This window comes from Panicum hallii, chromosome 3, assembly GCF_002211085.1.
Source record: "Panicum hallii strain FIL2 chromosome 3, PHallii_v3.1, whole genome shotgun sequence".
NCBI lineage: Eukaryota > Viridiplantae > Streptophyta > Magnoliopsida > Poales > Poaceae > Panicum > Panicum hallii.
Window position 1 is genome coordinate 63,844,123 of NC_038044.1, and position 138,664 is coordinate 63,982,786.

General features: G+C 48.3%; 14 protein-coding genes, 3 long non-coding RNA genes, 1 other non-coding gene and 1 pseudogene across 28 annotated transcripts; 8 read left to right on the forward strand and 11 right to left on the reverse strand.

The window, feature by feature from the left end:
• Positions 1-573: 573 nt before the first annotated feature.
• LOC112886762 lies at positions 574-1,775 on the forward strand. The gene has a single exon (XM_025952752.1). The coding sequence runs from the start codon at positions 1,041-1,043 to the stop codon at positions 1,473-1,475; it is 435 nt and encodes a 144-aa protein (XP_025808537.1). The 5' UTR covers positions 574-1,040; the 3' UTR covers positions 1,476-1,775.
• A 20,717-nt stretch (positions 1,776-22,492) lies between these two features.
• On the reverse strand, positions 22,493-24,757 carry LOC112886356 (ocs element-binding factor 1-like). Of its 2 annotated transcripts, XR_003227377.1 has the most exons (2): positions 23,789-24,757; positions 22,493-23,276 (listed from the first exon to the last, which is right to left on the reverse strand). XR_003227377.1 is itself a non-coding variant. In XM_025952239.1 (1 exon), the coding sequence occupies exon 1, from the start codon at positions 24,406-24,408 to the stop codon at positions 23,872-23,874; it is 537 nt and encodes a 178-aa protein (XP_025808024.1). In that variant the 5' UTR covers positions 24,409-24,757; the 3' UTR covers positions 23,706-23,871. The 2 variants fall into 2 exon arrangements, 1 of the variants encoding a protein (XP_025808024.1); XM_025952239.1 differs by lacking the exon at positions 22,493-23,276 and having other exon boundaries at positions 23,706-24,757.
• A 4,205-nt stretch (positions 24,758-28,962) lies between these two features.
• Positions 28,963-29,672, reverse strand: LOC112884338. The gene has a single exon (XM_025949715.1). The coding sequence runs from the start codon at positions 29,582-29,584 to the stop codon at positions 29,174-29,176; it is 411 nt and encodes a 136-aa protein (XP_025805500.1). The 5' UTR covers positions 29,585-29,672; the 3' UTR covers positions 28,963-29,173.
• A 5,814-nt stretch (positions 29,673-35,486) lies between these two features.
• LOC112887102 (glycine-rich cell wall structural protein 2-like) lies at positions 35,487-36,282 on the forward strand. Its single transcript, XM_025953193.1, has one exon. It carries the CDS (start codon positions 35,636-35,638, stop codon positions 36,116-36,118), a length of 483 nt encoding a protein of 160 aa, XP_025808978.1. The 5' UTR covers positions 35,487-35,635; the 3' UTR covers positions 36,119-36,282.
• A 285-nt stretch (positions 36,283-36,567) lies between these two features.
• LOC112885918 (tRNA dimethylallyltransferase 9) lies at positions 36,568-41,297 on the forward strand. Of its 4 annotated transcripts, none has more exons than XR_003227292.1 (4): positions 36,568-36,679; positions 36,884-38,250; positions 38,643-38,700; positions 38,735-41,297. XR_003227292.1 is itself a non-coding variant. In XM_025951618.1 (3 exons), the coding sequence occupies exon 2, from the start codon at positions 36,903-36,905 to the stop codon at positions 38,247-38,249; it is 1,347 nt and encodes a 448-aa protein (XP_025807403.1). In that variant the 5' UTR covers positions 36,568-36,679; positions 36,884-36,902; the 3' UTR covers position 38,250; positions 38,643-41,297. The 4 variants fall into 4 exon arrangements, 2 of the variants coding, with proteins under 2 accessions (XP_025807403.1, XP_025807404.1); XR_003227293.1 differs by having other exon boundaries at positions 38,646-38,700; XM_025951618.1 differs by having other exon boundaries at positions 38,643-41,297.
• Positions 41,298-41,908: 611 nt separating this feature from the next.
• Positions 41,909-41,981, forward strand: TRNAA-UGC. The gene has a single exon. It is a non-coding gene; the product is annotated as a tRNA-Ala (tRNA).
• Positions 41,982-42,518: 537 nt separating this feature from the next.
• LOC112885919 (VQ motif-containing protein 29-like) lies at positions 42,519-43,376 on the reverse strand. Its single transcript, XM_025951620.1, has one exon. It carries the CDS (start codon positions 43,318-43,320, stop codon positions 42,946-42,948), a length of 375 nt encoding a protein of 124 aa, XP_025807405.1. The 5' UTR covers positions 43,321-43,376; the 3' UTR covers positions 42,519-42,945.
• Positions 43,377-47,636: 4,260 nt separating this feature from the next.
• LOC112883848 lies at positions 47,637-50,247 on the forward strand. Of its 2 annotated transcripts, none has more exons than XM_025949093.1 (3): positions 47,637-48,018; positions 48,418-49,017; positions 49,356-50,247. In XM_025949093.1, exons 2-3 carry the CDS (start codon positions 48,427-48,429, stop codon positions 50,007-50,009), a joined length of 1,245 nt encoding a protein of 414 aa, XP_025804878.1. In that variant the 5' UTR covers positions 47,637-48,018; positions 48,418-48,426; the 3' UTR covers positions 50,010-50,247. The 2 variants fall into 2 exon arrangements, with proteins under 2 accessions (XP_025804878.1, XP_025804879.1); XM_025949094.1 differs by lacking the exon at positions 47,637-48,018 and adding an exon at positions 48,041-48,303.
• Positions 50,248-52,730: 2,483 nt separating this feature from the next.
• Positions 52,731-54,098, reverse strand: LOC112886954 (elongation of fatty acids protein 3-like). The gene has a single exon (XM_025953002.1). The coding sequence runs from the start codon at positions 53,953-53,955 to the stop codon at positions 53,068-53,070; it is 888 nt and encodes a 295-aa protein (XP_025808787.1). The 5' UTR covers positions 53,956-54,098; the 3' UTR covers positions 52,731-53,067.
• Positions 54,099-55,435: 1,337 nt separating this feature from the next.
• LOC112887173 lies at positions 55,436-58,288 on the reverse strand. Its single transcript, XR_003227508.1, has 3 exons — positions 56,016-58,288; positions 55,689-55,793; positions 55,436-55,608 (listed from the first exon to the last, which is right to left on the reverse strand). It is a non-coding gene; the product is annotated as an uncharacterized LOC112887173 (long non-coding RNA).
• Positions 58,289-60,162: 1,874 nt separating this feature from the next.
• On the forward strand, positions 60,163-62,905 carry LOC112886835 (E3 ubiquitin-protein ligase RNF5-like). Of its 5 annotated transcripts, none has more exons than XM_025952842.1 (3): positions 60,163-60,770; positions 60,844-60,887; positions 61,786-62,905. In XM_025952842.1, the coding sequence occupies exon 3, from the start codon at positions 61,813-61,815 to the stop codon at positions 62,506-62,508; it is 696 nt and encodes a 231-aa protein (XP_025808627.1). In that variant the 5' UTR covers positions 60,163-60,770; positions 60,844-60,887; positions 61,786-61,812; the 3' UTR covers positions 62,509-62,905. The 5 variants fall into 5 exon arrangements, with proteins under 5 accessions (XP_025808627.1, XP_025808625.1, XP_025808628.1 ...); XM_025952840.1 differs by having other exon boundaries at positions 60,163-60,372; positions 60,516-60,887; XM_025952843.1 differs by having other exon boundaries at positions 60,163-60,372.
• Positions 62,906-63,220: 315 nt separating this feature from the next.
• LOC112884266 (ankyrin repeat and protein kinase domain-containing protein 1-like) lies at positions 63,221-69,210 on the forward strand. The gene is given in 14 exon segments (XM_025949636.1): positions 63,221-63,571; positions 63,664-63,735; positions 64,275-64,448; positions 64,581-64,589; positions 64,592-64,708; positions 65,629-65,774; positions 66,111-66,197; positions 66,315-66,437; positions 67,029-67,181; positions 67,729-67,752; positions 67,755-67,832; positions 68,321-68,491; positions 68,578-68,657; positions 68,830-69,210. Coding segments are annotated over 14 exon segments (1,296 nt in total). The 5' UTR covers positions 63,221-63,531; the 3' UTR covers positions 68,852-69,210.
• A 466-nt stretch (positions 69,211-69,676) lies between these two features.
• LOC112884631 (BEL1-like homeodomain protein 7) lies at positions 69,677-74,583 on the reverse strand. Its single transcript, XM_025950085.1, has 6 exons — positions 74,143-74,583; positions 73,175-73,248; positions 71,556-72,537; positions 70,963-71,339; positions 70,812-70,872; positions 69,677-70,617 (listed from the first exon to the last, which is right to left on the reverse strand). The coding sequence occupies exons 3-6, from the start codon at positions 72,417-72,419 to the stop codon at positions 69,970-69,972; spliced, it is 1,950 nt and encodes a 649-aa protein (XP_025805870.1). The 5' UTR covers positions 72,420-72,537; positions 73,175-73,248; positions 74,143-74,583; the 3' UTR covers positions 69,677-69,969.
• Positions 74,584-75,492: 909 nt separating this feature from the next.
• Positions 75,493-82,650, reverse strand: LOC112884633. Its single transcript, XR_003227141.1, has 4 exons — positions 82,531-82,650; positions 78,530-78,650; positions 78,141-78,261; positions 75,493-77,375 (listed from the first exon to the last, which is right to left on the reverse strand). It is a non-coding gene; the product is annotated as an uncharacterized LOC112884633 (long non-coding RNA).
• Positions 82,538-85,098, forward strand: LOC112884632. Of its 2 annotated transcripts, none has more exons than XM_025950086.1 (2): positions 82,538-84,037; positions 84,100-85,098. In XM_025950086.1, the coding sequence occupies exon 2, from the start codon at positions 84,476-84,478 to the stop codon at positions 85,052-85,054; it is 579 nt and encodes a 192-aa protein (XP_025805871.1). In that variant the 5' UTR covers positions 82,538-84,037; positions 84,100-84,475; the 3' UTR covers positions 85,055-85,098. The 2 variants fall into 2 exon arrangements, with proteins under 2 accessions (XP_025805871.1, XP_025805872.1); XM_025950087.1 differs by having other exon boundaries at positions 84,154-85,098.
• A 23,220-nt stretch (positions 85,099-108,318) lies between these two features.
• Positions 108,319-109,486, reverse strand: LOC112886309. The gene is made up of 4 exons (XR_003227368.1): positions 109,219-109,486; positions 108,925-109,138; positions 108,670-108,851; positions 108,319-108,599 (listed from the first exon to the last, which is right to left on the reverse strand). It is a non-coding gene; the product is annotated as an uncharacterized LOC112886309 (long non-coding RNA).
• A 13,808-nt stretch (positions 109,487-123,294) lies between these two features.
• Positions 123,295-125,470, reverse strand: LOC112886308 (annotated as a pseudogene).
• A 158-nt stretch (positions 125,471-125,628) lies between these two features.
• LOC112886307 (epoxide hydrolase A-like) lies at positions 125,629-127,391 on the reverse strand. Its single transcript, XM_025952174.1, has 4 exons — positions 126,975-127,391; positions 126,698-126,874; positions 126,167-126,405; positions 125,629-126,068 (listed from the first exon to the last, which is right to left on the reverse strand). The coding sequence occupies exons 1-4, from the start codon at positions 127,266-127,268 to the stop codon at positions 125,819-125,821; spliced, it is 960 nt and encodes a 319-aa protein (XP_025807959.1). The 5' UTR covers positions 127,269-127,391; the 3' UTR covers positions 125,629-125,818.
• Positions 127,392-128,255: 864 nt separating this feature from the next.
• On the reverse strand, positions 128,256-131,853 carry LOC112887215 (ubiquitin-conjugating enzyme 15). Its single transcript, XM_025953341.1, has 6 exons — positions 131,693-131,853; positions 131,486-131,589; positions 131,132-131,234; positions 130,962-131,025; positions 128,716-128,804; positions 128,256-128,626 (listed from the first exon to the last, which is right to left on the reverse strand). The coding sequence occupies exons 1-6, from the start codon at positions 131,834-131,836 to the stop codon at positions 128,531-128,533; spliced, it is 600 nt and encodes a 199-aa protein (XP_025809126.1). The 5' UTR covers positions 131,837-131,853; the 3' UTR covers positions 128,256-128,530.
• Positions 131,854-138,664: the final 6,811 nt, after the last annotated feature.

The window sequence follows — 138,664 nt, forward strand, 5'->3', positions numbered from 1 at the left end:
GGTAACTAACGAGTTGGCATTCTAGATGCTCTGTTTCATAGGTTTGCCAGGCATATCCCCGCCGCAAGAGAATTACGTTTTTAACATTCATTCCCTCTCTGTGGTCTCACTCAAATCTGTATTTGTCGATTTGCGTGCGTAGAAAGTCTTGGCTTGTGCTTTGACTCTTGCATTGTTACCTTGTGTTCTCATTCATATGATGTATATATAGCCTTGCATTTGCTCCTATCCAAGTCAGTATTCAGTAAGATAAAGTCAGAATTTTGGGAACTAGTCTTTTACTTTCCTAGGGTTGTTGTTGTGTGGATGGTCACATGTTTATTATGCCGAACAGCATTCTTTTATCAGGAATACAAACACAAAGTCCTGCCGCCAGTATGTTCTTCTCCACAATCTGCATATATAGTTTGTTGCAATCCCAGAGCCCAAAAGCTATAAGAAGGAGATACAAATGGGCATTATTATTGTTATTAAGAAAAGGAGGAGAGAATGGTCAAGCCATCACTGTTGAAGGCCATCCACCCTAACAAACTTGCAATTCCCTGCACTTAATCCCCACCATTACCAATTCCTTGCCCTCTTGTATTTCTTTTTTTCAATTCTAGCTACTCTCTCTTGTACACTATTATTATTATTATACCGTAGTATGCGTCTCCATGCATGAATGAGATGACCATTAGCCTAGCATGTTCTATAAAGAGAGGTATTAGTACTACTAATTGACTCCTAACCCGTAACCGCTCGAGGATAAACACCATTTGCTCACACGTTTGTCGTGCAGGGAGAACGCAGACGACGCCTGCCTGCATCCGCATGACCACCACCGCTAAATGCTACTGCTAACCTCCCCTACTTCTTCTTCAACGCCAACCACCGTCTCTTCTTCTCCTTCCTCTTCTTCTTCGACTCACGCCAAGAGACACACGCCCACACACAAATCCATATCAATAGGACGTTAGCAGGTTGATTAGTCTCGGCCAGTGTCTTTGCGTGCGCGCGAAGGAGCGAGCGACAAGTCGGAGCTCGACCGATCGATCGGCATGGGCCAGGAGGAGGAGGCCGTGCTCATGCCGGCGGCCGCCGTGGTCTTCTCGTGGGAGCCAGTGGTAGTCAAGGCGGCGGGAGCCCGCCGCGACGTGCCGCCGGGGAGCCCGAAGAAGGCGCCGCAGCCACCGGCGCGGCGTCTCTCCGTGCCGCCGCCGCCGGGCAGGGCAACGGCGGCGAGGAGCCTGTCGTCCAGGGGGCGCGCCGTCCGGCCGGAGGACGACCCGTTCCTGGCCGCGTACCTGGCGTGCACCAAGAGCAGCGGCAGGAGAGGCGGGAAGGACGCCGGCGGCGCGGCGAGGGAGGAGGCCAAGGGCCGGAGGCGGTTCACGTGGGCCGGCCTCGGGCTCTCCTGCAAGAGCTCCGCCGGGGCCGTGGAGCAGAGCATGGTCAAGGTGGCCAAACGGCCGGAGCTGCATCCGATCGACTAGAGATGCTTAAGCTTGATCCACCGGCCAGTTCGTCGTCTCTTCTCGTAGTCTTCTCTTGATATCTTTTTTAAGGTTATGTGTGAAGCTTGAATTAGCAAGGTTCGTTTTCTTTTATGTATGGTGAGGGAAGAACCATCTGTGAAAAGATACATACTTGCAATCTCTCATCTTCCTCTTAGTTTCAGACTTTCAGTCTTTCAGAATATGTGAGTTCATCATGTCCGTTATGTGAAAAACTGTCTTTTTCCCTTCTTTTTTTTCTTTTGTCACGGATGGATTACCATGGAATATCTTTTGACAGCGAATGCATCCGTTTGTGCTTGACTGAGTGCCAACTTGATTGAGACAGAGTTTGACTCAGACTTTTATCCGTTGATCGATGCTCGAGCAGCAGCTGACCATTTTCCCGAACACTTACTTGCATATTCGTCCTCCAAATTATCTATTTATTCAGCTCTCCTTTCAATGCCTTATTCCTAGTCAGTGAGTCAGAACTGATGCGGATGATTCAACAAGTGCCGGCTGGTGCTTCAGAATTCTGACGTTGCTACACTTCTGAGAAAGGCCTTGAAAATTCTGAGCTGATGGTTGAATTCTCTGAAAGTCTTCCTTGTCCACAATGTGCTACTGGACTCTCTTGTAGTGTCTCTAAAATAACCGAACAATCCGGTGATTTCGGAACTGACAAGGCATGATGAAAGACAATGGTAGTAACATTCTTTTCCTCTGAACGGTTCAACGGGGCCAAGACAATGAAAGAATAATGCCACACAAGACACAAACTTTGGATTGCAAGCCACTCCAAACAATGTCCCTTACTCGAAAGAAACTGCACACGTCATTCAGAGAAAAAGAGTGTGAGGGAAGAGCAATGACAGACATTTGTGCTCCTTTTGTTTCCCTGCCAGGGAGGTTTCAGGTAGGAGTAGTTGTACCAGATTTGGAAACCTTGTTATCTTGGGAAATACAGGACGTCCATCCATACAAAGTAGGGTGACCGGTTAATTTGGCATGCGATACAGGAAAAGGACTGCATACTTGCTTTGCGGTGCCATGTTTCTTCTCCTCCATTGTCTGGAACACTGGAGCTTGCAAATCAAGAACACGGGTAGTGGTTGCTCGGGCCCTGCTGTGCCCACAATTGGGTGCTGGAGTGGCCCAATACATGATCAGCCCATCCTCCGATCCATCAGTTTCAGACTCTCAGCTCATTCCTGGTAGTTGTATCTGATACTTTCTTTTCTGCTTCTCTGATAGAAAAGAAAGTCCCGTTGCTCGCCAAATATCTGCATCCTCATCAAACTTTTGAGTGCCTGATCGAGGACCGCATAGATCATCTGCTCCTGTATGCATCCAGCTGCTACGAATCTGCTATAGATGCTGCTCTAGATGAATCCGCTGGACCACTTCCTCTCCATTACGGCAACGTATCAGGTGCAAACCAGGGTACCCGTGCAAATCCGTGCAAACCAACTAACAAAAGTCGCAAAAAATTCTCGAAAAAATTATATATATACTTCATAGCCTTCCTTAACACTGTATAAAATTTCAAGTTCAAATTCATCATATGTTAAGAGATACAAAAAAGAGAAAGTTTTAAGAGTTTTCTCTTTTATTTATCTCTCAGAATTTTCTCTTTTTAGTATCTCTTAACATATGATGAATTTGAACTTGAAATTTTATACAGTGGTAGAGTAGGCTATGAAGTATATACATAATTTTTTCGAGAATTTTTTGCGACTTTTATTAGTTGGTTTGCACGGGTTTACACGGGTACCCTGGTTTGCACCTGATATGTTGCCTTTAGTATATGGAGAGATGAGATGGAAACAAAGGCAAGATGAAAATTGTAAAGTGGTCGAGATACTGCAAAAATCATACTCGTTTTGGTTATATGAAACCTTGCAAATAGCTAGGATAAACCACATGAGGGCAGGCTACCATAGGTCCATTGACCATAAAAAAAACATTTTGCTTTTGCTTCGCCAGCTTCCATGCAAGTACGACAACACATCTGCGAGGAACTTTGACAACACATCTGGGAGCAAATTGGTGGTGTCACAATGACATTGTGTTTGGAAAAAAAATATGTTTCGTTATCTAGGCTATCCATGGAGGAACCTAATTGCTATGATTTTGGTTGTTACTACAGTGTGAGGATGCAAGGGAGTCCATCCGCTCAATTTGCTTGAGAATGGAGGTCACTGCAATGGACCTATTTTTCAAAAACGGATGGAGACTAATAATAGACTTTGTTTCCTTTAATTTTCATTCATCAATTTGTAGTTCCCGTTCTGATCAGTTATTTAACTGATATAAACATTGTAATAAACCCCAAACCAGGTTACGTGCTTAGGAGACAATTTCTTTTTCTTAAAAGACTCAAGCCAACTGGTAGCAGCAAAGTGCAAAAACACCCAGGATTCAGGAATAGAGCATTCTGAAACCTCTTTTCTGAAAAGATACAACAGCTAAAAAGCTGTGTCCTTTTGCTTTCTGCACTACCAGAATCCATTAATTTATCACAAGAAGCAACACTATCTGGATAGAAGAAGTGCCTGCCAGTCCGATGGCTTCACCTGGCCTTTTTTTTTTTTTGCTCCATGTCCACTTGACCAAAATTTCCAGTTGTAGAGAGACGGCTAACTGTAAATTTTGAAATGGTAAGGAATGGAGTGGTAAAACCATCAAACTAAACCTTGCTACGATTTATATTTTCCGTGTACTACTGAGATACTGAGAAGAGAATCCATCACGGGACAACAAGAAGTTGTGCCCAATTTTCCAATTTACGGCAGGAAATCATGGCAAAAGTCAGAATTCACGCTGGCAGATCATGTCACGCACGGCCTCCCACCTGACCTCCTCGAAGATCATGGCCTCGATGCTCTGCCCCACCCGCCGGGCCTCGTCGTCGCCGGCGACCCGGCTCCATTCCCGCGCTGACTCGGCCACGTCGAGCGCCACCAGGCTCGGGATCCGGGAGATGTCCGCCGCGATCCTCTCCCAACCGGAGACGGTGGCCCGCTCCATCTCCTCCAAAGCGGAATAGTCGCTCCTCAGCAACCTCTTGTTGTTGCCCTCCACTTCCGCCTCCATTGCGCGAATCTTGCCGCTAGTGACGAAGAAGGTGGGGCATGGGGCGGCGGCGCCGGGGAGGAGGTCGTGGTCGGGTGGCGGCGAGCTCGCCGAGGTCGACGGCTTGTCGTCGTCGTCCTCATCCCCTGTGTATCAATCAATGAAGAAACAGAGTGGGGTTACGAAGGAGACCGGGGATGGTGCCAACTGGCAAGAAAATGCAGTGTTGCTGTGGCGAATTAGGAGGGGAAACTAATGGAAAAAAGATTCATTTTTTATTTGGTTGATGGTGAAGAATCAGTGCGCTTACAATGGCTAAGCACGGGCGATTCCTCGTCGGAGTGCAGCTCCAGCACGGACGCCGGGCTGAGCTGCCTCCCGCCGTCCAGGGCATCGCCGCCGCCGTCGAGCTCGCTGGCGACGTCGCAGCGGTCGCCGATGTCTCCGGCGCCCGGCAGGCGGCGGAACCTATGGCGCGCGCCGCACGCGACGCAGCCGGCGAGGTCCCCCAACGTAGCGGCAGAGCCTTCCTCGCGGGCTTGTAGCCACCGCACAGCAAAGTGCCACCGCCGTCATCGCTGACGACGTTGACTTTTCGCCGCTTCGTGAGGGCGCACAGGTCGCGCAGGCGGCGGCCGCAGGCGTCGACGGGCGAGCGGCGCTGCGGCGCCTCGAGGAAGGGCTCCTGCTGCTCCCGGAGCAGGTCCGAGAGCCGCCTGGCGCCGTTGCAGGCGGAGGCCGCCATTGATTGGTTGTGGAAGGAAGGCTGGTGCCGCCTTGTTGGCTTGTTGCAAGTGCAATTGGTGTGTAGGGTGTAGCTAGTGAACGATGATGGCACTCACTAGTACTAGGCAGCTGCAGGATCCGACGATACAGAGATGATTATGAATAATGATGATGGTGCTCCCTCTCATGGTCATGGAGATGAGTCAAGTCATGGAGGAGTAGTCTGTCAGAGAGTCCATGAACTGAACTGAAACAAAGTGCAAGGTGTCGTCACCTCTGGATGGCGACTGGTGCGCACAAAAAAAGTCGGCATGTCTTGTTCTCCTTCCACCCTAGGTAGTAGCTACAACTACAACACGTAAAGCCAAAGGGTCTCTTTTCTTTACGTGATATAGGTCTCTGTAGCCTACAACTACATTGCACTGTGTATGTAGGTGTGAAGCTTAACTGACTAAATTAAATTAACAAGGCAATCCCCCTCCCTCCCTCCTAGGTAGGTAGTAGTTGCCGAGAACGATGATGGTTGACTCATGTGGCGGCGCCATTTGCAGCAGTAGCAGCAGGCCAGCAGCAAAGGAAAAGCAAAAACATGTTGGACTTTGGTCTGACTGACGCTGATGCTGATGCTCAACAGCGAGCAAGCCGGCCGGCGCTTTTTAGTGGCGACTTCTTTTCTGTTCTGTTGTACACAAGTGATTAAAGAAGCTCTGCAACAAGCAACAAGTCACCATGGCGAACAAGGTTGAACAAGAGACGATCGCGAGGCTGAAGGACCGGATAGGAGATCAAAGCGGGGTGAATGGGAGCCTTTAAAAAATTCTCAAAAAAAACAAGATCTATGTCCCGAATTCAACCCGACGCATCTCTTTTCTAACCGTCATGGTGACACAAGCCAACTCGTGACGAGTTCACCATAGAAACGGTTAGAAAAAGCTCGACGCAAAGCGGAAGCACGCGAAAACCTATTTACTCGAGACCAACCGCTCTTCTTCACCGACCTCCGACGACGACGACAAGAAGAAGAAGTGGGACAAGGAAGCCACCGGCTTCATCGGCCTGTGCTTGGCGGCCGGTCGGCGCAAGGGTTTCTGCACCATGGCGGGCGAAGCCGATGGTGCTCGTGCGTCTTCGGGTGGACATGCTACACCGACGCACGTCGACTCTTCTCCTGGATCCGAGAGCGATTCAGAGGTAAACTCCACAATCGACCTGCTTGATACGGAGGTTAGGGAGCTGCACGCCGCTCTCGACAACCAGAAGAGGCTGCTTAAGGAAGCAGCTTTAGAGAGCGTAGAAAGCTTAGGGCTGAGCTGGCTTGTGCTAGGGAGAAATCTAGTAAGGATGAGTGCGCTGGCTGCATATCTCACATGAATGATCTTGTTACTCTTCGTGCCAAGCATGATGAGAACGTCGCGAACTTAGATCTTGCTAAGACTTCGCTTGCTGACGTGTCTCATGAGCTCGCTGAGGCCAAGCATGAACTAGAACTGGTTAAGGACGCTCCTATTGTTAGCGATGTGCTTGAATGTGATGAGTGTCCTATCTTTAAGTCCGATCTAGCTTCATTGCAGTCCAAGTTTGCTACTGTTGTGTGCGAGCTAGAGGAGATGAAGTCTAGGCCAGTTCTGCTTGGTGCTTGCAAACTTTGTCCAACGCTTAGGTCGGAGCTAGATGAGAAGAACGCCTTGGTTAAGTCTTTAGGGAAGACTAAGGTCGTGGAGTCTAGCCTACCTATTGACTGCTCTGTTTGCCCTGGTTTAATATCTGATTTGGATAATCTTGCGGTAGAGAAAGCCAACTTGGAGATTGAGAATACCTATCTTAGGGCGATTCTTAGTTGGGTTTCTGCTAGTGAGCCGCAGTTGGGCATGATGATTAAGCAGTTCAAGCGGGGTGATGGGTTTGGGGTCGGTTACACATACACGAAGTCAGACTTTGACAAGTTGTATGGTAAGATCGGCAAGGCTGCTGGAAACACTGCTAGCACGAGCACGCAGCCTTCGCTTGTTGACCCCGCGGATGGTGTGCTTAAAGAACCACCGAAAGCACCTCCGCAGAAGCAGGTTTGGGTTCCAAAGCCCAATGAGCTGAGGAATCCCCTCGACACGCTCCCTGCTGCAGCAGCCCAGGTTGCCCAGAAGAAGGGGGCTGCTCCTCCCCGTCCGCAGGCTAGGCCTCCACTTCCCAAGCGTGAGGTGAGGTACCACTGCGAGTACTGTGACAGGGAAGGTCACCTGGAGGAGTTTTGCTTCAGAAGAAAGCGGGCTGTGAGGCGTGAGCAGGAGAGACGGAATGCGGACATGTACTCTGCTCGGGTGCATGGTCCTCCTCGGCATGGTGGTAGGCAAGATGCTTGGGCGTGCCGTGTAGGTGAAGGTCACAGAGACGGTGGTGGTTACCGTGCTCCAGTGGGGGTCGCTTTACCGGCCGTGCACCTGGTCGTTTTCAGTACGGCTATGGACCACGGGACCGAGGCTTTGGAGGAGGTTTTGAGGCTCCACGCTTTCCTCGCGGCGGTGTTCGTCAGTCACGCGGTAGACAGGATGGGGGATACGCTTTGTCTGGTTTTGCTAACCCCTCTGTAGAGCAAATGGCTCGACACTGGTTTGCTTCTCACTTTGCTAACCCCAGTGTTGAGACATTTGCTCACCCTTTATCTCACTACTGATGTGCAGGTTGGAGGCTTGGAGAACAGGTGGATCACGGACTCTGGTTGTTCGCGCCACATGACCGGAAATAACAAATGGTTCTCCAGCCTCACCCCGATGCGCTCAAAGGAGTACATTGTGTTCGGGGATAATGGAAGAGGAAAGGTACGTGGACTTGGCGCTGTTCGAGTTTCTGATCACTTTACCCTGAGAGAAGTTGCTTTGGTTTCGAATCTTGGTTTTAATTTGCTCTCTGTTTCGCAACTTCTTGATGAGGGGTTTGACGTTCGCTTCAAGGAGGGCTGTTCGCGTGTTTTGGATTCCAGAGGAGATTTGGTTTGCCGGATTACACCTCACGATCGGGTTTTCTTGGTTGACTTTTCTAGAACTCCTCTTGGCCCTTCTTGTTGCTTGTTGGCTGGTCCTTCTTCCGATTTGTGGAAGTGGCATAGGAGACTTGGACATTTGAGCTTCGATTTGTTGTCGAGACTTAGCTCACTTGGCCTAATCCGAGGATTGCCCAAATTGAAGTGTGAGAAGGACCTTGTGTGCCATCCGTGTCGCCACGGGAAGATGATTGCCGCTTCTCATCCGCCTGTTAATAAGGTGATGACCGCTCACCCTGGAGAGTTGCTACATATGGACACAGTTGGTCCTTCTCGGGTGATGTCAGTTGGTGGGAAGTGGTATGTTCTTGTGATCGTGGATGATTTTTCTCGCTATTCTTGGGTCTTTTTCATGAGAACTAAGGATGAGGCTTTCGAGTTTGTTCGAGACTTGATCTTGAGGTTGAAAAACGAGCTACCCCAGGCCATGAGAGCAATTCGCAGTGATAATAGCACAGAATTCAAAAACGCCCGTTTTGATGCCTTTTGCAATGATCAAGGGCTTGAACACCAGTATTCTTCTCCCTACACTCCACAGCAGAATGGAGTTGTAGAACGGAAAAATCGGACGCTGGTTGAGATGGCGAGGACGATGCTCGATGAGCATAGGACTCCTCGCAAATACTGGGCTGAGGCGGTTAACACCACTTTTTACGTGTCCAACCGCATTTTCTTGCGTGCTTTCATGCACAGGATTTCTTATGAGTTGTGATTTGGACGCCAGCCCCGCGTTGACCATCTCAGAGTTTTCGATTGCTGGTGCTTTGTGCTGAAAGATGGAAATCTTGATAAGTTTGAGTCTCACTCATCTGACGGCATCTTTCTCGGTTATGCTTCTCACTCTAGAGCGTACCGTGTGCTGATTATTGATACTAACATCGTCAGAGAGATTTGTGAAGTCACTTTCGATGAGACTGCACCGTGCAATTCTTCTATCTTTGAAGTTGCAGGAGATGATGAGCTCGGCACCTCCATCTTTGAAGATGAGGAAGAAGAAGCTGCGGAGGGCGACCCTGTGGCTACCACGCGTGCTGTGGACCCAGTTGCTTCCGCCACGAGCTCAGACGATGACGACGGCCCCGACCCGACTACGTCTACTTTCCGGGGGCAGGTCGAGCAGGTGACTCAGGCTTCACCAGATGCACCTGAGGAGACACCAGCGCTGGTTGAGGAGGAGGCAACTTCGACAAGGGAAGCACCGCGACACATTCAGCGCCGCCATCCACCTCAACAGATGCTAGGTGATCTCAACGAGCGAGTCACCAGGTCCAAGGTAACAAGTATCGCTGGCTTTGCTCATTCAGCGTTTGTTGCCTCTTTTGAGCCCAAAGATATTGGACACTCTCTTTTTTATTCTAATTGGGTCAATGCCATGCATGAGGAACTTGAAAATTTTGAAAGAAACCAAGTTTGGGTTTTAATCGAGCCTCCACCTGCTTGTAATCCCATCGGAACGAAATGGGTTTTCAAAAACAAGCAGGGTGAGGATGGGTTGGTTGTTCGGAACAAGGCTCATCTTGTTGCCCAGGGGTTTTGCCAAAAAGAGGGTATTGATTTTGAGGAGACTTTTGCCCCTGTTGCTCGTTTGGAAGCTATTCGAATCTTTCTTGCATTTGCTGCTTCCAAGGGCTTTAAAGTTTTCCAAATGGATGTTAAATCTGCCTTCTTGAATGGTTTTATCAAAGAAGAGGTTTATGTGAAGCAACCCCCTGGTTTCAAAAATCCCAAGTTTCCAAACCGTGTTTATAAACTTCAAAAAGCTCTTTACGGTTTGAAACAGGCACCTAGAGTTTGGTATGATATATTGAAAACCTTTTTGCTGGCTCAGGGCTTTAAAATGGGATGTGTGGATAAAACTTTGTTCCTCATGCGGTCTGGCATTGATTTTCTATTAGTTCAGATATACATGGATGATATTATCTTTGGTGGCTCTTCTCACGCTCTTGTCTCCAAGTTTTCTGAGCAGATGTCCAGGGAGTTCGAGATGAGCATGATGGGTGAGCTATAGTTCTTCCTCGGGCTGCAGATCAAGCAAACTCCTCAGGGCACGTTCGTCCATCAAGCCAAGTACACCAGGGACTTGCTGCGGAAGTTCGACATGAGTGACTTGTCACCTCAGCCGACTCCGATCAGCACTTCGACGGCGCTTGATGAGGACTTGGACGGTGAGGCGGTGGACCAGAAGGAATACAGGAGCATGATCGGCTCTCTCCTGTACCTGACGGCGACACGGCCGGACATTGGGTTCGGAGTCGGTCTTTGTGCGCGGTACCAGGCTTCTCCGCGCACCTCCCACAGGCAGGTGGTGAAACGCATCTTCAGGTATCTTAAATTCACCCCTGAATTTGGTCTTTGGTATTCTACGGATTCTTCTCTGGTTTTGGTGGGTTTTTCTGATGCCGATTTCGGTGGGTGTCGGTTGGATCGCAAGTCGACTTCCGGCACTTGTCAATTTCTCGGTACATCTTTGGTGTCTTGGTCCTCTCGCAAGCAGGCTAGCGTAGCGCTTTCTTCCACAGAAGCTGAGTATGTTGCCGCTGCTAGCTGTTGTTCCCAGATACTTTGGATGAAACAAACCTTGCAGGATTATGGATTGAGTTTCGGTAGGGTTCCAATCTTTGTAGACAACATGTCAGCCATTAGCATTGCAAAGAACCCTGCCCTACACTCCAGAACCAAACACATAGATATCAGATTCCATTTCCTGCGGGATAACCATGAGAGAGGCCACATAGACTTGATCCATGTCCCTTCAGAGAGGCAAACCGCAGATATCCTCACAAAACCACTTGAGCAGGACACCTTTACTCGCATGCGAGGGGAGCTTGGGGTTTATTACCCCCTTTGATCGCTGACTTTTCTTTGGTTAGCTTTGTAGGTTTTATTTGCGTCTCTTCGTTTTCTAGGTTTGGTAGTTGCATTGTGCATATACATTGTACATGTTTGCATTTTGCATTGCTACACTGCACTGGCATTCTTGTATACACTGTTATGATCTTCTAGTGCTTGCTAGTGTAGTTTCTTAGACTCGATCATGTATAGCTTGCTCCACAGTATATGTCATATCATCTGAGTTAAGCTATTTTGATTTGAAAATCTGAAAACATTGTCACCCTGTCTTGGCTACTAGCATGATAGGATGTATTGATGTGCTTTGCTATCTTATTCATGCTAGTGTGGCTTGTCATCTTTGACATGAGCTAAAATTGTTAAATTTGTTTAAAATATGTCTGAAATGGAATGAAAAGATCCAGGTGGGATTGCTTGTCGCACTGATCGAGCTTTCGGGATGGCTCACATAGCACTAGTGAGAACCCGGGCAAGACTGTGCATGACTGAAGCGAGTGCCTTAAGCTTCTGACTGCCTTTGGCATAGGCTTGGCCTCGTTGCTAAGTAAAGCATGACAAGCTTTCAACCCCCTGGCAAAATCACTTGCTTGATAAGTTTAAGATGCAGAATTGAATTATGATAAAATATATTGGCTGCTTTGGATCACCTTGTATGAGTTTGACTAGCACTGCTTTCTTTCTCCTACTTGCTGTTGCTAGATCATGGGTGATGCTTTTATTTTTGCTAAACTGAACTAGCTAGCTCTAGAATTGATTGATATATCCTGTTGAGCTAGATTCAGTTCCTGTTTATGAAGCACACATGCATGTCACTAGTTGATCATATCTGAGTATGCCTGAGTGTTTCACGTACACCCTCTGCATGACATTCGTTGCACAGCATGATTTCAGGGGGAGTTTTAGGCATCTTTTAGGCTTGATGTGTGCATGTGCCAACAAGGGAGAGAATTTTTGGGAGAAGTGATTGAACAAAAGGGAGACTTGGTTGATTTTTGAAAAAGCTTTGCTTGGGGAGTGTCTGCTTTGTTTCTGGCTCCTGGTTTTCCTCGTTTTCCCTCCACTTCCAGCATGACTGCGTCGAGCGTAACCTCTGTCTTTGAGGAGTCATGTTTTGGCTTTTGATCGATTGCGTCGAGCCGTTGCCCTTGTCTTAGGGAATCGATCTGTGCTTGAGTAAGTGACTATTCTTGACTTTCTGAGCTTTTTGTCACTTGCTTGAGTTCTTCACTTTCTTGCTTCTATTTTATCACTTCTTTGGTTTCAGGTGGTGTGTTGACAATGCACTCATCAAGGGGGAGATTGAGGAATGTTGAGTACTCTATCCTGCCTGTGATGAGTGAATTGTGAACCGTGAGGTGTGATCGTGCGCTTGGTCTTTGGATTGCAGGTACACGGGCGTCGAGTGTCGACGAAGAGTTGCCGTGGAGGAGCTCGAGCCGGGTGGCAGCTGTGGCGTCCACTCCTGGATCGAGGACGCAAGCGGCGACGGAAGGCGGGTTTCTTGGTTTGCGCCACAAAACCAAGGAAGCTGACGGCGGTTGAAGACGCCAAGTCGTGAAGGCACGGGCGTCGGTCTCGAGACTGACGGAGGCGACGGGCGTCGACGGCGTCTAGAGCCTCGCTGCGGGCGAGGAGGTGACGGGCGTCGGGCGGCGTCTAGGGTCGTCAGAAGGCTGAGGCGGGAACGGCGTCTAGGGCCACGGTGAAGCGTCCCCCCATCAGGGAAGACTTAAAAGTGTTATTTTATCAGTCCCAGGAGGCTGATAACACTTTTATTACATCAGATGGTACATCACCGTACAACTCTTCGCGGTAATGGGCAGTGAAGCGCCACTATCGCGAGGATTACAACGAAAACCCACACTACTATACTGGCTACGAAAAGGGAGTCATCAGAGTCTTGCGCCATGCGGAGTTCCAACGGTGGGCTCAACCATAGGCAAGACTGGGTGCAGGAGGAAACCCTACTCGATGTCTTCGGAGATGTAGTCTGGATCTTCCACTGTAAAAGTAAGAATGGGGTGAGTACAAACGTACTCAGCAAGTCCAATCACACCCACGGAGGGGGTATAATAGAAATCAATGCACAGGACAATCCAAGGATAAGGTTATGGTTCATTTGCGGAAAACTTAGTTGTATGCACAGGTCTGTTTAAAAACATTTCCAAAACAAGTTTTCTAGCACCAAGGAGCACACGATGTTGATCCACACAGGATCCAAGTTTTAAACTGCTACCGGACTCCCCGTCCGCCGTAGCACACGGCACAACTACCGGACACTTTTCAAACAACTCACACCAGCCCAACCATTCCCGGAGGGAAACACTAGTTATGTGACCACACCATAACTTGCCCAATACCGTGGGCACGGCTATTCGAATAGATTTTAACTCTGCAGAGTGTGCAACTTTACCCACAGGTGGGGTACCACAGCATGAACACCTTAGTGTCGGCGCAGATCCCAACAAAGCCATTACCCACCTTAGCTAGACCTGACTAGCCACCACGGGATCTATCAAGGGGTCATTCGACCTATCTCCGAGGTTTAACCGGGGTATAAGTCACACAGAGCTTATCCCTTCTCCTTGATCACCCGTTGCTCTCAGCTCTCCTGATGGCTATCAGACTAACTAGTGGGTTTTATGCTAAGCCGTTGCCCATACAACGGTCAAGTGGTTTGCACGACAGGAAGCTAGGTGAGATGACACATCAACTCGGTCCTTAGGGGTGACAAGATGGATATCTCCCTTCCTCGCTCTACCACACAGGTACGAGCACACCAACGGCAATTCACACAGAAATGCCATCCATCCCGTCTGACTCGTCTTTCAAAACCACATTTTATCCCTTCCCACACACACACATCTTTATTTATAAAACAGGTGGTCGAGGAATGGTCATCACAAAACAAGGGGTGGTTATCACAAAACAAGGGTGGCTATCGTACCATGTTTTCAGCAAGCAAAACTATGCAATTTTATAAAACAGGCCACGGGGTCGTGTTTATAAAAACTAGGACAGAAACATGCATCAAAGGGCGGGATTGAACTTGCCATCATCAAACCCTTGCGGGAGGTCCTGATCGAAGCACTGTCCCTCGGGTTCGGGGTCGCAGAACTGGTCTTCGTTCACTTGGTCACAGTCGGGACCCTCTTCGTTCTCTCCGTGTCCTACGACGCAAGCAAACAGGCACACAATCAAGCGAAGGAACTAAAAGCTTTTTATCGTTAATCTTGAATCGGAAATAATTTAGTTACGGAGGTAGGGTTAATATTTTTGGGTGGTTTATTAATGGCATAGTTAAAACTATACTAGAAAGGGCGTGGTAAAGTTTCAGGTCGATAGGAGGTCGTTTGGCGCATAAAATGACGAGGTGAAGGGGGTTTCAGGGGCTAAACAGGGGCCCAGGGGCTTATTCGTAACTATCCGGAAAGGGTAAGGGCCTTTTTGCGAATCCTAGAAATACCCAGGGCATGCTAGAGGGGTCGGGTATAATTAGGTTTTTATGTAATGGAGGGGTTCAGTTTGAAATAATAGAATGGGCAGGGTTTCTTTTGCGAAAAGGAAGCAAATAGAGGGGGGTCCTCATTTGAAAACGAGAACAAAGGCAGGGGGTTATCGGGCAATTTGCCCTGTTCTTCCTCCTCCCTCCCGTGACTGAACAGAGGAAAGGGGGAAAGGACGGCGGCGGCGGCCATCTCGGCCAGCCAGGGCCCAGGGGTGGCACGTGGCAGGGGGGGTGAGGGAGAGGGGGGTTAGGGGAAGTGGTTCCCGGCTTTACCTTGGGCCGGGGTGTTGTGTGGAGGTGGGACGACGGAGGCGGGCGGCGGCGGCCTCGGGGGCACGGCGGAGCGGCATTAGGGGCTCGGGGAGGAAGCTAGGGGCGGCGGTGGAGGCTGTGGGGAAGGTGAGCCGCGCAGGGGGCCGATTTATAGGCGGGATGAGGCGGTGGGAAGGCCGGGGTAGGTGAAGGTTGGCGAGCGGCGCGGAGCGCCATTAATGGCGTTCGTCCGTTCGCTCGTGTCGTGACGCGGCGTGCGGTGCGAGCACAGGACGATGGCGGGGTGTAGCAGCGGTGGGCGGCGCGGCTAGCGACGGGCGGCGCGGCGGGGCGGAACGCGGCAGCGGCGGGCAGCGCGGCGTCGCGGGTCCAGGCGCGCGCGTGCGCGCACAGCGCGGCGAGGCGAGGCGCGGGCCAGAGCGGGGGCGTGGGCGACGGCCGGCACGGCGCTGCGCACGGCCACACGCTGCGCGTGCGCGTGCGTCGTGGCGTGGCCGGGGCAAGGCAGGCGCACGGCCTGGGCGGCGTTCGGGCTCGCGGCAGGGGAAGGAAAAAAGAGAAGGAGGGGGGAAAGAAAGAAGGAAAAAAAAAGAGGAAGAGAAAGAAAGAAAGAGAAAGAGAGATTGGGGAAAAGAAAAGAAATGGGAGAGAGAAAAAGGAGAAGGAGAGAGAAGGGGGGGCGCGTCGGTGCTGATCGCGGCGGCGACCGCGGCCGGTCGGCCACGCGCGCGCGGCATTCGCGCGCTGCGCGAGGAGAAAGGAATCGCGCCGGCGCTAATCGCGGCGGTGATTGCGTGTGGGCGGCAGGCCACCGAGCGGCGCGGGATGGGACGGCGACGAGGAAAAAGAGGGTACGGTCATCGGAAAAGGGGCTGGGTCAACAGCTGGAGCCGAGCGTCTGGTCGGTGAAGAGTCCGGGAGGTGATTAGGGTTTCAATGTTTTGAACAAAACATCTTAGCGCGAAATTTTAATTTGGTAAATTTTCAGGGCGTCACACACGGCGTGGAGGCGAGAATCTTCCCGCGCGTGGAGTTTTGGCGGTTTTCTCAAAACCGGCCACCTACCCGGGTTTCGCGGACCCTCCAAAACCGCGGACCGGATCTTCGTCCACACGGCGGCATTGTGGAGAAGACTTCAACTCGAAGAAAGAACCTCGGGCGTCGAATGAGATCATGTATCTTTTTCCGGTTTTGCCCCTACGGGCTTTCTAGTGTTTATTTGAGTCTAGGGGTAATGTAGTCTTTTTGGTGAGAGTTGTTGGGGGTTAAAAACCCCCTCACCCCCTTCCTCTCTTCAGGTTTTCCAATTTTTTTTCTGGCGCAAGAACAGAAGAGCGCTGCTCTTCCCGTCGCCCTCTCCTTGTTCTTTCTCTTCCTCCCTCTTCTCCCCTAGGGTTAGGATTTTGTGATGGAAATTTGAGACCTTGTACCATGGATTCGCTGGGAATGGAGGCCCTACTCTCCTATGCCCTCTTGGGGTTTTTGATTTGAGGAGATTCGAGTTGTCTTGCTGCTGTTCTTTTTCGTTTCCTTTCTGTTTCTTGGCCCAGGCAGTCGAAGGTGCATGCGCGTGGCCAGCGGCGGCGCGGCGCCAGGGCGCCATCCCCGTCGCGCATGTGACCAGACGCACGCGCGCGGGCAAGACAGGGCAGGCACACCCTTGGCCACCAGCTAGAGACAAGCAGCGCACACAAGGTATTCGAGAAAATTTCCAACTAGCTCTTTTATTTGCACTTGCGTGTGTTCGTGGTTGTATTGCAGGCCGACGACAGCGCGTGCGTGCGTGGAGCATCAGCAGGCCTGAATGGAGCAGGCAAAGGTGAGCACGGCAGCAGGTTTGTTTAGTCACTTGTAAATATCGTTTTCATGCTACAGTCACTAATCATTGCCTAATCATTGCTATTGCTAATCTGGATCTTTGTGACGGTGGTAATTCAAATAGTTTATTTGCTGCCTGCTTAGCTTGAGTTAATTAGTTTTTGATCTTGCTAATTGGTTCTAGATCTTTACATGCCTTTTTAGAGAGAGCCTTAGTCCTTTTCGTTGTGTTTAATCCTAGTTTCTCTTGTGAGGAGTTTGGTCGATATTTGAACAAGCTTTGCTTTTGTTTGCTTTGAGCCTTACCGTTTATTCTTGAATCATCGAATATTTTTGGAGAAAGCCTCTTTTGCGAGACTAATTGAAAAGCTTTTTTAGCGCTTTGATATTCGGTACTTCCGCTTTCTATTGCACCTAGCTCGAGTAAATAGGTTTTCGCGTGCTTCCGCTTTGCGTCGAGCTTTTTCTAACCGTTCCTATGGTGAACTCGTCACGAGTTGGTTTGTGTCACCATGACGGTTAGAAGAGAGGTGCGTCAGGTTAAATTTGGGATATAGGCCTTGTTCTCTTTGAGAATTTTTTAAAAGCCCCCATTTACCCCCCTCTGGTGGCCTATCGGTCCTTCATAGGCTCCATGCTGAAACAAATGAAAATGCTTGCAGAGTCAGGGCAGGTGCAAGAAAGGTCCATTCCAGCATCGCATATTCACAGAGGAACTGACTGCACTGCAAGACCAGCAGCAGCAGACAGGTTCATACACGGACGCCTTGCTGAGCTTGGTTGCTCGCTCTCCCAATGCCAAATTCTGTTTAGTTTCCACCCCGTAAAACGCAAAAAAGCCGTAAACGCAAAACTTTCAAAGGAATCTTGCTAATTTGAAGTACTAAATGAAGTCTATTTACAAATTTTTTTGCATAGATGGGCTGTAAATCGCGAGACGAATCTAACGAGCCTACTTAATCCACGATTTGCAACAGTGATGCTACAGTAACCATCCGCTAATTATTGCTTAGTTATGGATTAATTAGCATCATTAGATTCGTCTCGCGATTTACAACCCATCCATGCAAAAAGTTTTATAAATAAACTTTATTTAGTATTTCAAATTAATAAGATTTCTTTGAAATTTTTTTTTGACTTTACGCCGAACTAAACAGGGCCTTAAAAGAAAATGCCAATGGGGTGTGCCTCATTGGCTCCATGTAAGCTCCAAGACGATCTCACGACGTCGTCGTATCAGATCAGAATCCAGGAAACCTCCGTACAAGCGAGTATCTACTAGTCACCTCGTTGTGTGATCCACTCTGTAGGAGAGCCTAGCCGAGCTCTGCGGCCGCAACACCGAGGAAACAAAAGGCAGCCCTGCAACTACTGGCACAGATGGGCCTGTCCGTCCTTTTCTTACAGAGCAGAGCAGGCCCCGGCTAGCTGGGGACGGCAGCTTTTCCTTTCCCATGCTTGCCTGCTGGCGGCTGCTGCTGCCCAGATCAGATCACAGACCATCGGTGCATGCATGCTTCATGTCCTCACTTGCGGTTGCAGGCTTGCAGCCACCATCAGTGAAGCTGAAGCAGACGATCAACACTGGCCAGGCGCAGGGAGCATGCACATTTAGGTGGTTGTTATTACTTAATCCGTTTAATTTTGCAGCTCATTGAATCTGAATCTGCTTCGGTTAGGTTCCTACCTACCTGATGAAACTTCTGCGCATCCAAACATTTCCTCACAACTTCTGAACCGTGTGTATCTGCAAGCTGTTAGTGGCTGCTCTGGCTGTAGCTGACGGCAGATGAGTGTTTTCGGGTTTGCGCTTTCAGCAACTAGCTACATTTTTTGAAAAGATGCACCTAGCTACATCTTGTGCACATTTCAGAACTTGGTTCAAAATCCATACCTATCTAAACTGCATGGTGAAACGGAAGCTGCTGCTCGGCACTTGCTATTTGCTTGCTTCCGTCATCTATCTATCTTTTCCCCAAGCAACTTTGGTTGCCGACCTGTCTAGTTGCATGACGAGATGGTTCACAGACTGGATGCAGAAATGAGCAAATATTTGAACGGGCTGCCGATTCTGAAAAATCCCGCTGTACTGCCAGGAGTAGCTGGTGTTTGCTGCAGCGCGAGATCTTTTCTCCACTCTCGGTTCTACTCCTCTGTCCATCACTGTCTGTCTGTCTGCCCACTGAAACTGAAAACAAGCGATGCATGAACCCAACCCAGCTTTCCTTCCTTGCAGTCCTCTCCTGCACCAATCGCGGCAACCGGCTAGTACACTGCTTTTTTTTTCTGCTGCCAGGTTGACATCACCAGCGCAGTGGATCATCTTGCCTCCTCGCTTCTTCTGTTTGGTTTGGAGGATCAGAGAAAAATAGCTGTGCAGTACTAATGCAATAGTAATGCACTACGGATTTACTGTGGTTTTGGGTACCAGTGACGACAACTGTAGAAAAAAATGTGAATAAGAATTAGATCTTGCTCAGTTTATGGCACTTTTCTGACTGATTTTACTTTTTTTTTTGAGATTGCCGGCACAGACTAGACCGGATTAGTTCTTACAAGATTACAAACGCCATCAGGCGGATTTAGGAACCAAACATGCCTACCGACATCTGTGCCCAGAGCACCTCTCGCCAGCATGTGCGCATCGACATTCGCCCTCCGGCCTTCGTGGACGATCTTGAACTCCTGGAAACCGGCCATCCGTGCTTTGATCTCTCGGACAACATTGCCGTAGGATCCTGTAGCTTCTTCAAGGATGCTCCAAACGACATTGGCGCAATCGCTCGCCAATTTGGCCCTGTTCAGCTGAAAATCGCTGGCCAAGGACAACCCTTCTCTGCATGCAATCGCTTCCATCATCTCCGGCTCTGAGATGCCTGCTATAACAAGTGCAGAAGCCCCCATGAAGTTCCCTGTCTCATCTCGAGCAATGGCGGCCACTGCCCCTCTGCCAGAGTCTTTAGATATTGCATCATCAACATTAATCTTTGTCACGCCTGCTGGAGGGGGAATCCAGCCTGAGCTAGTTGTCTTTCCACTCCCCTGCTGCTTCCTTCCGAGACTTATTAAATTCAAGTCCGTAATAAACCTCTCCACAAAGCTATGAGTAGACAATGGACTTTAGAAAATATCCTCCAGGACCGCTTTCCTTCTCGCATACCAAATAACGCATAGCGTAACCACAGCCCATATCAATTTGTCTCTCCGCAGTGTTGCAAGTACCACCGAGAGCCAGCCCTTAGCACTTGGTTCCTGAATCATACTCAAATGCTCAACAATCTCTTCTTGTTCCAGAGCCTACACACTTTGACATGTTATAATCTAGCAGAGCATGCCTCCATGAATCTTTCTCCCCACAAATTGCATAAGTATTCTGCGACGCCATGTTCCTGTGAGCTAGAACATCGCCCGTCGGGATGGAGCTCCGCGCTAATCTCCACAGGAACACACGCACCTTGGCCGGAACCAGGACGTGCCAAAGTGTAGCCCACTCCTTCTCCTCAGTCTCCCTATCTGATTTACCAGCTCGTCCCTCCAACCAGACTGTTGCATGCCCCCTGGTGTTCACCAGCATCCGATAGGCCGATCGCACTGAGAAGACGCCCCGTCGTTTGTTGTGCCAGGCCCAAAAATCATGCTGCCTCTTGGTGCTAAGCGCAATATTGTTGATTACCTCTCTGTCCACAGGGACAAAGAAAGTTTCCAGCTTCTGCTGATCCCAGATGGCCATCGTTGGATCAATAAGCTCGCTCTCCAAACGTGGTGCATTTGTTTCCATACAAGATATCGGCCAGAAGCAACCCGTCCCTAGGCAGCCACTTATTGTTCCATATTTCAGTATCTTCTCCCGTTCCAATCCGCCTAATGAGACCTTGCCTCAAAACCATCTAACCCTCAATAATCGCCCGCCACACTTTTGAAGGTGACGGACCTACTTCTACATCCAGAAAACTCTAGTTGGATAGTACACTGCTTTAAGAATTCTTGCACTTAGAGATTCTGGATCTTGTAACAGGCGCCACGCCTGACGAGCCAAAAGAGCTAGATTAAATATTTCTAAATCTCTGAATCCTAAACCTTCCCACTGCTTAGGTTTAGTAATATCCTCCCATGCAACCCAGCAGGTCTTCCTCTTTCCTTCTCTACTCCCCCACCAGAAATTCCAAAGAAGACCATTGAGATGTTTGGATAGTCCTCTAGCGAGTTTGAAACATGACATGGAATATGTTGGAATAACCTGTGCGACAGCTTTAATCAGTACTTCCTTGCCAGTGACTGCTCCATCTATCCCTGCACCCTCTTCCAAACACGATCCTTCATAAATTTGAAAGCCCTAATCACTGATGAACCAACATCTGATGGCATCCCTAAATATTTCTCACTGAGGGACTCGTTATGCACATTCATCAACTCCTTGATAGCATCACGATTGCTTTGGCTACAACCTTTCGCAAAGTGTATTGAGGATTTATCAATGTTTACTTGTTGACCTGAAGCTCGACAGTAGGCAAGTAGAACATCATTCACCTCCTGTGCATTCTCCACATTTGCCTTGAAAACAGCAGGCTGTCATCCGCGAAGAGAAGGTGGCTAACCATCGGAGCCGATGTAGCCACCGTTATACCCTTGAGAACTGATGACTGTGACCTCGATTTTAATAGGCACGAAAGGCCCTCTGCTGCCAACAAGAAAAGATAGGGAGAAATAGGATCACCTTGGCGAATGCCTCTTGAAGGAGAGAACTTCTCAAGCCGCACGCCATTTAACATCACCGAAAAAGAAACGGAGGTAACCAGCCTCATAATCATCTGGACCCATATACGGTGGAAACCCAAACGAAGCATCATGGCCCGCAAGTATTCCCACTCAACACGATCATATGCTTTCTTCATGTCTAGCTTCAGAGCACAACATCGCGAATCCCGGCCTCTCTTGCGCTTCATGAAGTGAAGGCATTCTTAAGCCGTAATAATAATATCGGTAATTAGTCGTCCTGGAACAAATGCTGACTGCTCCTCGGAGATAATATCAGGTAGAATCAACTTTAGCCGATTTGCCGCAACTTTGGAAGCTATCTTGTAGATCCCATTGCACAGACTGATGGGTCTGTACTGTCCCAACTCCTCAGCATCTGCAACTTTCGGGATCAAGACTATGATTGTGTCATTGATCTCGGCCACATCATTCTGACTGATTTTACTTGAGCGTGGCAATGACCAGATGGGCTGTGCGGTTGGTGCTATGAAACCAGCGTTATCTGGACCCGGAGGCCTGCCTCGGCTTTAATTCTATATGGCCCGGAACGTAAATGCTAAAGAAGATATTTGCAGCCCATCCCATAGCAGGGGACACAAGTATGGGCCGGATTTCTCACCATTGTCTCAATCAAATATAATCCTTGTTTACTTGCAGGCGAGACTCCATGGTTCTCTTCTTTCTGGACGTGGACATTTATGTGCTAGCTAGAGCAACGTATGGTTGATAGATTAGCACGTAGTGCTACCTCCACTAATTACCTACTCCATATGTCACCCCGTGCATCAGCAGACCATAGTTGTTAATTACTGAGACTCATGGAGCAACCTTTTTACTTGTGAAGCCAAGAGGTAGATTCCAAGAAGAAAGCAACAAGAATGGCATCTCAGTCTGAGGCTCCACCTGAAACTACTTTTTACTGCTATTGTATTGCGTAACATTGGTGCTCAAGCGCAGCAGTTACTGGTGGATCGATCTCAACATCTGCTGCTTTTATGCCATCAATATGCATAACGCGGGCCACCCATGTCAGGGTAGCTAGCTCGCACATACATGCAGTCGTTTTCACGGGCGGCGTTTAAGGAATCAAAGCAGGTGGACGATGAAGGAAAAGGAAGGACGAGCACCCTAGCTTTGCAGAAAAGCTGCAGCTAGTACCTGGCAAGCAAGGTGTCGATCGTCAGGCGGCAGCAGTACTTGTCTGCCGTCGACACAGTACTACGATCCATAGTGTTACTGTTACATGAGTACGCCGTTAGCGAACGCAAGAGCCACAATTAGGAGACGTAGAACACATCGCGAGCTAGCTAGCTGCTGCTTCTTAATTTTATATATGCTTGTGCTTTGCTTTCAACGTGGCGACGGCGACGAGCCACCTGCAGCCCCACCGCACACTTGCTTGACTAGGAATTGGAAATAACAAAGCCGGCCGCCATGGCCTTGCTTGGGTGTCGTCGCTGTTCGACCTTGACGACGACACGGTCGAACGCCCAGCAGGGAATTCTTATCACCTTGTACATACCTTTCGTTGCGTTGCGTCAGATATGCCCTGTATTGTGAGATACATATGTGAAATTAGCTATAAACACGTATAGAATGAATTTTTCATATATATATATATATATACACTCCATGAAAAATCAAGAAAAATACGCCTGCTGCCCGACAATAATGCAAGCAGCATATATGCAATTCCATTTCCACCGGCTGACGATGTCAGAGATCAATCGCAATGACCGCGGAAATTCTCAGCTTGAGCCTGACAAGTACCAAATCGATCAATTATTAGCCCCATGGACGGAGTTTGACAGCGCAAGAAATGAGAAGACCAGCCTAGCAAGTACTGCCTCCGTCCCAAATGTTTTATCCAGTTATTTTAGCTTTTTCTATGCATCTAAATATAACATATGTCTAGATGCATAGAAAAATATATGTATCAAAAACATCGCAGAATCCGTGAGGGCACATCGATGCAATTGAAAGCGTAAATTCCATCGCAGCACGATCGGAGAGATAGATGCCGTTTGCGTTGTAATTAATCGTCGTCTCGGATAGATGTCGAGAGGTAGCATTCCCGATTAGAACGGATCTGACATATTAAATCGGACGTTCGCCGTGCATATAAATCGTGCAACGCGTACGTGCCAATAATTCCGTTCATTTCGCATGCATCAAGAGTTGCTCATGCTAGTGGTGTAGGTATCTTCGAGAATCTTCTGCTCCGTACGTCCTAGTGATCCATGATTGATATGATAGATCAAAAGTCCTTACCTTTCGTTCCAGGTGATCAATCCAGTCAAAAAGATCCGCACGTTTAATTTCATTCTACGTGCGTGCAGGTCCAGTCATGCATGCTACACGATCAGCGAGGCGAGCGCCTGCAGCTCGAAGCCGCCGCTGGTGCCGGCGGCGGAGGCCGCGGCGTACATCTGCCGCAGCGCGATGGCGCGCCGCGCGGCCGCGAGGCGGCGGCCCAGGGCGCCGGCCTCGGCGCGCAGCCGGGCGTTGGTGAGCCGGACCAGCGCGGCGCGGCCCTGGACGCCGCGGAGGCGCGCGGCGAGCTCGCGGTTGCCCGCGCGGAGCCTGGCGGCGCGCGCGCGGAGCTCCTCCAGGTGCCGCTGCTTGCGCGCGCGGGACCGCCGTGCCGACTCCCGGTTCGAGATCTTGCGACGGAGGCGGCGCTCCGCCTCGCCGGCCGCGGCGGCCGACGCAGACGCCGACGTCTCCTCCTCCGGCGGCGTGGCTGCCATCGTCGTCGTCGTCGTGAGGTCTAGGGGCGTGGGGTCGGGCCCCAGGCCGAAGCCGATGTCAGCGAGGAAGGCCTCGAGGGCGGGATCAGAGAGCGGGGGAAGCTGGGGGGCCATTGCTAGCTGCAGCAGAGTGCCTGCCATTGATTGGCCAGGGGCAGAATGGTAATTAGCAGCGTATCAGAGGGGCTCGAGTGGTGAGAGAGGGAAAAGGGAGGGAACAAGTGTAGGAAGCCTCGATTTATAGGCGATCCAAGGGGCCGAGGGGGTGCCTGTGCTGTGCTAGGTGGGGCCCGCTCCCTAGTGGTCACTGACGTGGCAGCTTTCTTCTCCTTCTTTTTATAGAACAAAAAAAAGTATGCATTGACAGGTTCACTGTCGTGCCACTACACAACTTTTGCGGCGTACAATACTCAAAACCAGTGGGAGTTAGGTAGAGGTTTTGTAGGTGAGAATAAGAATAAATTTGGGTACGTCCAAGTAAACAGAGCAGATAAATGTTACAAAGAAACACAACTAATTGAAGACGGACGATGAAATAGATTTCTACTATGGTAAAAGGAAGATGCCGGTCTGTTCATAATTTTTGAGGTAGTCGGCTGGTCGTCGGACGGTCAAATTCAGACGGATGATGTTTTGTTTCTGCAATTCTAAAGAGAGAGCTACATCATACAGCGTTTTGCTTTTTCCACATAGGTTATATATCGTCGCCTCTAAGTTCACTTTTGATCCAACAAGATCTTGCTAGGAAAGCCGTCGAGTTACATCTCAGGGAAATAAATAAACCTTGGTGAAGAAGATGAAAGTTTGGGTTGGTACTCTATAGGGGAGAATCGATGGAAGACGGATGCATGATAGATCTGGTGGCAAACTAAAGTAAAGATCACAGCTTTGGAAACATTTGGGAGCAAGGTGGTGGTGATAGAGAGGGACGTGCACGCCTGCCATGGGTTGGTTGGTTGGTTGGTCGTGTGGATGCCCAAGGCACGACAGCATGTACAAGAGCTAGCTAGCTTGCTCACCCTGATTGAGAAGAGAAGCCTCTAAACCTTAGTCACTAAGGAAGATCAGGAGGACTAGCTAGATATCATTAGTCGTCTCAATTTGGCCCATATATTATTATTTTAACGAAAAGATTGTCACTTTGTTCGGATGCTTATGTCGGAAACCGGCATTTACTTGAAGATAGCAAACTAATTAGATACATGCATATATAGTATATAGTTCTGTTGGGGACAAGTCGCTAAACTGTGCTCTTTTTTATAAAGTTATTAAACGTGTAGTTTCAAGATATCGTTTGATCAGTTACTTCATCAAGAAATTAAACTTAAAGTTATCATATAAATTCTAGATAGAAATTAGTATTATATATGTGGATACTGAAGGTCTAGATGCCGGTTTTTATCTAGTCTGTTATTCTACTCATTTTTGTAGACGTACACATACACAAGCAGTTTGTGGAATGTATGGTATGGTAGCCTGGCAAGATTAATAAAGGTTGCACATTGACGAGCGGTACGGTAGATATGATTGACCCCTGCAGCATGTTATGCTCCACCGCCACTACGTTCTATACATGATCGATGTGGGCACCAAGTAAGAGTGATCGGTGATGGAGGGGCGCAGACCTTTCTAGATATTTAAGCAGCAAGCCAGCACAAGAGCAGCCTAGCGTGCATCGACCACCAGTACTTTAGTTTTAGGCCGCTGAAAGCTACAGGTAGGTAAGGTTACACATTATTCAAAGACGCAGTATATATTCGATCTGCTTCCACGCAGCAGTAGAAATATCATATCGATATCGGCTAGCTCCCTAATGCGCTCAGCCACCAGAAGAGCATAGGTCACCATCCATAATCTAATAAAGTGACCGATCAAATACCTAGCAAGAAATCAATATCATAAAGAAGATTAATAACTTAATGCCCTTCCTCATCGAAATGGAATGTGCCTAGCTAGCAAGCAAGTAATCTTTTCAGAGTAAGTAATACGTCATCGGATGCTCTATATATCTGTCAGCGAGAAATTAGCAACGAACTCTGAATGCGAAGCTGCTGGTTGGTTGCATGAGGCATAACAAATCCTTCAGATAGAAGGAAACGGCCTTGCCTGCTCTGCATTTGGAAAATTAACAAGCTAGGTAGCCCTAACCTAGCTGGTCTACCAAATGCATGCAGCCCTAATTAAAAGAAACACTGACGAATCACTGCTCACCACACACTACATACTAGCTAGATCCGCGCTGTCTGAACATTGGGCAAGAAATATAAAGTTGCCTGCTGCCTGCCCCCTTTCTGTTTCAGCAAGTGGGCAGCACGAGAGAGAGAGAGATGTAGCAAGCAAACTGAACTGAACACTCGGCAGAAAGATCGAGCTTCAGGATTATTGCTCAATAAGAAACTGGAAATGATTGCAGCTACAGCATGATTAGCGGTAGTTTAATCGGTTAGCTGTATCGTTTGGCGATCAAAGGAGGGGGTAGGTTATGTCAGTTAAGCAAGCGTGCGGCTGCCGGACAGATGGCACGCATGCGTGGCTTATACCTGCTGCTAGCTGCAAGTAATAAAGCCTGGGAGCTCGTGTCTGTATCTGCATGATGCAGAGGTTGGTGTTGCATGCCTGCATGCACTGGATCATCAGATCATGGGGTGCACGACGACGCATGCATCATCAGTACTGATAGATAGATGAGATCTAGCTAGCGAGCTGGGCGGCCACATGGTGTGCCTCAGGATTGGGGGGATAAAGCAGGAGCCTTTTTCAGCTGCAGGGAATCTAGCAAGGAGATCTAAAAATCAATCCCAGTACAGTGTCCCTCTGCTCCTTCTGTTGGGCAGGGAGGATGAACTGAGGACGACATCGGGCCAGGTGTCCAGGCAGCAGCTTGCTTGCAGCGGCTTTAGTCTACTGTTGGAGCATTGTAGTACCATATCTCTCCGTTCCCTCCTCCTTGCATTTTATTTTTTTTCCCACACAAAAGGTATAAACATATAGTAGAGCACTACTGTTTGATTAAAGTAAGGAGATACATGATGGATGCATGAAGCTATGCAGATAACTGTAGTCTTTAATTTCCACAACAGGTTGGTTGAGCTCAGGCTCTTTTGCCGTTTTTATTAAGACTATATGCCTGAAGGTGCAGAAAGAGATATAGGCAACAAAGTGGTCTTGGCCAGTGTTCAAAACTAACTTCGAATTGGGATCATGCAGGCGGGTTCCTATTGCTTCTTCACAGATCGTAATTAATCAGATCGATGATGAGAGCGAGTAAAATAATGATGGAAACAGTGAAAATTAGAAAGGCACTTGATGAGGGAGCTAGCTAGTCCTTATAATTAGAAATGATGGGCAAGTGATGGGCTAAAGGATTTCAAGAGAGTTCAGAAACCAAACTCTATACAATGGAAGCATGTGTGACCATGTGAGATGACTGCTGTTATTTTGCTTTTGCCTGTTAGGTCATAGAACCATATTTTGATCACATACTTGCGTAACTGTTTTTCTTCTTTTGATCTCAGCAAATAAATTGTACTACTACTACTACCACCACCACCACCACTACTACCACTATGTATGCTCGTGGTAAGGAAGTCCTTGCATGGTTTTAGTTTCATTTTTGAGAAAATGTTTCTTGTTTCCTTTTTGGACGAACACAAGTTGCTCATCCTTGATTCCTTTCCTAAGTTGGAAGGGTTGGGCCTATGGTAGGCTTGGGCCGTCATGCACAATGGCCCAGATGTGAGGTTACCGATATTTGTCTTTGGTTTTGGTCCCTTCCCTTTTTTTTTTTGCTAAAAAAGAAAGAATGAAAAAGAAGAGGTCCGTCAGCTAGCTAGCTCCTTAATTTACAAACTACTAGACTAGAAGTGAAGCAAGGAGTTGTTGAGGAATACGTAGTGGCGAAGCAATTGATCAGCAAGCGAGCTATCATATTATCTGGTAATGTTAGTTCAAAAAAAAAAATTATCTGGTAATGCGCTGCCATGCATTACGCAGGAAAGCAGAGATAGATGAACGAAGTATGGAATAAAGCCAATAAAGTATGGTAAAACATGCTGAGAATGTCGCCCTGTGGCGAATATTTCTGATGCTGTTGGGTCGCAGACTTATCTAGCACATTTCAGTCAGCACGTACTTCCGTCCGCCTCAGAAAGAAAAAATCGTTCCTAGATCAATATTATTTTAAGTTTGGGTTTTATAGAAAATAGTATCAGTATTTATAACACTAAATAAGTATAATGTGAAGAAAAGTACTTAATGATGAACATAGACCTACTTGATTTCACAAATGTTGAATTTTTTTTTACTGATTTGATCAAACTTTAGATGGTTTGACTCACTAGAAAAAAAAAATTGAGGGAGTAGAGTGTATATACACCATCGAATTATTATTATTTTCTAACGAACCAGGCAAAGCTGCCGATTATATTCAAAAGAAGATGAAAGTTCAGATTGGACAATACAAGTATGCAACAACAGAGGAAAAAGAACAGCAATCCCGTGTGTCAAGCAACTCGACAACCACATGACGCATCACTCAAAGCACCATCGAATTATGTATCTCTGCATTTTCTTCTTTGGAGCAGTTGTGAAGGTAGCGCTACTAGTCTCTTCACTGCTCCGTTGGATGGATCACGGATGAATCAGGGTCACTCGAGGTCAAGAACAGACGATGCAGACGAGGTCAAGATCATCCTGTACGACGAACAGCATGCATGGATTTGATTTGACTTATTAACTTGCCAGAATGACTAATAATGCACAGATCGATGCATACGGTTGAACCACCTCTACTGTACTGGCCCATCGATGATGATGTTGACACATCATCGGAGTACATGAGCCAAGAACTGAGAAAAGAAACACAAAGATCCAGTAATCAACTACTAGCTCGCTTTCGATTAATCGATCAGTTGACGCTACTGCTGTTGGCGGCGCAGCATCCGAGTCCTTGCCGCTGCTTATTGCCTTTCCCGCCGGACGCCGTCCTCCCGGAGGCGGCGCCGTAGCTGCTGCCGTCGCGCATCAGGGGCGCGGCGTCGGCCATCCTGAATGAGTCGTCGTCGTGCTTAGTGCGCACCTCGACGCAGGAGCACCGGTCCAGCGACGCGAAGAACGCGCCCCGGATGCCGCCGCCCACCACCTCCGCGGCGCGGCACAGCGGCCTGCCGCACCCTGCCGCCGGCCCGGGGCCGAGGGCGTGGGAACCTGCTGCAGGCGCCGGCAGCCCGCGCGCGCGGCGCTCGCCGCCGCCGCGGCGGAAGGCGAAGGGGACGCACCGCGGGGAGGAGGAGGACGAGGAGGAGGCGAGGGTTGCCATGACCGATCTGTGGTCGTCGCTCGATCCTTCTCTGCCGCGTGAGCACTGAACAGAGAGCACTGGAATGGAATTTGTTGCCGATCACTAGCTACTTGATGTGGTGCTGCTTAAAAGGAGAAAGGATGGGAATGGAAAGGGAATCAGCAAAGTAGAGAGGATGCCTTGCCACGTCAGGACGCACATGCATTGCATTACAATGCTGTACTATTCTTCCTCCTTTCGTCTTTCTCTCTCTCTCTTTTTCTTTTTTTCGCCAATTGTTAGATGGTGCGTGTATTCAGTTCTTATCCCGTGTAACAAACCGTGTGCTGTTAGTAGATTAGTTGTAGGATATCTTGTTGTAATCCTAAATCTCGGCCAGGTTGTTACACGAGTGCATCTTGTAAGCCACGGTGGGGCTATTCCCATCCTATATTAATACGCACAGAGACCTCTACGGAGGTTCAACGCTTCCACCAAATCTCATATGGTATCAGAGTCAACTGCCTCTAGATTGCATCTAGAATGGCGCCCTCCAACTCTTCCCTTGGTTAGGCCATCGACTCACCATTTGTTCTTCCCGTCACCGAGAAGCTATCTAAGAATAATCTTGGTCTATGGAAGCTCCAGGTGCTGCCGGCCATTCGAGGTGCCCTATTGGAGGGGTTCCTTGATGGGTCTACTGCGGCACCATCGAAGGAGATCGACGTCAAGCACGGCGACAAGACCGTCAAGGAGGCCAACCCGGAGTATGCCTCATGGGTGGCCCGCGATCAGCAGGTGCTGAGCTATCTGCTCAGCAACATGACCAGAGACGTCATGGCGCAAGTCGCCATGGCAAAAACAGCTGCCGAATTATGGACAGCTGTGGAGGAGATCTATTCGTCCCAAAGCCGAGTGCGTTCGGTGAACACCCGCATCGCGCTCGCCACGACAAAGAAGGGGAACTCCACTGCCTCAGAGTACCTTGCCAAGATGAAGTCCTATGCTAATGAGATGAAGGACGCCGGGAGACCTCTCGGCGACGACGAGTCCACGTCATACATCTTGACGGGACTGGATCAGGAGGATTATAATCCTCTTGTCTCGGCTGTCCTCACCAGGATCGAGCCGATCTCCTGCACCGAGCTGGTCACCCAGATCACCAGCTTCGAAGCCCGGTTGGAGATGCAACGTGGTGGCGGTGGATCTCAGTCCTCTGTCAACTCGGCCTCGCGAGGACGAGGCGGCTTCACCAGAGGAGGCGGCCGTGGTGGCCGCAATGGTGGCCATGGCCGTGGCTCCGGCACTGGAGGCCAGGGTCATGGCAACGGCAATGGTGGACAAAAGCAAAGGTACAATGGCAGGTGTCAAGTCTGCCTCAAGGAGGGACACAGTGCGGTCAACTGTTGGCATCGCTTCGACCAAGACTATGTCCCTGATGAAAGGAACGTCAATGCTGCCACCAACTCCTACGGCATCGACACGAATTGGTAATACCGATACGGGTGCCACTGATCACGTGACGGGCGAGCTTGAGAAGATTTCCACCCACGACAAGTGCACTGGAATAGATCAAATCCGCACTGCTAGCGGATCAGGTATGAACATTAACCATATCGGTCATGCTATTGTTCGTACCCCTACTTGCAATTTGCATCTAAATAATGTTCTTCACGTTCCACAAGCTAAGAAAAATCTTGTTTCCGTTCATCGTCTTGCCAAAGACAATAATGCTTTTCTTGAATTTCATCCTGATTCATTCTTTATCAAGGATCATGCAACGAGGAGAACTCTTTTGGAAGGCAAATGTAGATCTGGTCTCTACCCCCTACCGAAGCTAAGCAAAGACGCCTTCAGTGCCGTCAAAGCCTCTACCACGAGATGGCACAGTCGGCTGGGTCACCCTGCTTTTCCCATAGTTCAGCGTGTCCTTAGTGAAAATAAGCTACCTTGTGCTAGGGAGGATCATCAACACTCCATTTGCAACGCTTGTCAGCAAGCTAAGAGTCACCAGCTTCCCTACCCCAAGTCATCCAGCACCTCTAAATTTCCCTTAGATTTAATATTTTCTGATGTATGGGGACCTGCTTCTACTTCGGTTGGGCGAAATAAATTTTATGTGAGCTTTATTGATGATTATAGCAAGTTTACCTGGATCTACTTGCTCAAGCATAAGTCTAATGTTTTTCAATGCTTTAATGACTTCCAAAATCTTGTTGAGCGCCTATTTAATAGAAAAATTGTTGCTATGCAAACGGATTGGGGAGGAGAATATGAGAAGCTCAATTCTTTCTTCCAGAGGGTCGGCATCACTCATTTAGTGTCTTGCCCTCATGCTCACAAGCAGAATGGAGCAGCAGAATGTAAGCATCGACACATTGTTGAAGTTGGCTTATCTCTATTATCTCATGCATCCATGCCTCTTAAATTTTGGGATGAAGCTTTCCTTGCCGCTACATATCTTATTAATCGCACTCCCAGCAAGGTGATTGATTTCCAAACACCTCTTGAGCGTCTATTCCATGAGAAACCCGACTACTCTATGCTGAAAGTTTACGGGTGTGCATGCTGGCCGAATTTGCGTCCCTATAATTCCAGAAAGGTAGCCTTTCGATCCAAACGCTCTGCATTTCTTGGATACAGCAATCTTCACAAAGGATTCAAATGCCTTGATATCTCTACCGGATGCGTTTACATCTCACGAGATGTTGTCTTTGATGAAGAAGTTTTCCCTTTCTCTGAGCTTCATGACAATACCGGTGCAATTCTTCGTAAAGAAATAAGCCTCCTTCCACCTGATTTACTTAGTCCTCTTATGATTGTTAGGGGTACAACAATATCTAGTACTGATATGGCTAATAGTTCAAATAATTTACCTGTAACTACTGATGCTTTTTCTCCTGAAAATCTGGCTTCGGAAGGTTTTTCTGGTGGTGGTGATACGCAGGGGGAGCACGTTCTCAATCCCGAAGAGGATTTGCCTGCAGCTGCAGCACCTGTGCCAGGCGAATCGCCCTCCGACTCCGTGCCGTCCAGCCCAGGTGAATCGCCCTCTGCTGCTGCGGCTAACGACCCCGCCACCGAACCAGCACATGACACGGCTTCGCATGCTCCTGCCTCACCGACCCGCGCGGCCCCTGTGGCTCCTCCTGTGGTGTCTGCAGATCCAGGGGGGAGAAACACGACCAAAAACTCGCGCACAAAGTGGGATCCGCAAGCCGAAGACTTATACAGATGGCACGGTCAGGTATGGGCTATTAGCAGAAAATTCTGAGCCTAGTTCTCTTGATGCAGCACTTGAAAATAAAAATTGGAGGTGTGCTATGGATCAAGAATATGATGCTCTCCTCAAGAACAAGACTTGGCATCTTGTTCCCTCACAAGCAGGCAGAAATATAATTGACTGTAAGTGGGTTTACAAAATTAAACGTAAACCAGATGGCACTATTGACAGGTACCAGGTTAGTTGCAAAAGGTTTTAAACAAAGATATAGCATTGACTACGAGGATACATTTAGTCCTGTAGTGAAGCCAGCTACTATCAGACTTGTACTCTCCATTGCAGTATCTAATAACTGGAGTCTTCGCCAGCTTGATGTACATAATGCGTTTCTTCATGGTATTCTTGAAGAAGAAGTGTTCACGAGGCAACCACCTGGGTATGAAAGAAAGAAACATCCACACTATGTGTGTAAGTTAGATAAAGCACTATACGGATTAAAACAAGCTCCTCGTGCTTGGTATTCCCGACTGAGCACAAAACTACAAAGTTTGGGGTTTAAGCCATCCAAAGCTGATGTTTCACTCTTCTATTTTCGCAATGGAGGGGTTACTATGTTCCTGTTAATATATGTTGATGATATTATAGTGGCAAGTTCGTCACAGGAAGCAACTGCAGCGCTTCTACGGAAACTGAGTCTGAGTTTGCATTGAAGGACCTTGGTGATCTTCATTATTTCTTGGGTATTGAGGTAAAAAGAATAGAGCAAGGTATTGTTCTGTCTCAAGGAAAATATACCTCTGATCTGCTAAAGAAGGTTGGAATGGTGGACTGTGAACCAGTGAATACACCATTGTTGGCCTCTGAAAAATTATCAGCATATGAAGGAAAACAATTGGGGCCAACTAATGCAACAAGATATAGAAGCATTGTAGGAGCTCTTCAGTATTTAACTCTTACACGCCCAGATATATCTTTTTCAGTGAACAAGGTATGTCAGTTCTTGCATATGCCAACCACTGTACATTGGACAGCTGTCAAAAGAATTTTGCGATATCTAAAGTTTACGTCTGGTATTGGTCTTCGAATACATAGAAGTCTCTCTACTCTTGTGAGCGCCTTCTCAGATGCAGACTGGGCCGGTTGTTTGGATGATAGACGTTCAACAGGTGGCTTTGCTGTTTTCTTGGGTTCTAATCTTATTTCATGGACAGCTCGAAAACAAGCCACAGTTTCAAGATCTAGTACTGAAGCAGAGTATAAGTCAATGGCCAATGCTGCTGCTGAAATTATGTGGGTACAGACTTTGTTGCAAGAACTTGGGGTAAGAGCTCCTACTTCTGCTCGTCTATGGTGTGATAATATTGGTGCTACATACTTGTCGGCAAATCCAGTGTTTCATGCTAGAACAAAGCATATTGAGGTAGATTTTCACTTCGTCAGAGAACGAGTAGCTCAAGGGCTTCTTCAGATCAGATTTGTCTCTACAGATGATCAAGTCGTGGATGGTTTTACAAAAGCACTTCCAGTTCGACAGCTTGAAGTTTTTAGGAACAATCTCAACCTTCAAATGGTGTGATTGAGGGGGAGTGTTAGATGGTGCGTGTATTCAGTTCTTATCCCGTGTAACAAATCGTGTGTTGTTAAAAGATTAGTTGTAGGATATCTTGTTGTAATTCTAGATCTCAGCCAGGTTGTTACACGGGTGCATCTTGTAAGCCACGGTGGGGGCTATTCCCATCCTATATTAACACGCACAGCGGCCTTTACGGAGGTTCAACGCTTCCACCAAATCTCACACCAATAACAATCATCAGCCAAAGACTTGCAGCTAGTCATCCACTGTCGTCTCCGCTTGCCTATGGGAGTGCCGATTTGACTTGCATGTGGTGGCTGGCTTGTCCAATACGAGGATGATGGCCAATTAGCAAGCAAGCATTGTAGCAGTATGTAGCAGCGGTATGTACCTGCAGCTGGCCAGCAGCATCAGCAGTGTGCAGCAATTACAGTCCATGGACTGTGATCCGTGTGTCATGTGTGTGGTGAGGTGTCACGCTCGGCTGTCGGCGACTCAAAACTTGCTTTGCTCAAGAACAACTGACAGCGCCACCAGTTGCAGTGCATGCAGGTGAGAACTCTGATGGAGGTTGCTCTGACCTCCGATCCATCATCCTATTGCATGCCAAAGGTTGGCGCGCGCGCGCAAAGTCTCCTCAATTCGGTTGGGCCGGGGGGAATAAATAAAGGAGGTTCGAAAAGTTGTAGCTCATGAGGGCTGGCTCCACCTGATCTGATGCAGATGGGCGATGCAGCTGGGATCGCAGAGCTCTGTTCGTTTCTCTTATCCATCCAGATGCAGTTCTACATTCTTTGGAAAAAAAGATGCATTTCTACAACTTTGTTCCCCATCCCGTGTGAAAACGGATCTATGGCAGCTTTGCTACATCATGTCCTAGCTGCTGCTGCTATCCACATCCTGGCCGGCCGAATTCGTCTGCCAATCTTTTCTGCCAAAAATCCAAAAAGAAAAGGGAGAAAATCTTTCCTGCCAATGGTCCTGCATCAATGCGGCAAACCTACACAGAGCTAGGCCAGCCATGTATGTATCCCTTCTTGCTATCGATCGGTTTGGTGACAAGATCGCCGGCCGGCATCTGCATATCACACACACACACACACACACACACACACACACACACACACACACACACACACACACACACTGCTCTTGCTGTTCCCAGCTGTCGAGCGAGTGCTGCTGACAGGTCCGTGTCGCCATCGCACTCGCACTCACGCCGCCCGCGTCTATCTGCTGCATATATACATACAGGCGGATCGGATCATCGGAGGTCCATCGTAGAGAGCTAGCCATGGCCGCGCACCGCCGCTGCGCCCGCACCCTGCTCCTCCCCGTCCTCCTCCTCCTCGTGGCCGCCGCCGTCGCCTTCGCCGCGCGCGACCTCGACGCCGCCAACCCGCTCCCTACGCCGGCCGCCGGAACCAAGCCCGACCCTGCTTATCACGGAGGCTACGGCGGCGCCATCCCGGGCATCCCGCCCGGCAGCTTCTACCCTCGCGGCCCGGGCAGCAACGGAGGCTACCCAGCCGGTGGGTTCGGCGGCGGCGGCGGGTGGGGCCAGGGCGCGGGGTACGGCGGCGGAGGGTACGCGCACGGCGGCGTGGAGGTGCCGGCGGTGGTGTGCCAGGAGAAGGGCCCCTGCTACGGCAAGAAGGTGGCGTGCCCCAAGCGGTGCTTCTGGTCCTATAGCCGCTCCGGCAACGGCTACGGCGCGGGAGGCGGCGGCGGCTCGTGCACCGTCGACTGCAAGGCCAAGTGCACCGCCACCTGCTGACTGCATCATTGCATGCTACCGACTGATCGATCGAGCTGAGTCTCTGAAACATTGACATTGTAATTCGATCGAGATAGCTGCTCAAGATCGGAGTACTATGTTGTTGTTACTATGTATTTGTACCATGCATATTGTACTATGTGAGATGCTAATTTAAGAGTGTGTATCCATATATATATATATATATATATATATATATATATATATATATATATGTGCGCACGCGCATATATATATAAAATTAATATACTGGCAGCTCAATCAAATGGAAAGATTCATTCCTTCAGCAGGGGACCTGCTTGCCCAAGGCCTTATCCGGATGGGCCGAATTTCATTTGGGCTTTGGGTTGGGTCTTGGGCCGTATCCTAGTTGGTCTTGGGCTGTTCGATTTCGCGTAGAGTTTCGGGCACCGGAGAAGCCCATAGCAGACCACCTTTCTTCTCCCACCGTTCACTCCCCTCCAGTTTATCTCCCTCCCCCTTCTTCCCTGGCGGCGACGGCTGGGCGAGCGCCGCCGCCCTTCGCCGTCGCGACATTCGCCGGCGACGAACATCCGCCAGGTACGCCCTTCCCTTCCATTCCTGTCCGTTCCCGCTGTTCCAACCGAGCAATCCAAACCCTAAGTAATCTAGCTGTATTCGAATCTGACCCATTAAATTTGATACTTTGCAATACATCCATGTCTTGTACTGGATCCCCCCCTGCTGGCCAGTGCCAAGTTCATCCCAACGGCGTTGTCTGAAATCCCCTCTGCATCTTTCCAGGTGCTCTTTTCTATCTATCATGTGCTGGGAAATGAGGCCGCAGCTCGGGACGACGCGGCGCACCATCTGGAGAACCTGGCCCGTCCTATGTTCGCACCACAAGCTGTCCACATCTTCCCACTCCGCAAAGAAGGTCGCCATGGCGACCGCCTCCCCGCCACCGGCCGAGAAGAAGAGGAACAAGGACACGGTCATTGTCATCTCAGGCCCAACCGGCGCTGGGAAAAGCAGGCTCGCGCTGGAGGTGGCCAGGAGGCTCGGAGGCGAGATCATCAGCGCCGACTCCGTGCAAGTCTACCGCGGCCTCGACGTCGGGTCCGCCAAGCCGTCCGCGGCGGAGATGAGCGCGGTGCCGCACCACTTGATCGACATACTGGACACCACCGACGACTACTCGGCTGGGGCCTTCTTCCGGGATGCCCGCAGAGCGACGCAGGATGTCCTTGACAGGGGCCGCGTGCCCGTCGTCGCGGGAGGGACCGGGCTGTACCTACGGTGGTACATCTACGGCAAGCCAGATGTTCCGCAGTCGTCCATGGACACTACTTCGGCCGTGTGGTCTGAGCTCGTCAGTTTCAGGGAGAGCGGCCAGTGGGAGGAAGCGGTGGAGCTAGTGGTCCAGGCTGGTGACCCCAAAGCTCTGGACTTGTCCGTGAATAACTGGAATAGGTTGAGCCGCAGGCTTGAGATTATCAGGTCATCAGGTTCCCCTCCGTCTGCCTTCACCTTACCGTACGAATCATTTCATGAACAGCATGACACCGAGCTAACCGAGGCCTCCGCTGACGGAAACTGTGAAGCCGGGAAGCTGGATTATGACTTCTTCTGTATTTTCCTTGCAAGTTCACGCGTTGAGCTGTACCGGTCAATCGATCTGAGGTGTGAAGAGATGCTGATTGACACAGGAGGCTTACTTTCAGAAGCCTCGTGGCTGCTTGATATCGGTCTGCATCCGCATATTAACTCTGCAACTCGTGCCATCGGTTACAAGCAAGCCATGGAGTACCTGCTGCAATGTAGGCAGAATGGAAGCGAAAGCACCCCACAGGAGTTCCTCCAGTTCCTGGCCAAATTTAAGAGTACATCTAGGAACTTCGCAAAGAGGCAGATTACCTGGTTCCGCAATGAGATGATCTACCAGTGGGTCGATGCTTCACAGCCCTTCGAGAAAGTTGTTCGATTTATTTGTGATGCTTACCATGACCGTGGTGCAAGGGTGGTTCCTGAATCACTTGAAATGAAAAGGGAAAGTTGCATGCACAGAACCCGTGATCTCAAAACCTATCGCTCAGAGAACAGGGTGTTCCGTGGGGATGACGACTGCTCTCATATTTTGGATTGGATTAGGAGAACACAGCGGAGATGAGGTCTAGTTCTACTCTCTTGTCATTTTTTTTTCCACCTTGAAATTGTCCTGCTTTTGGGTGTTGACCAATTAGCAGATGATTTTTTAGGGCAATACATAGATAATTCAGGAATTTAGTTTATAGGTTTGAATTCTGTTTTTCATCATAGTGCAAATGCCTTGGCAAAGTGCCACATTGGAATGAAAAGTCAGGTTGCTTCTTTGGCATCTCCCTTTTTGAACTTTGTAAGGAGCTTGGATGCTATTTTCTGGGGTGCACTGGATTTTATTAATTCTTTTTAGCTGGAATTGAATAGCATACTTTGCGAAGTTAAGATGAGATGTTTTGAGGATTATCCGTTTATTCGAAATGAACTATACAACTATATGTGCTGACACTTCTGATTTTTGCAGTAGAACAATGCCATAGTTGTGCTATCGGCCAAGCATTAAGCAAATAAGCAAAGTAACCGGTACATATTTGGTCATCTGTTTGGTACTGGTTAAAAGAAGAAATATAAAATCCAAACCGGTAAAGGTTTCAGTTTGGTTTCAGCTGGCTTCGAAATGGAACAAAAAGGTTTGTTGAGCAATCACTTTGAGGTTGTCTGATCATAGTGTTGCGGAGCGACCTAACACATATCAGACTGATGTACCCTTTTCTTTGGGCTTACGCTTGATATATGATCCCAATCATGTAGTTCCACTAGATTAACTAGGTGATGCAACCGTTGAATCTTATATCTCATTCAATGTACACATATAGAATGTCTAGCTCTTGTATGTGCTGTACATTGGCAATGAATGGCAGTTATGTCTGTGGTACTTCCTGATGAATTAACATAGCTTTCTGTTTAGAGGGTCTATGCACATTTCAGCATAACAAACTGCATATCTTAATCGCAGCTAGGTTTTGAGTGCAGATTTAATTTCTGAGCTTCAAAATTGGAACATGTAAGTAACTTCTATTATTATAGGATGAGAAGGCAGAGCACTCTATAACATGAATAAATTATATGTTTTGTTCTTTGGTGCTGGATTAGCCCATGTGTCCATGACTACTCTACTTCCTCTAGGCTGTTTTTGCCCACAGCTGAAAGAATTCTATATAACCTACTTATTTCTGACAACCAGCTAGAGGGGACTGTGACTCTCAGTACCAGCCCTGTGGAGGAGGCTCCTGCAAACACTCTCCTTAAGCTGCACCTTAAGGAAAATTCAGTTTCCAAGGATCTCTATCTTTGTGAGAGTAGCAATGATCTTTGATTGATAGCTTTAATCATTACATATGGATATTTTGCAGCAGAGTGCCTTATTAAATTCATCTAGGTTACTTCTTAATGTGTCTATTTGAATTATATCAGGCAATAAGTGTTTGATCCATGACATTCAATGGTCATGAAAGATCTCTATTATTTATGTTGTGCAAAAGCGTCATGGTTGACCTACTATTTTCTCATATCCATGTCACAGTTGCATCTTCTTAGTTCTTTCCCATGTTTTCTAGAGATGGAGTTTTTGTTAAATTGAGCAGATCTCTTGGAAGATCATAATCGGTATATAGTGTTATTTTTAGCTGCTCTTGATACAGACTGCATCATATGTATGACCCTACCACTACCAGTAATAGAGCTCAAGGAATTAGTGAAATGACTATGTATATGTATTGCTCTGCTTGGTCTGAACGTAGTAAAGAGCCCAATCGTTCCTTCAGCTCGGCTTACAGTTGTTGTAGCTTTTAAATCCTTTGGCCACTCAAGTTTCTTAGTAAATTTACAGGTAAGCAGCCTCTTCATATTTTTATAAGTATGGAAGTAATTATATTAGTCTTTTTTAGACTGCTGCAGAGATTCTGTTTGGTCACTGAAGTAGCTGCTGAAGGTATAACTATATAGTAATTCTATGATATGTACTTTTGTTGAATTCCCAGAGGCTATTGACAGGTGATGTCACTGCAAATCAGTATCACAAAAATGCATGCGAGCAAAGAAATTCGGGGGCCTTGGAATCCTTGATCTAGAGCTGTTTAGCAGGGGCTTGCGTTTGCGATGGTTATGGTTGGAGTGGACTGATGAGGACCGGCCTTGGGTTGGCACAACAGTGCCTTGTGATGCAGTTGACTGACAGCTATTCAGAACAAGTACTATTGTCACTATTGGGGATGGCAGGAAAGCTTCCTTCTGGCACTATTCTTGGCTAGAAGGGAGAGCTCCAATTGATATTGCGCCCGGTCTCTACAAGCTGGCGTGGAGGAAGAATAGAAAAGTGAAAGATGAACTGGCAAGATCAGAGCTGGACGAGAAGGCTTTGGCGAATGAACACAGTACAAGATATGGCAGAATTCTGGTCCTTTGGGATCTAGCGCAACAAGTCGTGCTCACTGAGAGGGATGATGAAATTAGCTGGAGATGGAGTGCGGATGGAGCTTATTCGTCCAAGTCAGCTTACTTGGCACAGTTCACGGGCTCTTATGCTACTTTCCAAGGTAGCGACATCTGGAAGGCACATGCAGAAGGGAAACACAAGTTTTTCACCTGGCTCTTGGTACAAAGCAAGATCCTCACAACAGATAAGTTAATCAAGAGGAGCTGGCCGTGTGATCCAGTATGCAAACTTTGTAACCAAGAATAAGAGACGGCTGTGCATCTGTGCTTGGAGTGTGTTTTTGCGCGGGAGGCCTGGACCCTGATGAGGGACTGGTCAGCAGGGTTGGTGCAAGTACCGGAACCAGGAATGGAGCTCGAGGATGGGTGGAAGAACTCCCTCAGCAACCTACCGAAGGCCGAGCGAAGAATTGTAGCTGCTTTGCTCATGTACACGGCGTGGAACGTCTGGAAGGAAAGAAATCAAAGGGTTTTTGAAGGCGTGTCGGTGTCTGCTCCACAGGTCTTTGCTTTCATCGAGGACGAGCTTGGCCTGCGTCAGGCGGCCTTGCGTGTACCGAGTGTATCTTAATTCCTATTTTAAGCTGCTGTGTGTCTCGTCTTGAGTGTGTGTCCTTTTGTTTTATGTAATATCTAGCACTTTGTTTGAACCTTCTGCTTCTCCTTCTTAAATGATTCGCAGTGCTCCTGCCGGTATTTTTTTTTAAAAAAAGTTTGTTTTTGATCAATATTGCTGCTAAAAGGTCTTTTGATATAAGAAGCCTCAGACTATTGGTGTCAAAGCTGGAGCTGCTGGCGGCCCAACCAGAATGACCTGGGGAGACGGCAAGTGGTGCGTCCTGGTGAAAACCTCCTCTGTGCTGGAGAGCCCAGATGGTCATGGCTCCGAATGGGTCAATTGCTAGAGCTGGAGGTGGAGAAGCTGGATGGAGATGGTGTGTGTTCTGAGCTACAAAGTTTTTTTTTTCTTTTTTAGCTGATGAAGACTCGTCTTGTTTTGTTAACTTGGGAGAGAGCCTGCGAGCTCCAGATTGCAATAACTGTACTCTTTCCTGATGCGATGCAAAACGGCCGGGGCCAAAATCCTTGTAATTCTTAAAAGAAAAAAAAAAGATAGGAACCCTCAAACTATCAGAGACAGATCTTTTTATGTTTAATAATAGGAAAATGTGATGCTTTTGTATGAAATGGGTGTCGATTGCGCCTCTCTTATTTCTGGGAAGTGCTTACATGAAGTACCAGTAAAAGCACCGAACCTTGTGTGATAAATATGATTAAATGTAGAGGATCGAAGCCGGGGATGTAGCTCAAATGGTAGAGCGCTCGCTTTGCATGCGAGAGGCACGGGGTTCGATCCCCCGCATCTCCATCTGCAATTTCTTTTTTTTATTGTCTTTTCTTTCTTTCTTTCTTTCTTTCTTTCTTTTCTTTTTCCTCATCTCAATTCCCAGCTCAAATGACTCCAATGCATTATTCAGCAGCTGGTGCTGTAGCTGGATCGAAGTGGCTAACTAGGTAGGGAAGACCTTTCTTCCACTGAACGTCTGAATGCAGGCAGAGCTTCGAAAGAACGCGTGGTCAGCAACTTTGACCGTGCACGCGCACGTCGGGTCGGGTCAGATCATCACTCGGTCGGTCGGTCCACACGGACGGACACACACGTTTGAAATTTTGAATGACCACCGGGCCGGATCACGCACGTCAGTCAGCTTCAGCTACCATTCCATTCCTCCATCTCTCTCAATCAGAGGCCGTCAGCCGCCAGGAGAAGAGATAGATCGTCCCTGATGAAATCAGCTAGCTCTACCTCTACTACAGCGCTCTCTCCACTCCCAATGGCCGCAACCTGTCACCACTCACTACTACCTATGTTGACATGCTCATTCAATCGCAAGCAACCCACACATAAAACATTGATCAGTCGATGATCCTCGTTGCTTGCAAGAAAATTAAAAAGACTCTGTTTTTCAGCATGCAGCTGGACCGCAGCACCTTCAACATACTTCCTCACACTTGTTACAGTGCTACTACGAGACTACTGTCTATGAACACCGGTACTTACTGGCAGTAGTAATTAACAGATCGAGAATAACTAATAAAACTAGTATACGACTATTGACATTATTATTCAACATCATTCATCTACTTATGTGTCTGCCTGCCTGTCTAATGCGTGGTGACTCCTGCTGTTGATTGTTGTTGTATGCTCGATTCCCTTCCTTGTTTGAGAAACAAACTAACCAAGATACTACCAAGAAAAAAGGAGAAAGCTTTGATTTGATTTGCTGCATCCTTCCCTTCCCTTGATGCGTGCGTCTCGGCCTGCTGGGTGACTACATGAGGCCGCCGGCGTTGGCGCCGTCCACCCCGGCCAGCGGGAACGAGAACCACGGCGAGCCGTAAAGCTGCTGCTGCTGCTGCTGCTCCCCTGAGGAGCGAACGGCCACCGGCTGCACCGCCGACGCCAGCTGATGATGTTGCGGCCGCGCCACGCCGCCCCTGCCCGTGGCCGCGGGCGGCGCGCCGGTGAGCCTCTGGACGAGGTCCCGGAACTCCCGGGGCTCGACGCGGTACACCTTGGGCGGCGGGGGCGGGGCCGCTGCGGCGGCGGCTCCCCCGCGCCAGGGCTTGGCGGGCGGCTTCTGCACGGCCCTCAGCGCCGCCTCGTGGGCCGCCGCCGGGCGCCGCAGCTCCGCCTGCAGGTCCATCGAATTCGGAGGTGGCGGCGAGGGCGGGGAACAGAGAGCAGGGGGGGGGGGGGGAGGGGGGGCAGCAGAGGACGCGAAGGGCGGCTAAGCAAGCGAGCTGAGCAAAAGCAGCAGCGGTGAGGATGATGAGGTTGGTCGGGTGGAGATGGATATATACGGGTGCGTGTACCTGCGGTGCGCGTGGATGTGGACGGATGGATCGTGGGAGAAGAGGGAGGAGAGAGGTGGTGGCGGGCGAGGCGACGACCACGTGGTCGGAGCCGGGGATGGAGTGGGCCGGCGGTCAATGCTGGGAGGCGCCGGGCCCGCTCTGATGAACTAACCAGCAGCAGCAGCCGCCGCAAGCAGGTGATGAGTCATGAGGTCCTTGGATGCATCACCACCTGGACGGCTGGACCTGGCCCTAGGTGTTACCGACCACCTAGGAGGTTACATTAGAAGATATAGGCTCTCAATCCATCCTCTTCGATGTGATGTTCTTGCTTGCTACTTGGTTTCTTTTCTTTGATAAAGTTTTCATGCAAGCTAAGTGGCACCTTATCATACCCCAACATGCTGAAATCAACTGCTGAATAACTTACTTGTAATTTTTGGATTTTCATTTCAGCAAATTGATCTCTCTAGAAACAGGCAAAGAAGATTCCCTAAGAACAAGATAACAAAGGGACTTGGATTGCTGAGCACGCCACAGCAGGCCAAAGAATGGCCTTAAGCAGTTAACCCCTTCAATTCGCCAAAAAAGAATGACCTTAAGCCGCCGTTTCAGTTGCACCTCACCATCAGCCAGTCAAACAGAGGCGACTATTACATTCCACGGATCGGAGAACTTGCTGGTTAGTTGCTTGTCTCACGAAACACGGTGTTTAATCTCCCTTTCAAGACATCGACAGGTACCAATAGAATTCCAGAGCCCGGAAAGAAAAAGAAAAAACAAAAAGAACAAGAAGATGGAAAGGAAGGAGCAGTAGGTCGAACAATCTGCGGTGCGCTCAAACAATTCCTTCATTTCTTTGATAATAAAAGAGAGAAAGAAAATGATGCCCTTCCTATGATTTTGTCGTTTGAAGTCGAAATTTGCAGGCATCGCTGGGCAAAGCAAAGCTACCAGCAGATGTGATCGAAATGCTCTGGACAATGCAAAAATAATAAAATAAACAATGGGTATCGACTTGCACTGGTAGGTGCCTGCCTGCCTGCCTGCTATTTCGGACCACCAACATGTTGCACGTGTTCGATGGCTACTACTACCTCTCGCAACCAAATTAAAAATAAACATTTTCCACGAATGCCAATGTATGATGGTCCCTAGCCACGAGTTCAATGCTTGCTTGTGCGACAGTAGCGTGTTTGCGCGTCAACAGTGACCTCCTAATCCCTTTCAAAAACCCAGTAACCTCCTAATAGAAAAAACAAACAGTAACCTCCTAATGTGCGTTAGCTCACCTACGTGGGAGCGAATATGAATATTTTAGAATTTAACAGTATTATGCTTTCAGTGGTAGATGACGTTCTTATCGACCTGTGGTCACCTGATCAATCTCAAAGATTTGCTGGCTCAGCCTTCGAAGATGCCATAGGGGTAGAATTTGCGTACGTGCTTTCATAGAGGTGAGCTACGAGTGTTTAAGTTGTACTGTGTAATCGTGAAAATAAAATAAAATAAAAGTAGACTTGCAAACGCACCCCTGCATGCTGTAATTATATTATATTTCTATTGGTGTCACCACTCGCATTATTCCTGCTAGCTAGCACCGTATATGTGATCCTTGCAACCTTGCTCGCCTTATTAGGAAGCAAACCAACGGTGTGCTATACTAGTGCGTTTGGTCATATTTTGAAGTCGATCGAGTGGCATGCCAAGCTAGTGCCTAGTGGGGAGATGAAAAGAAGATGCTCCTAGATGGATCGATTTTTGAGCCGGTCAAAGTCAACAAGTTTAATACTAACACGGTAACACTAGTACGCAGTTGGACGTGCAACGCGAAGCGACGAGGTCACGAGGCAGAGAGGAGAATGAGGACAGCTAGCTAGCAAGAGTGTTGTGGTGCGTGTGGATTCCAGAGACCAGACTCGCCCATCCGAGACGTCACTCGACACTCAAGAGACCCCAGCACACACGGGCAAGTTGCCTGCGCTTGCATTGCATTGGGATCGGGACCGTCCCTTGGTCCATCTTGCAGGGCAGTCAAAGAAAGAAGCTGATCTGTTCTTCGCTCAATGCCGTCAGCAGCTGCTGGCTATTGGGGGTTGAGCAGCCCTCCTACCTGTTGGCTATTGGCCCAGTCCGTCCGTGAGATGGCTGACGATGGGTGGCAGGGACGGGGGACGCACGGCACTTCATCCATCCATCCGTCGCTCCTGCAACGAAATTCCATTCTTTTTCCTTGTATGTCACGACGATATCGGCCAAACATATACAAGTACATTCATTCTCGTACACATCGTCATAGGCCCTGTTCGGTTCCAGCCCTCTAAATTTTAGACCCATCACATCAAAGAGAATCTTGCTATTTAAAAGTATTAAATAAAATCTGTTTATAAAACTTTTTACACAGCTGGGTGCTAATTCGCGAGACAAATTTAATGAGCCTAATTAATCTATAATTTGCAACAGTGATGCTACAGTAATCATCCGCTAATCATGGACTAATATACCTCATTAGATTCGTCTCGCGAATTAGCACTGGGGTTCTGCAATTAGTTTTATAATTAGACTTTATTTAATACTTATAAATGATAAGATTCTCTTTGATGTGACCCCTCTAAACTTTAGACCCCCGGATCCGAACACACCCATAGTCCGCTAGTATACGAACGAATTTATTGTAGCTAGCTAGGTAGCTCCAAGTTGAAGCTGCAGCTTCCTTCAAAATTCTCTGCACGTACGACGACGACGCCGAGCAGGACACCATCCAGGACAGGACAGCAGCCAACAAGACCGAGCTGAGCTGAGCAGCATCGGAGCCTCCGCTGAATCTTCGTTATCGCTCAGTAAATCAACCAAATTAATATATATATATATATACATATATATGAAAAATCACACGCACTTGTAGCTACTCCTACGTGTATATCTTATAATGTAGGACGTATCTGATTAAAAAAAAAGCATATACGTGAACCATGTGATCATACTGGATGCACAGTTTCGAAAAATGATTTACCGAGGGATAACGAAGAGTTACTGAGGGTATGTGACCATAAATACGTGGGGATGGACTGTGATCGAGATGAAAATGACAGTGCACAGTTTCGGAAGCATTCCAACATATTATATGATGCCAAGTTAAAACAGGCAGCTCCAGCCTTATCTGACCCGTAATCGTCACCTTATTAGTCCTCGTCTCGCTCTCCAGAAATCTCCAGGACGCGGACGTGGTTTCAGTTCACGGGCTCGGGCTCCTTGAACCCCAGACAACTGATAACCCCAAAGGGAAAGAAAGCACTGCCTTTCTTTTAGTTTCCCCATGGCTCCCTTTAGATTCCCTTAATTGCACAAATCAATTTTTTAAATATTTCTGTGGCAACTATGTAATTCCATGAGATACTGGTAGGAACGAGAAACAAACAAAGTACATGGATTGTCGTTGTCCATTTGTCTATAAATTGTGGACTTAATTCATTTATAACGCAGAATAAAAGTTATCCTAAACATCCCGTGACCGGCCAGTTTCGAGTTATTCTAAAATAGATGTGGCTCTAGGACTTCTTTTTCTGTAAAGAAGTTAGGCCAGCCCAATAGATAGAGATATATAGTTCTAGCTGTAAGACAATACATGTCATCTAAGATCTACTACTTAAGCTAATTTTTCCTCATTGGCTATCACTAGCTAAGGGCTTTTGATCAATGGTTTGCATGCATGTGTACGAAAGATGGCTATTAATAGCAAGGCTAGCGGAGAAATAAAAGATATCTGTGTTGTGTTTTCCACGTGATAAGAGATAACTGATTTGCTCGCATTGGTTGGAGAAGGCCTTAGTTCTACAAATTGCTCATTGAAGTTCATGGTCTTCTTCTGTCGTGTGAAATGAGCAGAAAGAATAGTCATGAACGTATAGAGAGCTGGCTTGGTTGTATTCCAATTTTTATCTAGTCAAAATCATGGCAAGTCAATATCCTAATAACTTGCCAAAATCAGGGCATACCAAAAAAGCTTAGGTATTCACTTGGTTTAGTGTCAAAATATGCCACTCAATACTTTCCCTTTTGTAAGGTTGAAGAAGTTTCTAGTAACTTGCCTTGGCTTTTGCAACAAATATTGATGTGCTAATTTTTTGGAAATGAATCAACCGATAGTCTATTTTAATAGGCATGCCTTGATTTTAGCAGGGTAAAAATTGGAAGCCAACCAAGCAAAGCAGGCTTGAAAATTCAAGGGTGCATCTGTAAAAAGTCCACGAAAAGAAACATCTAACAAGAATACAAGGATCGTCCATCCCCCGCTGGAGAACCTGCCAGACCCAAAGTCCCAACCAAACGGCCAATATCTGTAATTCTTGGGTGGCGACGCCGGATTTTGCAGTGCCCGTAAGAGGTGGGGATCCTTGCCAGCGCACACCGGAGCCGCCTGCCCACCTCCCGCGGTGTCGTGTCCGATTCTCTTTGTCCCCGCCTCATCGCCGATGAGCTGAGCTGAGCCCCGCCGCCGCGCTGGAGTTGGAATTGGAGGTGGAGTTCCTCCTTGAAGCATATCCAAGGTCCATCCCTTCCGACTCTGCACCTCAAACTGCTAGATACGCACCTTTTTCTGGTGACTTCATCTTCTCCGACCGGGTAAAGCTCAAAAAGCTGCGGGCGTGCGGGCGTCATCTTTATCCGTTTCTTGCCGCGTCGCCAAGGAATCCTCCTGCTCCGGCACACCCAAACTATTGCCGCTCAATTGCTAGCAGTAGCTCCTACTGCCGATTTTTTTTTCCATCCCGAGATCAATTGTTACTAGGAGCAGTTCTCACCAGAAACCGCGGTTCCATTGATTCGATTCAGTTCAGTAACCCCTGCTCTGTTATTACGAACGATCGATCGAAGTTTTCGCCTTTGGATTCGACGACTGAATTTTCGTCTGAAAAAAATCTCTCCTTTGTTGTCCCCGTCTTCAGCTGATCGGCATGCAGGGAGGAGCTGCGGCTGCGGACACCAATGGCAAGGATGGCGCCATCAACCCCACTCCCACCCGGCCGCCGCCGCCGCCGCCGGGCAGAGCGGCGCTGCCGCTGAAGCTCCTCCGCCCGCTCCTCCTCCTGGCGGTGCTCGCCACGGGCTTCCTCGCCGTCGTCGTCCTGCTCCTCGGCGGCTCCACCTACTCCGTGCTCCCGCGGCTCTCCGTCCCGGACGCCCTGTCGTCCGCGCCGTCGTCGCGGCAGCGGGCCCATTCCCAGGCGTGCGCGGGCGACGGCGCGAACTCGCCGCTGGAGCGGTGGGCGCGACCGCCGGCGGGCGCGTGGCACAACATGACCGACGAGGAGCTCCTGTGGGCGGCGTCGTGGCAGCCGAGGATCGGGCGGTACCCGTACCGGCGGGTGCCCAAGGTGGCGTTCATGTTCCTCACGCGCGGTCCTCTGCCGCTCGCGCCGCTCTGGGAGAAGTTCTTCGCAGGCGCCGACAGGGCGCTCTACTCCGTCTACGTGCACGCCACGCCCGGGTACCGCCCCGACTTCCCGCCGGCGTCCGCCTTCTACCGCCGGCAGGTGCCCAGCCAGGTACCGCCTCCTATCGCAAGTTTCAGTTTTGCTTTGACGATCCGGCCAAGCGCGTCCGCCGTCCGATCGACGGCACGGCAGGCAATTGATGATACCTGAAAATGACACCCCGTTTAAAGGTCTAGTCTTTCCAATCCAATCAGGATGCCGGTCAATTTGATGCAGCTGCATAAAAGAATAAAAGATGCCGTCGCCACCAAGGATAGGAAGCTTCACTTTTGCCATGCATGATCACGAACTCCTTGCTTGTCACTTTCACTTTCTAGTGCTATAATCACCATCATTCATCAGGAAAATCCGAATTGCAGAAGCAAAATTATTCTGAAAATTCCTTGCAGGTTGCTGCATGGGGCCAGACGAGCATGTGCGACGCGGAGCGGCGTCTGCTGGCGAACGCGCTGCTTGACCCCGGCAACGAGCGCTTCGTGCTCGTCTCCGAGTCGTGCGTGCCACTCTACGGCTTCCCCGTCGTGTACCACTACCTCACCCGCTCCCGCCAGAGCTTCGTCGGCGCCTTCGACGACCCTGGCCCGCACGGCCGCGGCCGGTACCGCGCCGGCCTGGCCCCCGAGGTGCGGCCCGACCAGTGGCGCAAGGGCGCGCAGTGGTTCGAGCTCGACCGCGCCCTCGCCGTGGACGTGGTCGCTGACGAGCGCTACTACCCCAAGTTCCGGGAGCACTGCCGCCCGCCGTGCTACGTGGACGAGCACTACCTGCCGACGGTGCTCTCCGTGGAGGCGCCGGGGCGGATCGCGAACCGCAGCGTGACGTGGGTGGACTGGTCCCGCGGCGGCGCGCACCCGGCCACGTTCGGGGAGGCCGACGTCGGCGAGGCGTTCCTGAAGCGGCTGACGACGCCGGGGAAGGAGCAGGGGACGTGCACCTACAACGGCCAGCCGGCGGATGTGTGCTTCCTGTTCGCCAGGAAGTTCGCGCCCAGCACGCTGAAGCCGCTGCTCACCCTCGCGCCAAAGATGCTCGGATACGGCTAAGTTTCGCTCACCATCACCAACCTAGCTACCTCAGCTGATGGATGATCACGTCATTTGTTGCTTGTTAGTACAACTTACACATCACTATTCACTCACTAATGGTGGTATACATGTATACATACTCTGCTCAATGATCATCGATGTATAGATACAAGAGCTTCATCACTTACACGCACATGAACATTAACTTTTTTTTCCAGCTCATCAATGAGATTAAAGGAGTACTAACGTTTTACCAGACTGCAGGCTGCTGATGAAGGGAAAAGATGAAGAATAAGTGCACTTAATTTCATAAACTCAATTTAAAACTGAAAATCAATGTCGTAGACTTTGGCTGTGAAAATATATTCAGATTCTGATGTGATATCTATGTGCATATTTTAATTGAAATTTAAATCTCTACGGTTCACCATCATGTCAAACAAAAGGACTCCATCATGTCAAGAAGCTGCACGCCTCGAGCTAACTACTATGTGTACAACAACATTTGCCATCCTGGGCCTGAGGGAGCGCTAAGATTCCAACGGTGACGGGCCCCCAATTAAGAACGCATGCTATCTTAATGGGCAGGACCTGTTTGGGCCCAATGCGTGCCCCAAGCGGAGCCCAGCGCCATTCCTTATTTTGCTGACGTAGGTCGATGCAGGGGATCTCCCTGGCCAATGGCGGATTGACATGTGTTGGTCCACCTGGCCGACATGGAAGGAACCAGGGGAAAGCAGCCACCGTCATCACAAGCTCACACCTGACCAATTCCTTCCTGGTTAAGAAAGGGGCAGCACTGCCCGCTCTGTTTTTGTTTTTATTAGGTTTCTTCTAATTTAAATTTGAACAACTTTGATCAAAGTTATAGGAAAAATAATAACATTTGATGGTGCAAGATTGTAAATAATAACATCGAGGGAGGGCCGTTGCGTCGGCCTGGGAGTAGGGAGGGAGTAGTCTGTAATGATCCGGAAGATGGTAACGGTCAGTTACTCTTTTGCAGCCTGCAGGTAGTTTCTTAGAAAAGTTTAATTTTACTGCCGAGGACTAATAATGCGGTTGGCTCTGTCGTCAGTGTAGAAAAAAAAAAGGCTCCGTTTTGCCGTTTCCGTTGGGTCGGTCCTTGGTCAGCGTTCAACGGTGTCCCTTTCATCAGCGTAAATGAGGTGCTCACAGTCAGAGGAAAAGTTGTTCTCCCAGGAGGAGAGCAGGACACGTCGATGCGCCGCGGGTGATGAGGGCGTGCAGGATGCGGCCAGGCAGTGAGCGAGATGTCCACGCAGCCATGCTTCTCGCTCGCCGGATTGAAGCTCCTGCTCCCTCCATTATCAATGCCTTGCAGCCCAGAAGTGCTCAGAGACCGTCAGACGGCGATCAGTCCGAGCGAGTGACAGATGCAGGAAATGGAAATGTTGTTCTGATCTGCTGCGCGCTGAGCTTCACCTTCACGTCACAACTTCACATGCATGTTGCTCTGATGCGCAGTGCTTGCCCCATGCCTGCACAACCAGCAGTGACCTACCTCCACTTCAGCTCCACCGTCCTCTCTCGATTCTGGCGGTTGCAGGAGGGTCCACGACATAGGACAACGGAGCAGTAAAGGACAGTGAATCTGAATTAGCCATGGTGTTAGCGATCCGGGACACGTATGTAATGTACAATGTACTACGTAGTATTGCTCTGTAACTGTAATACTACTGTACATTGCGAGCTGGGGAAGAGTAGGTCTGTAACCGAGGCATGTGAATGTGATGAGTAGCTTGTGCTTGTGAAAAAGTTACGCAGGATACGGACGGAGAGTTAGCCAGATACCAAGGCAGGCACAGATTCCTTGGTTCAGATCACTGTGGCGTGCCTACCTGTTCTGGGATTTTGTTTCTTCCATGCTTGAGAACAGGGCCATCTTGTTTGTTTATTCTCATCATATGTTCCCGCACCTTTATTTTGCTTCACAAGAAGAAAGTGTGTGGCCATGATCATACATGCAGGCACCATGCGCCATGGGCCTGTTTAGTTCACAGCGAAAAACGTAAAAAAAACCGTAAACGTAAAGATGCTAAAGGAATCTTGCTAATTTGAAGTATTAAATGAAGTCTATTTACAAAACTTTTTGCATGGATGGGCTGTAAATCGCGAGACGAATCTAATGAGCCTACTTAATCCATGTTTTGCAACAGTGATGCTATAGTAACCATCCGCTAATTATTACTTAATCATGGATTAATTAGCATCATTAGATTCGTCTCACGATTTACAACCCATCCATACAAAAAGTTTTATAAATAAACTTCATTTAGTACTTCAAATTGGTAAGATTCCTTTGCGTAAATTTTTTTAACTCTGGCGCCGAACTAAACAGACCTCATGAGCATCATTGCATCAAGTACACAAAAGGACACCCAACTATAAGATGGCTTCGCTCATGTCATGTATGGTCCTCCACTCCAAGTTTTTTCTTTTTGCCAGATGCACATCAGGTTTTCAGTTGCAGAATGATGCTCATCATCAGCAATCTAGGAGTACAGCATCCTAATCAATTTGTGTTTGTCAGTTCATGTCCAGCACCCTTGTTCGATAGTAATATTAGTTCCATTTTGGCGACCAGAAGAAAAGAAATTTTTATCAGTACCATTTCAGCTTCAGCTGCAGATGCTACGCGACGCAACCTACCCACCCATAAAGTTCACTTTTTTTTTATCAATCATCAGACTGCGCAACTCAGAGACGAATCATGAACGGAATGACACAGGGGCGGTTTGGTTTGCCAAAAAAATGTAATTCTTTCCTCTTCCATTCCCTTCTTACTGAGAAATCCCATGAACACGAGGGAGACACGGACTAGTAAGAAAAAAAAGAAAAAGAAAGAGAAAACTAAGCAGGGGTTCGATTGCTTCGATGATCTCCCTCTTTTGGTTTGCAAAGCTGCAATCAAAAGAGGATCGATTGCTCATCCCCTGTGTTATCTTGTCGTTGGTGGTGTTTATCCCCTCCGATCGCCCTTCCTTCCGTCGCCCGGCCTATTTACAAAAGAGTATATTACAGGATTTGTTGCATCACCTGACCTCGCACCGGATTAGAGCTCCTTGTTGCCGTCGTGGCGCGCGCGTGCGGCGGTGGCGCCGCCGTCGTCGTCGCAGACCCCGCGCTTGCCGTAGCAATGCAGGAACACCCAGAGCAGGGCGGCATTGAGCAGCGTGTTGAAGACCCACGCGCCGATGCCGCTGCACCCGCCGCCGACGGCGCCGAAGTGCATCCACACCACGCCCACGTGGCACGCCAGGTTGCACCCGAGCAGCGCGAGCTGGCAGGCGAGCGCGACGGGGGCGCCCCGGGCGGCGCGCGCGGCGGGGAGGCCGGCGCCCACCCAGAACCGGAACCCGAACGCGACGGCGTGCGCCAGCGTCGACGCCAGGATGGCCAGCACCTGGAACGACTGCGAGAACTCCAGCCACAGGAACGCCATGGCCACGGAGGCGGCGTGCGCGAACACCCGCGCCGAGGCGCCCCGCCGGCGCTGGAGCACCGCGAACACGCCCCGCGCCGCGTGGAGGTACCGGGAGAGGTAGTAGGCGTAGGACCAGAAGAAGACGCGGCCCGAGGAGCGGGTCCCCGGCGGGAAGCACAGGAGCCACCGGAACGGCGTGGTCCGGCTCCGGCCGCGCCACGACCACCGCGTGTCCCGTATCTCCGCGACGGCGGAGAGCAGGGTGCCGGCGAAGATGGCCGCCGACACGGCCGCCATGAGGAGCGCGTGCGCGGCCGGCACGGGGCCGAGCGGGAGCGGCTTCCGGCGGCGCAGGGCGGCCCCGAGGAAGGCGTCGAGGGCGAGGCAGAGCGCGACGTAGGAGGCGAGGAAGCCGAGGAGGAACGCCCAGGTGGAGAACCACAGGTGGGTGGGGCTCCACCGGAAGCCGACGATGGCCGGGTGCTCGGCGAGCCAGTACGTGGCGGCGGCGGCCATGGGCGGCGGATCGCACCCCTTCCCGGCCGAAGAGGTGGTGGCGGTGGTGGTTGTGCGTGTTCGGTGTGGAGGATGGAAAGGGATTTGGGGAAGAGACGGCTGGATATATATAGCCGGCCGCCATTGCCGGAGGTTGGTTGGTTTCTTCGTTCAGCTTCAGCCTCCCTGTGTCGGTCAAGCCTCATTTTTTATTTAGAAAGCTGGTATTTTTATTCTGTTTCTATCTTCAGTTTTTGACTTTTATTTCTTCTCTTTATTATGATTGGAGTCTCTAGAACTACTTCTTCTCCATTTTAGAGTAGACCAACAAGGGATTGATGAAGTTCTAGAGGAGGCCAATTATGAAATGTGCTAAAAAGTCATCTATTATTAGGATCGTGTTAGGGCCACAAACGCAAAGAGAAGACGGTTTGCATGCTGTGCCGGCTTGGTTGGAGCATCCTTCATACATTTCTGCGTCTCCGGCTCCGGGGTCATGAGAAGTTTGTGTTTCGCCATCCAAAGTTGTCTGTCGAAATGGGACACTCAATCTTGTTTCTTCTCGAGACAAAAAAAAGAAGGAACGCTCCTAATTGGCAATTGAATGCCTTTGGTTACCTGTAACTGAGGGAGTATTTTACAGATTGCGGTCGTTGAATGGAATTTTCTTTGGACCATAGAACTAACAGGTCCGGCCTCGGGCAGCATCAGTATTATGCAAATAAAGAAAGCAATAGATGTCTATGCAGGTTTCAATTTTTTTTTCTTTTCAAAAAAGGTTGAGAAGGATCTAAGTTGCAACAAAGGTAGCAATAGAAATGCCACTGTTTTTTTCCTGAACAATGACATGAGCCCTGCCGTGCACTAATTATAGAGAAGAGTTGAATTTAAATGAAAAAAAAACAAGGCCACCGAATTCTCAGTCGGCGTCAACAGACCACCATTGAATTGAATCTTGAGAGACAGAAAAAACAAGAAGCCCCAAAGGCTGCTGTTACTTAGCACTAATTGTTTAAGGAATCCAATCCAATGCTTAGCCGGTGAGGTGAGAGTGAGAGGATGTGGTCGGCGGTCGGCACCGTTGCCTGCATCATACCACTACTATTTTTTGGATACCTAATCTCCTGTCCTCGGTTTAACAAACTGCCCATCCATGCTGATTATTCTAAACACTAATCTATTCGCCTGCAGCAGCGATACGTGTGTCTTGTACTAAAAACTAATCAACCCGGTGTCATCACCGACTGGTTTATCTCCACCGCACCTCATCTATCCACCAGTTGCCCTGTCCTGAATTCTCTGCTCAGGCAACTTTCAGACTTGGGAAAATCAATTCATTCATCTGTTCTAGACGCCTACCTGACGCCACACCGGACAAAATTCTACATAGAATCTGTCAAAGCGTGCGTGCAAATTATGTCAAACGCAATGCCCTGCTTGGAATTAAATATATAATATTAGATAGATATATATCTGTGTGAATATTTGACATTCACATGCATCCACCTCCAGAAGAGGAGAAAAGGACAGAGATAGAGGAGGCAGGCATCTGTTGGGTTTGGCTCTCAAGTATGAAGTACCAACAGGTGCTTATCATCACTTGTCCTTTTGCTCATCCCTTTGTTTTTTCCTCCTCTTTTCTCTCCTGCAGTGTGAGTGTGAGCCAACCGCTGCCTGCATGCCAAGTCAGTGTTGGATTTGCATGAAGGAAAAGAGGAGCAGCGGTATTAAGTACTATGTAGTTGTGGATGCACCTGGATGAAGGTTGCTGCGTGCAGCTTCAGTTCACTGCCGAAAAGTCTGAAACCAGAGGGATCCATCTCTCTTTTTTATTATTATTTGCGGGCTTCATCCCCTGTCTAGAAAAATCTAGGTTATTAGTTGCTTCATTCTTTACAACTCTATATATAGGTTGTCAATAACAGTTAATTGTCCGCCATATTACTAGCTGTAGATATTTCAGTATCAGCTTTGCACAAGGCAGCAGGTTCTGACGGATAGTACGTAATTATGCTCACTCTGGTAAACTGATACTAGCAAAGAGCAGTGTCCGTTTGGGCAGCATAATGAAGTACTAGTACCTGAAGAAAGATTCTGAGATCCATCTGGGCTTCAGTTTCATGCATGAGATCCATCGAGGGCACGCATAACCAAAAGAGCATCGGACGATGGTGCTGCTCTACCAACCTTTCGCTGTTGATGAGCAAAAAAGGATCGGAACAGCACCTGAGAAGACCCAGTGGAGAAGCACATTGGAATATTGTTAGGCTGGTTTGCTGGTAAAAGAGATTAATTAATACATAGATAACTGATGAGGATCCGAGGCAAATAAAGTGTAAGGTTAGAACAAAGCAAGCATGGAGGGGAATTTGCCTTGTCTTTACACATGCGTGGACACGGGAGCATATATATGATGTCTGTAGAGTGTCCGAGACCAACCTGCTGGATCATGTTACATACATACAGTAGGCGGCACAGCATCTTCAGTAACAAAAAATCTCAAGATCGATGTTACATGCAGCTAATTAAAAGCTGCGAAATTGTGTGCAAGCTCGCTCTATCTATGCCTCCAACGTCTGGCCGCGTATGGTAACTGATCTCCGGATCGATCATCAGGAGATGTTTTTGTGCAGCAACAGTAGGGACTGATATGCAATTTGTATACGTCGGTCTTATTAATTTCAGAGTGAAATGCACCGGCCGTCTCTAAATTAATTAGAGTGCATCACTTAGCTCCATCAACTTCGAAAATGTATTTCTGGATCCACAAACTTTTTAAATTATTCACCGTAGGTCCGTATGTATCCATGTGTGCACGTAATAATGACATGGCATGCTGACTGTATGTCTCCTATCTCATTTATCCCTCTCTTCTCTAAATCTCTCAAATCCAACCCCTCACGAGCAGTCTTGCCATCCATACCGCTCTCTAACACGCTCACCACGTCCACTAGTACGTCCATCGGATGATCGGACATGGCACACACTAGCACCATCGCTCACATGGCCGTAACCACCATAGCGGGAGGCACCTCGAGTTAGATGGCCCTAGCGAGTGGCGGGATTGACAAGCGACCCACCGGCCAAGAGGAGGAGGGAGATGGCATGGTGGAGAAGAAAACTAGGGACAAAGCATCAATTTCTCATCATAATCCATGTTGGCGGTATCGGGAATGTACCATCAGCGTGCCATATCAGTGTTACGTGCATATGTGGATATATATGGATCTGCGTGAACAATTTAAAAAGTTTGTGGACCCAGAAATGCACTTTCGGAGTTGACGGACCTAAATGGCACACCCTTCCAAATTTGTGGATCTAAAAATAGAACTCTCGGAGTTGACAGACCTAAATGACATACCCTTGCAAATTTAGGAATGGTGGTGCATTTTGCTCTAAATTTCAAGAAGAAAAAAAAAGTGCTAGTCACGGAATAAATAAGCAAACTTTGATAAAGAGTCCATAGACGAGAGGAGGATTAATTCCATCCATGTGCTGCTGGGCGTGGACCGGTGCACGCAAAAGTCCAACAGGAGCTATAGCTAGAAGAAGACAGGGTGGAAGAAAGTTATCAGTAGAAATAAAAAACAGAGACATTGCTGTCCAAGTCCAGCAGGAGACTACTCCACTAGTCCACTACCGGTAGTCTAGTAGGTTGGTTCCTTTGGAAAAAGACACAGCTGAACTATCAGCGGGCACGAAAAACAGAAGGCGACTGAAGAGATGACTCTGACTATGAGCAGTAGCAGCACTGGCGACTGAAGAGATCGATGCTGTTGTTGCCGCCAGGTACAGCAGGAGGATAGACCATAGATAGATGCAATAATAATAAAATGGTGGTGATGAAATAAATCAAGCTCTAGAGGGAGCGTCCATCGTCCCAATGCAAGCTCGTCGCGTCCACATGGAAACCGTGCTTGTTTTTCTTCGTTTGGAAATAAAAAATAAAAGCGATGCGTAAATTAGGCTTGTGCTTAACGTGATCCAACACTAGCTATAGCTATCATCGATGGACGACGTGTGCGCGGCGCGTTGTGAACAGCAGAAGTCTCCCTATCAATGATGATAGGGCAGGTACACACGCGCGATCATCATCCTTTAATTTGCTCATCGATCTCTCTACTTTGTTAGCCATTCATTCCCGGCCTGCAGTTAGATATTTCGCCTGCAAGGCAGGTGAGGCCGTCTCTGACGGATAATCACTACTCCAACAGGGGGACTATGGAGCGGTGATATTTGTTGAAAAAGAAAACAAAAAGAAAAACACAACGGCTCCCGCTCGGCGCGGCATACGTCCCCACGCGTCAGCCGTGGCCGCTGCTCCCGCTGGCCCCGCGCTACAGGAGAGGGAGAGGGAGAGGGGAGGAGAGAGGACCGGCGGGGAGGAGGGGAGAGGGTGCTGCGGCCGCCGCGCCGCACTGTTGCCTCGCTACCGTTGGCCCATCGCGCAGCCCCTTGCATGGCCGCTGCCCCGCGCCCGCCGGGAGGAGGAGCGGGGGCGGGGAGGAGAGGAGGCGGCCGAGGAGAGGAGGGACGGGGGGCGCCGGGGGAGCAGCTGCGGGGAGGGGCGGCAGTGGGGGGGAGAGAAGGAAATGTGAGGAAGAGGGAGGACGACGGATAGGATAAATTTTAGATAATAATATCGGTAGATTGTAATATAAACCGGCGGCGGTGATAGCAAACCATACACTTGGAAGCTATCACCACCGGATCGTAACACGAACCGGCGGTTATATACTATAATCGCCGGTTCAAATTGAACCGACGGTGATGAGGTCTTTGGAAAGCCATATTCTGTTGCAGTAACTTATCTGTGATCATCATCAGCCAATCGATAGATGATAGTCTCATCTCTATTATGGTAGCCTCATCTCTATTATGGTAACTTTTTTTTAAACGAACTTGCAGGAGAGCTGCCAATTATATTAAAAAAGAAAGGCAACCCAAATGGAGGACTATATAGGCTGAGCCTGGGCATCTCTATTATGGCAGCATGCATTGCATATTTGCATGCATAAAAGAACCGGAATAATAAGAATGGAAAGATTGTGATGCCCCCACATGAACACCCACAGCAAGCAAACTTTATTATTTCGCTTTTTAAGAAAGGAACGTCGTCACCTGGAATGGAAAAGGACCCATCGTCCCATCCTGGATGTCGACGAGAAGCACATTGCATTGCTGCCTGGAATACTATTAGGTTGGTGGCGAAGGAGACTAGTGAGCTCAGCGACACAAAGTGTTTGATTAGTAATAAACAAAGTGAAGAACGGAACGGACTGGAGCTTACTTTATTCACAAATGCATATTTTACAGTAAAACTCCATAACAGCTGTATGCAAGTCCACAGCATTTGGCCAAGTGGTAATTAATTTCTGTCGTTGCAACTGTTTACAGTAGCTAGGGTATTAATGTATTCTTATTATTGGAAAAGAGAAGAAATATCTGTCGCCGACAGTACAGTAGTGGAACAGAATTAAGGAGGACGGGGGGTGAAAAGCACGCAACGACGACGACCACCGTTATTTCATATCAAATCCAACAACAGGAAGGAGATCGATTACTACCCTCTAGTCTTCTCTTGTAGCTAGCCAGTCAGGATGTTCCTTTCACAAAGACAAGTAATAACAGGAGACCGGAAGAAGAAAAAAAGCAGATGGTCAGCAGGGGCGTCGACGACGAAGATGACTTGCAGACAATAATGAACAGGTAGCAGTGCACCCCAGTCGACTGAAGATGCGTGGAGTGATGGGAATTTGCTGTCAGACCTGGGTGGTGAGTAACCATCCGTTTGGTTAGTTTTGAGGTCGTTAAAATTAAGAAGGATAAAACCATCTACGAGCCGTTATTGTCATGCTATTCACAGTATTCTTATCTTTATTCCACAATTTAAGCGACGTGGTACGACTACGAGACAACAAAACAACAACCAGACTGTCGTCTTCTAGAACCAATTCATTTCAGGCCCATCTGGTAAGGAAACCGCTGAGCCCGCCCACCACAAACGAAGGAATAAGAGTACAAACAAACAAGCCCAGAAGCCCATTTAGTTTAGCCGAGCACAAAAAGGAAAGAAATGACTGGGCTGGGCTCCCCAAGGCGGATACGATGAGAATACGGCGTACACCACTAGTAGTAGCCGAGATACGGACGGATTGACCAAATAATTAATTAATTAATTAATTAATGGCGTCCGTCTTCCTCTCCCGTCCCCGTCGGCCGCGGCCCAGCTGCCCCGAAGCTTCTCGCCTCTTCCCGTCTGGAATTCCACTCCACCACCGACCCGCCCGCCCGCCTCCCTCCCTCTCCCTCTCCCTCTCCCTCTGCTCGCGCGCAGCTTGGTTGCGCACAAGATTCCTTGACCTCCGCTCGGCCTGCCGACTTTGAGGATCGGATCGGATTTCTCAGATCAGATCGACCGCTGCTACTCCAGCCCAGGTAACCTTTACTACTCGTTCCAATCCTTCCTCCTCCTACCCCCGGTCATCTGATCTACCCTACCCCCGGGACCGGAGGGATTGACCCAAACCCAGCGCTGCTCACTCGGTGATCCGCTTTGTACACGGGTTTTGCTTCCGCAGGTCAGATCGCGTTTCTCTGTCGCTCATTTAGGCTTGCCCGCCCGGCAGCAGTTGTGTTGCTCCGAATCCGTCCGGTTCCTGCTGTGATTTCACTTCAGTCTGCTAGGCACGGTGTCAGCTTCAGGTCTCTAGGGCCCGTTTCATTTCTGGGTGGAGCGCAGCAGTCAGCTGGGGAGTCCTTTCCCGGTCTCCAGCGTACCAGTGACTTAGTACTGCTCGTTTGCTCCCTCCGCGCCTCAAAACAAGCACGGCACGGTTTGTGCTTCGTTGCTACGCTACATATGTGAATGATGGAGTAGCTCATCTCATTGCAACTGATTTTTTGCAGCCTTTGGTTGCTCACTGAAACTGAAAGCTCTCTCCCTGTTTCAGGTAAGAAAACTACGCTGACCTAGTATTTCCCTACTAAACGGTTGCGGATTACTACACTGCCCCTATTAACCTTTTCTTTTACTCGTTTTGGACATTCCCACGCTCTGTAGTTCCCTCCACCTGTAATGCAGTTAGTAGCGGGTAGTGACAAGGAACTGAAAACAAAACGTCCCTCAAACTTTCTCAGTTCTTCACACTCATTCGGCTGCCACTTCCACATAAGCCTAAAACTAGGATGAAAATGTGGCCCTTCCTCTCTACCTGTAATAATGCACTCTGGGGAATGGTATTAGTCACTTTGGATTATTGTAAGAGCATGAGCGGTGGTTCTCCTGCCTGCCTCTCCAGTACTAGCATAAACCTACCTGATGGACGACAATAAACTGAGTGTCTGATTTCTCAGAATAGTCGTTGTTGGTACTGCTGAGGAGCAGGCTGGCTCTTTCATGTGTTGAGTCTGGTTTTGTCTTGAGAAGGAATACAGGAGCAGGATCCAGTGAATTCTGTCTGTCTGATTCTCTTTAGTTGGGAGGGACTAGTCATGGTTAGCTACATATACAATGTGGTCAACCAACGGTAGGAACTGCTTGTAGATAGCTTTCCTGAGAAACAAACTAGTAAGTGGCTTTCTTGACAAACAAACTAGTGCAGATGTTAAATCCCAATTCATAACTAACAGATTGTATAGCTGCATAGATATATAGGAGGGAATGGTATATACAGAGCGCGAATGTTCAGAAAATTGGCTTGTCGCTGCGAATAGCATACATCAACCTGGCAGTATTTATTAATAGCATACATCAACCTGGCAGTATTTATTAAAAATTATAGTCAGATCCTTGTTGCAACGCATACACTTTGTGTTTCTGACAGTTGTGGCAATTTTCATCCATTGCAGCTAATATCAGCTCTGACAACACCCAATATGGCGGCAAATGTCGGGCAATCGACAAGCGGCAGCAGCAGTGGCGCTGATGCCGGGGGTAGTTTCGAGTGCAACATATGCTTTGAGCTGCCACAGGAGCCGATTGTAACGCTCTGTGGCCACCTCTTCTGCTGGCCATGCCTTTACAAATGGCTGCGCATCCACTCGCACTCACCAGAGTGCCCAGTGTGCAAGGCTGTCGTCGAGGAGGATAAGCTCGTCCCTCTGTATGGCCGCGGCAAGGACCGTGTCGACCCAAGGTCAAAGAACGTCCCAGGGCCTGACATTCCCAACCGGCCAGCTGGGCAGAGGCCTCCAACTGCTCCACAGGCCGATCCTAACAATCACTTCCCCAATGCCAACCCAAACCCATGGTTCATGGGTGGAGGCATCCCGCTGGCCAATGCACGGTGGGGGAACTATACGTTCTCGGCTGCGTTCGGGGGTTTGTTCCCGCTGCTCAGCTTCCAGGTGCATGGGTTCCCTGATGCAACAGCTTATGGTCAGCCGGCTGGGTTCCCTTACGGGTATGGGCACGGCCATGGGCATGCGTTTCACGGTGGGCATGCAGGACATGCTCATGCTGCAGCTCCCCGGCATGGGCCACATGGGCAACAGCAGCAGGCGGATGTGTACCTGAAGGCGCTGCTCATCCTGGTTGGATTTCTTGTGATCGCAAGCCTCATCACGTTCTAGGCATGCTTGTTGGTGTCATATTGTTTGTCAGCTTTGCTGGTAATAAGTGAGAGAAAGACATACAAGACAATTGCCGTGGTGATACGATTCCGATGTTGCTGTGTGCGTTTACCTAGCTTTGCCTCCATACACGACCAAATCTGAATGGAGTGGTGCGTCTGCATGGAAGTGTTGATAGAGATATTGGTGTACATACTGTTTGGATGTGGTCCAGTGGAGCACACTTCATGTATACTGCGGTTTTGATCATACTAGAATAATTTGGACATGTGTTTGTTTGAATGAAACGTAGCAAGGGCATTTTGCCCTACATGTAAATTGTACTTTTGATATATCTGTAATGAACAAGCAAGGCATGCAGTTGTTAAGAGGGATATTTAAATTTATATTGGACTGATGTTTATAGTTGAACTAGATTCCGAGTGGTGACAGACTCGTGATTCTCAGCTGTTTGATGTTGTTGAGTGTTAGGCAAATGATCATGACTTGCCAACTGAGTGCATGGTCTTCATTCACCTGCTGCCAGGAAAAGGGTCTGTTTGGTTTGAACTATGAAGAAGCAATCACATTCGTCCTGTTTAAGTGCAATTTGATTCCAATTTGAAACTGAATGTGGCCAAAAGCTTCCGTTGGGTTTGAGTAAATTTTCTGCTCTGCTACTAGGACGGGAGTGGAGTTTGGTTCATGGGCCCTCACCGTACGATTGGGCTGGGCTTGGGCCTCCAAATGGAACGGAACGGGAAGTGGTGGGATTCAAACGGGCGGGCAAGGAAGGAAGCGACTGAAAAGCAAGCGGGGTTGGGGTGTCGTGTACTGGAGGGAGGGAGGGAGGGGGCACGTGTCGACTTGGCATTGCGTGGCTGCGCTCCCCTCCCGCCTCTTTACCATTCCCCCACCCAACCACTCCTCCCTCCTCTTCTCCGATCGATTCGAGGCCACCGCTGCGGCTCTGCAAAGCGGAAGAAACCCTAGCCGACCCTACCGGAGAGGAGAGGAGAGGGGAGGGGAGCCGGAGCATCAAGCATGCCGCGCCGGGAAGTGTCGCTGCTCGTCCTCGGCAAAGGTTCGTTTCGTTTGGATTTTTCTTCCTCACCCAGGCACCCCCTAAATCCTCCATCTCACTGCTGCTGCATTTGCGGTTCTGGTTGCGAGCAGATCAGGATAAGTGTCCTATGGAGGCGACACTCCTCGTCGCCGCCTACCACGGCGACATCCGCCGCCTCAAGGGTACGTGCGTAAAACCCCTACCCATCTGCACTTCCTGTCTTGTCTTCAGTTCCTCTCTCCAACACGGCTCAGGGTTTTTGCCTTCTGCCTGCTCTGGATTTCTTTTTCTCGATGTATATATAGTAGGGAACATATGCTGGATTCCATCTGTGTGTTACTGTATTCGGGTTTAGTCGTTGCGCACTGATCGATGCTTGTTCTGAGACTTAATTTGAAGCACCTGGCTCCGTAGATCTCCACCGAAAATTACATGCCAATGAAGAAAATGAAATACAAAGTTTGTTTTTCGCATACGGATTTTTTTGGCTCATATGCTTGCAAATCGATTTGTCCTGCCAAAAAAGCTTCTTGATTTTAATTTGTTACCTAAAGCTGCTGAACTTGGTTTGTTCATCTCTGCATCTCATCGTGTGAACAAAAGCTGAATTTTGTAAACAAAATGTTTGGATTTCCTGCTTTATATGCTCCTACCATGACCCATCCCTAAAATGCCCCCCCCCCTTTTCTGTCTGTTCTCTTTATTCTTTTGATAACTGAAGAGATTGCAAAGAGCATGGACGTCGAGGGGAAAGGGCTTCAGGAGACCCAGGCCAATGCCAACTTCCTTGGCACGTACGCCCTCCATGCTGTTTGTGACAGTGGGAACATGTATGCCCTCCAGTATCTGGTCGAGGACCTCAACATGGATGTCAACAAGCCTGACACTATGCGAGGTGACCCACCATACAATGCCCATGTTTCTATTTACGTCCTGCAAATTTTCCTCTTCGAGGTGACCACAGTCATGACGCTTGATTTGATTTTATTCGACTTAAATTGCATGGGCTGTATTCTCTTTTTCCTAGGTTTCACGCCACGATGCATGCCATGTTATATGGGAACCTTCCTACCTTGAGGTTTCTTTTGGATCATGGCGCTAATCTGCACAGCCAGCATAAGGGAATTGGTCTTCTCCATGCAGCTGCAGAAGGAGGTATGATATAAACAATAATTGACCCTTCATGTTTTCCATCGTTACCATTGTCTTTTTTTCCTTCTTTTGTTCCGTCAGTACCTTCCAGCATCCGAATAATTTATATATGATAGAGCGACTTTACTTAGATGGAAATGCTGCTAAAATGGTTCAATTATTTACCCAAGGACCATGCTTGTGCCTATGCGAAAATGCTTCTACTTTATGGTCTTAGTCAGATGGTACAGTTATTTATCCAAGGGCTATGCTTGCATATGTGAAAATGCTTCTACTTTATGGTCTCAGTCGGTGGTGGATCCAGGGCCATGGTTGCAGCCCTGGTCCAAGGCCAGATAACAAATGGAGATCCATTAAAAATTATAGAAATATCAAAGGTGTAAAAGACCTGAGCTTGGGTTAATATGGGGCCAGCCGGGGCCTAGTCTATTCCTGGCTCCACCGCTGCTCTTAGTTCTTTACTTTTCTTGCCATAAGTTAAAACAAGCCCTACTTTATGTGCTGTTAATGTCAAACAACGTATGCATGTCATTTTTTTTCTTCAGAAACTGTTCTTCATGTTTGTTACAGCACCTCACATTTTCTTCCCTTAATTACGTAAAATTCCCTGTTCATCATCTATGTATCGTCGTTTGTAGGCATTGTATTTATTCAACTAATCTATGTATCTTCCATCAAGATAGTCATTTTCACGTGTTCTGTTCTAGCCACTGAAGCTAGGTTTCTCCGCTTCGAAAAAAAAACTGCCTTTCTGTAGATGATTTGTTAAACTACTAGGATAACCATAAAATAAGTTTCCATGTATTTCCTTAAGGAACTGTGAACTAAAAGGGCTTTCCTCTAACTATTAAAACTTTGTTGCCCAGAAAACTTTCATTTATTATACATGGCTATGACCATCTGTTTTTCATATGTTCTGCCAGGGCGGTCTGAAATAGCCAAATTTCTGCTTTCTAGAGGAGCTCGTGCTGATGTGGAAGTGGAACCAACTTCCTTCACCCCACTGTTCATTGCTACTTTTAGAGGATATGCTAGTATCCTGAAGATGTTATTGGAGCAAAATGCAGATGTAATATGCTAACTATACTATTTCTACCTGACATCTCTCAACTTTAATTCTTTCAATTTTGCCCTGAAAGCTGCATGGTTCACTACTTTCTCCCACTGTCCTATTCTCAGTTTCTCTGACCTTTGGATGTGTGAGCCAGCCCTGGCATAGTGCCATAGTGGCATGGATATCTCATATCTGGACACACAGACATAAGCAGTTCTGAGCTAGAAATAAACAAATGAGAGCACATGAGGAACATATGACCTACATTCTTCCTTTTGCTTTTTTTCCCTCTCATTCTCTAGTGTCTATCATAATTTTCGCATTAATATCGATTTTTTTTTGTTCTTCTAGCCCAATGTGTGTATGAATGATCAAATTATACCTTTAAACATGGCACTAAGACACTGTTCTGTGGCTTGTTTGAAGCTATTGGTTCAGGTACGTTGTTATCTGTATTTTGATAATTTGATTGCAACATGATTATTCTGCTGTGTTAGTCATCATTTTGTGGAGAAAGTGTATGATTATTTTGTCTTCTTTAATTACATTTGGCAGGCTGGAGCTGACGTGAATGTTTTTGGATCTTATAATCCTTTGGCAACAGCTGCAGAGAAAGGTTTAACTGAAGCTATCAAGTGCTTGTTGGAAGCTGGTGCAAATCCAAATGTTCCTGACACAGTGAGATTCACTTTTGTTGCATCAGTCCATTGCTCTAGCGATCCGCTTGACTTTATGTCTCCCGTAGTACTGTCCGATACACATAAATAATAGGCTGTGGCTTGACTGCTCACATACTTTTTTTCTGCATATTCTTGTTATTGTTTTGGCACGTCTTTTGTTATGGTGTGCCAGGTATATATAGTTAGTTGTGACACACTAGCCTTACTTTACGTAGCCTGTTCTGATGGTAGTGAATTAATAAATTTTTGCATTGGTTCTTGCGTTCTGGACTAGTAGGTACTCCCTCCGTCCCAAATTATTAGTCGTTTTAGCTTTCCTAGGTGCATAATTTTTGTTATGCATCTAGATATATGTTATGTCTAGGTGCATAACAAAATCAATGTATCTAGAAAAGCCAAAACGACTAATAATTTGGGACGGATGGAGTACTTTGTCAGGCATTTAATTTGATGGCGTTCATGGTTTGGTATTGTTTGTACAGGGAGCATAATTCTTCTAAACATGGTAGCATTTAACTGGGAAGGCTCATTTTGTTTTTTTTTCTCTTTTAGTTTTTGCATCCCCTCAATTTGTTTGTTTGCTGAACAGTTTGGCAGAATGCCAATAGAGTTGGTCGCTGAATATGGTACCTGGGAAGACGTCGAGCTTCTATTTCCTGTCACTTCCAAAATTACAACAGTGGCAGATTGGAGTGTTCATGGAATAATTAGTCATGTACACATGGAAGTCATGCAATTCGAGGTATGCCCCTTTAACAGTATTGTGCATTCACGCACCTTTTCGGTAAAACTAGAAAAATATCATGCATCTTCAACACTTCTGGTCCAAAATCACTCTCTGTTCAATGTTGGTGATAAAGTATAGTGTAAGAACTTGAGAAATCAAGAACCAGTGCTTTTCCATTGACCTATCAAATGTGTTATTCATGTCTGTTTGCATGCGTGATGCATCTGCATTGCTCCCTAAACTCCCTTCCTGGATAGCTATTTGATTGAATGATGTTTTCTCGAATACTTCACTTAGTTCAAATGGCGATTCCTTAATTCAGATACTGTTAAAAATTCAGATAGCTATTTGAAGATAATCCTCATCTTCAAATATTGCGTATTTACCTGTCTGGAATAGTAAAGTAAGAACCATGTTTGTTAACGGCTGAAGATATTGCATTGATAAAACGTGGTGGTCATATTCTTTCCCTTCACCTTAATGACTTGTTACACCACTGTGTTTTCTACACACACCAGATGCTTGAACCTATGTCTGACTCAATTTATTATGGATTGATTAGGATGATGATTTTGTCAAAAAAAGAAAAAGTCTGAGCTGAAAAGGCAAGGAGCTGATGCATTTAGAAATGAGGATTATCTAAAGGCGTCAGTGTTCTACACACAGGTATATTCTTAGACATCATTTTCGTTTGGAGGTACATTGACCGCGGATCCTATTCCTCCTTCATACATGATGTTATAGACTTATAGGTCTGTCTTTGTCTAATAGACTCAATGTACGGTTTCATGTGTGTTTCAATTTTTAATCATCTTAGATGTGTGTTGGTGGGGGGGGGGGGGGAGACTTTGTTCATCTTGATTCCCTTCATTTAAGTGATCTTATTATTAGTTGACTTCCTTGATACATGAAATTTCCCTGGTTACCTCTTTATACTACCATTGTTACTCTTTAAAGGGTATAGAATAATTGTCGCAATACATGCAACCTGCTCCCATTTCTTTGGGAGGAATTCTATTGAATTGCTCTTTAACCCAGCATTGCAATTTTGGCATGCTACCCAAGGAGCAAATGACAAATGTTTGGTCTAAATTGAGTGGTATTTCTGGTATGTGGCAACAAAAGAAAACTTTAAACTGTTTGGTTCACTGCAGGCATTGAAGGTTGATCAGTTCGACGCTACATTGTTCTCAAACAGGAGCATTTGCTGGCTTCGCCTGGGTGATGGAAAGAAGGCTTTGTATGATGCGATGGAATGCAAAGACCTGCACCCGAAGTGGGCAAAGGCCTACTATCGAAAAGGAGCTGCTCTGATGTTTCTGAAGGTGCAACAACAAAAGAGTAGAGTCCGGTGAATTCCATTGTTCCTTATATCTGCTGTATGAGTTGACTGTGCACTTGGCTTCCCCAGGATTATGACAGTGCTTATGATACGCTCTCTCGTGGCTTGGAGTTGGATCCTGAAAGTGAAGAGATGGAGGAATTGCTTTGGTAGGAGATCCGATCCATGTTTTCCTCTACTATCATTTAGTGATATGAGTGTGTTGGATAGTATGTAACTAGCTGTTGATGATCCACTGTTTTAAGTCAGAAATAACTCAGATGTGTTCAGTCATCATTCCCTTGGTTTCATCTTCTTATGATCAACTGGTTGTTGTTGCAGGGAGGCGATGGAGCTGAAGTAGGTACTGCTTGCAAGAAGCTGATGCAAAACCGGAAGCTCTTCAATTTTGTTGTTCTCGTAGATGGATCCTGGACACACCTACTCTTTTGGAGGGTTCCCTCTTTTGTTTACATATACCCAGGTCGCTAGACTTGAAACAACGGACACCTACTCTTTCTTTGTGATGCGCAATTCTGGGAGGGTAGCGAGAGTTTAGACCAGCATAGGTTACTAGTATCTTGGAGTAGCCGCAGATACAGCCTCATGTCCTGTTTGTGTACGGAAGCATGCCATTGGTGTTGTGCTTGATGAAGCAGTTACCTGAAGATCAATTTCACAGAAATGCTTTGACAATTGAAATGCATGCGCCCTTCAAGCTCAGTAATGTTGTTTAGTCGGAGAAAGTTACCAGCAGGAAGTGTGTGACAGTGTGTAGCCTTGTGGAATTTTTTGAACACTGCAATATGCATTTTTTCTCTCTTCTTCTGTTGCTGAATCTAGCACCAGTAGAATATTTCAGAGGCTTGAATGTGATGCTCAGTTGAAGAGGAGTTTCAGTTGCTGGGTGCGTGGCAGCCTGTCGTCGGCGACTAGCAGCGGAGGCGGCTTCTTGCTGTGTGTTCAAACGGAAAGGCACTTGTGCCCTCAAAAAAAAAAATGGAATGCACTTGTACGTGGAGCGAACTGAAACGAAGGTGTAGTGGTATGGAAGTGGATGATGAAGTGGTTGGCTAAAGTGATAAAAACTCGCAGAAACGTTTTCAAATTTTGAGTACTAGTCTATATTGACTAAATCCCATTTGAATTTTCAAATGCATTGCTTGATAATAAAGAGTAAAACAAAGAATAACAGCAGCAGCAAGTACACATCATATTACCAATTCCTGGAACCTAAGTAACCATTACTTTACAATATGCTGCTCAAATCACAAGCTTTTACACGTATAGTATATTGTGTTTTCATCTTTACAAGATCCTTTTTTACCCTATCACCCCCACCACCTACACTATATTACATTTCCTGCTATACCTCCAATCTGTATTGAATTGAAACTACAGGCTACAACCCAATGCTCCTTTTAGGCATATGTTATTCACCCAGCCAAGCTAGGTGTTACAAATCTTCTGAACTATGAGCATTCAGGCCACAAAATCATGCAGAAGAGGTGATTGCTCGAACCTTTGCCGTTGATCCATCTGGTTCATTGATTCATAGTCTGAAGACGCGACACTCACACCGAGAGGAGCGGTAGCATTGTAGATGTCATCGTCTCCCACACCAGCAAAGCTCTGCTGGGCATTAGGAACCGAGAGGCTGCTGCTGGAGTGCTGCAAGCCAAGTGTCAGTGATACGTTGCCATTTCCATATCTCCCAAGCTCTGCCAAGTGGTAGGCCATGAACCGGGCGTTCTCATCTTGATGATGTGCAACAGCGTTGTGGAGGAGGAGGCCACCATCTGCTTCGTTTGATCTTTGGTCCTTCAGCATCAGGTTCATGAAGCTGTCGTCAGGGTTGGACTCGTTCTGGAATCCAACAGGTGCTACACCAACGTTCATAGTCCCTATGCTGGCTCTCGACTCGCTCAGCTGGCTGCTTTCACAAACCCGAGGTGTAGAACTTTTCAGGTCCTCCTTGTCTTCAGAAGATGCCATTTTGCCCTTGCTTCTTGACACATTGTCGGAGGAAGAGTTGGAGTCTTGCTCAATATCTCCAATCTCTTCCTTGTACATGTCCTCAATCATTGGTTTCCAAAGGCGAACACGGGCATTTATGAACCAATTTGAAATCTGGAAAGGCATGAAAGTATAGTCAAAGGATAGAACTCTTGAATTAACACAAATAACGTTAGGAGCAAGAATAACAATTATGCTGAACCGCCTCTGCCATTTCTATACAGGTTTGAGGCGCAGCAATCAGCATAACCATATCAGCTGCTGGAACTTAAGACATGGATCAGGAAAAAATGAATAAGAAACATTACCTGACTCCTTGTCAAGCCTGTTTGCCTAGCTAGCATCAGCTTTTCAGAATCTTTAGGGTACCTGCAAAACAATGTCATGACAAATGAGGAACAAGAAAGAAAAAGGAACAAAAGGAATATTGGATAAAACACCACAGGAGAAGCAGCTTACGGGTGAAGGAAATGCTCAAAGAGCCAAGCACGAAGAATGGTAACAGAGTTTTCAGGAAGCCCTCTCTGTGGCCTCCAGGCATTTTGTGGAATCATGCCATACTGTTGGAAAGCTCGTTGTTGCCTTAGCTGTTGATCAATGTACCGGAGACGAGTTAATTTGCCCTCCTTGCCGGATGAATTTTCCTCCTCTCCAAGCTTCTTTCTGATGACGTTGATCTGATCATTGATAGCATCCTTCAGGCACCGGAAGTGTCGTGAGATTGTCTGGAGGGCAACTGCAGTGTAAGGTTTGGCAGCTCCAGGCCCAGCTACCACATCAAAAGAGGAAACCACACTTTGCATTTGGTGGTAGTAGTGCTTGTATTTCCGGTCCACCTGAAATATATTCACTCAGCATTAAATAAACAGTGTCCAAAACCTTACGATTTTCTAATCTCAGTAAGCTATTAAACACTATGTTATAACTCAACCTAATCGTTTGGATACAGATCTTTGTACAATAATTGTATAGAAAAAAAAGAATTGATGTTGGTTGTTGGATTTTTATTTCAGAAGAAAAGTGCATGATAGTAGACAGACAGTGTCACCCACCTCATCCAACATAGCCATCAGCTTTGCCATCTTGTTCTGAAGTTCTTGCTTCTCAGCAGTAGAAAGCTCAGGTGCTGCATTGGCAGCAGACTCCTGTGCATTAGAGGAGACGCCCTCACTTTTCAGCCCTCCCTCGGTATCCTTGCCATCTGTCTTTCCAGCTTCGACTTGTTCTTTCTGAGCTTTCTGCTTAATATTCTTCCATACGTTCACAACCTCATCGAGCAGTTCTTGTGCCGCCTTCAGATACCTGGAGTTTCGGATCGCACGTGAGGCCTCAGACTGCATACTCTTCATTCGGATGTCATCAACTCGAAGACTGTCATGGTAAGAGTGTGGTGACAACATATCTGGTTTGACAGACCAGTATGGTAAGGAAGGTGCCAGGATTTGTGTGTTGAGGCTCAGAGATAAACCTTGGCCTTGCACTGAGGGAATGTTCGATGAACTGTGGTTGTTCAGAACACCAAAATCAAGCTGTGCACCATTGTGGGCATCATCATGGATGAGATCAGCAGTGCTACTTTGTGATCCATCCAACATATGCATCAACATCTCGTTTTTCATATCTTTGACTGGACCGAAAGAGCGCTGCCCCTGGTGGGAACCAAGCATGTCAGACTCCCTTGCTGATGAGTCATGGGACATGACTGAAGGATGGCCAGGGTCAGGCATCTCCATGCAATTCTGCTGAGACTGCAGAATACCACTAAATTCCGTGTATGGTCCGGAAGTAGAATTGTTCAGATAAAGCAAGTTCCCTAGAGCTGATGGCATAGGATAGGATGCATTGCCCGGGTCTCTTGAGTACATGTTCTGCGAGTCCCTTTCACTACCCGGGCTCGAGTAATAAGTAGCCATCATACAGTTTTGGCTACTAACTGATCAAGATCACTCCAAGAGATACGTGTATAAGCACCTCGGATATTGACTGATGAATCAAGTTTTAGCAGAAGACCCAAACCTTTCACTTATAGCTCGCCTGCAATTCGAGTGACGAGATGTGGGTCAGATAAGAAGCTTCAATAATATTCAAGATTGATATAGGTTTATTCTTTACTGCAGTACCAAACAACACAAAAATTTCATGAAGTAGAACAGCAAGTGTTAGCAGTGCAGCTCAATGAAATGGAAATGACTTCAACAGAAACTTTGCACACTAAAGGTTTAATAAAACAAGGTATTCTCCTGGGACAGCAGAAAAACTTGAGGCAAGTGACAAGTGCGATATCAAATTGAAGCTCATGCGGATTTGTTAGAGAAGTGGGATAATACGAACAGAAAATGCAACATGCCAATTGGCAGGCTGGAGGGACAGGTGGTCCTCTTCACTTTTAGATTGGATCAAGAAAGTATTCTGCTTTGTGCGCAGCCTCCGTTATCATGATAAACAAGAATATATGCTTACGAATTCCATTTGTTATACCAAGATGACCAATTGTGCATCATAAGAAACCAAAATCGAATAATTGGACCAATATTTTTCAAAATACGGCTGGATATAACCCTGTCTCTATGGAAATCACAATATCCATTAAGAAAAATAGAATTGAGTGAATAATTTGTCAGAGTTTGGACAACTGACTCTTGAGAGAGTACTGGTCAATTTTCAGTAGTACCTTGTTCAACCAAACTGAGAGTCCTCAAAGATGCTTCACAGGCGTACCACCAATACGTACAGAGTTTGATCAATCTGGAAGAAGAGATACAAACTGCTTAGCCTCCTAGACCCAATTAGGGTGGGAAAATCATGGTAGAGACTAATATTTACGACATAAAAGAGGTGAAACCAAGAGAAAACTCCCAAGACAAAAGCTTTGATGCTACAGGCTGGGTAGTACAGAATAAATGAAGCAGTTAATTCCGATGAAAATACGTAAGATTTTGTTGGCAGGAAAGCCACTTGTGGTGCAGTAATTCGAACCACAAAGGGGGTAGGAATAAAAGGAACAGAGCTTGGCTTTCATGCAAGCGTCGAAAGAAGAAAGAGAAAACTTGTAGAATTCAGTCACAAATCCAATTCCAATGATAAACAAGATCAAAATAATAGCCAAGATACTCAACAAATGAGTTGTTTGCCAGTTCGAAAAGAGGCTGAAACACAGAATTCGGAGAAACCAATCTTTGAGTTGTGAATCAAATAAAAGAGGCGAGGTTCGCAAGCATCAGTTAGTAGAGCAAGAAAAGGGAAGAACTTTGGTGAGCACATGTCACCTCAAGGTCAAAAAGGAACAACTTTTCTCTTTGGGAGCTCTCTCTTCTACAAGAAAACCCAACAGCAGCTTATCATCCGTATCCAACCGAAATCGGCAAACAACGAAAGGAGCTCGATTTTGTTTTCCAAATTCAGAGAGAATAAACAGCAACACACCCTACCAACTCTACTAACCCAAGAAAGCAAGAGCAGCCGGGGAACCGAAGAACAGCAATAGCACCAGAATTCAGAAGTTTTCATCGGCCAACCGAAGCGAGCAAAGAAGAGCTACACAAACATGCAGGGACCAATTCTTTGCAGCAGCAGCAGCAAGGATGAGCTGCAGATGGTACAATAAGGGAGAGGCAATAAGAAAATGGGAGGGAAGATGACCTGAGCGCGGGTTGTGCTCCTCTCATGGGGAGCAAAGCAGGAGCAGGCAACAAGGCAGGCAGGGATTGCCTCCACAGCAAAGCTGATCTTCTTGAGGCTGAGTGGGGAGGGGAGGAGAAGAGAAGAGAAGGGGAGAGATGAGAAAGATAATCAATCCTCCCAATATGGGGACAAAATCAGATCCCAGGATTAAAATAACAATTCCAGAAAGAAAAAGGAGCTCCCTTCTGTCTCTAGTCTCCCTCCCTCTCTCCCTCTGCTGCTATAGCTCTGAGCTCGTCTGAGGCAGCTTCTCCCTCCCTCCTCTTCGCTGCCCCCATTCCCAAATAAAAAAGGGAGAAGAAGCTGAGCTCGCACCACCCACTAACAGCACCACCAAATATGGAATAATGTGTGCCTCAAAAAGAAATTGTTTTTCCTCCTTTTATTCATTAATTGGTTGTTTTTGGGCTGAGCAGGATTATACTGGCTTTAACTAACCTCTTCCCCTTCCTACTGTTTGCAGCTTGGACTTATTTGCTGGTGTAACCACCTCAGGAGTAGGAGCCTTCGTTCGGCGGCTACTTGCCGTTGCCGAGTTGTTTCTTTACGACAAAGCCTAGGCATCTCTCTTGTGCTGTCAACTAGATTAAAACTCCTTTAAAAAAAACTAGATTAAAACTGGATTTGGAATTGTGTTATTATGCAGTAAAACTTCAGGCTTTATTCAGATGAAAACCTGTTGTTGATGGCATTGCTAGTGCATCTGGCTTTTGGGGGTTGGGTTTGATGCCAGCTAGCTGATGGGCGAGATACGCAGAATCATGAGACCATTTGAGGACAAAGGCATGGAGGCAAGGGGATTTATCACGTGTGACATCAACGCCCCAATGAGAGAACCCCAAAACAATTAGTGGTGGGGCCCACCCCTCTCCTCTTCCTCTCCTTTGCTTGGGTCATTGCCTAGTCATTGGGTGGTTCATGTGGTCCACGAGCTTACGTGATGGCACGGGTCCACCAACCAAACCAAACCAAACCAAACCAAACCTCCTCATTTCCTCTGCACCAAATTGCAGAGCTGGCTTGTTAGCTGCACAATATTGAAGCAATGTTGAATTGGAGCTTACTTGTAATTAGCATGTGGCAACACCCCAGCAACTGCAGTGACCATGAATAGATTTAGGCAAATTTTGCATAAGCAAAGGGGTAAATTAAAATATTTCACAAGAAAAAAAAAGTATCATACCCTAGCATGAAATCTAACATATTCCGCAATTGCGTGCTGGAGTCTATATATTCTTGAATAAATAGTTAGTAGAGTATACCAAAAAATTGATGTGTGGAAGGACACCTTGTAATTCCATCCATAACTGTTACATAATTTCACCAATTTACCTTTGTGCTGACTCACATATGTGAAGTACTAGCACTTTTTCACCCTGTGATCAAACATCTTAGCAGCCATACCTGTATTTAATGACCTTAGTACACCTGAACCGTAACTTGGACATAATCCCGAGGCATCGGGTGAACCAGGACAGGGATAACGCTAATAATTAAGTACTCTCACTAAAGGTGGTTAACTTGGTAACCTCTCTTCAAATCAAAGGTTGCATTGGGAAGGGCTTGCTGTGCACACATTGAGGTTGGGAGTGGGTGCTGTGGTTTGGATTGTCAGATGGATGGATGGATGCTCCTCATCTCATCTCCCTAACAACCAGTGGGTGGACCTAATATAAAAACAATCCAGCCAGCCTTGTCTTAGATTTTAAATTACAAATCCATCTATCAACCCTACCTCCCTACCTCTAGTGAGTGCATGCCTTCCTTTTTATCCTACCGGCTACTTCTACCATCTACTTCCCATCTTTTTTACTTTCCTGTAACCACCCACTAATTAACCTCTTTTCACCTTTTAGCTTGCTTCTTTGTGACGAGGATATGTAGCATATTTTAAACATGACAATTCAATCAAAATATCTGGTTAAGAGGAGCAGTAAAAAATTTCGTACAGGAATTATTATTTTTGAGTTACTGTAAATGTTTCTTAGTTACCCAACCATCACCAGAGCGATCAGATCATGAAGAACTTCAAAAACAAACAAACAAACAAAAATATCACGCGAGCAACCAGAGCTCATGTTTACATCGTTATTGTTTCTTTGGTCTTGTTACTTGTCAGGATGAAGTTTTGTAGTATATATACTAGAAAATATAAAAAAGTGTAAACAGAATAATTAAGATAGTAACCGAATAATACGCAATCTGCTGGATGACAAATTTTATATGACGCCTTGTTATGCAAGAGAAACACTTGGATTGGTTGTTTTGTTTTTCAGGGAAATCCAGCAGCCGTCTTGCAAGTTGCAGCCAAGTTCAGCCACCATCCACAGTTGATATCTTATTCAAATGAGTGGGCTTAAGATAAATTTATCGGCATGATTATTCTGATCGATAATTTGTTCTTTGGCTACCTCGGTGAGCTCTCCTCCTTTGGTGTAACTATTGGCTACTTCTGATATATATAGCCGAGGACATCCATGAAACTGTCAATCAATTTCCAACCGTGGTAAATTATAAAGTAGATGAAAATAAATTCCCTCGGATCATAAGATACAGCGATAGAATCCAGTTGTCGAAGAATGGAAGGTTGTGAAATTTCGCTGACAGCTGGATTTATATATCAATCAACTAATTAGGTGCAAAATATATTGGGGGCCTCAAAATTTTCAATTCTGTAAATTTGCACGAACACATTATACAGCTCCTTGATTATTAGCTACTAAGCTGTTGCTGATATCGTGGTGACGTGTGGTGATCAATTATTATTACTATTACTATTATTATTATTATTATTATTAGCCACACCACACAATGACAATGGTAGGCGAGTAGGAGTTGCTGTCATGGTCCTTGAATTTAGTGTGGGGGCTCTTGATCTGTTCCTGCTTGCTTACTCAGCCTTCCTCCCTCAACCATTTATTTTTTCCTAGCGCATTTGTATTTGTTGCTATATTATGTGCGTCTTCCTCTTTGATTGCTTTCAATCACAGAAGCTTCTCTTTGAATTAGGTGTCCCGGGCGTGCCACGTGTCCGCCGCTTACCGGACAAATCAACCTTGTCAGCTTTTAGTACTATTGTTAGTCTCCGTAATCAACGATTAAATTACTACAAACTTACCAGCTGATCTGGACCTGCTTGTTGGTTTGGTTTCCATGTGCGAAGCAAATCTTGTTCTATGCCTCAGACAGATCTGCACGAGTTAAGAATCACAAAACCTATACATGAATAATTTAATTGTTGTGGATATGCTTTCTTTAATTTCTTATCCAGGGTTAGCACATATAGTATCATATTTTTTTCACCTTTGTATCTAGCTGCTATAAAGTTTTAATCTGCACAAGCAAGTAAGTTCTTCCCTAGTGTGTGAAGAGAAGAGAAAACATTCATGCGCGTGTAAAGCTTCATACAAATATCTTGATTGATTCATAGTGTGTAAGTTTGTGAATGGCTCCAGTGATGTGCAACACACGGCATAGACAAATTGATATTAAAAACGTCGCGGTAAAATCCAAAGTCCACATAAGATTAACTTAAATTGACTCAACCAAATGGATCACCATCACGGTGGTATTAAATATTTTTGGCCATCTTAACCATGTCATCATCCAAACTACCAGCAGTTATATATTGTCACTAAAATATAGTGGCTTGTAGGCCGGAGGATCAGAAGGCTCTAAAGAATGCACTGATTGTGCTCTTATTTTAGGGCACACCTGGACAAACAAGTCTTGTCAAATGCTGATTAAACAAATGCCTTAGTGTTTGGGCCACACAAGCAAGATCCACTTCTTTATTTGCTTGCTATTAATTACAAGGAAAATTTCTTTCCATGGAACTATTATTTGTGTTGTTTAATTCAGCTTGGCATGCAGCTCTAGGTGAGGGTATATCCACTCTTGAATAGCAGAGAGCAATTAGGAATCTTAGACTGTGTCAAACACTTAAAATGGATTACCTAGAGGTGTGGGATATAATGAATTTTAAAGAAGCGTCATCAAAACTTGTTGCATCCTTTCCCGTGGCACCAATTTCAACTTGCTGCACCTTCATTCTTCTATATTCCATAAAAGGATTACCTAGAGGTGAACAAATAATGATCCATGCATACTGCAGCTAATTAGTTTGATTTCCTTTTAAAAAATTATAATTGACAGGGCCCTCGTCTATCAATCATTTTTATCAACGTACTTTTGCCATCTAGCATAAATGAACTGTATTTGTACTTGATAAAAAATATTTGACATTAGAATAATTGTTTTTATTTTTTTTAAAAGAATAATTGTTTTTAGCTTTGTGAAAAGCGAATCGCTATACTTAGACATTGTCACCATCTACTTTGTTCACCTTAAAAATATTTGTGAAAGGGAGATGGAAGCATGAAGCCGGCCAGATGAAGGACCTTTTTGATGACTCATGATTGGCGCCAGCTACATTCCGTCCGTCCATCTGTATATATATCCATAAGCTGGCAAGTTTTCATGTGTTAGAACAGCTGCTAGAAAGCAGTACATATCATGGTGCGTGTACATGTCAATAATCATGGACGAAATGGACCTAACAATTCGGCGTCTCTGTCGGTCGGCAGCCATCATTTTTTGGCACAAAAAAAATACGTGGAAAAGTTGTTGCCTCCGGATAGAGACCAAGATGACAAGTTCCGGCAACTCTTAGGCTTATTAGACAAACAGCCAGCTTTTCCGTTGCACCGACGGTGATAGATATGATGCATGTAAACGAATGCATGCAAATGACTGAACCATCAAGCCGACAGTAGCAGGCAGAGCTATCCTTGTTCATACCACACTCATCAGTCAGCCATAAGCCCTAGGAATGCAGATGCAATGCATGACCCATGACCGAGTTCAAGACATCCCTCTCGATCGATCTCTATCATCCTTTTTTTTTTTCCCGAACAAAGCACATCACGTTATTTATTGCATTTCATGCACTAGAGTAGTTTGGTAACTTAAAATAAACATAATATTAATCGATCAATTTCCTTGCATTTATTTGTAATAAAAACATTGTAGTCTAAGCATGTCACTAAGATGAGATTGTAGAACATGCGTGCCATTACACTCAGCTCACAAGGCTGCTGCCCTGCATAGCTGCAGTACACTAGCACTGCCTTGCAAAGGACGAGGAGGAACCCAACCCTAGGCGCTTTGCATTTTTACATTGGTCAAAGCTTCCCTCTTTGTGCAGAGCCAGGAAGGCAGGAACCTAGGCAAGTACAGTGGTGTGCATAATACACAAAGGAGGATATGGTGCCACTGTTGTTCTGCCCTGTCAGCCTTTACTGCTCAACAAGTTTGCCTTGCCAGTTGCCCCATCCATAATCCATTAGCCTATAGTCTGCCTGCCTGGCCATCTGTCTATGAGTCTATGCTATCTGTCATCTATCTATCTGTGGCTAGTGCTATCATCAATAACCTTCATAGCCTTTTGGTTGGAGTGGAGCAATTGGTCTCTTGGTTATTGCACACATTTGGCACCTACCAAAGTTCCATTTCTATGCGTGAAATTGCTCACCAAACATTTTTCACCTCCATTTCTACGTTAGATTGTTTGAAATTGGTCACCAAACATTTTCAAGCTCTGAGAACAAAACCAGCAAACTCTTTGTCCAAGACATATGTTAGACAAGGACATACGTACAACTCACCTATAAATCCAGGAGTATCTATCAAGTAATCAGAGCATCCAAATACAGCTATGATCTACTGGATATTTTCCTTTTCATTTTGGAAACCGGTGCGTTGGGTCCAATGGGCATTTAAAAACCACAGTTTCAGTTGGTCTAATAAATTGTAGCACCTGTTGTGAAACCATTGTATGATCTGTTTTTTTAAAATAGAAACCTAATAATTAGGTTCCACTTACCTCTCAGAAGAACAGTGCATAATCGTGCTATATATTTCAGTTACTTCAAAAAAAAATGAAACAAGAAACCAGAAACAGGGTGCTGCAGTGCAGGGTAACAGAAAATGTTGGGTGTTATATTTATGTGCTCCCAGACCTTTTGCCAGAAGTCAGTTCAGATGATCAGAGAAGAGGACGCAGATGCACTAATGCACCCTTGCAGCTTTGCTCTGTTCATCGCAACATTCTGTTATATGTAAGAAGCCAACGTGGTGTAGGAGGAGTAGGGAAGGGAATTGCAGCAGCTAGCTACAGTATGATCCATTGCAATCTGACTAGCATTGCAGCATGTGCCTCCAAGACCTGGTACTGGCAGACAATGCAGAGAAAAAAGGCGTCTTGATACAGAGATGCTGACTGGTTCACGGGTCCCAATTGACAATCAATGGGCCCGTCCGGATTACTCTGAACACGTACCCCAGCTACAATCCTAGCTAGCTATGTAGGCACGCAGAGTCCAGGCATGCCATGTGTAGGTTCAGCCTTCAGCAAGGCCAGGCACCAGCATGCAAACATTCAGACATAGCAGAGTATGATTATAGCAGAGAAATGGGCACGGCAGCATCAAATCTCTCTCTAGGTAGAATGTAAAGAATGTCTTTCTCTAGCCACACATTCAGAATATGATTATAAGGAGGCAGTTGAGAAGAATTACCAAAAGCCGGCCATGAATTAGATATAGTGATTATCTCTTGCATGATTAGGTTACTAGTACTGAATTGTCCAATGCTACAACCAGATGGAGCATCTATTGGGCAAGGCCCTGGTCATGCTACCATCCTCGCATTTGTTTGGATACTAGCCAGCTAGAGTTTATATTGTCCATTTGTCGATGATGGGTGTAATGTTCTTTTTGCAACTTTGCTAGGAACTGGTATAATCAAAGTGTGAAGGGTTTGGTTTTGACCAAAAGTATGTCAATGAGCTTGCACAATACATTTGATTAGCACCAGTTGCCAGCCCCTGCGTCATCTTAATTAATTTTAACATATCAAAGACATAAATGTTCACATATGTTGCCGTGCTTGATGAACACGTACGGCTCCCCCTCTTTTTTAAAATGTCTATACTTTTAATGCTTAACCATGGACGCATCAGAAGTGGACAGACAAATCCTCGATCCTACGGTCATATACGATTACCTAAGCAGATCATATAAATTTCATAAACATTTGGAATAATAATCTCAAGGAAGTTTGTGTTGTGATTCTGCACGCCACATGTGTATGATTTTCAGGATCAAAAGTGTGAGCTCATACTTTTGTAAGCTGTGCGTGTATGACTTTAGGATAAGCAGAGCTTAACTCAAACAACCTTTTATTCCAGGATAAGCAGCAGCTAGTACTATAGTAGTACTGTGTTCTCGTCAGCCTTGGTGACTAATTAACAAGTGCATATGTAGCACCGTGGACTGCAGGATGGTGACCTCTCACTTGTACTACTGACATGTTCTTAGTTCCGAATGCAAAGGGCATCACTGCTTTGCAGTTTGCACAGGTAGGTAGTTAGCGGTTGGAGGCCGAGGATTGATTATTTCCTTGTGAAAAATATGCTCATCATATATTGTGAGCTTCATAGGATACATGGAGCTCAATCTATCGTACAGGTATTATAATAGATGCATGCATGGGCCAAAATGCAAAAAAGATGAGCCCTTGGGCCTTTTCAAGGACAGAGTACAGTGCCTACCATTTGTGAAGAAATCACTATATCAGTACGCGACCAATCACAACGAGCACACCAACTAGAAAACCAGTACCGCAGGATACAGTTAGGGATCGAAAAGCTCATGCAAACAGCTTGATTAGCCAATCCTGATTGATTTTTCAGTTGTCAATTTATTATTGTGTCCACTTCTATGAGCTAGAGAACGAAATTAAAGAGCCTTATGATAGATGTCTGTTAAGCCGGCCATGAGATGATTATTTTTCGTTTATGATGATAACATTATTGAAGCTAGCAGCAATGGACCATAGCCGGCCGGCCCCTTAACTTGGCGTGAGGGAACCGATCACATTAGCTAGCGCGTAGAAAATGTTGTGTGGTCCGTGGTTGTCTCAATTATTGATAAGAATCTAGCAAGCTGCACCAGAACATATGTCTCATCTCATCTTCTTTCCCAAGAGCAAAGGGAAAGGGAAAGGGAAAGGGAAAGAAGAGGTTTTGGTCAAGCTAGAATCATCATGAGTAAACCTTACAGTTAAGCCCATCTGGCCCACTAACACCCTATAGAATGATCACATTTCGTTATCCTCTCTTTATTCTCATTTTCTGTCATTTACTGGTGGTTTCTTTAATTTGTTTTGTCAGATTAAATTATTCATGTATGGTTGTATTTGCAGCTAGTAGGCTAGTAGAGACAAGAGTATACTCCTATCCTACTGCAGTAATCAGGATTCATTCAAGATGGAAGAGATCAGTACCTTATTTTATGTTGTATCAGCAGAGTGAAAAGAGGAATCCATGAGGACAGGTTGTTTCTTCTGTTCTTGGCTGCGGATCAGAGGATTAGGATTGCAGTTGCTAGACTGTAGAATGCACCACATAGCTTTCGCAGCAAAGCCTGAACTTTATCTTGTAAAGCATTTGTGGGGTTGATTCAGCTCCAGGGACTTGCAAAAGCCAAGGTAAAGCATTCAGGACCATCGCAAAACATGTCAGGAAAATCCTGCTTTAATTCCTGTGGCAATAAGTGGCATCCATGTTGGCTGCAATCCACTTGATGCTCGCTTGTCCCCCAGCCTTGTAGGAGAATATGTTTAGCAGAATGCCATGGCACGCTGTAGTATGCACAGTAACTCCTGAGTGCAATTGCCAATGTTGTGATGAAACGAGACACCTTATATTCAGAAAACTGATGCTGGATTGCTGGCTCTAGCCTTCATCATATACTAACATTGTCACCATCTTTGCTCAGGCAGCCAATATACCACAAAATGTTGACGAACAGTGTCGGGTCATCTTCAGGACAGCTGATTCTGACGGAACGGCCTGGTCTTTCATGTACCTTCATCTGATTAATAAAAAAAAATCTTTGTTCCAGAAAAAGTTAAGCTGATAAATTTTCTGTGTGGGCAGCAGAGATCTGCAGTCACCGCCAAACCATTCTCGTGCATGGACAAGGAACAGGAGCAGTAATTCTTGACCTGAAGGCCCACACTTGCAAGTTGCATCGACAAAAAATGACACCCTGAGTAAGCAGATCCACATGAAAACGCAGGCCCAGCCTTGAGCAATTTTGTCGCCGTGTTTCTGACCAGACAACTCTTGCGCGTCCACTTGCAGACGGGAGGCGTTCCTGTTAAGCCACCGAGTTGATCACACGCATCGGGTGATCACCAGACTGAACAGTTACAGTTGTTTGTTCAGGATTCAGTAGAACCTTCACCAACTGAATTCTGAAAGAATGCGGATTAAAACACGTGTGCTCTAAAAGATCATCGATCGTGCAACGCCCGAGGTTAGCATTGGCAGAAGGGGAACCTGACGGGTGACGGCGAAGCAAAGAAGCGAATGTATTGCGCCCTCACCTCGGACGGGCTTCGAGATGAAGGGGCCCTGCCCTGATTGGGGCATCTGGCCGTCGCCAGCGATCGCTCGAGCAGCATGTCCTCCCTCCCTGTCCCAGTGTCCCTGGCCGCCGCCGCCGCCGCCGCCGATCGCCGGTGCTCCGCCTCGCGAAAAGAAAAAACCGACTAGTGCAAGGGCCTTCTCCTATCCTGTTCAATCGGAGGCACGCATCCGCGATCGGACGTCTTACAGGGACAACGGCGCTCTCTGTAGCCCCCCCGCTCAGCCTCCAACCGTCTCTACCAGACGGATGCCTCCGGTCTTCCCGTCCCCGGCGACAAAATGCCGAGCAGCTTGCTCATCGTTGCTTCTCCACCGCGACGTCTCCGGGTGGTCCGGCTCAGCCATGAGCCTCTCACTGTGCGTGCTCGGACGCATTCTCTTTTCGCTCACTGAAGAAATTGAAGAAATCTTCCCTGCAGGCCTGCAGCTGTCAAGGACTCTCACATCGTACTGTTTCTTGATCGGATTCTCAGGCTGCACAGCCAGGACGAGATTTCTCCATCATCCCTTCGACTTTACCCCAAAGCCTGACAAGTGCTTTGCATTGCAATGCTCTTCTCTGCGAGTGTACCTGCATTTCAGATTAAATTCAGATAGCTTGATTGATTGATCCTCTTCTCTTCGTGTACCATGCATGCAGACTTCAATCCCACTTAACACCGACCTCGATCGATCCGGAGCCCGCAGGATTTGAGACCTCAGACGTGCACGCAAGAGCATCGATCCAGGACCAATCTGCTGCCCTGTATATAGTTCTTGCCTCCTGATCCCAGAGATCAAGCAATCCCACAGATCATGTCGTCCAAAGTTCAGACAATGACAAGCGGGCTACACGACGCGGCCAGGCCTCGGCGGTTTGATCTTACCACGTCAAGGAGGACAAGGAGACCAACAAGCTTGGCTGCCCATTGCCATCCAGAAGATTATGCCATGGAGGGATTCCAGTCGATACAACCTCAGCATCAAGTTCAGGTTTCCGGGCTGAATGCAGCGCCGTCGCAGTGTCTATGCCTATCAGATCACCTGCAATCGCCGCACTCTGAAGATGCCGAGGCGCACAAGATGTCAGCACAGTCTGAAGCCACCGAGGAGAGTGACGCACAGCAGCAGCAGGAGTGCCAAGATAGCTCTCGCCGTTTCTCGCTGCAGGAGCTGATAGAAGACGAGGCCGCCGTCGACGGGGAGAAGGACGCCGCCACCGGAGGCCACGAAGAGGATCCTGCTGCCGCCGATGCTGTTGTCCAAGGCGTTGCAGAGGCAGCTGCAGTAGGGGCGGAGAAGCCACCTGAGCAAGTGGCTGGGAGGAGGGTGATCGGCATGATGCGCCGGTACATGAGAGTCCGGGCCATCAAGACCAAGCATGCACCGTGTTGACCAAAAAACCGGCTATCGGCTTTGTACGTAGCCACACGTGACCATACGTGAGATTTGCTTTACTCGAGCGTAGATTTTTTTTAAAATAGTTTCGTGTAGATACTAAGCGTGATAGTTAATTTGACCCGCAATTGATAAGGAATAAGACAATCAAATACCGAAACGTATTAGCTGGTATTCCGAATCATTCAACAGAGAGTATCAGCCAAAACATCCGATACAAACCAACAAGCAATCGGCTAGAATCAGCCGATTTCAGAAAGCAAGCTCAATAATACTTTGAGCAACACTTAGATCTAGATCTAATCGGCTAAACTTAATCTAGTAGATTGAAATAGTAAAAACTGCAGTAAAAACTGATAGATAACTTGAATCTAAGCTAAGCTGGATAACCGTGATAAAAGCTAAGCTAAACGAGATTAAACAAGTTAATCTAACAAAGACTAGCAAATATTGATAATTGGTGAGTAAACAGATCGAGAAAGAAGCGATGCGCCGTCAATCAAAGATCTAATCTGCTCGGTAAACACAGAACTTACCAACAAGTCGAAGACCGAAGTGATGTAGCCCTGTGAACTGGAAGAACTCGTTAAAAAAGAGAAAAAGTTACGAAATTAGGGTTTGGCGAAGTCGCTTACAAATAAGAAAAGGGTTTTGTTGTTGTATGGATGATTGTTCCTGATTATAAGCCCGCAGGCCAATATTTATAGGCTAGCCAACAAACCCTAGTCGATTACGACATAAAAATAACTTTACTAAAAAGAAAATAATCTTTTTATAACTAATCAACTAATACAAGACTCAGACTCATGATAATTGAACTATCAACGCCAACTCTACTCCATTGGCTGCGGCATCACATCGGCCGATCGGCCAACTCTGCTTCAACATCGGCCAGCTTCCATCGGCTACATCGTTTTCTTTATCATTGACCACACCCGTGCCAAAAAATGGTGTCAACACATGCCCTCCAATTTTAAAATAAAATAATTTGTTCCAAAATTCTTTTTTCAGTCATGACTCCCTTTCTGCCCCCACAAATGTGCGCACAGTGTTCAAACTTTCCCTTGCCCCCATGCGGGTGGTGCCTCAAATACCATTCCTGCCCCCTGAGTGCCAAAAACTATAAGAGCCAATCCGCCGCAACCCTTCTTCGTCACGGCCATCCGCCTGCTCCTGAGTACTCTCTCTCTCTCTCTCTCTCTCTCTCTCTCTCTCTCTTCAAGAATAGATCCAACCTCTTCCGGCGAACACCTCGCAAATCATCCTCTCCGACGAATCTCCTAGCACCTTCGGCGGCAGCGGAACTTCTCCCCAAAAAGCAACAACCAGATTTGATCCGCACCAATGGCTTCTCTCACCAACATCCCCGCGGTATGGAATTTCAATTGTTCATCTCTCTGTATTTTCCGCCTTTTATTCCTTATCTTTTGATAATTTTTTCCTTTGCGTATAGAATGTTAGAGACCGAATCACCGTACCAATGGAAGATAGACCGGGGCTCATCTGCTTAGGTCCCATGAGAGATCCATGCCCCACTGATCTGATTAACTTAGAAACTGGCCACATTCCATTCAAATACTCCAATATGGATACATCAGATTGGATTCAAACTTTCAGATCTTGGCTGAGCGTGACTCCTGGATGGAGGAACTGGTATCTTAGGATGTCCGCTTTAAAGAGGATAATCTGGGATGAGGATGACATAGGTCAATGCATTGATCTCTCTTTGTCAACCATGACTAGAAACGAATCCATGCTCATTGCAGCTTCACATTTCTGGTCAAACACCCTTAATGCTTTCTTGTTCGGCCGTGGTCCAATGACGCCTACTTTGGCTGATGTCCTCATGCTTACGGGTCTTAACATCTCAACCATCGACTCTGCTTTCAGCTTTCTAGCCAAGCCCTCCCATCGGTTAGAAACAAAGAATGTTGGTGGTTGGAATGATTATGTCAAACGCCACGCAAAGACAGGGCCAATAGGTGACAGAGAACACACAACCTTTCTGAACATGTGGCTGGAGAAGTTTATTTTTTGTGGAAAGACAGTTGGTCCGACCACCAATATGCAAACCATGGCCGAATCCTTGGCCTCAAGACATATGATTCTTTTAGGCAAGCATCTCTTGGGTTCAGTATACTCCCTGCTACACCATGTCTCCGTTAAGCTGTCAACCGGCTAGCCGATTGGCAATCTTGGCGGTCCTTAGTGGTTCATCAATTTGTGGTTGAATTTGTACATGCATGAGGTGTTGAACAAATACCTCTGAAAGATGAGCTTTCCAGGGAATCACACTGAAGAGAAAGAACCAAGAACACGCCGATGCACATCATACGGTGAAGTAGCATCGGCATTTCCTTGCAACAAACTGGTCCCATCAGAAATGGCTACCTTCTTCAGATGCTTCTATAATGGCTTTGTCCAGGAAAAAATAGTCTGGTATGCTTACTATGGTGGAAGAAACACATCCGAGCTTCCTGTCAAGTTCAGCTTCAAATCTGTTGATACTGAAGCTGACAGTATGACAAACCTAGGAGAAGCAATCGCTTCAGGAATCCTTCCCGTTAACTTTTCCATCGATCGAAGCCATCAACTGTCCTATGAATTCTACTATCTATCGATATCAGCTCGTCAGCTTGGCTTAAGCCAATTACCAATCCGTCCATTCTTTGTCGATCTAGTAAAGCCCCGAGAGGTGATCAACAGTGGCTTAGAATATGATCGGCTGAAAAATTTGATGCCAGATACCGAAACCATTGATTTGGAGGGCTGGACCATCAGTTCCTTCACTACCAAACCTTTCCGGCAATGGTGGTCAGAATGGAGTCTTCATCTCTTCTGCGCATCGGCCAAAACATGCTGCTAGAAGTTTGATCCCTCTTTCTCCGTGCCATATGATGAGGTGATATACCCTTCGTTGTTCTATCAATTCTATTTTAGAATATTACTTGACATCCACTTCTATTATGGTGGTAGGATGTTGGCACTACTCCTGCAAAGATCAGCAATACGAACCGGCCGATTAAATACACCCCTCCTTCAGAGACACCATACATCGGCCGCGCCGCACCATCTCTCAAGGATGTGGTTGAAGGCCAACTCCCTAAGCGCAAGGCAACAAGCACCAAGAAGCTTTTGCGTAAGAGGCTGGCCAAGGGAACATCCTCATCAGCTCATCCGGTCGATCCCGTAGAGGCAGCGTGAAGCGTCCCCCCATCAGGGAAGACTTAAAAGTGTTACTTTATCAGTCCCAGGAGGCTGATAACACTTTTATTACATCAGATGGTACATCACCGTACAACTCTTCGCGGTAATGGGCAGTGAAGCGCCACTATCGCGAGGATTACAACTAAAATCCATACTACTACACTAACTACGAAAGGGGGATCATCAGAGTCTTGCGCCATGCGGAGCTCCAACGGTGACCTCACCCACAGGCAAGACTGAGTGCAGGACGGAACCCTACTCGACGTCTTCGGGATGTAGTCGGGATCTTCCACTGTAAAAGTAAGAATGGGGTGAGTACGAACGTACTCAGCAAGTCCAATCACACCCACGGAGGAGGGGTATAACAGAAATTAATGCAAAGGACAATCCAAGGGTACGGTTAGGGTTTGTTTGCGGAAAACTCGGTTATATGCAAAGGTTCATTTATAAATATTTTCAAAACTAGTTTTCAAACACCAAGAAGCACGTAATGTTGATCCACACAGGATCCAAGTTTTAAACTGCTACCGGACTCCCCGTCCGCCGTAGCACACGGCACAACTGCCGGATACTTTCCAAGCAACTCACACCAGCCCAACCATTCCCGGAGAGAAACACTAGTTATATGACCACACCGTAACTTGCCCAGTACCGTGGGCACGGCTATTCGAATAGATTTTCAACTCTGCAGAGGTGTGCAACTTTACCCACAGGTGGTGTACCACAACACGAACACCTTAGTGCCGGTGCAGATCCCATCAAAGCCCTTACCCACCTTAGCTAGACCTGACTAGCCACCACGGGACCTATCAAGGGGTCATTCGACCTATCACCGAGGTTTAACCGGGGCATAAGTCACACAGAGCTTATCCCGTCTCCTTGATCACCCGTTGCTCCCAGCTCTCCTGATGGCTATCAGTCTAACTAGTGGGGTTAGGCTAAGCCGTTGCCCATACAACGGTCAAGCGGTTTGCACGACAGGAAGCTAGGTGAGACGACACATCAACTCGGTCCTTAGGGGTGACAAGATGGATATCTCCCTTCCACGCTCGACCACACAGGTACGAGCACACCAACGGCAATTCACACAGAAATGCCATCCATCCCGTCTAACTCACTTTTCAAAACCACATTTTATCCCTTCCCACACGCACACACATTTTCTTTGCAAAACCAGGTGGTCAAGGTATGGTTATCACAAGTAGGGGTGGCTATCCTACCATGTTTTCAGCACACAAAACCATGCAATTTTATAAAACAGGCCTCTGGGTTGTGTTTATAAAAACTAGGACAGAAACATGCATCAAAGGGTGGAATCGAACTTGCCATCGTCAAGTCCTTGCGGGAGGTCCTGATCAAAGCACTGTCCCTCGAGTTCGGGGTCACAGAACTGGTCCTCGGTTGCTTGGTCGCAGTCGGGAACTCCTTCGTTCACTCCGTGTCCTACGACGCAAACAAACAGGCATGAAATCAGGCGAGAGAACTAAAAGCTTTTATCGTTGAGCTTGGATCGGAAATAATTTAGTTACGGAGATGGGGGTCATATTTTTGGGTGGTTTCTTAATGGCATGGCTAAAACTATACTAGAAAGGGCGTGGTAAAGTTTCGGGTCGATCGGAGGTCGTTTCGCACATAAAATGACGAGTTAAAGACGGTTTCAGGGATTAAACGGGGTCCAGGGGCTTGTTTGTAAATATCCGGAAAGAGTAAGGACCTATTTACGAATCCTAGAAATACCCTGAGCATGTTAAAATGTGTCGAGTATAACTAGGTTTATGTATCGAGGGGTTTGGTTTGAAATAACAAAAAGCACGAGGTTTCTTTTACAAAAAGGAAGTGGATAGGGGTGCTTCTAGAGGGGGGGGGGGGTTTTCTTGGGAAAACAGGGGAAAGGATGGGGCTAATGGGCAAAATGTCCTTCTCCTTCCTCTCCCCCGTGCAAAACAGAGGAGGGGGAGAGTAGGGCGCCGGCGGCGGCCCAATCCGGCCGGCCAGGGCACGGCGGCGGTCCGGGGGTGGGGGAAAAGAGAGAGGGGGACACGGGGATTCCATCCCCGGCCTCACCTTGGGCCGGGGCGGCGCGTGGAGGCGTGCCCACGGGAGCAGGGGCGGCGGCGTTGGGCGGCTCGGCGGGGCGGCGCTGGAGCGAGGGAGGCGGGGGTCTGGGCGAGCGGCGGTGATGGTGGGGTGCCGGGGATGCCCCTCGGCCCTATTTATAGGCGGCCGAGGCGGTGGAGGCCGGGGTGCGGCAGTGGAGGCCGGCGAGCGGTGCGGGGCGCCTTAATGGCGTTCGTCCGTTTGCCCGCGTCGTGACGCGGCGTGCGGTGCGAGTACAGGACGGCGGCGGTGTGTGGCAGCAGCAGGCGGCGCGTCGGGGCGGGCGTGGCAGCGGCGGGCGGCGCGGCGTCGCGGGGCGCAGCAGCGGCGGGCGGCGCGGCGTCGCGGGGTCGGGCGCGAGCGCGTGCGCGCGCGGCGCGTCGAGGCACGGGCCAGAGCGGGGCGCGGGCACGGCGCGGCGCACGGCCACGCGCTGCGCGTGCGCGCGTCGCGGCGTGGCCGGGGTGAGGCGGCGTCCGGGCACGCGGCAGGGGAAAGAAGGGAAAAGAGAAGGAAGGAGGAAAAGGGAAGGGAAGAAGGAAGGAAAAAGAAAAAGGGAGGAAAGGAAAAGAAGGAAAAAGAGAGAAAGAGAGAAAAATGGGAGAGAAAAAAAAAGAAAAAGGGAGAGAGGGGGGGGGGGGGGCGTGTCGGCGCCGATTGCGGCGGCGACCGTGGTCGGTCGGCCACGCGCACGCGGATTTCGCGCGCTGCACGCGGAGCGCCGGCGCTAATCGCGGCGGGCGGTCGTGCGCGAGCGACAAGCCAACGAGCGATGCGGAACGGGACGGCGATCTGGTTAGGGTTAGGGTTTTGACGTCGGACCGTTTTTACGAATTACTCTAGCGCGTGGTTTAGTGAATTTTCAGGGCATCACACAGCATGACTGCTAACATCATCTTTCCAGGTAAGTTAATCTGATTATAATAAGCAATTAATTGTGATATCCCTACCTGGAGAATTCATCTTTGTCAACATAGGTTCCACCATCTACTGATCTGGAGACAATAGATCCCCTACCAACAACATTGATCACTCTAGCAGTGGAAATCTTTTTTGATTCATCATCCCCATCTGAACCAGCTCCTTAGGTAACGCATTTCTTCGAAAAATCTCAAGGCAATCATTGATTCTTATAATTTTCCTGATGTCTCACCAGACACCAGCCACCGTCATCCAAGCAAAACCACGAGATGCTACTACGCCATTTCTATCAGTGTTTTACCACCATGTCCACCGAGGGATACCCCTGAGGTGGTGAGTTTGTAGGTAGGGTATCGCCGAGATTAGAAACTCGAAGGTGCAAGGAACACAAAATTTAGATAGGTTCGAGCAACCGAGAGCATAATACCCTACGTCCTGTGTGGTTTGTATTATCTTAGGTGGTGATTGGGTGATCTCCTATTTGGAGGGGGTCCCTGCCTGCCCTTATATAGTTTGGGGGACAGGGTTACATGGAAAATCTAGTCGGATACAAGCCTAGGAGTCCTACCCAAGTACTTTTCGGGTAGTTTTCTACTGTCTCTGACTAGTTTTACTACTGTATGAGTAGTTCTACTATAGTACGAGTAGTTGCAATAGATGTAGGGCGTGGGCCATATCTCATCCCTTATCCTAAGATATGTACGCTATATGCATAGCCCCGTGGACCCAATCTGACAAGCCCCCGAGCTCTTCATAGTCGAGTTCTGCAGGCATCCGAGTACTTCTGAAGGTGCCTTCAAGTTCTCCCAAACTCCATCTTGAAGGTGTCTTCAAGATAGCGCGAAGATGACTCAGCTAGCCTAAAGGAATTCCTTGGGCAGGCCAAGATAGCGCTGAAATGTGGATGAACGGACAAAAGCGCTGTCTTGAGTAAATTCTTTGATTCCCTGCCGAATGGTTTGAATGAATTCTTTGGGAAAAAACCCCTTGTTTCGAGATAAAACTCAAGACAATGGTTAAATAAGTGCCCTAAAGATCTCCGCAAAACCTCCTTGAATTGGTTCTCAGTCTTCACGTGGGCAGCCGGCTTGTTGCGCCCAGCTCACGAGCGTAGAAACTAGACGAGCGTGGACAGTTCTTGATCTTGATTCGTGGGTGATTACCGATGAAGCCTTATCGCTCGTTGTTGGAGCTGCAACGGTTTGTTGATGAGATCCGACTAGTCGGAATAAATTCCAACTAGTCACCGATGGAGTGAGTCCCGCTCCCGAGTAGTTTTGTAGTCGAAGTAGTCATCGGCGGGTCACCGAGAGCCCTTGCGAAGGTGATGTAGTCATCGAGTTGGACGCGATCCGATGCGTCCGCCTCCATGAATGGGATTTCTTCAATGAAAACCAAAAAGACGGCACGATCCGGCGAGGAGCTTTTGGCGATCCACCCCTCTTCTTCGTTGGAGGAACGGTCCTATGCCCGATAGGTTGTCGGGGTTGATGGCGCGGAAAAGTGGGTTGGCGTTGGATAGCTTGGAGGACTCCGTGCCCTTCTGATCCGAACCCACCCGACCAAGTTGGAAACGCAGAAAGGTGGGCTGAGACGGGTAGCTTGGAGGACTTCGTGCACTTCTGATACCCGGGCCTGCCCGACCAAGTTGGAGGCACCCTCAGACCCTGGTGGCCGTTTGATAAGGGTAGTGCGTTGTTGATGAAGTCCAAGTAGTCAGCGGGGATGGAAGCCCTTTGATGGACGGTGGCTAGTCCTCCTCCGACTTGTGGTAGACGATCCAAATCATCCTCCGACTCAGAGAAGGACTTGTGGTACAGGACCTCAGACCAAGGCAGACTCGGTTCGAGGGGTTCCAGGTTGTTGATCAAGTCGTCAATTACACGGTTGACATCCACGGCGGGTGGTACGGGTGCTTCGGACTGCTTCTGGTCGGAAAATTGATTTCCGTCGAGACCGTTGGAGAGGTCGTACGGGAGCAAGGCCCCTTCAGTAAACTATACGTAATACTAGTTGAAAAATTAGTAAATGGAGTGTTACTGGAAGTTTTGGGAGCAAGATCCCTTTAGTAACATAGAAAACTGGTCGAGAACTAGTAATCTAAGAGTTACTGGAAGTATTTGATAGATAACCACGTAGGTGCTTTATTTGGCTTATTGACGGGATCCACTAGTTATTGCCAAACGAAACAGCCACTTTTGGCAGTCGCATGGCTTGGCTGTGAAAGGGTTCCCTGAGTTTAGCCTTGAAAAAATTGAATCATTTTCTTCTTTCCCGAGCCCATCCCTGCTGACCATATCCTTAGCCCCCGAGTGTTGGTAAAAAAGGCTCATGACATAAGGAATAGGTGACAGAAGATCAGCTGGAAAAAGGTTGCACTAATTAGGCTGGACGTTCATTGGGCACGTCTCAGAGTAGTATAGCGAGGAAATCATTATTAACATGAATAATGAACATAAATGGTGACCCTGACTAAGTGGTAAAAAGGGGTGCTTTTAGGTGTACGGAACCCCTTGTTTCGAGATATAATCCCAAAACAATGGTTTGAACAAATGAAATACCTAAAAGACCCTCAGAAAACCTCCTTGAATTGGGTACTTAATTTATGAATAAGTCATTATTTGGGTAGCCTTGTCGCCTTTCTTTGTAGTTTTGACGGAGCTCCCAGGACCCTCCGAAGGTTTTGACATTCAAACGCGGAATGCTTGCTCTTCGGGGTGCCACGGGCATCGCCCGCGGAGGGCTTCCTCGAATCATTCCTTCGAACTGAGAGGTTTCTTCCTATGGGTGGATTGTTCCCCAACTTCTTGCTTGCGCTTCCGAGTTGTCTCCAGGTAGTTGAGAGGGAGTTGATAGTGGGTGGGGCTGTAGGCTTCCACTTCTTCACGCTCCTGCTTCCTGGCATTGATGATATTGCAGGCGTCCCGTCAGCATTGATGATAGTGCGGAGGTCGCCCGTGGAGGAGTCGTAGAGGTTGCCGCTCCCCTGCTATTTCGTCTCAACCATGTGGTTCCTGCGTTGGGCGCGCTTTGTATTGATGACCCTACGGCGTTCCTTCTAGATGTCATCTGCATCTTCTACCTTGATGTTGTCTGGGAATTTAATACCCATTGTTGCGTCCACGTCTTCATCGAGTGGATCAAGTAGGTAGTCGTCGTAGTCATCTAGCTAGACCCGCTCTAGGCCTTCACGTCCTCATCGGCGTGAATCATGAACACTTCTCGATTGGGGGCAAAGTGTTTGGCACTCCGCACCACCTAGCTGTCGTCTTCGTCGTCGGAAGGAGAGAGGGGTCTGCCTTCTTGAAATGGGAGTTCGCCGGGTGTGGTAATGGATCATGGTGGACTTGATTTGAGAAACCTGGAGGGTTTCATGCTCTTCCGATGCTCAAACCTGCCCAACCAATCTGATCCTCTAACCAGACCCAGGGTTATTTGAGCAGTTGAATCCGAGTAGTTGTCGAAAACAATAGCCCCCCGACACACGATGGCTTCTCCTTATCCGAGTGGTAGTAGATGATCCAAATCCTCTTCCAATGCGGAAAGGGTCCTGGGTTGAACCGCCTCAGACCAAGATTGACATGGCTTGGGGGTTTCAAGTTTGATGATGAAGAGAGTGTGTGTTGCGCAGAAAGTAGGCGGCGAAGCGTAGCTTTGATCCGTGTGCGATTTGTCGACGAAGCCGACTAGTCGGAGCTTATTTCGACTAGTTGTTGACCGTGCGGAGCTAATCACTAAGTAGCTTAAGACTCATTCCTGACTAGTTTCTAGTCGAGATGAGTAGTTGAAGTAGTCGTTGGCGCTGCCGATTTGTCGAAGCAGTCGTAACTGCGGCGCGAGTCGAGTAGTCGAGGTCATCGCCACAGCGCGTCGATGTTGTGACGCGAGCTGAAGTTGAGCGGAGTAGTCGAAATCTTCCAGCTCCCTGGGGTTGATACGCCGAAGGGTGGATTCTGCCACAAGGCAGGAGTCGTATTTGAGTAACTCAGAGGGCTCTAGACTCTTCTAGTACACGAAACGGCCTTGCGGCGTAGACGTTATGGTTAAACCCGTGTGATTGCCCGAAAAGGATTCGGGATCGTCATCTGACGCCGAGTGGTTGTTGAGAATAGGGGCTGTCAGACCCGGGGCTACGGGGCTGTGTGCATAACGTAGTTTAAACAAGATCAAGAGATAAAGCCTGTCTTATCTCTTATTTAAGTTATTTTCTACTCATTTGAGTAGGAGATAAAGCTAGTCGGTACAGAAGGAATCTACTCGAGTTGTATTCGGTTACGATTCCCCGGCTAGTGTTGGTTAGGATTCACGCAACCCTGACCTCCCGGATATATAAGGGGGCAGGGACCCCCTCAAAACAGATCATTCTACACCCAAGCGAATACAAACCACCATACAGAACGTAGGTGTCGGTGTTTTACCGGCTGCCCACCGAGGTATATACCCGAGGTAGTAAGTTTTGATGAGGAGACGCCGAGATCAGGAACTCGAAGGTGCAAGGAATATAAGATTTAGACAGGTTCGGGCCGCAAGGTGCGTAATACCCTACGTCCTGTATGGTGGTTTATAATCCCTTGGGTGTTGATGTTGTGTTTTGAATGGGTCCCTGCTCCCCCTTATATATCCGGGAGGTTAGGGTTACAAGAATCCTAGCCCAATACTAGATAAGGAATCGTAACCAAATACAACTCGAGTAGATTCCTTCTGTACCGACTAGCTTTATCTCCTGTTCATACGGAACAAATAAGAGATAAATAAGATAAATAAGAGATAAGACGAACTTTATCTCTAAAGCCTGTTTAAACTTCGTTATGTACACAGTCCCGTGGCCCCGGATCTGACAGTAGAGTATTACGCGCCTCGCGGCCCGAACCTGTCTAAAGTCTTGTGTTACTTGCACCTTCGAGTTCCTGATCTCGGCATCTCCTCACCTAAACTTACCACCTTGGGTGTACCCCTCGGTGGGCTGCCGGTAAAATACAGATAGCTGGCGCGCCAGGTAGGGGAGCGCTTCGAAGATCCACCCGGCGAACTTGATGGCATCTTTCCAGTTCACCAGGTCAGTTCCCTCTCAGGGCACGATATTTGTTTTTGGCTTGTGGGTCTGCATCGCAGATGGTGCAGGCAGTTTCCATCGATTCCTCGTCAACATGAAGCTGAAAACTCCCGCGGCGGGTCCTCACAACGACCTTGACAAGTTCGTTGTTGATCTCGACGATTTGTCAATCCATGCATCCGTTGCAAGGACCGAGGTGGAGTCTGCTTCCGGCGCGACTTCATCCGGTGCTGCAACAACTTTCCTGGGGTTGGACTCATTCTAATCTAAGGACTCGCGTAGCCGAACACGACTCGGTCTACGCAATTTGGCCACTGGTCTCCAGGAGGCTGACATCTCCGAGTCCCTCTCCGCATTAGAGAAGGACTTGGACTCTCTGCTCCAGCTTGGAGGGCCCGAAGCCACCGCACGTCGGGGGGCTTCGGGTTGTTTTGGTGCCAGCGATCTCATGATCACCTCCACCCCGGAGGGGCGTTTCATGCATTGGAAGGGCATGAAACCTTCTGATCTACTCGAGACTGAGGATCAACTTGTGGCCCACCTCGAGCCTTTGCCTTTTTAGGAGGGCAGGCCGTTAGCCACCGTGGTGGAGGAGTCAACTGAACTAGTCGACGAGAGCTCTGAGGAGCTCATCTCACACCAGGTGCTGGTGGCGGAAGAAGGCGAGGACAATGGCGACTTGCCCATCGTCGAATTTGATGCGGTCTCTGAAGATGAGGCCACAACCAATGCTGGCAACAAGAATGCACTGATCATGAGGCACGGAGGACCCGGAACTGGGCTCGCGCAGCTCGCTGAAGGAGGGTCAATGAGCGCATGCGATCCATGCATCGCAAGCTTGACGCCGAATTCGCTGCCATAAGCGAGCGGGGCTTCAGGATTCCGGTGGCTAACATCGCCAGGGTCACGCCCATACTCGAGCGCAGTAACGATCCGAATGTGCGTCAAGCGTTTTGTTACGCACAGAGGGCCTGGATCCAGCTTGATCAGCAAAACCCGGCGTCTACCCTCAGGGAGGAGCGCGTGGGTGAAAGCCGAAGCTAGGCTCACAGCCGAACGGCAGGCAGTCATCCTCGACCTCAGCGAAGCAACAACGACAACGCTCGCGGGAGTCAGGCCCCTGGTGGGAGGTAGCAGACACCTCCAGGGGGTAACCCGCGTCAAACCATTCACCGGCCACCTCCAGAAGACCTGTGCCAGCGAATCAATGAAGGCCGCGATGCGCGGTCCGTGATCGATTCCAGGCGCAAAGTGTGCCAGGAAGTCGAGACTGAAGGTACTAACTGCAGCGACCGTTTGCCAGCTTTCTACGCACGGTTCAGCAGTTACAAATAACCTGAGGGCTTCAAGCCGATCGGCATCACCAAGTATGATGGCAAGCAAGCTCCTCAGCAATGGCTACGTTGCTACTCCACCGCCATTAAAGTCGCAGGGGGCTCCAACATCACCAAGGTCCTCTACTTCCCGATGGCCTTGGACCCTGCGCCGCTCACGTGGTTGGAGAGCCTCAGCAACAACTCGATCGACTCCTGGGAGCAGCTCAAGAAGGTCTTCATCGACAACTTCCAAGGGGCAATGGCTCGCGCAGGTACTCATCACGATCTTGCTCAATGTAAACAGGAACGTAACGAGCTCCTACGGTCCTACACAGGTCATTTCTTCGATGTCCGTGCCACCATTACGAACATCTCGGAGGAAGAAATCATCGACTGTTTCTACAATGGCATCACCGACCCAGGCATCTACAGAGACTTCGGGCGGAATAGGCCAAAAACTGTTGCGGGACTTCGTGACATGATGCACGACTGGTCCAAACAGGAAGATAAGATGTGGGAGCGGTTCCCGAGGCGCCAAGATAGCACTCTGAGGCGTCCAAATGACAACCGCAATGACAAAAGCCAGCGGGACTATTCGGGTCCATCCCAAAAACGCAAGCCAGATGATCTTATCGCGGTCGTGGATCGTCCCTCGCAAGGCAATGCGACATTCAGGTATTTAGGATTATAAACACACTGGATTTTAGTATAAAGTGTGTATGTTTGATATTGTGTATGTGTGTTCAAATTTAAGTACAAAGGAAAAAGGGTATTTATGTAATTCTGAAAAATTTAGGCCCTTTAGTGTTAAATGGGTAAGAATGGGAGGTAAAATAAAAAACATAGGAAGGTTGTGAAACCCTAGGTGTCAAATTTGTATCAGACTAGGGAAGGAATTGTAATAGACATGTTGAATTATATGAAATTTGAGTGCATATGTGACAATAAGGACGTGTGTGTAATTAGTTCAAAAATATGAGTCCTTTTGTAAAAAATGTTGAATTACAAAGGTAACTCTCCAATTTACACTAGGGGTCAAAGTGTAAAAATATAAGTCATCATTACATTACCTAAACTTGCAATTAAGTCCAAAGTTATATGAAATTTATCTAACCAAGGATAAATACTTTGGAAAGTTTAATTTGAGTCTAAAGTTTTTAAATAAAGCTTTAATATTTAAGTTTTTGAATGTGAACCCTAAATAAAAGAGGTAGGATTTGAAAAGTTCTACAACTTTCATGTTGACCATTTCTTCATTTGAGCTTTTGAGCAGTGGGGAAGGTGGATTTACAGAGAAGTCCCTGGAGCTTTTGAAATTCACAAATCAGCCCCTGGCAACCCCCTGTTCTTCTTCCTCCTCTGCTGTGCCGCTGCCCGCTGCCGTTGCCGTGCCGCCCGAGGCCAGTTATTGCCCCAGCGCCGCTCCACGCGTCGCCCCTGAGCTTGCCCGCCGTCCTAGCTTCTCTCTACTGGCCCTCCCCGAGGACACCACGATGCCCTACCATCCGCCCGAGCTGCTTTCTCTCTGCCGCCGCAGGCCGCCGCTGCTCACCGCCGCTGCCGCTCTGCCGGCGCCATTGTCTACTCCAGTAGCTCCCCTACGTCGCCTCTAGGCCGGCCACCGCTCTACCTCCTCCCCTCTGGCTCTTCCCCGCGCGTGCCGCGCCGCCTCGCCTCTACCCGAGCGCCGCCAGGCCGCCACGATGCGCCTCTGAGCGCCAGCAGCAGCTAGTGCTCACCGCGCCTCTTCCTAAGTTCCACAGCATGCCAGAAACTCACTTCAACTACTTATACCCGCTCGCACGGCCGTCGTTCGCTTTGATCGACTTCTTCCCCACTGGATCACCGCCGCGCCCACCTTCTGCCGCCGACCACCGCGCCGTCGTCAGCTCGCTCCACTTGTTCTCAGACCACAACAACCCCCGCAATAGCTTCATCTTGATCCTGTGAAGCCCACCCACCCTTCAATTGACTTCCTTAAGCTCCAATTTAGCTGTCCCGATGATCGCCGGTGAGCTTCTCTTCTACCGCCGTTACGGTCGCCGTCGGTCACCTCCTTCCCGTAGTGGTTAGCTTCGATCGTATGCAGCAATGCATCCCTCATGGCTCATTGATGCTCACGCGCAGGTCCTTTGCCGACGTTGGTCGCCGGAGCATCGCCGTCGCCGTTGACCCCTCCACCGCCGCTTCGGGCTTCCGTCGAGATCCTCCTTCCCGGCCATCCCTACCCTCGACAAGTGGTCCAATCGAACCGCCGTGAGCCCTTGGAACTTCTCCTCCCCTCGGACCTCGCCGTCGGTGGCCCTCTCCGCCGAAACACGATCGCCTTCCCTCTATTCCTCTTCCTCCTCCGGCCAAGGGCCTATTTGGAACGATTTGAAATGTTCCAAGGGTACCCTTGCAAAATTACACAGCCCCCCCCCAATTCAAAGCTGTGAACTTCAAAAGTGTGTAGAAAATTGTAGAAAATTCAGAAAAATACCAAACTAGTTTTGTTTGAATCCTTGTATTAAATACTACAACTTTTGAGATTGATTGACGGAGTCAAGAGATGGAGATCTTGGTTTCTGTATTGTGATTTAATTAGTAGATAATGGGTACTTTAATTAGATCTCTTGATTCATAGCAGTGTTGAGGATCAATTTTGAAACATGAGATGTGTGTGCTATAAGTAAAGCTGTGTAAATTTTGGAGGCCCAGCACAGCCTTCTAGCTATGATGTTTAGATAACTTTGCTTTATGTTGATAAAAGTTTTATAATTTAATTCCAGATGCATCTCTTCATGTTTATAGCTGAAAAGTTTACCTTAATTTTATTTCAGCATGTATAATCCAAAATAAAAGTTTGAGAGTCAGAACCTTAGTGTAGCTTTAGTAATAAAATTTAAGCTTAAATTCAAAGGAAATTCAAGAACAATAGTTCTAGCTCATGAAAAATTATGAAAATAAAGTAGAGTGGCATGTCCACAAATTTTCAACCTATGATCATGTGTAGAACAACCAGGAGAAATAGAACTTGATATAGTAATGTTATAACCTAAGGTTATTAAAGATAATTAGTGAGTCAAATAAATAAAGTTGTTAAGTATAATTAGTTTGATAGTTTAAGATACCCAAACATGTTACCTAATATGGTTAATTTAAATATTTAGGATAGACAACCATGTTACTTAATGTAACTAGATAATTTAATTAATACCTGATAAATGACTACCTAGTAAAGGGAAACTGTGTTGTTTGTTAGTATGTAATGTTAATTTCTTTGGATTATAACTTTATCGTAAAGTGAAATAAAAGTGTATGCATCCATTGAACCACATCTTTGCATATCATATAGACTCAACCATTCTCACCGACGGAGACTACGAACTGATCCCGGAACCAGAAGTGGAAATTTCTGAAGACCCCGGGAACATCGTCGGAAATCTAACTGAAGCTCCGAACCAAAGTTCGAAAAACTTTGACACTCCTGCCCCCAGCCCCACTCAAGAAGGCAAGCCCCGAACATAAACCCGCTACTTTATTTGCACTGCAATCTACATTTATATATATATATACTTGTGTATTAAGTTTTTAGGAGTTGTCTAGAAACCCTAGTTGCATATCCCTAGGAACCAGTGTACTGAATACCAGAACTTGAGTCCGAATAGCTGGTATGCTAATAGGACCGGTAGAAGTCGAGTGATTGCGTGTCACTCGCGAGCTTTATAGGAATTGTAGTGTTTACATTCCTGTAATCACTATAAGGATGACAGACGGGATTTATGTGAAGTATCGTGGTTGAGATGATACCCCGTCTGTGTTGATGAACTTGGCTAAGGTCGCAGTGTGTGGTAGCGGTGGTTAAGCATTTGAAAGTACTTGCCACATGCCGTGAAATATGGTAAACGGTAAGCCTAGTAACCAATCGGCCCGGCAAGTGGACATACCTCCCACCACTCGTATTTGGTTTTTCCGGTTACTCGCTTCGACATGTGGGAATACGTGTTGCAGGGCAACCAGGAGTACGGTCATATAGTCGCGCTACAGACGTACGTCCTGCACTTGGATGTGCATATGGTCCTGCAGTCGCTTGTGGTGGATCTGATCCATGAGTTGGAATGAAAGGCAAACGGTTGCTTCGGAACAATCATTGGATGTTCCAAGCGTGTGAGTTAGGTTTACCCTTGCAAGGTTGAAATTCGATTTAGAATCATCCATTTCTAGCGGAGATTGAGACTGCTTGATCCCTTTGCCACATAGAGTAACAAGAGCAACCTTATGGTTAACAAAGATGATGTTTATTTAAAAGATTCTACCATGCTTGAATAGTTATAGTTTCTTACCTAGAATGGATAATCAACTAGAATCTGAAAGCTAAAATTTGAAAGTAAGGATCTACTCTTTGTTGCTTTTCAGCTGAAAACTAAATCCAGAACCATTTAAAGCTTTCATAGTCTAGTTACATGGCTAAGTATACCATGAAACGGGTAAGCCTTGCTGAGTATTAGGATACTCAGCCTTGCATTGTGACTTTTGTTCAGGTAATCCACCTGAGGACTCTGCTCTACCTGTACCCTGGCCTTATGCTCTTCCCAATGGTTGGTCCGTGGAGTGGGATCCGTCCCCGGCCAACACAGGTCCCTCCGAGTGATGTTGAGCTTGGACTTAGTTCAACATCTGTTCCGCGATGTCTGATAGTGTCGCGTTTTATCTTTCCGCTGCAGATACTCTAACTTTATATAGTTTGTATAAATTCGTACTAGCTAGGTTTTTATACTATGAATGTATACCATGTAATATTATATCTGTGATGTAAAAATGGTTGGCATTTGTATCTCTGGACTCGCCTTCATGCGAGGTACCTTGTTTGATCCTACTTTCGGTGGTTTATCGGGACGTTACCCGACAGGCCAAGGGGTTACACCGTTTGAAGTACGATTGGAGCCCTTGAGAGAGGACTTGCGTACTTGAGCCGGTGTAATTCAGGTTGGTTCTTCCACAGGCAAGAAGTTGATGACACAGGAGGAGTTCGAGAAGCTCCTGCAGAAGAAATGCCCATGGCATCCAAGTGCCAATCATGCGGCAATCGATTGTTACCACCTCTGGAGGACATTCAGCAATTCCGGTGGTGGCAAGAAGAACAAGAAGCCAATGGACAAAGAACCCGAAGACGACGACCAAGAGGACCAAGGGCGCAACATGAAGTTCCAGGATGCTTCAAAGACCGTCAACGTCATCTTCGGGGGAGATGGAGACTTCAGTTCCAGGTGGGAATAAAAATTGCTTCTCCGGGAGATCATGTCAGTCGAGCCGGCAGCACCACGACCACTCCGTTGGTCGGAGGTCCCCATCTCATTTTCCCGCGATGACTAGTGGACAAGCTTCTTGGAGCCCAGAAAGTTCCCCCTAGTCCTGGATCCGGTGGTGACTGAAGTCAGGCTCACCAAGGTGCTCATCAACGGCAGGAGCGGTCTCAACCTCATCTTCGCCAGCACTCTGAGAAAGATGGGCCTGGACTTCACGGACATACTGGTTCCGAGCAAGTCCCCTTTCTACGGCATCGTCCTAGGTAATGCGGCGCGCCCACTTGGTACGGTAGTTCTTCCAGTCACCTTCGGCACGAGGGAGAACTACCGTACCGAGTTCATTAAATTCGAAGTGGCTAACTTTGAATCTTCTTATCATGGCATATTGGGCTGTCCGGCACTCGCCAAATTTATGGCAGTGCCGCATTTTGTTTATCTGCTTCTCAAGATGCCAGGACAAAGTGGAGTACTCACTCTCTGAGGCGACTTGAAGAAGTCTTATGATTGTAATCAGGAGGTGATCCAGTATGCTTCGACTACTCGTGTGCCAGATGCTTCAGGGGAAGTACTCGCGGCCACGCAGCAGCTCTCCTACGCCGGGCTGGAGATTCCTTCAAGAAAGGCCAGCAAGTCAAGCATCCAGTCGACTGGCGACGTGGCCCTCAAGTTGATCCAGCTCCAGGAGGGTGACTCATCTAGGACCGCCGTCATCGGCGCGGGCTTGGACGAGAAATAGGAACTCGCACTCGTCAATTTCCTTCGGGCTAACCGAGATATATTCGCGTGGAAACCAGCGGATATGACAGGGGTGCCTAGGAAACTGATCGAGCATAGTTTGAATGTACACCCACAGGCTGTGCCCAAAAAGCAACGCCTTCGAAGATTTGCTCACGACAAGCGAGAGGCAATTAAATGGGAAATAGCTAAACTCCTCGCGGCTGGCTTCATCAAAGAAGTAATTCATCCAGAGTGGGTAGCTAATCCCGTCCTTGTAAGGAGAAAGAATAATGAATGGAGAATGTGTGTTGACTACACCGATCTCAACAAGCATTGCCCAAAGGATCACTTCGGGCTACCGCGCATTGATCAAGTCGTCGACTCGACGGCGGGTTGTGTACTCCTTTGTTTCCTTAATTGTTATTCAGGATATCACCAGATTGCGCTCAAGGAGGAGGATCAAATCAAGACCGCGTTCATCACCTCGTTCGGGACTTACGCCTACAAAACTATGTTTTTCGGTTTGAAAAATGCAGGAGCAACCTATCAGCGCGCTATTCAGATGTGCTTTGCCGATCAGCTGCATCGGAACGTTGAAGCCTATGTGGATGACGTGGTCATCAAGACCAGGAATCCTGATGGCCTGATTGCAGACTTGGAAGAGATGTTCAGTAGCCTACGCAGGTTCCGGTGGAAGCTCAACCCAACTAAATGCATTTTCAGAGTACCATCAGGGAAATTGCTCAGGTTCATCGTCAGCAACCGGGGAATTGAAGCTAACCCTGTGAAGATTTCGGCCATCACTAATATGGGGGCTCCGGCCACAATCAAAGATGTACAGAAGCTAACAGGCTGTATGGCAACCCTGAACAGGTTCATCTCCCGGCTCGGAGAGAGAGGACTACCCTTCTTCAAGCTCCTGAAGCGTCAAGACAAGTTCCAGTGGACGGAGGAGGTCGAGCGAGCCTTGCAAGACCTAAAGCATCACCTTCAGTCTCCTCCAGTCCTTACAGCACCGTTGCCGGGAGAAGATCTACTAGTCTACATTGCGGCAACAACTCATGTTGTCAACAGTGCTATTGTAGTAGAGCGCAGCGAGGAAGGCCATGCATTTGGGGTGCGGAGGCCTATGTACTTCGTTAGCGAGGTACTCTCCGAATCTAAGGTACGATACCCGGCAGTTCAGAAACTTTTATATGCAATTCTGATTACCTCAAGAAAGTTGCGCCATTATTTCGACGAGTACAACATCACTGTGATTACGGATTTTCCGTTGGCGGATATTCTCCATAATCAAGATGCCACGGGGCGTATATCAAAGTGGGCAGTGGAACTGGGGGCTTTGTCTATCGACTTTAAGCCACGCACTGCAATCAAGTCTCAAGCTCTAGACGATTTTATGGCTGAGTAGAGGGAGAATCAAATCCCAACTCCAATCGACAAGCTAGAGCACTGGACCATGTACTTTGATGGGTCTCTCAAGCTCAATGGCGGTGGTGCTGGAGTTCTATTTATTTCTCTAAGAGGCGAACAATTGAAGTATGTCCTCCAGATCCTTTGGGAGGTATCCAGTAATGAAGCCGAGTATGAAGCACTCCTTCACGGGCTACGTTCGGCGATATCACTAGGCATCAAGCGGCTTCTTGTATATGGTGATTCACTTCTAGTCGTTCAGCAAGTCAACAAAGAGTGGGACTGCAACAAGGAGATGATGGACGCTTATGTACAAGAAGTGCGCAAGCTGGAAAATAAGTTTTCTGGCTTGGAGGTTCATCATGTGGTACGGGAGCATAATGTTGGTGCGGATATACTATCCAAATTAGGGTCTACTCGTGCATAGGTTCCAGTGGGAGTCTTCGTCCAGGAGTTAAAGCAGCCATCCATCAAGTCTTCACCACAGGTAACCACCGATGCGGGCCTTGAACAACCTGATCGGAAGGTTACGATGCTTGGTGAGGACTGGAGAGTGGCTTATATTGATTTCATCCGGGATCAACAACTACCAGCAGGGATGGACGCAAGAAGCACAGAGGCAGCTCGTGTCATGAGCAGAAGTAAGGGGTTTGTCCTAGTCAACAGCAAGCTTTACCGGCGTGGCGCACGTTCAGGTGTTCTCATGAAGTGCATCACGAAAGAAGACGGCTACGGCATACTGCGGGAGATAGATGAGGGAGTTTGCGGCAACCACGCAGTGTTAAGAACACTGGTGGGGAAAGCATACAGAGCTAGTTTCTGGTGGCCCACTGCAGTGTCCGATGCAAAGGACTTTGTGCGGAGATGCCAAAAATACCAATTCTTTGGCAAGCAATCCCACGTCCCAGCTCACAGTCTCATCACCATACCGCCATCTTGGCCGTTTGCTTGCTGGAGCCTTGATATGATTGGACCTTCACAACGGCGCCTGGCGGTTTCACCCATGTATTGGTGGCTATCGATAAGTTTACCAAGTGGATCAAGTACAAGCCGATAGCCAAGCTCACACCAGATCGAGTTGTTGATTTCATCTCCGATATCTTACATTGCTTCGGCTTCCCGAATACCATCATCACAGACTTGGGATCAAACTTCACGGCCAACCAGTTCTGTGAGTTCTGTGAAAATGCGTGCATCGGGATCAAATATGTCTCCGTTGCACACCCAAGGGCCAATGGTCAAGTCGAGAGGGCGAACGGCATGATAATTGGTGGTCTCAAGAAATGACTCTATGATGAAAACAGCAATAAAGGAGGAAAGTGGATACACGAATTGCCACATGTCGTTTGGGGGCTCCGGACTCAGCCGTCCAAAGCCACAGGACAAACACCATTCTTCCTCGTCTACAGCTCTGAAGCTATCTTGCCGGCCGACATCATGTGGAAGTCCCCAAGGGTTGAAATGTATAATGAATGCAAGGTGAATGAAGCAAGGCAGTTAGAGCTCGATTCTGTCGAAGAGGCTCGCTGCACCGCTCTTGTTCAGTCAGCTCGATACCTGCAGGGGATCCGGCGATATCACGATCACAACATGAGGGAACGATCGTTCAATATAGGCGATTTGGTCCTACGCTGCGTCCAAGACGAGTCCGACTTACACAAGCTCAACTCGAGGTGGGAAGGTCCGTTCGTCGTCAAGCAGGTTACAAGACCGGGGTCGCATCGTCTACAATACCCCGAAGGCCAAGATGTCCCAAATTCTTGGAACATTCAGAACCTGCGCAAGTTCTACCCATGAGGAAGCGTGCGGGGATAGCCGCTCTCCGGGCGCCTAGGTGGCCTTTTTCTTCCGAATCAATTTGGAGGCTACGTGTCACAAAATTCGGAAAGTAAATTTTTCTGTTAACAGACGGAGGCTCCGGCCACGTTCATATTTTCTCAACTTCGTGTTATAAGTTTTGACAGAGGCTTCGGCCACGTTCATGCTTTATATAAATCAACTTTCGCCGGGACCTTTGATGGTCGCTTGCGATGATGATCGTATTTTTTCCTAACAAGTTCGATCTATTCGATTGGTTCATACGTAACTTGTTGGAGGGGCTCACACGAGGAGCTATTTCGACTACGCCCAAAGTTGTTGCACTCGGGGTAGTTTTGATTTCTTGCCATAAGCACGGCAGTCACGCGATGATGCTCGCATTCTTTCCCAACGAGTTCGATCCGTTCGATTGGTTTGTACCTAACTCGTTGGACGCGCTCACATGAGGAGCGATTTCGACTACACCCAGAGTCGTTGCACTTGGGGTAGCTTTGATTTCTTGCCATAAGCACGGCAGTCACGCGACGATGCTCGCATTCTTTTCTAACGAGTTCGATCCGTTCGATTGGTTTATACCTAACTCGTTGGAAGCGCTCACATGAGGAGCGATTTCGACTACACCCAGAGTCGTTGCACTCGGGGTAGCTTCATTTTTCTTGCCATAAGCACGGCAGTCTCGCGACGATGCTCGCGTTCTTTCCTAATTGGTTAGACCTGTTCGATCGGGTTGTATCTAACTTGTTGGATGGGTTCCTACCCGGAGCTGCTACGGCTACTTCCAGAGTCGCTGCACCCGGGGTAGTGTCTACTACTTAGCCTTTAAATCTGGATGACAATTCAGTTGAGGCACATACAAGTAGAGACATCAAATAAGAATAAATATACAAGGAAATGAGTACTTGTTCTTACATCTTAATCCTCCAGTACACTTTTTACTATTTGTTCTGCTACAGGTTGGGCTTCTTGGAGGTACTCGTTGAATTGTTCTTCAGTGCACTCCGCAGCCACTCCCTGAGTGAATGTTTCTAGTTGAGCTTCCGGCCAAAAGGATTTCACAAAGGCAAGAGCGTGGCTGACACACGCGACCGGGGCTTCAGCAAGGAACTTGACGACCTTCTGCGGTGCTCCGAGAAGTCGCTCCAGCAAGGGCCGCTCGCCTAATTCGCCATCTTCTTGTGGGTCCACAATGTCCACAAGCTTCTTGGCGGCTCCCCTGAGGTCCTCCAGCTCTTTTTGCCGTTACTCCTTCTCTTCGCCCAGCGTCTTGATCTGCTGAAGGCTACCGGCGAACTGTTGTTCGGTGTCGGCGAGGACCTTCTGCAGCCTCTCGACGTCATTTGTACAGCGATACAGCATATTTTTCATGTCAGTAAGCAGCACTTCTTTATATGTTAAGATTTTCTAAGCTCTACGGTGAAGATATTTTCAGAATCCAAGATAAATTGTTAAGTGGAAGTACTCGAGGGAAGTAAGGGCTTGCCTTGGTGCGCCTTCTTTTGTTCCTTGACCTGTTCCTCAAGATTGCGCAGATCGTTCTTAAGGAGCCACGTCTCTCAAGTCCGCTCTTGCTTCAGCTGGTCAAGTTCTCTCTGAAGATAGCAGTTCTTCGTCTGCTCTTGGGATATGTGTTTTTCCTTGGTGGCAAGCTCCTGGTGGCCACTCACGACTACTTTTAGTTTTTTGGTCTTCTTTTACGAGTGCCTGATCACATTCTGCATAAGGAGGGAGATTAAGACAAGCAACTCGACAACGTACACTGACAAAAGAGTACTCATGTCTTACCAGGGCAGAATCGTACAACTCTTTGTAGGCCTTCTTGAAGGTTTTTATGTTGTCGTCCAACAGCATTGGATCATCCACCAGATCTGTGGTGATGACGTTCTGGTATCCGCGTCCGGCTATCAGCAGGTCTCCAGGCCTCCTTGAGGTCCCTACGTTTCTTTCAGAAGGTGGTTGCTGGCCGCCTACGAGTCAAGATGCATTCAGTATATAATACCTGTGGTCTAAGCAGCTAGCCGTGGGTGGTCAGACACTCACCTGTGCCACCTGCAGGAGTGGCTGCAGGGGCCTCGACATGTTCCTCACCACCAGCTCTAGCTTCAGCTTGCTGGGGCTCGGGAGGTGGCAGGTCGGGCAGTGCGTGTCCGTCTCGGGGGCTGGTCCCTTGGGCGCGGGCCCTTCTGGGGCTGGCGGCTCAGGGGCTGGAGTAGCCGACACAGGCTTTGGTTTAAACCCCCTGGCAGTCACAGACCTAATGAAGTAGAGTTAGTTATATCATCACACAAGTCGAAGAGAACAGAATGATCATTATGCAACAAGACGTAAACTTACAGTGAAGACTTCTTCATGACAGCTTTCTTCACCCTCATAGCCCGTGGCGTCTCAACCACGGTACCCGTCGCTGGCGGCGGGGTCACACCAGCTGGTGGCGTGGTGCCCGCCACGGTGATGGTTACCGCTTTTGTCGTAGAAGCAAATGGATCCGCTCCTGTCGCAGAAGTTGATGGATCCGTTCCAACCTCTTCGCGCTCGGGCTCGGGAGAAGTAGATGGACTGCAAATGGATACTGTTAGCGTGCAACAATACCGATATTTGATGACCTTGCGCTTTCCATTTGCGCACAACTTGATGAACTTGCGGGATCGAAGGCAGAGTTTCGGTCAACTCCACGAATGGTCCGGGGGAGTTGTCCCTTCTCGCCTCCCCCTCGGCTTCCCTCTCCGCCAGGGGGCTCCCGCCTTCAGTGGACTCGCTGCCGAGTGGACTCGCTGCCGGGCAGAGCCTCAGCTACTCGAGCCCTCTTCGCTTCGGCTGCGGTGCTGGGGAGAAGGTGGTCCAGTCGAGGGATGTCGGGTTGTGGAGGGTAGCTCCGGTACAATTCTGTGTGTCCCTGCAGAAGGTTTTCAGTTAGCAGTGGCAGAACAGCAGAACCTGTCTTCAACAAAAAGTAGTCAAATACTTACCGGTTTTTGAGGATTTTGTGCCGAAAACAGCTGCGGGACGTAAGGGACCGCATCCACGTCCAGCAACACTCGCCTGACACGGGTGAGTGCGGTGTCATCAGATAGTTCTTCTGTGCACATCCGAGAGGAATCTTCAGCGCCTATGTACTCGAAGCCTAAAGTGTGGCGTCGTTGGAGTGGCTGGATCCGGCGCTTGAAGAAAGAGAACATTACAGATGCTCCGGTCACCCCTATTTCTTTGTGAGCTGCTATGATGGCTAGCAACTCATCGACTTGGTCCAGGTCTCCTCTGGGAAGCTCGGTGTTCCACTCCGACCTCACGACTGGGGGTTTGCCGGATTTTTCTGGAAGTTGGGGAGCATGATTTTCAATGTAGAACCAGTGGTTCTTCCATCTAGGAATGTTGGAGGGGAATTTATAGGAAAGGTACCTATCGTCGGCTTGTTGTCTAAGTTGGATGCCGGCGCCCCCTACAACGGACAGATTCTTGGTTGTTTGTTGAGGTTTTACCCGGAAAAGGAAGCGGAAAAGATCCCAATGGGGTTTGATTCCAAGGAAAGCTTCATAGAAATGGATGAACATTGCGATATGGCAAATGGAATTCGGGTTGAGATGATGGAGCTCAAGCCCGTAGAAATAAAGAAGGCCACAGAAAAAAGAGCAAGAGGGGAGGGCCAGACCCCGTTCAGCAAAATAGTAAAATGTGACAATTTGGTCTACATCTTCCATGGGGAAAGGTTCACGAAAAGAGGGGCGCCAGTTGACAAGACTCTTGTCTTGGAGCAATCCCTTGGAAACAAGCTTATTGAGGTCGTTGAGCGAGCACTTATTGTGTGTCCACTCCCCAGACGGTGGCTGCGCCTCCTTCTTCTTCCCATCCTTCTCAGATCTCTTGGGCGCCATTTCCAGATCCGCTCGCCACGAGTTGCTCGGGGGCTGCGGGGAAAGAGGCGGGGAGATTTTGGTTGGATTGGGGCTCTCCAAGAGGGTGAAGACGGAGTGTGGCTCTATTTGGGAGTTTTGAAAAGTTCTTGGCGGATTGCAGATTGGAAGCACAGTTTTAACTTGGCGTTACCGCGAGGTTAAATAACCAGCGGCTGGATACAATTTTACTGTTTCGAAGTTAAAGAGTCGTTTCAGGGAATATTCGGAAGATGAGGGGTCATTTGGTGGATTGTTTAGATAAATTATTGGATTAATTATTTTTCAGGGTTAACTGTCACGAAAAAAGAGGTTTTTTGAATTTAGATCTAACTTTCCTCATTTGTACCATCACACCAGTTATTTATTATGGGGGCATTTTTACACTGCATGCCACGACTTTTGGATCCTTATTTCTAATCCCGAGAGATTTGGATTCAAGTCTCGGGGGTTGCGGGATACGTGGCATCGACTACTTATTTTTTCGAATTTATTCGAAGAGTAAGTAAGGAAGATTTAAGACTAATGCGACCCTCAGCCTGATTCTCCGATTTAACCTAAGGCTCGGGGGCTACTCCATATAAAGTGCAATTTTTCAGCCGCGCACCATACCAAAGAAGTACTTCGGGGCATGTGCACCTCATAGATTCGATGCAGCCAAGAAAGTACTCGAAGAAGAACTTCAAGATGGAGCTCCAAGAGAAGCCGAAGACTGCTTCAAAAGTATTCGAGAAGTCTGCAGTACTCAGCTACGAAGAGCTCGGGGGCTTGTCAGACCTGGGGCTACGGGGCTGTGTGCATAACGTAGTTTAAATAAGATTAAGAGATAAAGCCTATCTTATCTCTTATTTAAGTTATTTTCTACTCGTTTGAGTAGGAGATAAAGCTATTCGGTACAGAAGGAATCTACTCGAGTTGTATTCGGTTACGGTTCCCCGGCTAGTGTTGGTTAGGATTCATGTAACCGTGACCTCCCGAATATATAAGAGGGGGCAGGGACCCTCTCAAAACAGATCATTCTACACCCAAGGGAATACAAACCACTATACAGGACGTAGGGTATTACGCGCCTCGCGGCCCGAACCTGTCTAAAGTCTTGTGTTCCTTGCACCTTCGAGTTCCTGATCTCGGCATCTTCTCACCTAAACTTACCACCTTGGGTATACCCCTCGATGGGCAGCCGGTAAAATACCGACAGGGGCCTCCCAACAAGCGGTGGCTCCCTTGTCCCCGAGTCCTCCCAGGCTCCAACTTGTAGTTAATGGGTACTCTTCATTTGAGTCTGTGTAGTTGTCGAAAACGGAGGCTCCCCGACAAGTGGTGGCTCCCTCGTCTCCAATCTTGAAAAGACGATCCAAGTTCTCCTCCAAGTCGAGGAGGGACTTGGACTATGTAACTTCCTCAGATCGGTTTGAATCCGATCCGAGTAGTCCTGGTGCAGCACAAGTTGAAGTCTCGACAAAAACAGATATCCTCTAAATCTCCCCGAGGAGATCAGGGAGTAGCAACTCGTCGAGGTTGCTGCATCGAGTTGCTGCAGAGGCCTCCGACTTCCTGGAGTCGGCTAGTTGGCCATAGAAGCCACCCGAGCCGTTGGCGATGCAGATCCAGGAGCCGAAGATGAAAGTTGTGCCCTGGTCGAGCACGGTGCTGGTGAACCTGAAAGATGCCATCGAGTTCTCCGGTGGATGCTCGATGAATACCCCTACGTGGCACGCCAGCTGTCGGTGTATTACCGCCACGCCCACCAAGAGATACCCCCGAGGTGTTGAGTTTGTAGGTAAGGTGTCGCCGAGATCAGGAACTTGAAGGTCCAAGGAACACAAAGTTTAGACAGGTTCGGGCTGCCGAGAGCGTAATACCCTACGTCCTGTGTGGTTTGTATTGCCTTAGGTGGTGATCGGATATCCTGTTTGGAGGGGATCACTGCCCACCCTTATATAGTTTGAGGGGATAGGGTTACATGGAAAACCTAGTCGGATACAAGCCCAGGAGTCCGACCCGAATACTTTTCGGATAGTTTCCTACTGTCACTGTATGAGTAGTCCTACTATGGTACGAGTAGTTACAATAGATGTAGGGCATAGACCATGTCCCATCCTTTATCTTAGGATATGTACGCTATGTACATAGTCCCATGGGCCCGGGTCTGACAAGTCCAACCAAGCGCCCTCCCAGAAGAACAAGAAGTTCAACCACAAAGATCCAATGCGCTTATTATTCCAACAACCATCCCAACATCGGCTGAGCTAACAAGGGAGCAACTTTCTTCAGCGCCTACTCAATTTGATGAGATCTACTTGAAACAGGTAAACATCTTGCAACTTAGTCAATTTATTTATTATACCACCATTACTGCCTTGGTTCATCCGTGTAGGCTCAAGATACTCCAGATAATAGCCTCTTCTCATACCAAATTGGAGACCTTCTGGAAGATGATGAAGTAACATCAAGAACCGTAGCACTAGGAGAAGCTTCTGATGAAGTAAAAGCCAAGCTACAAGACATCCTCTAGCTCCTGAATCAAGACATCGGCTCACTAGTTCAAGATGTGGAAGGAATAAGGAGAATATTCCACCACCTGAAGGGCCAACTACCGGCCGATGTCGAAGCCATCCTGCTCCCAGCTGCTTTTATAGAAGGTCACCAATTCAAGGTCCTCCAAGCTCAGCAGCGCTTATCTGATCGTGCCGCGCAAGCACAGCTGATCCATCAAAAAGAAACTGGCCGATCAAGAGCGAACGACATTAGGGCCTGGGTGGAAATCCTCGAGAATTCCCGACCTACCATCGTAGGCAAAATCGATCGGCTGAAGGCTAGAAGGGCTATGCTAAGGAAAGAACTAGAGGCAGTCACTCTTGCTCTGGCTGAAGAGGAAAAGAAGCTCGAACAACTCCCTAATGTTATCGAGAAAATGAAAGAAGACATGAAAGTGTTGGTCCGTGAAGCCATCCGCCTCTACAAATCAATCAAGCCAATCCCAGGGTCGGTTGAGGATGATCAAAAAGAAATCGATGAGGTTGACCAAATTTGTCTGTGCGCGATTCAGGCAATCCAGAGCTTCCTCGGATCGATGTAGTGAACTTGATTTCTATTTGTCGTCTCATACCTTGAAGTCATCATGATGATGCAAACAATCTTTTGCTGTAAATATTTTTGCACTAAGGGCGACACATGGCGTGTCAGCCATGAAGTAACCGATAATAGCTAATCACCATTAGCTAAAAATACATCTAGTTCGTGTATTCCTCTTCCTGATCATATGTTTTATGCTAAAGGCGATACCTCTTGAATTGGCTGTAACCTTATCCAACTTAACTCTTGTTTACATTCCAGATCTAACTTAAACTGATGAACGTCGGCCTTGATTTGGCGTTGAGGTTGATGTAAATCCGTGCCTCAGCTTGCCTTCAACATTTAGCAGGAAGTCATTCATTAGGACGACTCTTCGGAGCTAACTTCTAGGATCGACTTTAGCCTGAAATCGGACATTTTCAGAAAATCACCTTCCCGGACCTTGCCCAAGATGCATTCAACACCACCATACCCCCAGATTTGAGGATCGGCTATTGCAATACTGAAGCGTCCCCCCCATCCGGGAGGACTTAAAAGTGTTACTTTATCAGTCCTAGGAGGCTGATAACACTTTTATTACATCAGATGGTACATCACCGTACAACTCTTCGCGGTAATGGGCAGTGAAGCGCCACTATCGCGAGGATTACAACAAAAACCCATACTACTACACTAACTACAAATAGGGGATCATCAGAGTCTTGCGCCATGCGGAGCTCCAACGGTGACCTCACCCACAGGCAAGACTGGGTGTAGGACGGAACCCTACTCGACGTCTTCGGGAATATAGTCGGGATCTTCCACTGTAAAAATAAGAATGGGGTGAGTACGAACGTACTCAGCAAGTCCAATCATACCCACGGAGGGGGACATAACAGGATTTGATGCACAGGATAATCCAAGGATAAAGTTACGGTTCATTTGCGAAAACATAATTATATGCAGGGGTTTGTTTTAAAAGCATTCTTCAAAACAAGTTTTCCAGTACCAAGGGGCACGCGATGTTGATCCACACGGACCCAAGTTCCAAACCGCTACCGGACTCCCCGTCCGCCGTAGCACACGGCACAATCGCTGGATACTTTCCAAACAACTTACACCAGCTCAACCATTCCCAGAGAGAAACACTAGTTATGTGACCACACCGTAACTTGCCCAGTACCGTGGGCACGGCTATTCGAATAGATTTTTAACTCTGCAGAGGTGTGCAACTTTACCCACAGGCGGGGTACCACAACACGAACACCTTAGTGCCGGTGCAGATCCCATCGAAGCCCTTACCCACCTTAGCTAGACCTGACTAGCCACCACGGGTTCTATCAAGGGGTCATTCGACCTGTCACCGAGGTTTAACCGGGGCATAAGTCACACAGAGCTTATCCCGTCTCCTTGATCACCCGTTGCTCCCAGCCCTCCTGATGGCTATCAGATTAACTAGTGGGGTTAGGCCAAGCCGTTGCCCATACAACGGTCAAGTGGCTTGCACGACAGGAAGCTAGGTGAGACGACACATCAACTCGGTCCTTAGGAGTGACAAGATGGATATCTCCCTTCCACGCTCAACCACACAGGTACGAGCACACCAACGGCAATTCACACAGGAATGCCATCCATCCCGTCGGAATCACCTTTCAAAACCACATTTTATCCCTTCACGCATTTTCTTTATAAAATCGGGTGTTCAAGGTATGGTTATCACAACAAGGGTGGCTATCCTACCACGTTTACGGCACGCAAAACCATGCAATTTTATAAAACAGGCCACTGGGTCGTGTTTATAAAAACTAGGACAAAAATATGCATCAAAGGGCGGAATTGAACTTGCCATCGTCAAATCCTTGCGGGAAGTCCTGATCGAAGCACTGTCCTTCGGGTTCGGGGTCGCAGAACTGGTCCTCGTTCACTTGATCGCAGTCGGGACCTTCCTCGTTCACTCCGTCTCCTAAGACGTAAACAAACAGGCACACGATCAAGCGAACGAACTAAAAGCTTTTACCGATAGGCTTGAATCGGAAATAATTTAGTTACGGAGGTAGGGGCAATATTTTTGGGTAATTTCTGTATAGCGTGCTTAGAACTGTACTAGAAAGGGCGTGGTAAAGTTTCAGGTCAATCAGAGGTCGTTTCGCACATAAAATGACGAGGTAAAGGAAGGTCTATGGGTTAAACAGGGTTACCGGGGGCTCATTTGCAAGTTTCTGTAAAGAGGGAGGGCTTATTTGTAAATCCTAGAAATATTAGGGGGCAGTGAAAAGTGTGAGGGGTCTATTTGGAAATAATAATATAGGGTGGAGGGATTAGATTTGAAAAGAAATAGTAACCAGGGGCTTTTCTGCAAGTTTTACAAAGGTGGGAGGGCTCTTAACAAAATGGGAAAAAGGGGAGGGGCTAGGGGGCAAAATGCCCCTTTCTTCTTCCTCCTGCCCGCAAGAACAGAGGAGGGAGGGGGAGGGCTCGGCGCCGGCTCGATCCGGGCGGCCGGGGCTCGGGCGGCTCGGGCGCGTGGGGGGAGAGGGAGAGGGAGGCAAGGGGGTTCGATTCCCGGCCTTACCTCGGGCCGGGGCGGCGTGAGGCGGCGGGCCAGCGGTGGCAAGCGGCGGCGGCTCGGGAGCTCGGCGGGGGCAGCGGTGGAGCGCGGGGGAGAGGCAGGGGCGGCGGTGGAGGCTTGTGGGGGGTGAGAGGCCGCGGCCGGCCTACTTATAGGCGGCCGAGCGGCACGGGGAGGCGGTGGCCGGCGGGGCGGCTCCACGGGCGGCCATTAATGGCGCCCGTGGCTTGCGGCGGGGGCGCGGCCGTGCACAGCCGTGCACGTGGGGGGGCCGGGCGGCGGTGTGCGGGCACAGGGGCGGCACGGCGGGCGAGGCGGCACGGCGGCGGGGGCGTGGCGAGTGCGGGCGGGGCAGGGCGGCGGCGTGTGCGCCACGGCGGCCGTGCGGCCGCGCGCGTGCGCCAGCGACGGGCGGCACGGCGGGCGGCGCGGCACGTGGTGCACGCGCGGGTACGGGCGGCCGGGCACAGGCGCGCGCGAGGGGAGGGGGGGCCGGTGGCCGGCGCGGCGGGTGCAGCCAGGCACGCGCGCGGGAGCAGGGGCTCGGGAGCGGGGAACAGGGAGGAAGAAAGAAGGAGGGAGAAGGGAGAAAAGGGGAAAAAGAAGAGAAAAGAAAAGGGGAAAAAGGTGGGGAAGGAAAAAGGGAAAATAGGAAAAAGGAGAAAGGAAAAAAAAGAAAAGAAAAGGGGAAGGAAATAATGAAAAAGGGAGGGATTGACGCGCGCCGGCGGGATTCGCGGCGGCGACCGCGCGGCGGAACTCGCGGCGGTGACCGCGGCTGGTCGGCCACGCGCGCGCGGCGTTCGCGCACGGAACGAGGGAAAAGATGGCGTGACTGCGGTTGGATTCGGTTGCCGGTTTCGGGTCTCGGAAAAAATTAGGGTTTCAGGGGGGTTTTAGGGTTTTGGCGAAACGAAGATTTAGCGCGTAAACCCTGGGTTAGATTTTCGGGATGTCACAAATACTGAGCAACGAATCCGCGGATACCACTTCGATAGTATCCTCCAGCCATTGGATGAGACATTGATGCATAGTGGATGGAATGCAGCAGTTGGCATGTATCCAATCATACCCCAGGAGCAGATTATATGAACCTTTGCCATTGATGAAGAAGAAATAGTAAGGAGAGTCTTACTTCCGATCGTCAGTTCAACGTTGATTGCCCCCCGAGCTGGCGAGGTCCTCCCTTAGAAGTCCTTGAGCACCATATCAGTCTTGATCAGATCTTCTTCACCTTCCCACGCTTCCGATATGTTGTATATGGCATGACGTTAACAGCAGCCCCACCATCGACCATCATTTTGGTCATCGGCCGGCCGTCAACGTGACCCTTGATGTACATAGGCCTTAGATGTTGGCGCTCTTTCTCTTCTAGCTTCTCAAACGTGGCTTGCACTGGATCTAGCGTCAATTGCGCCGTCGTCGGTTCCTCTACTTCTTCATCATTAGATGGAGCCTTGAACTCCATCGGCAGGATGAAAACCATGTTAACCGATGCTGACGGTGGTAGTCTCATCGGTCTTTTGCTAGACGTGCTGAAAGATATCTAGGCCCCTTAGTGGGTTTTGGTGATAAATGACAAAGCACATGTATATTTAATCGTGTTACTAAGCATGTGTGCAGGTGCTAAGAGTGACTGAGCAAAGCATGTAACGAAGCATGAACTCTCAAAGAAAGGATATAAAAAGCGGTGTTCTCAAGTGTACTAAAAGACTAGATTTTATTTTTGAATTTGAGTATAGGAATGCCGTACTATCAAGAGGAACTTTCATCCACAAGCGTGGACGTGGTAGTTGTGCTCAAGAGAACCTACAAAAACCATGAGAAACAATCCTACCACTAAAAAGGGGCTTCCTGTGAAATTCACTGTCTAACCCGGAGTGTCCGTGTAAGTGTCCGGAATGTCCGGACAGAGAGTCCCGAATATTCGGACGTATACCCGGAGTCTCCGAGTTACTATTACCTGTCCGCAAAACTCTCTGGTCCGGAGTCTCCGGACCCAAGTGTCCGGAGTATCCGGACATATACCCGGAGTATCCGGGTACCCTTCTCCCAACGGCTAGTTTCTGTGAGAGGGGGTATAAATACCCCTCATACCCCTTCATTTACCTTCTCTCTTGCTCATTTCGACCAGAACTGCCTACAAGCAAAGGAGAGCCCTCTCACTTCCCATTTGCTCCATTCTTGAGTGATTTTCTTAGGGGATTCAAGTGAGATTGTTGCAAGAGCTAAGATTTGTGCAAGTTAGCTTCGATTCCATCTCTTGAGCACATCATCCAAGTCTAGCCAGTGGATTCTAGTTTGTTACTCTTGGAGCTTCAAGCTCCTAGATGGCTAGGCGTCGCTTGTGAATGCGAAATTGAATTGTGAGCATCACAGCAAGTTTGTAATCATCATTACTCTCCGAGGAATTCAAAATAAGTGACCTTGGGTTTGAGTGTTGGTCTCACCCTTGGGAGAGAAGCATAGGGGTTCTTGAGCACCGTCTCTTGAATCCTTCCTCAATGGAGACGTAGCTCCTTTGGGAGTGAACTTCGGAAATAAATTCTGTCTCACTCTTGCAATTCTAGCTTGTCTTTGTGGTTGTTTGCTTGTGAGACTAACTTTCTAGGGTTTGAGGATGATCTACTATTATACAAGTCTCTGGAGTAAGACAACTGGTGAGAAACACTCCAAGGGTACCACTAGTCTCTCTAAATTTACTGGATCTAATTTACAGCATCATTATCTTTATTTTTGTGTAGCTTGTTTCATACCCGGACAGTCCGGACATTATCTCCGGAAACTCCGAACTCTATATCCGGAGTATCCGGACATCTGTGTTACTAACCGTGTTGGAAGTGTTTTTAAGTTTCAGATTAGCCTATTCACCCCCCCCCTCTAGGCATCTTGAGGTCCTTTCACGTGCCACACTTGGGATTTCACTTGTTTCTCCCCTTGAGCATGTTCTTCTCCTTGCTCTGAACCCTCCTTCTCCGAGACTTGGTCAACCCTTCGGGGCACCACTGGGATAACTCTTTGGATCATAGCGATAGTTGCGCTGATGTTCAATCTCACGATTAAAGGGCTCTTCGTCTGGTACCCTATCCTTGGCCTCATCTTCCAACTGATCTTGGGTACTAACTCTTCCTCCCAGCTGATCATGAACGGAAACACGCCTCTTCACGGGTCTATTCCTGTTGATCGACCGATGATCATGGTCATCGTGGCACTGCCTCTTGAACGAGCGGTAATCTTCTCGCAACCCGCTGCACTCAGGAGAGTTGTCAGCCGACGGCAGTCTCAACCCTTCATTCCAGCAAGAAAAATGAAGAAGGGGCATCGCCAATGATCTTCATCGCGTCGGCACCTTTCCTCCTGGAGGTGCCTTTCCCCATCTTGCTGATGCCGGTATTTGGCCAACAACGTTTGGCACGTAACAACTCTTTGGGACCTCTGGAACTTTGGCCTTGTTTGTGTCGGCTTCGATTCTTCAACCCATCAGCCGACACTTGCACCTCAGGATCTACAGCTCATGTCTGCTTGGCTCATTCTAAAGTTAACACTTTTGATTTTCCATTGACATCTTGACTGTTGACTTCCACCATGTTGGTAGGGAAAGGGTGCTCGCCAATCTTCATCGGCTTCGTAGGACTTTCTAATTTAATTCTCCCCTACTCCATGGCTGATTGAATCTGCTGACGGAACACCTTGCACTCATTCATGTTATGGGACACAACATTGTGCCACTTGCAGTACTTGTGATTCTTTAGCAGTTCGGCCATCGGGATCATATGATTAGGAGATGATTTGATTTGTCCCTTCTGCAATAGCAAGTTGAAGATCTTGTCGGCCTTGTTGACATCGAACCCGTACTTCTCAATATCCTTTTTAGTGAACGGGCATGAAACCAGTTTTTATTTTTGGTCCACTCTGCCAAGCCGATTCCAGCCTCCCCTTCAGAATCAGAAGAATCTTCAACAAAAGCGACCTTCTTCTAAAATGGGCTCCTCCTAGGATCTTGAGCTCGGACGTCAACATTGGATAGTCTCTGAACAAGGTGACTCAAGCTTTCAAACTCCTGAAAGGTGAACCTCTCCTTGATGTGGGGCAAAAGTCCCTGGAAAGCCAATTCAGCTAACTGCCTATTCACTGAGTGACAAACTGTAGCACCGGCTTCTAACGTCCCTAAATCTCTGAATGAAATCCAGAAATGGTTCATCGTTCCTCTATTGTACAGCTGTCAGATCTGTAAGCTTCATCTCCTGAACTCCCGCAAAGAAGTATTTGTGGAACTATTTCTCCATATCGGTCCACGTGATGAAATAATTTGCTGGCAATGAGGAAAACCACGCGAATCTTCAGAGCATCGTTTCCATATGCTTCCCCGCATTGGATTAAGAACTTGCTGATATGCTCAATCATTCTCACATTGTCATGTCCAGAGAATTTAGTGAAGTGTGACACTCGGTATCGGTGAGGCATAGCTATTTGATCGTAAGCTTCAGGGTATGGCCTTTGGTACATGTATGTTGGCTCCTTAGGCTTCAAGCCAAACTGATTTCTCATCACATCAGCTATCTTGTTGGCCCAATCAATGCTCTGAAGGCTATTATCCTGTTGCTAGATCAGTGGTTGCAGCTACTATACTGGAGGCTGAATTTGTTGAACCAGTTGCGGTTGGATGGGAACTTGTTGTTGGTAGCCTCCTTGTTGATCCATATGATTCGCCATCTGCTGAGGAGCCGAAGGACCTTGCTGATAACCAATCGTATGTGGTTGGTAGAGAACCATCGGCTGAGAGACCGATGCTGGCAAGTGGGGCCTACCGGTCTATAGTGGGGAAACCGGTAGCTGGTTGGAAGGTGCTTGTGGCTGCGTATCTTGGGTTGAGCTATCTGCACTTGGAAACTACAGGGCCTGAACTTGTGCCCTGTGTTGGTCGGGACCATGTACTCAGGAGGCATCCCTAGAGATGGGTCGGGGATGAAACCAGCAGGAATGTTGAAAGATCCAGTACGCATCGATGCTGCCATCATCGGCGAAGAAGGCGTAAATACCGGTGTCATCTGGATTACAGATGCCATCGGCTGATACGTCTGACTTTGGAACATGTATGGTGGCATTCGGTAGCTTCCAACGGTCGGCATCACCGCGCTGAGCGGTGGCGGCTGGGTGCCAAAGCTTGCCATAGCGGTGCTCCCCGCTCTCGATGCTGCTGTGGCCAATGACTCTGGCTGAGAGTAAGACGGCCCTTTGTAATCTATTTGCAAGCTGCTGGCCATAGTTTCCCTAACAGTATTTTGAATAGAATTCATCAGGATGTTCGACTGGTTGATCATTATGTGAAGCATAGCTTGATCGAACATCTCTTGAAACTTGACCGCATCTTCAACGATCGTGATTTCACGCGGCTTCGGGAAGGCATTCTTCTGTATGGCCTCTCCTCTCTTGGTGACACTGAAAGTTCCAAGGCAGGCCTTCATGTAGTCTTTCACTGCCTTCTCTAGTAGCTGTTTCTAGGTGATGTTTAGATCTTCCTTGGTGACGTTGAGAATATTGGCACCGTTCACCTGCTCAGGTATCGGGATGGACATGGTGAAGTCGTTCTCTGGTCCCACTAGGTGTGCTAAAAGTGTGTTGACGCAAAAAACCGGCTATCGGCTTTCTACGTGGCCACACGCGAGGACCTGGGAGATTTGCTTTATTCCGGCGTAGACTCCAAAATAACTTCGCATAGGTGCTAGGTGTGCTAGTCAATTTGAGGTAATTGACAAGGAATAAGACAGTCAAATACCGGAACGTATCGGCTGGTGTTCCGAATCGTTCCATAGAGAGTATCGACCAAAACATCCGATACAAACCAACAAGCAATCGACGTCGATTTCAGAAAGCAAGCAGTATTAATTAATGTTACTTAATAATGCTTGTGAGCAACACTTAGATCTAGATCCAATCCGCTAAATTTAATCTAGTAGATTGAAATAGTAAAAACTGCAGTAAAAACCGATAGATAACTTGGATGTAAGCTAGATAACCATGATAAAAGCTAAGCTAAGCGAGATTAAACAAGTCAATCTAAGATAACTAGTGAGTAAACAGATCAAGAAAAAAGCGATGCGCCGTCAATCAAAGATCTAATCTGCTCAGTAAACATGGAACTTACCAGCAAGCCGAAGATCGAAGTGATCCAGCCCTACGAACCAAAAGAACTTGTTCAAACACAAAAAAAAAAGTTACAAAACTAGGGTTTGACGAAGTCGCCTTCAAATAAGAAAAGGATTTTGTTGTTGTATTGATGATTGTTCCTGATTACAAAACCGCAGCGGGCCAATATTTATAGGCTAGCCAATAAATCCTAGTCGATTACGACAAAAAATGACTTGACTTAAAAAGAAAACAAATTTTCTATAACTAATCAACTAACATAAAACTCGAATTCTACATGATAACTTTGCTGAGGTGAACTATCAGTGCCAACTCCGCTCTATCGGCTGCGGCGTCGAACTATCAGCGCCAACTCCGCTCCATCGGCTGCGAAGTCACACAGGCCGATCAGCTAACTCTGTTTTAACATCGGCCAGCTTCCAGCCAGCTTCCATCGGCTACATCCTTTGCTTTATCATTGACCAGACCCGTGCCAAAAAGCGGTGTCTTTTGACACCGGAGAAGAATGTGGCGCCTATATGTTGAGGACAGCAAGAAATTCACTGATCTGGGTAAATGAGTGTTTGTTGTTCCTCTGTACTATATTGATGACTTGTTAACACAGTAATACCAAAATTGCTAATCGAGACAAATAAATTTTATACTGAAAAAAAACTAGACATGACGAATTTCTACAATGTTCAAATGCTATAAAAAAGTGCCTAGTTGCATACACACAATTAAATATCTAATTTTTGTAAGGAAAGATACGTATAAGTGAAGTGAAAGGAAGCGTTGATCACCCACCAGCTGGATCACATAACTGAATTCCGATCCACCTGCTCAAACGAGCAGATGGATTGGAAATTTTACAGGACCTCAGACACCGTTCATGGATGAAAAGTTTGAAATAAACTGTTTCACATGCTCTGCTTATTCTTAAATGCGAGCGAGCAGATGGCTTACCCACTTATTCAAGAACAGTTACATATGAGCATAACCATTTTCAGTTTGGAATGCTTCCAGTCACTCACAGGTAGGATACCATCTTCTTCTCAGGACCGACTGAAAATAAGAACATCATGCTGATGCTTCCTCGCTGGCAAACTTGTCTAGGAAGGAAAGAATCTCAGAATTCACTCTTTCAGCCTTCTCTTGCTGCACGAAATGGTGACCTTCGATGATCGAGACCTCAACATTTGGAACATTGGACTTTAAACCCCCACTCTTGACGTACTTCTCAGTCCCGAAGGACTGGAGACCACTGTCATTCTCACTAAGAATGAACTTTGCAGGCACTATGATTTTCGCTCCACTCCAAGGTGCAGTAAGCCTCCAATTTCTGCAAAGACCGTACAGCACTGTTTAATAATACGGAGTACAAGACATCAAGAGGCGAACATAAGGTATGGAGATTACATTCCATCATGCAGTAGTAGTTTAGGGGTCCTGTAAACCCAGTCTTCTGAAATTTTTCGGCATACTGGCCAAGTTCGTCGTCTGTCATCCAGGGAAGTGGTGACGAAGGTGCCTGAAGAAAGTCTATGATCTCTACTCCAGGAGGAGCAATGAGTTCATCGATTTCAGCGGCATAGAACTTTTTTAGAACAGTTGCAACATCATAGCGACCAAATGCCCTTTCGGTTCTTCCAGGCTCCTGCAAACATATATTCTGGAATAAGATATTGTGGTAAACCCAATTAAAAATGTCACCTGAAGTTTGTTCTTTCCTCCTGAGTTTAGAGAAAAAGAAGATCCAAGCAAACATTTATAATTACATCTAAGCAACAATTTATTCCTCAAATCTGTTTAAGCAAGAAAAAAGGATGTCCACAGACTATTATGTGAGCTTGCTAATATGTTTTCCAAAAGTACTTTGAACTAGTTTGTAGGAATTATATTAGAGGCTAAGTACACCAGGATAGGTAAATGATATATTTTTTTTCCTTCAAGTAACAAGACAAGGTCACGATGCAAAGATTAACATTAACAGCTAATTCCACCAGCATTTCACTATCACCAAACAATGCCACTCAAATTTCCAGTCCACATAACTCTGTGTTTTCGATATAATGGATGCAAAAAACAACAACGGACTTAAGTAGTTTTTTTTTTTGAGGGCACGGACTTAAGTAGTTGAGCGGCGCAAGAGATCCTCACCTGAAACTGATTGATGTAAAAGCCATCGCCGAGCTTTGCAAATGACTCCGTCATCGAGCGAGGACCGCGGGGAAAGTAGGGAATCCCCAGGGTGACGGCGGCGCACCTTGTCCGGCAGGAACAAGCAGAGGTGCCACGCCACCTGCGCACCCCAATCGTGCCCAACGACGAACACCTACACCGCCCAAGAAATCATTCACGCACCCACGATAGTGAAGCAGCCAAGAAAGAATTCGGACGAAAAAAAACAAGGCAGCACCTTTGGGAGTCTGAGGTGGTCGAGGAGCGCGACCAAGTCGCCGACGATGTGGAAGATGGAGTAGGCGGCTGGGTCGGCGGGAACAGAGGAGTCTCCGTAGCCGCGGAGGTCGGGGGCCAGCGCGCGGAAGCCGCGGGCGGCGAGCGTGGCCACCTGGTGGCGCCAGGAGAGCCACAGCTCCGGGAAGCCGTGGATGAGGAGGACCGCGGGTCCGGTGGAGGGGCCGCGCTCGGCGACGTGGAGGGAGATGCCGTTGACGTCCGCGGCCCAGTGCCGCACCTCGCCGGCGGCTTCGGCCTCCATGCTTTGCTGCTCTGCTCGCCTGGCTAGCTGTTCGATGAGTCCAACAAGAAAAGAAGAAACAGGGGATACGCAACGCTACAACAGAGACACGTGGTCACTTGCATAAACACAAATTATCTGAACCTCCTGGATCACATTTCACGGATGAGCCTCCTCTGCAGTACCGCAGGGGCCTCGTCCCACTGACGTGTAGCCCCAGTGCAGTGGGACACATTTCACATGTGTACTAAGGTTATTGCAGTTTTATGTTAGGTGCACAAGTTGATTACACCCTCTGCCTACAAGATATAGTTTGGAGCAGAAATAACACCATGCAGTTACAACTACAATGCAGAAGATTCAAGCACCAAGTACTTCACATGCTTCTGGAAAAAATATTCACATGCTTTCGGGAAAAAATAAAGCTCTTTTATTCCTGTAAGCAAGCCAACAGATGGCTAGCAATCACTTATTCTAGCACACAGGTCTGAGTTTGGGCTCCAACATTCTCAGATCAGGAGAACAGACTAGCATTCTCCCAAAGATTTCATTTTTCAGACACAGAGTAACGTCGTGCTGATGATGCCTCTAGCCTCTCTACTCGCTGGTAAACTTGTCGAGGTAGGAAAGTATCTCAGAGTTCACTCTCTCGGCCTGTTCTTGCTGCAGGAAATGGTGACCATCGATAATGGCAACCTCAAGTTCCGGAACATTGGACTTGAATCCCCCACTCTTGATGTACTGCTCGATTCCAAAGGACTGCACACCAATGTCCTTATCACCAGCTATGAACTTTGCAGGCACTGTAATCTTGGCACCATTCCAGGGTGCAAGAAGCCTCCAATTCCTACAGTTACCACATACATGGATACATGATACAACTAAATCGCATACAAGAAGGTAGTAAGACACAGAAATAAGATAGTACAAGGTCAGGAAAATTACGTCTCAGCCATGCGGTAGTAGTTGAGGGGTCCAGTGAACCCAGACTTTTGAAACTTTTCAGCATACTGGATCAGTTCTTCCTCTGCAATCCAGGGAAGTGGTGAGGGAGACGCTTCCAGAAAGTCTATGATCTCCATTCCAGGAGGAGCAGTGAGGTTATCTATTTGTATGGAGTAGAATTTTTTTAGGACAGTTGCAACGTCATAACGAGCAAATGCCCTTTCAGCTCTTCCAGGCTCCTGCAAACATGAACATTGAATTTTCAAGCAGAGCGCCACATTCTCGACTTGAAAGGTTTAAAGTGGAGCTGGCAAACTTGGCGTTTGGCTTGACAAAATTATTGAAATACCTGGATCTATTTTACTTTTCTAAACAGGAAGATGAACTGCTGCTTCAATTTTTAGAAACAAAGGTAAATCAGGACTCCAACTGAAAATGTCAACTGAAATTTTGCATTCCCCCCAATGCCTGAGCTTAGATGATGTGATTGTGCGGTTGATCGAACCAGGCGAGAGAAGATCGCATTAGCACCTGGAACTGTGTCATGTAAAAGCCATCGCCAAACGCCGCGAAGACCTCCGTCATCGGCCGAGGGTGTCGAGGGAAGTACGGTACCCCCAATGCGACGACGGCACGCACCCGGTCCGGCCGGAACAGGCAGAGAAGCCACGCCACCTGGGCTCCCCAGTCGTGTCCGACAACGAACACCTACGGATGCATCCATGGTGAGGGTCAGGACACCACACGAGAGATCAATCACGCCTGATCGTGAGGTCAGCTGGAAGGAGGCAAATAAGAAAGGAGGCACCTTTGTGAGTTGGAGATGGTCAAGGAGCGCGACGACGTCGCCGACGAGGTGGAAGATGGAGTAGGCGGCGGGGTCGTCGGGTACGGAGGACTCGCCGTAGCCGCGGAGGTCGGGGGCGAGCGCGCGGAACCCGCGGGCGGCGAGCGCGGCCATCTGGCGGCGCCAGGAGAACCAGAGCTCGGGGAAGCCATGGAGGAGAAGCACCGCCGTCCCATCCGCGGGGCCCTGCTCGGCGACGTGGATGGACACGCCGTTGACGTCGACGTTCCAGTGCCGCACCTCGCCGGCGTCCATGGTTGATTGGTTTGGTTGGCTGCTTTGCTCGAGTCGCCGCTCTTGCTTCCTCTGTTTGCTAGTTTGCTACAGACCTACGGTCAGTCAATGCGCTCACGGTTCACGTTGGAACAAAAGAAATGGCCAAAGAACTGCGGTACTATATCATATCATACTTTTCAACAAGCCAACTACAATTGGTCTCAAAAGAAAAGAAAAGTCAACTAGCATCGGGTTGATTTGGATCTAAGATTTAAGTGCGATTAAATTAATACAGAGATTTTTTTTAGACAGAGTTGGAATGTGGAGTTGTTGATGTTACCAAAGAGAGAATCTGGAGACTCCTGTACAAAATGATATGGCTATATTAGATCTTTGGCTTATCCATGAATTGACTTCATATTATTTTTTTTGAAAAAAATTGACTTCATATTACACAAAACTGGGGCACTATTCTTTTTCTAGAAGCAATCTACGAGCTAGAACAATTTCATTTACTATACAAAGCAGTCCTCAATGGCGACCGCAGCCAGCCATGAATCCTGCAATCAAAAATGGGTTGTTTGTTTTGGTAAATCTAAATGTATAATTTTTACTATGTGTCTAGACATAATATTTATTTAGATGCATAGCAAAAACTATATATTTTGATTTGCTAAAACGATCTACAATTTAAACTATGTATCTGGACATAATATTTATCTAGATGCATAGTAAAAACTATATATATATAGAAAAATTATATATCTAGAACGGTGGGAGTAAACCCTAACATTGTGCTGGGGACGTCGAGACACAGACAAGCTTAAAGTCAGCGTCAGGTTACACATTCGATGTGATTTTCCATAAGCAAATGGACAGAAAGCTGGAATCTACCAAATCAATGAGCACACAGATAATTGGTGCGAGTGTGGGGAGTTAGAACTACCACAGTAGCAGCGCCTTAGTTGGGGTTGGGGGGGTGGATAGGTAGACTGCACATAGGTAGAGGCACTTTAGCAAATCACATAGTTAAAACTGCATATTCCTTTTGAGCTCGTCTTCAGTTATTCAGGCACGGTACACTCTTGCTTATTCTATATATATATATATATATCATTGGTGGTGATAATATATATTTTCAGACTGACACATGTGTGCAACTCATTTACATACCACCACAGCAAGGTAAGCCTCGCAGTCCAATAGAGGGGTGCTTAGGAATAGGCCTAAATCATCTCATCTCCCCTTGGAAGAGATATATCATGGTAATGAAGGCTGGCAGGCAATGCCCACGATGCTCGTCACACTGTGTCATCATGGAACCACCATCTGGTCTCCTTCGGCGACCGCCCATTGCGGCAGTTCCTAACATAGCGGTCATTGTCTGCCGGACGTTGCTGCAACCATACACTATACCTAGTTAGATGATGAATACCAAGTGAGAGCAGGAGTTTTTGATGGATCAAATGATATGAGTAAGGGTCACCTTTGCTGGCGAACTAGACAACATAGACAGTATACTGATACAGACAGAACTCACAGTCATCGCTGGTGACCACGAGTCATACAAGATATCTGCAGATAAGAGAAGCAGCAGGAAGCTGTCAACATTTCATACAAATGGTGCAGTAAACAGTAGCACATGGTCTGATGGTCATCACAGCTCTACAACATAATTTTCATTTCATTCACAATCTCAGAAAATTCATGGAAGATGGGTCAATTATTAGCTATCTTGTGGACAGAAGAAAAGACTTACAAAAAACAAGGCAGAGTACTAACAACAGAACTTCATACTTTGAAGCATTTTGCAAAGTTGTCAAGGTGAGCAACAGAACCAGGTAGATTAAGAAAAGATATTGTACGAGATAACGGGTAAGATGCTTGCTTTACACGATATCATAGATTCAGTTCACATCAAATTGGTTGGTTTTAGAAGTACCATACAGAGGGATAGATAGCTCCAATTGCTAAAACATAATTCTCAACTGTTGCCATAGCAATATTGCCACATTACAGCCATGGAATCATGGATAGCAAAGTGATAAACGCTCAACGGCAAAGTGATAGCCGCAATTATGGGCCAGAGGGGGGAAAGGGGGCTGAATCTATTCAGGACATACCATAAAGAGTGGATGCTTCCGATACGAGTTTATATACAGGCAGAGCTAAATTATTAGATCTAGACTTGCAATTTATATCAGAAATTAGATAGTAAATAGCACATTCAGCACAGAAGGAACTGAGTAAGAATGCCCTACTTAAAAATAAACAAGTCCATCTGTAAAGCAGTCCTATTTCTCATTTCACATGTAGCCTAGTCCCTTTGCATGTGATGGTTTGAAATAGGATGTGAGGATATCATAGTTTGTTCCCTTTGACTTGCTATTCGAATTAATATATGACACAACCCATGTGAATACATTATGGTTACATGCGAAGAATAATGCCAAAAACAACCTTTTCACACAACTATATGAAGGTTTTCATTTGAATAACTATTGATTTAGTTCCCCAATGTACTGGTATCTACTTTCATATAAATAATTATGAAACCCGAGAAACATAAGGGCCAGCCTAAAGTTGTTGAATAGTTAGAAGTAAACTAAGGAAGCATTCTTTCAATGATTCATTCTAACTATATCTTCGTATTAAGATGTTTAGTCTGTCACCAACTTTCCAAAAAGATTTATTTGCCAAACACCTCTGCAAGTGGCCAACCAACCTAACATGCTTCCTCGCCTAACACACTATCACCTCATATATTCTGCCTATATCTGCCATTCATATCCAGGCTCATAACTCAAGCCAGAATATTGGTACGCTGGGAGGATAAAAAGATTTAAGGGTTGGTGGTTCTCAATGAACTTTACATTTTCATCATTTTTAGAACTCTTCACTGCCTTGAAGGAAATGGGAAAAAAAACATTTGGTGTAAATATAAAGCATGTTTCTATTATGCATGCATGCATAGTATAATACTGTCTGGCAGATAGAATTTTCTCCAAAAGTTAATGCAAGATAAGATGGTTTTTTTCAATAAAATATAAATAACCAGTAAGAGAAAATTATGCAACAGCAAATGGAACAGAAAAGGAGGTTTAGCAACAATTTGCCTACAATACCAGTTGTCACAACCAAACCTACAGACAAACAACAAAGCGTGAGGTTGTAAAAAAATGTAGCATCTTGACAGCTAAAAGTACTCAATTTCAGAGGGAAGACAGGGCATGACATCGTCAAAGATAAATGAGTTATAACTCATGATGTAAGGATAAACAGAAAAGAAGACTCATACCACTACTCTGCTAATGACTAGAGATGCATTGATGATACCTATAATATCAGCAAGATAAAGGTACAACCGGACAAGCAACCAACATCCAGACATTAAGAGAAATTTAGAAGGGAGAATACATAATGCCTGCGCAATAGCAAAGTTCACACATCTGGCTATCCCATTAAGACCCTATAGTAACAAAAGGAAATGGTGTGTTGGGGCATCTCAGTCGTGAGCCTACTATAGAACTATAAAAGCACAATTGGTTAAGTTGGCAACTTTCTGCTAACAAATGGAATCTTAGCACCTAACTGACAGCTAGATGGAACATTAGGTCAGGCAAAGAACATTCCCGTAAGGTCACAGCCGCGAAGTTAACCAAAAGCATCAGAGGTGGAGTCATGCACAAATCTTCTCCATGAGAGAAGATGCATAAGAAACAGCTTTTTTACCTAAGCAGATGTGGCCGTTGCTGTAAATGTGTGGATGCATGGGAGCAGGATTGAGAAAAATGACCTGGAAGAGAAACGAGGTTATCATCCAATCAAATGTAATGGAAGGAACAGATGAAGAGAGTAGGTATAATTATACGAAGTTGCAATCTTTAATGTGAAAACCTGACCTGAGGTGCCTCCATGGGATAATGCTCAGGGAAGTCAACCTGCAACTGGTAGGTTTCGCCGGCATAGAGGGTGCCTGCCGCTCCGGTTACCTCAATCACCCACCTGTTCAGTTATCAAGAGAGAATTATGCTATTAGGCAAGTAGTTCAAATCCACCTGCCTCCACGCATAACGACTGAGGATCAAGGAAAACCCCTAGAAATCAAGAACAAAGATCAACAAAAGAGAAGGGTTCTTGAACGGTTGGATCCATCCATCTTGAAGTTTTAAACAAGGCCAAAGAAAAGTCCCAGAATAAACAAGGGGGAAAAGGAAGACATGGTAAGTGAGGAATTGCAGGCGAGAAAGTCGCACCTTTGGAGATTATCGGAGACCTTGTGCTTGAACCCGGCCGGGGGGCTGAGCTGCCACTCGGCTAGCTCCTTCTGCAGCCGATTGCAAGCGATCTTGCTCAGCGCCTGCACACGAGGAAAGGGATCGATCGAATTACAGCCGAATCGAGAAGGAAAACCCACGGCCTGCCGGCGAATCGGACGGATTGGGGGGAAGGGGGTGCGGTACCTTTCGGGAAGGAGAGGAGGAGCTCGTCATGGGGGTGGGGTTCTTGGGGAGGGGAATCGAATTGTGGAGGAAGACGGGAGGCGGAGACGAAGGCGAAGGGGAAGGGAGGCCAGGAGGGAGAGAAACCGCAGCGCAGTCTGCCATTTGCCTTTCTTTATTTGTGGTTTTTCCTATTTTGGCCCGTTCGTAATTTGTTTTTAGCAAATGGACCCCCGCGTCCAAGAACGAGTCTTTCACCTAGATGTTATGCGAGTTAACGTCGAGGTATGTAATTTGGGGTGCCCTAATCTAACGTCAAGATCTGCCATGTCACCTTCGAGCATACTCCCTCAGTCCCATAAATAGCGCAATCCCTACATTTGAAAAAGAAAATCCCACAAAAGGTGTGATTCTAGATATTGGATCCAACTACCTGGCTAATCAAGTGGTCATATTTGATTTGCATGCTAAAATTAACCACATGTGGCAAACAAATGAGGGTATGAGAATTTTTTCATACCACCGCTAATCTGTTCGGAAAAAACTAGAATTACAGTCTTCATGAGATAGGACGAGAGCAGTCAGGACGCGCAGTGAGCTTAGAACAAGAGGGAAAGAGGGCACACTGCAGTCCGCAGTGGCAGACTGAGGCTACCGAGGAGGAGGATATGACTATCCGAGAGAGTGAGAAAGAAAGAGGAATAGGTAGCACTGAACTAGGAATTGGGAAAGTATTCGGAGAAGTATCAACGGCGTTTTTCCTTTTTGCAAAATCAACATCTTCATATTGAAATATTTTTCGAGTACAAGATCCTATGAGTAAAAGATAGAGAAAATTCCTCGCATACAATTGATTAAAGCCCAAATCTCTTACAGTGACTGTGGAGGATCCACGTGTCATAGATACAACGATTGGATATGAGAGATTATGAGTTTTTTCAGCGATATATAAAAGAAACGAGCACATTACAGTAGCTTGAGGGCATGCTTGGATTACGGGTTGTGTCGGTACATACAGATAGGGGTACCTCCTGCTAGGGTGTCCAGGCACTGGGACTTCTCATAATCCACGCTCCCCCACGGCTCTGGGACACGTGGATTACGGCCTCCGGGCCTGACTGCTGGGGCCACGGTCTCCGGACCCTCCCCGAGCTCCGTGAGGTCCAAGGCCTCTGCACGCCCACGTGGGCAGGCGCGCCCTCGGACAACCCCTGCGGACCCGGCCTTCCCTGGGAGGTCCGGGGACGCCATGTGTGATGGCCAGACCATCACAGGCCGGCCCGCTCCGACCAACCACGGGGGCCCCGGACCCCCGTTCCCCCGGGAAGGGGTCCGGTGCCGCCGCGTGCTGCGCTGCGGAAGGAGCGGGGCTGGCCCCGCCGCGTGCCTGCGGCCGGAGGCCCCTTACGGGTCTCCTCCTCACCTACCCGCATTCAATGCGGTAGCTGGGTCGGGCGCGCCAAAGTCAAAAGGTGCGGCCTGCCACTGACACACGGGGCAGGTAAGCTGACACCGCGGTAAGCCCGCCCGTTCTGAGGGCGGCGCGTCGTATCACCGTGCACAGTACGCGGACTGTGTGCAGTCCCGTCACGGCGCTGCGCGCGTGATGATGGCCTGTAATAGGCGACCCAAGGCGTGCGCTGTAACAGTGCGCGCGCCACAGGACGGCCCCGTGTCGCCCACTGACCGAAGGTCCCATCCCAACAGTGACAGCACGGCTTCACTGTTGGGTGACGCTGACGCCAAACACTGTACAAGACAAGGCTGTACACGGCCGTATCCTGACTGTGGATACGCACATCAACTTCTCGATTGAGAGGACTACGGAGAGGAGCTGGAGATGGAGGACTCTATATCTCTCGAAGAACAGCTCCTGCAGGCCGGACCCGCATGTCGGGGTCCCGCGCAGTGTAAGCACTCCCCTTGAACTATAAAAGGGAGAGTGCACTCATTAGGACGTAGGTTCTAGACACACAGCCTTATGCTGCTTACTATTCAGGCTCTCGCAGTCAATACAATTCCAAAGTGGACGTAGGGTATTACGCCCCGGCGGCCCGAACCACTCTAAATCTTCGTGTTCTTCCTGCGTTCATCCGTCCACCGATCGAGCGCTCCTGAGTCTCCTCCAAACCCATCCTTGACTAGGATTAGGCGGGTGCTTTCCGCCACCCGGCTGGAGAATTCCTCCGACATCTGGCGCGCCAGGTAGGGGATTAGGTTTGGTTTTGCGCTCGGTCGATTTCCACGGCTTCAATGGCGCAGGAAAATGGTCACCATGACCTCCTGATTGGTGAAGAAGTGGCGTCCACGGCGCCACACGCCTCGCGCCATCCCGCCTCCAGGGTGGCCCCGCGAGCTGCTCCACCATGCGCAGCGGAGCGGAACTCCGTGGCCCAATCGGTGCTCCCACCGAGTGGGCCCCTCATGGCGGCCAGGGAGTTGCTCCGCAACCCCCCTGGAGAAGCGGCGTCGCCAGACGCGCACAGACAATGGCGTGACGACGTCGACCGCCTCCTCAACCTGGCACAGGCTTCCCCAGGCTCAGCGGGGGGGTCTGTATCCAGGCAGCGCCGTCGTCAGGGCGGCGCATCCGGTTCGGTGCACTCACCATCAGTAAGAAGTGCACGGACCGAAGACCTCCGGGCAGAGCTCAACCGCAGGCATGCGGGAGAGGATGCCAGGATCTCCATCGAGCGAGCACGTAACCGACGGCTCAACATTGAGGGTCGGAACCTTGCCCCAGAGCTCGATGCGGCTACGGCCAGGCCGCAAGGACTCACCCAGGCGCCGGTGTCGTGCGTGGGCTGCGCAGCGCTCGCAGACCACCTTCGCGCGGTCGCCTGGCCGTCCAAGTTTCGGCCTCACCTGCCGGAAAAATATGACGGGTCCTCCAACCCGTCAGAGTTCCTGCAGGTCTACATCACCGCCATCACGGCGGCTGGGGGTAACGAAGCCGTTATGGCAAGTTACTTTCATGTAGCCTTGACCGGGCCGGCCCGGACCTGGCTCATGAACCTTACCCCGGGATCCATCCAGTCCTGGGGTGAGCTCTGCGCACAGTTCACTGCGAACTTCGCCAGCGCGTACCAGCAGCATGGCGTGGAGGCCCACCTCCACGCCGTGAGGCAACAACCCGGAGAAACCCTCCGGGCATTCATCTCCCGCTTCACTAAGGTACGTGGAACCATCCCACGTATCTCCGATGCATCTATTATCACGGCTTTCCGACAGGGGGTCCGAGACGAGAAGATGCTAGAGAAGCATGGCGCAAGGTGGATTGAAGAACTCCCAAGTGTGTTATGGGGAAACCGGACCACACCCAGCCGGGCAACAGGGGAAACCCCTTTCTTCTTGGTTTACGGGGCCGAAGCGTGCCTTCCCCCAGAAATCACCATGGGTTCTCTGCGAGTCCGGTCTTTTGATGAGAAAATGCAGGAACAAGAGCGTTGCCAGGATGTGGACCTTGTCGATGAACGCAGATGGCGAGCAGCAGTCCGAAACGCACGGTACAACCAAGCGCTCCGGCGCTACCACCAACGGTTTGTGCGTTACAGGGAGCTCCGGGTCGGGGACCTAGTCCTAAGGCGGATCCTCAACCGAGAGGGCATGCACAAGTTATCCCCCAGCTGGGAAGGGCCCTTCAAGGTGACAAAGGTGTGCCGACCCGGATCTGTTCGCTTGGCAGCGGAGGATGGAATGCAACTACCCAATCCATGGAACATTGAGCACCTCCGTAAGTTTTATCCCTAGGACCCGACTGAGAGGAAATTTTTCCTTTGTAATTGGTAGCATTCCCGTGCGGATCAGGGCGGTAGAGGTCCGCCCTCATAAACCCGGCCCCTGGCGTACATCGCACAACTCTTCTGTACCAATTCGTTAAGGAAAAATTTATTCTCAAATGCGTCCTTGAAGTCTATGTGACCCTGTATTTTTTCGCTTCTTATTACGCTAACCCCCCCATGTGTTCTTCGCGTCTGTGCTGTGCCTGAGACCTCCTCTAAGTTGCTACGCAACGTCTCTGCCCGGGACCTCTGTTTCACAGGAGAAAAAGAACCGGTCCCCTGTGAACTGGCTTCAGGGAAACGCGCTCGCCCTATGCTGGGGTCCAGGGTTGTGTAGCCGCTTAGCCTGGTTCCGTACCCTAAGCCTGCACGCCCTGCCCTCCTAGGGTGAGCGCCGTTGTACCTCGAACCATGCTCCAAGGGACCGGGACCCCTTTTAATCCTTGAACGCAGGTCCTAGTGCTCTGGCTTGCTACGCGACTTAGGCGGACTCCGCTGGCCAGACCGGGAACCTGTGGGGACGTCTACTAAGCGTCGATCCTAAGTCATGTGCAGGACCTCGGCTTTATGGCAGCTAGTCCCATCCTATTGCGACTACCTCCCAGGGGGCCACGGGACCTCGGTGTACCCAAAAGTGCTTTGGCACTTTGCAGATCGACAACCGGGAAAACAGCTAAGTTTTTCGCACGAAATACTTGAAATACTTAATGCACTACTGATAATATACACAGCATTACATAAGTTATATTACAAAAGAAATAACAAAAAGATGCTAGCTCTACTGCTCTGGGGGTCCGGAGCCACTTCCACTCCCTGTTGGTCCGGGGCGTCGTCGGAGGCGGGACGCGACCATGTCCACCGCCTCCTGGACCCCTTCCCGCGCGGCGGCCGCTGTCGCCCGGAGGGGCCCGACCAGGACGGGAGTCAGTTGGACGGCGGGGTCATGGCTCCGGAAGCTGGTGAGGATGTACTCCGCCATCCCCCGAGCAACCGCTCGTCCTTCTGTCTCCAGGAGGTCCTGGATGCCGCCCTCCACGTCCTGCAGCCGCCTGGCGGTGGAGTCCAGCAGCTGGAGTGCGGCGCCGAACGGTGAAGGCGCCTCCGGTACCCAGATGGGGTTGGCTCCGAGTGCCTCTAGCAGAGGATTCACTGCACCAACCCATCTGGTTAACCGGTCGATCCCGGCGCGCTGCTCCGCCAGGAGCCCCTCCACCTTGGCGTCCCTCTCCCGTAGGGCCGCCTCACGCTCCTGGAGCCTCCGGGTCCCGGCGGCCAGCTCCTCCTCCACGGCCTCTTCTCGCCTTTGGAGCTCTTGGAGCCGTGCCGCCTCCTCTGCTTCACGGGCGGACAGCCCCTCTTCTCTCCTTGCCAGCGCCACCGCCAGATCCGCAAGGGTGGCTTTTTCCGCCTCGACCGCCGCGGACGCCTTCCTGGCCTGCGCCACCAGCTCCCGGGCAGTCCGCTCTCGGTCTGCCACCGCCTGCTTCATCTCCTCCACGGCAATCAGCCCCTCCAAGGCTTCCGCTTCCCGCCGCGTGGCGGCTTTCTCCCGCTGGAGCGCTGCTGCCTCTCGGACGCGCGCTTCCTCCTGCCTCTCCTGAAGGATTTCGCGCTCCAACTCAAGTTGGGCGCGCTCCTTGGCGTGCCAGGCGGAGGCGGTGTTGATGCGGTCCCCCAGGCGGACCTCCCAGTCGGAGAGCCGCTGGCGCTCCGCCTCCAACTTCTCCCACTCCCGGCGCATGCCAGCCTCTAGCTCCAGTTGAGCTTGTTGGCATTTGGCTATAAGCCGGGGAGTGGGACCTCCGCTGTGCTCGGGAGGAGACACCTTCCCAATACCACCTCCGGCTCCTCCTCCTCCGCTGGTGGTCCGGCGCTACTGGCGACTTCGGGGCCTCCGGAGCCGCAGCCTCTGCAACCTCCGGAGTCGCCACCTCCGCTGCCTCCGGAGTCGCCACCTCCGCTGCCTCCGGTGTCGCCGTCGCCGCTGCCTCTGGTCTTGCAGCCTCCGCTGAGGCAGCGACCCCCTCAGCTGCCGCTTCGCCTGGGGAAGGCCCGACCTCGGCGCCCGGCGCTGTTGCCGGGGCCTCTGCCACCGCAGTGGGCCTCATCGCCTCCTCTTGGGGGGCGGCTTCTGGACGTGGCGGCGTGGTAGCCTCCGGCTCCGGACCACTGGGTCCGGAGGCTTCAGGGGCTGCTTCTGGCGGTGGCCCTGCTGGAGCCGATGCCGAGGACCCCGGCGCTGGCTGGGGGCCGGGTCCCCCAGTTGGAGCATCTGAAGGTTGCGCCCTGCCATACCACCTGTTTGATTAAGCCCCTGAAGCCGAGAAATGAAATGGAAAATCCTGACAAAGCCACTTACGGGAAGTCGTACCACTCCCATCTGCCCTGGGCTGAGGGGGGGATCTTCCAACCAGCCGAAGACCCTCCGGACCCCTGGCAGGTGTCCCTGGCCGCCGGAGTTTCTGGTGGCGGTGAGCGGGGTCCTGGATAGGCCTCGGGCGGTGGAGGCGGTGTCGCCGGACGTCGCCCTGGAGGCGGTGGCGGAGGGGGCTGTCGTGTCCCCCCTTGCCCCCTCTCCGGTTGTCGGTGTTGCGGTGCGGGGGGTGGAGTTCTTCTCTGCTCCTCCGCCGCTGCCGTCTTCTGGCGCTTCGGCGCCGGTTCCCCGACGTAGGAACCGTCGCCGCGCTGGAGCCTCCGGGACTTGCTCCCTTCGGCTTGGCTGCGCCGCTCAGGTGCCGCCCCCTGTGCCTCATCACTCCTCTGGGCCGGGGCAGCACCTGCGCTTTCTTCTTGCCGGCGCTCTGGCGCCGGCGTTTTCTCCTTTCCCTTTCCGCTGGGGGCCGGACCTCGAGGTCCCGGCTCCCCGGCACCTTCGCTGGGGCGTTGCTGCCGACCAGGAGTGGCGCCTGGGATCTGGAGCCCGCGGTTCGGGTCTCCTCGCAGCTGCCGGACCGCCAGGCCGCCCTCATCCAGGGTCGGCATCGACGCCAGGACCGATGACCGCAGTGCCTGGTCCTCGCACAGGGGCTTCACCCCGCTTGGGAGGACCAGGGACTCCGGAATGAACACCTCGCCGGTCATCGCCCGGACCGCCGCCTCCAGCTCCGCCCTGGTGAAGTCGCCGCCGGGCCCGCGCGCGATCCTGCAGCAGTCGTTTAGCCCCGTGTACACATAGGCCATCCGGGTCCGTTGCTGCAGGGGGGCGATTCGC

Excerpts from the sequence above, each read along its gene's own strand:
- LOC112887215 (XM_025953341.1), bottom strand. The coding sequence starts at position 131,836 with ATGGCAGACTGCGCTGCGGTTTCTCTCCCTCCTGGCCTCCCTTCCCCT. Across the intron at positions 131,590-131,692 it reads CCTCCTCTCCTTCCCGAAAG|GCGCTGAGCAAGATCGCTTG; the intron begins GTACCGCACCCC and ends CCTCGTGTGCAG. Across the intron at positions 131,235-131,485 it reads GTCTCCGATAATCTCCAAAG|GTGGGTGATTGAGGTAACCG; the intron begins GTGCGACTTTCT and ends ATAACTGAACAG.
- LOC112884338 (XM_025949715.1), bottom strand. The coding sequence starts at position 29,584 with ATGGCAACCCTCGCCTCCTCCTCGTCCTCCTCCTCCCCGCGGTGCGTC.
- LOC112884632 (XM_025950086.1), top strand. The coding sequence starts at position 84,476 with ATGTCGTCCAAAGTTCAGACAATGACAAGCGGGCTACACGACGCGGCC.
- LOC112886835 (XM_025952839.1), top strand. The coding sequence starts at position 61,813 with ATGGCGGCAAATGTCGGGCAATCGACAAGCGGCAGCAGCAGTGGCGCT.
- LOC112883848 (XM_025949093.1), top strand. The coding sequence starts at position 48,427 with ATGCAGGGAGGAGCTGCGGCTGCGGACACCAATGGCAAGGATGGCGCC. Across the intron at positions 49,018-49,355 it reads GCCGGCAGGTGCCCAGCCAG|GTTGCTGCATGGGGCCAGAC; the intron begins GTACCGCCTCCT and ends AATTCCTTGCAG.
- LOC112886954 (XM_025953002.1), bottom strand. The coding sequence starts at position 53,955 with ATGGCCGCCGCCGCCACGTACTGGCTCGCCGAGCACCCGGCCATCGTC.
- LOC112884631 (XM_025950085.1), bottom strand. The coding sequence starts at position 72,419 with ATGATGGCTACTTATTACTCGAGCCCGGGTAGTGAAAGGGACTCGCAG. Across the intron at positions 70,873-70,962 it reads TTTGAGCATTTCCTTCACCC|GTACCCTAAAGATTCTGAAA; the intron begins GTAAGCTGCTTC and ends ATTGTTTTGCAG. Across the intron at positions 70,618-70,811 it reads CAGGCTTGACAAGGAGTCAG|ATTTCAAATTGGTTCATAAA; the intron begins GTAATGTTTCTT and ends ATGCCTTTCCAG.
- LOC112886762 (XM_025952752.1), top strand. The coding sequence starts at position 1,041 with ATGGGCCAGGAGGAGGAGGCCGTGCTCATGCCGGCGGCCGCCGTGGTC.
- LOC112887102 (XM_025953193.1), top strand. The coding sequence starts at position 35,636 with ATGGCCGCGCACCGCCGCTGCGCCCGCACCCTGCTCCTCCCCGTCCTC.
- LOC112886307 (XM_025952174.1), bottom strand. The coding sequence starts at position 127,268 with ATGGACGCCGGCGAGGTGCGGCACTGGAACGTCGACGTCAACGGCGTG. Across the intron at positions 126,875-126,974 it reads ACCATCTCCAACTCACAAAG|GTGTTCGTTGTCGGACACGA; the intron begins GTGCCTCCTTTC and ends ATGCATCCGTAG. Across the intron at positions 126,406-126,697 it reads TTTACATGACACAGTTCCAG|GAGCCTGGAAGAGCTGAAAG; the intron begins GTGCTAATGCGA and ends TCATGTTTGCAG.
- LOC112885918 (XM_025951618.1), top strand. The coding sequence starts at position 36,903 with ATGTGCTGGGAAATGAGGCCGCAGCTCGGGACGACGCGGCGCACCATC.
- LOC112885919 (XM_025951620.1), bottom strand. The coding sequence starts at position 43,320 with ATGGACCTGCAGGCGGAGCTGCGGCGCCCGGCGGCGGCCCACGAGGCG.
- LOC112886356 (XM_025952239.1), bottom strand. The coding sequence starts at position 24,408 with ATGGCAGGCACTCTGCTGCAGCTAGCAATGGCCCCCCAGCTTCCCCCG.